Source organism: Uloborus diversus, chromosome 7 (genome assembly GCF_026930045.1).
Source record: "Uloborus diversus isolate 005 chromosome 7, Udiv.v.3.1, whole genome shotgun sequence".
Lineage (NCBI taxonomy): Eukaryota > Metazoa > Arthropoda > Arachnida > Araneae > Uloboridae > Uloborus > Uloborus diversus.
Genome location: NC_072737.1, coordinates 79034498 through 79164261, shown reverse-complemented (window position 1 = coordinate 79164261; position 129764 = coordinate 79034498). Strand labels below are relative to the sequence as shown.

The 129764-nt window shown below is 34.0% G+C and overlaps 3 protein-coding genes across 3 annotated transcripts; all 3 read right to left on the bottom strand.

Moving 5' to 3' along the window:
- Window positions 1-12163: 12163 nt before the first annotated feature.
- LOC129226301 (estradiol 17-beta-dehydrogenase 2-like) lies at window positions 12164-32831 on the bottom strand. The gene is made up of 5 exons (XM_054860904.1): window positions 32517-32831; window positions 26980-27192; window positions 23662-23844; window positions 18612-18744; window positions 12164-12761 (listed from the first exon to the last, which is right to left on the bottom strand). The coding sequence occupies exons 1-5, from the start codon at window positions 32737-32739 to the stop codon at window positions 12407-12409; spliced, it is 1107 nt and encodes a 368-aa protein (XP_054716879.1). The 5' UTR covers window positions 32740-32831; the 3' UTR covers window positions 12164-12406.
- A 7614-nt stretch (window positions 32832-40445) lies between these two features.
- LOC129226755 (D-beta-hydroxybutyrate dehydrogenase, mitochondrial-like) lies at window positions 40446-65219 on the bottom strand. Its single transcript, XM_054861386.1, has 7 exons — window positions 65215-65219; window positions 63304-63581; window positions 61442-61567; window positions 56043-56255; window positions 54474-54656; window positions 53354-53486; window positions 40446-41320 (listed from the first exon to the last, which is right to left on the bottom strand). The coding sequence occupies exons 1-7, from the start codon at window positions 65217-65219 to the stop codon at window positions 40978-40980; spliced, it is 1281 nt and encodes a 426-aa protein (XP_054717361.1). The 3' UTR covers window positions 40446-40977.
- Window positions 65220-81564: 16345 nt separating this feature from the next.
- LOC129226451 (17-beta-hydroxysteroid dehydrogenase type 6-like) lies at window positions 81565-114997 on the bottom strand. The gene is made up of 5 exons (XM_054861058.1): window positions 114700-114997; window positions 92330-92542; window positions 88514-88696; window positions 86500-86632; window positions 81565-81985 (listed from the first exon to the last, which is right to left on the bottom strand). The coding sequence occupies exons 1-5, from the start codon at window positions 114920-114922 to the stop codon at window positions 81577-81579; spliced, it is 1161 nt and encodes a 386-aa protein (XP_054717033.1). The 5' UTR covers window positions 114923-114997; the 3' UTR covers window positions 81565-81576.
- Window positions 114998-129764: the final 14767 nt, after the last annotated feature.

Below are 129764 nucleotides of genomic sequence, written 5' to 3'. Positions count from 1 at the left end.
CAAGTCTTTTAAAATAACTTTCAATTTTCGCTCTTTGCTTTGATTTTGCGATAATTCAAACGTTGGGATGGTCGTCAAGTTTTTGCATGTGTAATTTTTTTTGGGGAATATTGCTTCTTTGTCAAGCATGGGGAAGGATCAGAATTGTAAGAAAGATATAGAAGAAAGTTTCGTGATATCCACAACATACTAGTTTGTTATTATTATTATTACGTGCTTTTCTTTAACTTCACTCGTTGTACATGAGTTTTTAATTTCGCTTTTCCCTTCAGTTTGGAATGCTGGAAACATGTTTACATGCATGTATATACCGAAATTTTTTTTTCTGTATGACCGGATTTTTTCAAATCTTGCAACTTTAAATAAACCAATTTCCAGATGTCCTGGGGTGCTAAATTTTTTAAAAAAACACTCGTCTTAGATGGCAATACAAGGTTCCATCATGATTTTTGGTCCTGGACATCCAGGTGAATGATGACGGACCGGTATATTCAGGTGGTTGCTCAGGTAATGCTTTGCTTTAACTTCAATCGTTGTACGTATTTCTTTAATTTCGCTTTTTCCTTCAGTTTGAAATGCTGGAAACATGTTTACATATATGTATTTACTGAAAAAAAAAGTTTGTCTGTTTTTTGTCTGTATGACCGGATTTTTTTTCAAATCTTGTAACTTTGAATAAACAAATCAAAAATACTAGTATCTATAAAATTCGTGCCCGAGACCAACTAATCGATGCAACGAAAAGACTCAACGAAAATACAAGTATCGATAGCATCATTTCAAAGGACATTAACAAGACCAGAGGTTTACCAAGAGAATTAGAAATTTTCGTCGGAGCTAAGGCCATGTTAAGAGCCAATATTGATGTAACCAAAGGTCTTGTTAATGGAGCTATCGGATTTGTAAAAGAGATTGTTTGGCCATATTTTCGCTGAGCTCAAGTGTATGCTGAGGACATACCATCTGTTCTCATCGATTTCGGTAAAGACGGCATACACAAAATCGAGCCAAAATCCGTTCAATTTCCAGTTTTATACAGTTATGGAACTGCTGAAAAGCGAATGTTGCCGTTGATTTTGTCATGGGCTTCAACTGTACATAGAATGCAGGGAAGTACTGTGGACTATGCAGTTGTCTATCTTAGAAGTAAACTATTTGCTGAAGGACAAGCGTACGTAAGCTTGAGCAGAGTAAGATCTCTTGCTAGAGTCCGGATAGAAGAGCTCGACTGCACAAAATTAACTGGCAAGAAGCCTTGCAATAATGATGCTCTTGCGGAAATGGAGAGTTTTCTTTTATCACAAAAAATTTATCCTATAGAACACATAAGTTAACATCAGACCTATTGTATTACGATACATTGAAATTATCATTTAAATTTCTGACTAAAAAGAAAAGCGTGGGCGCCGTATAACCCATTTTATACTAATGAAAATTAAACATTTAACATCACACACGGAATAGCAATTATTACGAGATGAAATAAATTTAAAGAAAAAAATTGGTTAACCACTAATTTATTATATTAGACTTTAAAAAATTAGAATAGAATTATAAAAAAAATCACATTAAAAATTAAATATAAACATTGAAATGAAGATTAAATTATTAAGATAGATCAAGATTCATATAAAACTATAATAAAAAATAGTAAGTTAAGAGTGTTATAAATATACATACCAGCATTATAATAAATTACTAAAATTAATTTATATTACATTATGTCTCTAAAGTATCATAATTTTAAAATCTATTCTAATAATGAATGTCTGATTATAAAAAATGTTTCAATTTGTAAAGAGAACATTATTGTAAGGTACAGTGGTTATTGACACGTAAGTTTAGAAATATGAACAATAAATAGTAGTCGATTGAAAATTGAATTTTAATGTTCGCATGTATTTAATAATTAGGGTCTGGTGGGGGAAAGTGGTCAATGGGGTAAAGTGGTCATTCGTCAAATAAATGGCTATAGTTCGGAAATAAATGTTCGAATGAATGTGAAAATTTTATTATGGAGTAGGGCAGTTAGAAACTACATTTTGAGTACAAAATTTTACAACTGGCAAAATTTTATTTGGTAAAAAAAAATATTTTGTGTAAATATGAAAAGTTTTAAATTCTAAACACCTCTTTTAACTTCCTTAGAAAATTTTGTTTGTTAGAGTTATGAACAGATTGACTGCATGGGAAGCTTCCTACATGTCTCAAGAACTCTTACTCATTAGCAGTTAGCTGAATCTATTTTAGATAATTTTTTAGAACACTTTAAGTAAGATGGGGTAAAGTGGTCATAATATTAGGCTTAACAAGTATTGTTCTTCTAATGTCACTTAATCGTTAAGTATAAGGCAGATATAAATTAAATATTAATTTCACTTAATATATATTGTTTTTACAGTAAATGGGGTGAAATATACGAGTATATGCGTATGCATAAGCATATACTCGTGTAGGCACGTATATAGACGTATTCACATTAATTCACCAATAAATACGTATATGGTTATCTGCAAGTATTTTTAATCCATACAGATATACATTCGACTATACACGTAAATACTCGCTTATACGCGTATAAACACTGATATACTCAGGTAGACACATATATACTCGTACGTACTCGAGTAGACATTTACATACAAGCATATGATATACAAGTTTCGCACTCTTGGCTTCCTTAAGAGGTTTTCCATCTCCAGCTCAGTCACTTTCCTATGCTGGGCTGATGAGTGCTAATTAGCACGAAATTGCAGTCCTCGGCTGGAAATGACTGAGCTGGCGGTGTGTTTCACGTATACAGAGTGAGTTTAAACTTTTGGGCAAATTTTTAAAAAGTGTTAGAGTGGAGGATAAGAAGGAAGAATCACACATAAGGTCACAAACACAATATTGACGCGCTACATGCACGCAAATCCAGAAACTGATGGATGCAAAACTGGTTAAAAATTTATTACACAAAGACAATTTTACACAACATTTTAGGTCTCAAGAAAATTTTAAGGAAGAATGATGAAATTTGTGGGCTGCAGCTGGGATACTTGTGCGTCGCAATCACAAAGCACGCTCTGTTGCAATAACAAGACTTTTGAAAAACTTTCATCAGCCGCTGCGTCTTTGTTCCGATGCTTGTATTAGAGCTACTACAGGCTGTAACTTTTAACAACTGCTCTAAATATTTCTTAAAAATTAAAATGTTGGGTAAAATCATCTTTGTGTAACATATTTGTGATTTGTTTTGCATCCATCAGTTTCTGGCTTTGTGTGCATGTAGCGCGTCAGCGAACGTAAGTTCCTTATAATTCTTTGCTTCTTATCCTTCCCTCTCACACCCCTTAGATTTTTGCCCAAGTGCTTGGATTCACTCTGTAGGCACACATGTATATAAGCTTTTATTCTCGTGTATACCTACATGTAGTGGTGTATACACGTAAGTGTACGTATATACGTCTATACAGGTATATAATCGTGTTTGTACGTATACATACGTATACTCGTGCTTCACAATGTGAGTAGACACATACAAACACGCACTGAATGTATCCACGAGTTAAGTCGGGTATACCCGTATATGTGTGTATGTACATTTACACATCCGTGTTTACGTCTACTGTACACGTATATACCCATGTATGCATGTATATACTCGAGATACAAGTGCATACACTCATATGTTCATTTACACGCGTATATACCCGTACATACACGTGACACGTATATACTCGTGTAGACACGTATACACTCCTGTAGGTAATCACGTATACATGCTTATATACTCGTGTATACACGTATATACTTGAGTAGACACGTGCATGAATGTATCTGATGCATACATGTATCTACTCATATATGAACGTATTTACTAATGTTTACACGACACGTATAATATACTCGTGTATACACACATATGCTTGTGCATATACTTGTAACTATAAAAATAACCGAAAAATACAAATATTAGGGTTGTTTATAATGATTTTGCATCTACTTTTAACTATGACCACTTTAACCCATGCTATGACCACTTTCCCCCACCCCATGGGGTAAAGTGGTCATAAATACAAAGGGAAAAGAAAGTGCTATAACACTACTTAAATCAATATTTATTTTCATAAACTCAATGTACCGTGTTCTTTAATAATGCAATGTAAAATAAAAACAAAAAAAAAGTTTAAGTGTTTAAAGAATTTATTGTATTTATTATTCACCTAATTTGAAAACCTACGATTTTATGACCACTTTACCCCACCAGACCCTATCCTTATAAGATAATCAAAAATATTTTCGATAACTTTATGTTACGTCGCCCACGCTTTTCTTTTTAGTCAGAAATTTAAATGATAATTTCAATGTATCGTAATACAATAGGTCTGATGTTAACTTATGTGTTCTATAGGATAAATTTTTTGTGATAAAAGAAAATTATTTTCAACCTTTTTAGTTCAATTTTTTTGGATGAAAAAAAGAAAAGCATGTTTTTAAAATTTTTTTGATTTTTTTTTTTAGCCTACTTTCCCAGTAAAAGTCAGAAAAAGAAGAAAAAAGCATGAAAGAAGGCTTAATGCATCTTAAAAATATCCCGAAAAACAGAAAAAAGTGAAAAATAAATAAAATAATTAAATAAATATCGAAAAATTAAAAATTGGAAAGTAGGGTATTGAGATGGGGAAAAATGTCTGTCGGTCTGTCTGTCTGTCGGTCTGTCTGTCTGTCCGTCTGTCTCCCCCTAATAACTTTTGAATGAATAGTCCGATTCGAACAAACTTTTTTTTGTTCGAAAGATCTCGGCAAGGACAACTCATTCCCATATTTCGCTTTTTGGTTTGAACTATTTTTTGTTCAATTTTGAACAGTTCAAAGAAACTTAACATTAGCTCCTACGGGGAAATTCAAGGCAATTCCGAACTGTGAGGCGAATTTGCTTCAAACAAACTTTGTAGGAAAAAGCTTTTGATGAAAAACTTGTATATAAAATATCTTTTTGATTTGAACAATTTTCTGTTCAATTTTGTACAGTTCAAATCCCTTAACATTAGCGCCTACGGGGAAACTGAAATTCAATGTAGATTCCGTACTTGAAGGCGGATTTACTTCAAACAAATTTTGTTGGAAATAGCTCTTGATGCCGAACTCCAGACTCCGACTCCGAGAATTTAGGGGCACCTGAATCCGACTCCTGTGCCCGACAATTAATCGGACTCCGACTCCCCGACTTCGACTATGACTTCCTAGCTTTGGCAAAAATTTATACAGATAAATGACTGACTCCGATTCTTGGATATTCGACTCCGACTCCTTCATCCCAAAATTAGATTGACTCCGACGCTATGGTTTTAACTGTGAAATAATTATTGTTGATGTGATTTGTTTTTATTTTAACGCTAAAGTTTTTATTTAGGTACACTGTTAAAAAAAACCTGAAAGTTCAGGTAGTTTTCTGACTGATTTTAACAGAATATTTCCGTAATGCTTCAAAACGTATTTTTTCCTTCCAAAAACAGAAATATCACGAAAGGAAGTAACGAAAACAGAATTTTTCCATTTCTAGGGTTGCCGCTGTGCTGTACTTTGTTAGTATCCTGATTAGCCTTCAAGTTATGATAAACATCGCTTTTTGATACTGCTTATTAAATCGCACTGTTATATTTTTTAATTAAAAGCTTATTTAGAACTAGTGGCACCCGCACGGCTTCGCCCGTAATAGAAAAATTAAAGGTCTTTTGGTTCGCTTGTATATTTACAAATGATGTATGGTGAATTTTCTCGCCAATTGGCTTGTACCGACGTTACAGTTCCACGTTATGATAATTTCGTATCTCGCCAATTGGCTTGTGCCCATGTTACGATTCCACGTTATGATAATTTCGTAATTTATGATAGTTTTTTTTTCTTAAAATTTGAAAAAAAAAAGAACCACATCGAATTTTCGAAAAATCGCTTCGAGGTGCACACCCCCATGCTACATACTAACTTTGTGCCAAATTTCATGAAAATCGGCCGAACGGTTTAAGCGCTATGCGCGTCACAGACATCCTACGGACATCCTACAGACATCCTACGGACATCCTACAGACATCCTACAGACATCCTCCGGACAGAGAGACTTACTGCTTTATTATTAGTAAAGATGAGAAACGAAAAAATAGCGCAACGAAAAATCAAGAACTGAAAGTTCTGTAAAGATACAGAAAATTTAAAAACGGAAAAATAGATGAACGGAAAATTTAAAAACGGAAAAATAGATCAACGGAAAGAAGAGAAATGGAATTTTCGTTAAATCACGGAAAATTTATAAATGGAAGAATAGAACTAAACGGAGAAATGAGAAATGGAACTTCTGTTAAGTCACGGAAAATAATTTAACGGAAACGTAATATTTACGGCAACTTTGCTGCCGGTACTTTATCCGTTATTTTCAGGAAATTTTTTTAACAGTGTATTCAGTTTTCGGTGAATAAACTCGAAGTCATTTATGTTTCTACATAAAGATACGCGCAGACGATTTTTTTTTTTTTTTGACAATGAAAAGTATTTCTTTACGTTGACATTTTATTGTTTTTATTTATCTTGATAAGTGCATTAATTCATTTAAAAAATTATTTTTGGCAACAGGGGAAAAAGAAACGATTTTTTTTTTGATAGGATGTATTTATTTTAATGAGCTTATTAATTTTTATTATTTTTTTTTTCGTTTTGAAAGCTGTTGAAGATTTTTTTTTTTAATGGAAAAAAGTGTATTCGGAACTCCAGCGCTCGAATACGCTACCTTGCGGTGATTTACAAAACTGCCGATGGAACTAAAACATTGCCACGTTTTAGTTCCATGTGTGTCCGTTGACGTAAACACAGGCAGTTTGTTCTGAGTATTTATTAACGCAATCGATGTGTCTTAGTTTGCTTTCAGCTACAGAAATTAATTCGTCCCCTAAGAGTATTCTCGAGCTTCTCAAAATAATGTTAGTTTTCCTTATTTCTTTCAAAAAAGTATTAAATGGTGGACGCGTAAACAAGAAAACTCTGGATTAACAAAATTGGATAACGTTATACCAGGTAAAATTTTTTATTGTTTTGTATGAATTTGTAAGAATATGAGTTTTTTTTAATCTTAAATTAATTTAACTAATCATATTTTACAGCAGCATTTAGTTGGAATGGACAGTATGCAAAATATTTTCTTGGATTTATTATCGTAGAACAAAATGAAAAATGTTTAACCTAGAAAGAATTTACTTTATTCCTTTTATTCTCAGCTGAAAGGTTTCGCCAAATTTGTTTAGGGTTATAATTTTGGTATTGTGCGAGCAAAGTAGCCTTGGCGAGATTTCGCGTTTTTAGTTAAACCATTTTTAATTTTTATCATGAGTGGAATAAAATGATAGTAAGATTACAGAATTCGATAAGTGAAAAGAAATAATGGTCAATCAACTGAAAAGAAAACTACCACCATATATCCGTGAGAATTTTGTTGATGATTTGCATAACATGACACAATTAAATCGCAACTCAGAAATTAGAAAAATCGAAACAGAAATTTTTTAAATGAACCGATTCGGGAATTCGAGAGAAATAACTCAGCTACAAATGGAAAAAAAATAAGCGCTAGCCAAGCAAGGCAAAGAAGTATCATCTTCTTTCGATAATAATTTGTAATGTCATATTGAATTTTCTAGCATTAATTGTTGTTCTTGTCAGGCCACAATTATTATTTAGTTTTATCAAGAATTGATAAATATCGAATTCAACATCATGGAAATAGTTGCTTAGAACTACGAACTACGTAGTTTGCATTAATCTTTGACGTTTAGTAATGCTTCTTGAATTCTCATTTCTTTCTACGTGGGCCAGAATATTCACAAGACTTTGAAAATTAATTTAAAAAGAATAAAGCGAAAAAATCATACGTACGAACAAAAATCACAACACTTTCAGCATTTTCTTCGTTACCATGTGCGTTTGTTTTAGTTTTCAATTCCGCCATTAGACAGTGACTTCAGTGCCCCCTACAGTTCGTTGGAGTTGCGAATTAGCTGCTTTGCTTAAAAGTTGCTGCTATTTTTTTTGTTCGTTTTGTTTTTTTTTTCTTTTTTTTACGCATCTAATTTTTTTAGATGAGTGAGGAATATTTTATTCCTAGAAAGTAGCTTAAAATATTGGAAAAATATGTTTGAAACAATTTGCGATTTTAGCTATTTTGAGAACATTGATCAGGTACTAGAAAGTAGTATGGGTATACGGGAAAGTAGGCTCGTCTAGTTCTAGACAGAACTTCTTGTTTATTATCCATAAGCTCATTTCTTTTGCATCGAAAAACACGTTCCTTGTAACGTCGAAACACGTGTCAGCAGTATTCTGCAATTTGCGCTTTTTGACGTTGTTATTTCTTATTTTACATTCCAGATGTTTCAGTAAAAATGGAAAGTAAGTAAGTCCTGTATAGTCCGAGTTTTTCTATGCTTAAGCTAAATACCTTCGTGATAAAAGTAATCCATTATGCGTCATAAAAAATTTCGTTATGTAATTTTCATTTCAAATTTGTGACGTAACAGGTCGAATTTATTTCGTGGTACTTAAACGCTGTTCAGTTATCTTTTTTCTTTATGGGTTTAAACACGTGATTAAGCACTGGTACATCCATGATAAGAGCCAATTCAGGATTTTTACAGAAGTAATCGCGATCTATATACTAAAGTCTTATATAATCCAATCAACTAAAGGCAATTTTATTGTTCTCAAATCTAATTAGTGGGGATGTATCGGATTGATATTATCAAATTGACATCCATTTCCAATAATGTCATGAAATACTATTTCTCAAGCTTCAATCCGTTTAATGACATGAGTAAGCATTTCTTGTGACAATAAAACATATATTGTACATAGACATTATATCTATTGACATACGAATGATGTAATGCATTGTAACATATGGGATGCAATTTCAGTTTTGAAAATAAATGTTTCCGAGGGAGTAAAACCCACGTGGCGACAATGGGGTTGTTTCCTTCAGTCAAAAGCAGGGCTGCGGAGTTGGAAGGAAAATGGCCGACTCCGACCCCGACTCCGACTCCTGGATTTTGAAACGCCCGACTCCGACTCCGGATTTTTTTTTTAATTGTATTTTTTCAACTCCCTTTCTCCCTTCAGGAGAAGGGGGAAAACCTCTAAACAGAGATTGAAGTATTAATTCCTTTTTATGAAAACTTCGCATTTTGTTTTTTATTGTAAACCCAAGACGCATACAACGTCAGAAATTCAATTTAAAATCAAATTTTCCAATAGTTACGAGTTAAAAAGTGAGATGACCTTAAAATCCCTTTTAAAAAATTTGAAAAGGATTATCTGTAATTTACCCCCTTTTAATGTTTAACAAATTGACATTGATCAAATCGTGTGCTTTCAATTTTTGAAAACTGTAACTTGATTGAACAAAAGCTTTTTTTTCTAAATCCAAGTTCTTGAGAGGGTGTGGTGAGCCCCGGGTGACAACCATCTGGACGATGGCACCCAAAGTTAATTTCAGAGTTTATAAAAAATATAAATATTTTAATTCTGAAAATTTTCGCGAATATATTTTAAATTATCTTTCATCAATAAAATTGCAACGAAAATAGGGCACATATACTTCAGGAGCTTATTTTACACAAAATGCGGCGGTATAGAAATTTGTACGAATAGCTTTTACTATACCTATATTTCTCCTTCGCTAAATTTTTAATTTAAATTTTATTCACTGCTTTAGAATTAACCTTAATATGAAGATTTCAAGATTAACTGCAATTATTGAGTGTTGTAATCAAGAAATCATTTACACTTATTTTGTTCCATACTTTTTAGTGAGAACCAAGCTTAGAGAAATAGTCTTAATAAGGAAAAAAAAAAACCATTAGATCGAATATTTTGGATTCGTGCTTTCGCGTCTTAACTTTTTTGAATTTGCCGATCACCCTTAAACGTTTCAACCTTAGCTACGGGCCTCCACTTACTAATTTGTTACGTTTCTTTTACTATTTTGTATAACTGAGATCGAACAAAACACTACATTTCTATTTTTATTTGAAAGTGATTACTTGAAAATGTTAGGCAACAAAACCGTTTGCTGACAGTTAATTATTACAGTTAGCTATTAGTTAAGTAAAAAAGCAAGCAAACTAGGAGACGGCTACAGAAAGTTCGGTAAGCACTCAAGCTAGCTGATTGCCATAATGGCAGTTATTTTCTCATTAGTTTCTTTTTATACATGTAATCGAACCAATTGGTAGTCAGTTTTTAAAAAATGCAAGGAGAGTAAGGGAAAGAAAAAAAGAAGCCCGGAGTCGGAGTCGGCATGTTTTCTAACAACTCCGACTCCGACTCCTTTACCCCAAAATCAGTCCGACTCCTCGACTCCGACTCCACAGCCCTGGTCAAAAGTAGTACTTTTAGTCACTGAAATTGATAGAATAAGCAAAAAAAAAAAAAAAAAACATGGTCCCAGAAATTTTTTTTTATTTTCCCAACAGTTATTTTTTAATTAATTTTTTAAACTGTCCGATTTTTCAAACAAGGCGTGATGACGTCACAAATGATGCTCTTTGGCGCATCTTTGTACCGCATTTCCACGTTATGATAATCAAGAAGCGAATTAAAATTGCGCTCTATGCTTGCTATCAACCACATCGTTGCCAATACACATGAGTAAAGATGCGAATTAAATATTTTGCTCTGTGAATGACAACACAGAATGGCATTTTATCAGTTGTGAATAAAAAAGAAATGTGAACAATGAAAGTGCACCGATTTAAGTAATTTTTTGAAAATATTAAACAAATTATTTAAAAAATAGTTAGATCCTATGCTTTTAAGCATGTTCTTTCAGAAAAAAATACTTTTAAAATTTTGGAAACGACCCCATTGATTTCGATCGTAAATTGTTTCACATTCATAAAGGCCATATTAATCGAAATATCACTACGTAAACTATTTTCCCTGTTATATTTCGTATTCCTTCAAAATAAATATCAATAATTGAGTCTCTTTTCTAAATCCAATGTATATTACAAATTTAGAATGTTATTCTGAGGGTCAGGGATTTAGGTTTCTACTCCATAAGGCACTTATAATCGATTCAGCACGTTTTGTATTAAAGTGGGTGCACAAAGTAAGACCTGGAAGACCAATAAGGTAAATCTCCCATTTCTTGACTAAAAGACAGCAAAAATTCTCGATATCGTGATTTTATCGTCATTAGAAAGCCTAACTGATGACAAGCGTTATCAAGCAGTTTGTTATTGACATGAGAAGTGCAGCAATAGTTATTACAGTAGCTTTGTCAAAATTGCCCGATATTATTTTACAGTAAATTTTGTTTCTTCGTGGTGCACTGTACTTCACTAATATAAAAAATGTTATTGTTCTTGAAACTTATTTTATTTAATTGACGAATTCAAAACGAAACATGTTATTGCATACCATCATTTTTTCCTGCGATTTGTTAACCAAGGAAAATCGATTGCAGTTCAATAAGGCCATTGTTTGTCGTTTTAGGACAGCTTAGTATAGGGTGGAAGAAATAATCTTGTACTGTATATGCCGCATATATGCGTGAACTGTGTGCAGGAGTCCCCCCCCCTCAAAAAAAAATGAAAAGCGGAAAATGACGACTAAACAGTACCCCGAATATGACGATTGATCTTTCTCCTTTCTATTGAAGCAACTATGGAATTTTCAATAATATTTTTGAATTTATTAAAAATAAGTTGTTTAATATGTTTTTGTACTGGCAATTATTTTTTTTTTTCAATTCGTTTAGTTTGACAGCAGTTTTCGGTGTTTTTTCAGAGGTGACCTTATTCGGGACCCTTGTTCCAAACAAGAACTAATCACTTTTCTTTGTCAAAACTGCTGAAAAACGTAATTGAGACTTAAAATTGCACATGGAATTCTTCTTTCTCTTATTTTTTGTGAATCACGTGTTGAATGTGCAAAATTTGTAGCCATGAACTTTGGGATGGCCTTACTTGGCGCACTTACCTTATATAATTTCGGTTTCTTCTAGCATGTAAAAAAAAAGTATCGAATGACATTTTCTTTCTTTGAAAATTAATGCCCTGTCGTGCAGTAAATGATACGGAATTGCTTTAAAAATAATATCACAAACGCTTTTAAGTTCAATTTTTTTTAACTAAGAACCATACATTTAAATACAATATTAAGAAAATTAAAAATGTCATCTTTGTGTGGTAAATTCATTTTATTTGTGAAAATTATGTAAAATATGTAAAAAAAATAAAAAGAATCAACATAAATAAGTAGTTCACCATTTTCATATTCGCATTACAGTTTAAGCACCTACTTTTGCAAACTGAAGGACATAAGCCAAAACTACTATATGCTTCGCAAGAAATGAAAGACCTAGGTCAAGCCATTTTCATAAGTAATATCCAGCTTCTTGTGGTTTTGGAAATCCAGTAACAAATTTATAAAATTTGATTAAAAGATCAACAATAGGTCTTGGAACACGTTCAAATGTGTAAAATATCATTTTTGCAATGAAACCTCGGCAAGGTTTGTACACAGATTTAGGATGCTCCAAGCCTACTGCAGCTTCAAGTGCATCGACGACAATGTAAATGTTAGGTGAGGCTAAATTGGTTTGAAATTCCGTGAAGGTTTTCAAGCTCTGTAAATACTTTTCACCGTAATCGGATCTTACATCAGCTTCTAAAGAGCTGAGGGATTCTTCAATCCTCTTGATCACAGCGTCGCAGTCAGTGAGTTGAGTTCTAATTTGAAAAATGAAATGAAACAAGTGTTAAAAAGTTCATAATAAACTAATTAGTCAGAATCAAAAAAGGATCAATCAAATGCTAACAACATAGAATTACAGTGTAACCCCTGATTTAACAATTGTCAAGGGATTGGAAAAAGTTATCGTTAAATCGAGGATATCGTTAAATCGAGGAGCATATCGCTGTTCCGGTGAATCACTGACGCAATTGCAAAAAGTGTAATTTTACAGGATAATTAAATATACGTGAAACAACCTCACACAATGACACAAACACCCTTGTGTAAATTAATTGAAACAAAATTTTTTTTTTTTTTAATTTTAAAATCATTCCAAGTATTTTTCACCAATCGAACTAAAATTAGTAAAAATATTTATGGGGTGATTAAATCATTTACCTGACATCAAATTACATTATCGGTTACGATGGGGTTGGTTCCCTGCAGCCTGTTTAGGGTATGATGTGTTATGAGCAGTACATTGTCATTCTGGAAAAAAAGGTTTTACCAGAGTTGAAAAAACGATACCTAAATGAAACGGGGATTTTCCAGCAGGATTTAGATCGTTTGCATTCTTCCAAAATGGTAAAAAAAATTCATGTCTGAGAACCAAATTGAGACATTGGAATGGTTTGGGAACTTTTCTGATATCAAGCCAATTGAAAATCTTTGGGATATAGGCAAGAATCGTCTATTGCATACGAACTGTTCAACTATGGAGAAGCCAAAAACTGCTTTAATTCATGTTTGGGACAATGACCAAAACATTATAAATGATTGTAAAAAAATAGTGGATTCCCCACCAAATCGTGTACAAACGTTAGTAAAAAGTCCAAGACATGATATTATGCACTAAAAACTTCTGATTTTATAAAAATTTAAATAAAATACCATTTTTTCTTAGTTTTCTCGATTTTTCGAGTTTTTTTCAATTACTTTGCATAAGGGTGTAGTTGAGTTTCTGCTCTGATGGCTTAAAGTTGAAAAACAAATCTGTCAGTGTTCTTCCGCATGGGGTGGCCACGTTTGAACCCAGTGACGACAATACCTCATTTTCAATTAATTTTGCGGTTTCGTGAATGCTCCACCGGAACATCGATATACATTTAATGCAGCTAAATCCGGACCAGTGAAATGTATCATTCAATTGTGGGAATCGTTAAATCTGGTATCATTATATCGAAGTTATACTGTACTTAACTTTTTAAGTACCGTCGAATGTGGTGACTTTGTCCCAGTATAAAGTGTGGTTGTTCCATATCGCATGTCCCAATATCAATAAAAATAATTTAAATTAATTTATGCGAAAGATAGAGCAGATTGCAGTGCACTTTAATCTTCCATCTGTCATAAAAGCTGCCTTCTGCATCTTATAATTATGCCATAATCTATGTGACACAACCTAACCCCTGCTGTCATCTCATCCAATTTGACGGTAAGAGAAAACATAACTAAAAAGTGGCAGTTATTTAAAGCTGTTTTATTTGTACAGTCGCAAAATGTACGCGATGTTGTTTTAATCAAATAAGCAAGAAATTCAATTTAAAGTTTTTGACAATTAATCTTGTTGTAGCATCACGACGATTTTGTTGTTTGGTTTTAAATGCAGGAAAGTAAATAAGATATTTTTATAACTGAAGACAGCAATGCTATTAAGTAACAATGGTAACAATGCAATTGCGATTTGATTTCAAACCAGAAGTGTATGACAGTTAGGTGGAATATAGAAAAAAAATATAGTGGATTTTCAATCGGATAGCGTAGCGTGTGTAAACCTCTTATTAGAAAATGCCAAACTTCAAGGCCTTCTAAACCGAAAATGATACCCAGTACCTGGAACCAACAACGAGGTACGGGAGACATATCGTATCTCATGGTGAGCAAGGTTCACACATTAAGGGGTAAACTCCCAGCTGGGCTGACGCCCGGCACGGTTACCTTCCCCGGCGCAATAAGTACCAAGTCCGTCCGTAGCACTTAACGACTATCGACCGTCGCACCCAGTCGTGCGGGGGGCCCGCTACGCGGACCCCCCGGACGGTGGAACCTAAGGCTTACAGCTAAGTGGTGGTTTGTGTGCGGAGAAAAGTACCTGAAACCAACACGAAACCCCTGCTCAAACAATTGCAATACATGAAAACTGCACACATTAAACATCATTAGTATATTTGAACAAAACACAAGCAAATGATAAAAAATCAGTAATTGGAAGGAAGAAATAATAATAGTAAACTATTAAGTTAGTAGTTAGTAGAGATGTGTCGTTCATGAACAAATGAGTTTAAAAGACCTACTTCTTAAAAAGAACAGTGCCTTACAATCTCCTAAAAATGAACGGCCGTTCTTTCGAACGGTTTGGAGTTCTTGCTTCATCGAAACTTTCGGAAGTGTCAACCAGTCAAAAGTAGTGTTACAGAAAAAGAAAATGCTGTGGTATAATTCGGCATTATGTTATCTAAAGCTTTTCTTTCAATTCCCAGAAAGTTGGTGACATCTATTTTGGATGAATAAGCATAGATGAACAACTGAGAGTTGTTTAGCTTTTTTGTTGTTTAGGAAGAATAATAAATACACAAGAAGCAGTGCCAGGTGTCATCTTGAGAAAGATGCATGACAATTGTATTTCTTCTGAAATAAGACCTTATCACAAAACCCTAGCATGATTTTTCTGGGTACATCAAAAACAAGTCTTACACCTTTAATTCGCCCTATCTAAGGTCGTCATTTAAAAAAATGACATACTCGTATTACGCAACTTATAGACGGGCGTTTTACTAAAATTTACTACACTTCTGAATAATAATCAAACGTAGGCGGGACAAAATTGCCTATTTGAAATGAACAATTAGAAAATAGTGGGTCCAGCTTTGTGTGTTGTGGAGGATAACAATTTTAAATATGACCACAAAAAATCGGAAGTGTTAGCCGTAAGTGTATTCTGGTACAAATCGGAGTCCACCGGTAACTTCTCAAAATAAAATCACCCAAAACGCAGTTTAGGCTATCTTTAGTCGCTTTAAGGGACAGTCATGACGACCCTGGATCCACACTTGAAGATACGGTTGAATTAATGATTTTGTACATTTTTGAAAGCTTGTTGAACGGGAATAAACTTACGGAACTTCAATAAATTCCTTATATTGCAATTAATTTCTCTACCCGAATGAGTTTTTTGGTCATAAACTAATTATACATCAATGGTTGAGTTTTTAAATTTAAAAAGACATCCGCTGAAAATAAGCCCTGGCGTATTTTTTGCAAGAGAAACAAAAACGAATCCTGGTCTTATTTTTGGGGAAACATGGTAATACTATCTGTAGTTATAACACTCCATAGTGTCGAAAAACGAACAAGGTCACTGTTGAATGGGGTCGTTTTCGAAAATTTAAAAGTTTTTTTTTCTGAAAGAGCATTATGCTTAAAAACATAAGAATTGACCATTTAAAAATATTTTGACAAAGTTTATTATTTTTTGACAGTTATTCTAATCGGTGGGCAGATTCAGTTTAATTTTTTACGCTTCTGCACATGACATCACAATTGATATCTGCCATTCACTGATGCTACTAGCGCAGAGCCCAATATTTAATTCGCTTCTTTATTCACATGTACTGCAACTATATGGTTGATAACAAGAGTAGAGCGCAATATTTAATTCGCTTCTGAATTATCATAACCTGAAAATGCGACACAGCCAGCGTAAGCATTCAGTGCATCAGTGGAATAGCGCGCCGAAGTTCACCACTTGTGACGTCATAAAAACCACGCCTTTGAAAAATCGGACAGTTTAAAAAATTAATTAAAAATTAATTGTTTTGAAAATAAAAGTTTTTACTCGCTCCATATTATTTTGTTTTGCTCATTCTATCAACTTCAGTGACTAAGCGTAACACGTCTATTTTTCACTAAACTCTCCTAAAACAGGTAAACATAGTCAAGATCACACCTCAACTAACCAAAGTGCACAATACTTTTGACTGATGGAAACAGACCCATTGTTTTTGTTCAGAAAAGACGCCTGGCAGTATCATCATATACTCGTAGTTCAAAAATATTAAAGATAAAATCTTATGCAAAACAGTGTAGGAAAGAGAGAAATTTGGGATAAAATCTTACGGGTTCTTTTGCAATTCATAAGATATTATCCAAACAGAACAGTCTGGAAATCACCAAGGTCATAGAAATTACATTAAAAGCTTACTCATGATTGAAACTTCGTCTTTTTCGCTTTTCCCTTTGAAGGGAAAGGAACTTTAAAAGGAAAATAGGCTTTTTCCTTCAAAACTGTAACGAGAATGTTCTGTCTATCTCTCATTAATTTTTTTAGTGTTTATTACCTTTCTTCTTCCAATTATGCATACACTCCATATTTTTATTTTAGTGGATTTAAAAGAGGACGGTGTAATCCAATCGTTCACATTGTTTTCGATCATTTTTTCTGTTTCAGAAACAAAATTAGAATAAGGAAAAAATAAGATTTTTTCCTTTAAAACCATAACGAGGATTTTCTGTCTGGAATATTCTGTGTGCTAGCGTTAACCTTTCTTTTTCTAATTTCAGATACACTCGATCTTTCCATCAATAATGTTTGTGTCCGCCAATAATATCATTTTAATTTTAAAGCTCATATTTTAATTTTTCGCCGAGGTTATTTTAATAATGTTGACTTCTAATACCTGATGCTCACACAACAAGTCTCCGAAAACAATTTCCAACCGGTGTACGGATTTAAGATATGTAGCTAAACTGATAGCTTTTAAATTACGTGTAAAAACTCAAGATTCCAGATAAAATGTAACCATACTCATAGACCTACAAAGTAAATAAACAAGTAAAGCGTTTCAATGATTAAGTACGCATTACTGTTCCACACGATCTTGAGAACAGTTATTCTCAAAAAAAGTGATGTTATAATTTCATATAATTCCATTAAAGAATAAATTTACAAATCACGATATTACGTTTCATTGAATTCGAAATCAGTGAGCTAAATGCATTCTGCCGCTCTGGCCTTCGACTCCAGTAATACTTCTTTTGCAAACGCAAATTCTCTTATTCAGATGTGCTTTGTGTGTTTTATGCTGTTTTTAAATAACTTTTCAAAAAATTATGTTATTAAGAAGTCAATGAAAAGAAAATTTAAAAAATTAACTTATCTTTGGGCTGGGGGGGGGGGGGGACTGCTACACCCCCTAAAATCCGCTGCTGGATGAGAAAGCCTCTCATCTGATTTGGGGCAAGGAATAGTTCTAGTAGCCCTAGTAGGGTGCTGCTGTACAGCATGATTTAAATTTTTTTTAATGAAAGTCTAACTTGGATCTCAACTTGAAACGCAATTTATCGAAACTTTGAATAGTCCATTTACATCCCTTTGCTTCTCACTGCCTCATATGTATTTGTGAGAAAGATAACTCGTCAATAAAGGACAGAAAAAGGTTAAGGGAAATAACTTGAAATTATGTATAATAAGGAGCTATCTATGAATTATCTTAAAGTTTCTAAGGAAGTGAAATAAAAAAATACAATTAATAATATACAATTGCAGATATTTTTTTTAAGTCTATCTCATCATATGGAGCATAAGCAACGATAAAATTAAACATTTTAAAAATCCCCGACTGAGTCGCAACTGTAGAATCAAGATGGAAAATTGAAAATCCTTTTAAAAGCCTTATACTATTAAAAATCAATGTCAAAATCGGTCCATCCATTTAAGCACTAGAGTGCCACAGACAGATACACAGACACGTCAAACTTATATCCCCCTTCTTTGTGTGTCGGGGGTTAAAAACTATGCCCTTATGAAAACATTTGGAAGAAGGGGGTTAGAGATTTTATTCACTCACCGAAATAATTCAGGCTCTACGGAAATCACTTTAACATCCCACACCTCCATTTCTTGCTTGAGGCACTCATTGAAAGCTACAGCAGCAAACTTGCTCATAATGTACGGAGTCAAGTGAGGGCATGATAAACGTCCTGTAATAAAAAAAAAAATGATTTGAGTTTGACATCTTGAATTCAAATTATGTTTTTCGCAATCACGAGTGTGTGTATGTAGGCGTGTGTGTTTGTGTGGGGGGGAGGTATGTGTGTTTGTGTGTGGGGGGTATGTGTGTTTGTGTGTGGGGGGTATGTGTGTTTGTGTGTAGGGGGTATGTGTGCGTGTGAGTAGGCATGTGTGTTTGTGTCTGTATGCTGGCATAAGTGTGTGGGTAGTTGTGTGTATGAATGTATGTGTGTGGGGGGGGGAGGGTATGTGTATGTGGTGTGTAGGCATATGTGTCTGTGTGCAGGCATGAATGTGTGGGTAGTTGTGTATGTAGACATGGATGCAACCTAGAGACGGCTTTCGCTATAGGAGCAACATCGTGAGGAGCCGGTCGACGGTGATGGTGCGGAGGATGGCGGTGGGAAAATAAAATGATAGGACGTCAAAAACAGTCAAGTGAGAACAATAAGCAATAGTGATTGCTTAAAAAAAAAGACTTATTTCTACTCTGCTGTAAATACAAGTTATTAATGTTAAAAAAGCGTAAGCTATTGCTTGATCCATTTGGTTGGACGTGACATTTTTGCACATATATTTTCAATTTATTCCAGAACATTCAAACTTTGTCTCTTAATCTTTTATTATACACTAGTGGTATCCGCACGGCTTTGCGCGTAATAGAAAAATTAAAAGGCTTTTGGTTCGCCTGTATATTTACAAATAATGTATGGTGAATTTTTTCGCCAGTTGGCTTGTACCCATGTTACGGTTCCACGTTATGATAATTTCGTATCTCGCCAATTGGCTTGTGCCCATGTTACGGTTCCACGATATGATAATTTTGTAATTTACTCGTCCATCTTATGATAAGTTTGTTCTTAAAATTGGAATAGAAAACGAACCACATCGAATTTTCGAAAAATCGCTTCGAGGTGCACACTTCCATACTACAAACTAACTTTGAGCCAAATTCCATGAAAATCGGCCGAACGGTCTAGGCGCTATGCGCGTCACAGAGATCCTGACAGTCAGACAGAGAGAGATCCGGACAGACAGAGATCCTGACAGTCAGACAGAGAGAGATCCGGACAGACAGAGATCCTGACAGACAGAGAGAGATCGGGACAGACAGAGTTCCTGACAGTTACAGAGAGATCCGGACAGACAGAGTTCCTGACAGACAGAAAGAGATCCGGACAGAGAGAGCTTTATTATTAGTAAAGAAAATCTAAGGAAACATTTTTTCTCATTATATTAAAGTATCAACTTTCTAAAATCATTTTTTGTATGTAAAAAACAATGATTTGTACATGTTACGGGCGTGATTGTACAGTCACATCCGCAACACGTGCAAATCATTACTTTTGTCCTATAATGCACAAGGGGAAAATTAGTAGAATCAACTTTTGAAGAAATTGTCTGTCATCTAGTTGACGGGCGTTTTTCGTTGTCTTCACACGAGGAAACTTAGTTGAATCAACTTTTCTTTTAATAAGCCGAGTTTATTCAAGCAGAAACTCCGCTATAACGCTGTTAAAACTAAACCGAGTTGACTCTCATGGGTAGAGTGAACATTTGGCAATGTTCTGATGAGTTGAATGAACTAAATGTTTGATTCAATTCAACTCATCAGTATGAGAATGGTAACGTCACATGTGCCTAGTGTAATGAGTTGACTGTCGTGTGATGCTTTACTGTAACTTTCTCTCAAAGAAGTTGAACAGGGTTGTCAGGCTTTCAAACGAACTGTTGATCCTAAACGTGGCTTCTGTCTAACATTTTAGGTGCTAGTTAGCACACTGTACACTAAGAGATGTTTTTTTTTTGATTTAATATGCTTTTTTTTAAAATTTATTTCAAAGCTCAAAACAAATTCAGATTTGAAAATAGCAACTTTTTGAATGTATGAATAAGTGATTAAAAGATATTTTGATTTTGCTAGCCCATGCAGCAATAACAGCCTTTTTACCTAATAACTACGAGTAAAAGAAGGCTTGGTTCTGCAAATTTTGCCCCCTCCCCACCCTCTGATAAGAATTGTGAAAAAAAATGCTTCCATGTTTTTATACATTTTTTAAAAACATTATTTATTTATTTATTTATTTTTTAAATATTTTTATTTTAATCCGCTTTTTCGATCATCGCTCGAAAGTTGATTCAATTACGTTGCCTCATAATGTAAAAGATCTATTTCTCTTTTTACGTTTATTACTGTCATACATCTATTACACAGTCATTCAAAATATCTTCTGAGCATATTTTTCCGCCACAGTAAAACATGCTTATAACGAGCGTCCAGAGTTCGGAAAATTTTAGTTTCATGGACAATGAAAGATTAACAATTGATTAATTAATAAACGTAACCATAACAACTAACAATTGATCAATTGTTATCATGGAGAATTACAATTAACAATTAATTAATTGCTAATTGCAGTTTACTACGGTTAACAATTAGTTGTTAGTTGTAGCTTACCACGGTTAACAATTAATTGTTAATTGTAGTTTACAACAATTAACAATTGTCAATTGTTTTGTGAATTTTAATTAAAACTAACTCTTAAAAAAATACTGGTTTTTTATAATATACTCTACAGGCGACAGGTCTACCTGGGACATGGATGCTGGACCGGTACCATATTACTATCTAACAATTTAACTACACATGTTAGCAACAAATAAAAGATCAATGCACAACAGTAACTTTTTACGAGCAATAAATTATTTACTGCAGCATATGACTTTTCTCAAAAAATCTTATGGCTCCAGCAAAATTTCCTCAAAATAGGCATATTTCAATTAAAAATACAAAAAATTTTTTTTTCCGTACTAGTAAAAGTCCAAAGAACATCTGAGAGAAATTACAGAAATGTATCTTAATTACACGATCAAAGAAAAAAAAAATAAATAAATAAAAATAAAGCAGAGTAGTCTCTGAGATCTCACTCCGTCCCCTGTTATGTCCTTCTTTTTCACCTCCCCTGTTACGGGTTAAACTAAAACAATGATTTGCACAAACTTAAAACACTTAATTAAAACACAAACATTTACGTATGGAAAAAACTTGCGAAGTGGAGACTAGTTCACGCGGCGAGCGAGCAATCAGTACTGAACGAAAATACGAAATTGAATAATACTTTGGACGCTGTGCCCTGCGCTGTACCTATTGATACATAAAGTTAACTGTTAGTTTTAATTGTTTCATAAAACAATTAAAAAATTAATTGCAAATATTTTAATTGTGAGAAACAATTAACGTACATTAATCCAATTCAATTAATTGCAAAGTACAATTAATAGTTTAATTGCAATTACTTTACTTGCAATTACTTTTTTAATCAATTAACAGGGCAATTGAAAAAATAATTGATTAATGCCCAACAATGGAAGGGACTGCGATATTATGTACAGTTTTATCCAAGTTATAATAAAAAACGGGTTCGGGAAAAAATTCGAAAAAAATCTTTCATAGTCACTTTTGTTGCTCTTTATTTCCGTTCAGTTGAGAAGAAGTTAGTCAATTTACTTTGAACTCTATCTGCTCCTTTCTTGTGTAATAATTTTCGGCGACTCTTCATGGCTCAAAAAGCAACATTATATCGTTTGCATTTCTGCATGCATCACATGACTTACTTTTCCACCAATTTAATGTTATTTCCCCATTATTGTAATTTTAATGTGATTCAAGAGTTAACTCTCTAAATATCACCAACAGTGGGAGAATTAAAAGCAGATTAAAAAAAAAAAAAGTAAAATCTGTGACCCACTTCCCCCAATTAATTCTAATTTGAATTCCGAAACTTTGAATTCAAATTATGTTTTTCGCAATCACGAGTTGCGACAAGACCCTACTGATTAGAGTTATTGTTTCTAGAAACGGCTCCCCCCCCAAGCATGTCCTTCCTCCTGGGTGGTTACGTGTGTATAGTTGTGTGTGTGTGTAGGCTTACGTGTGTGCACGTAGGCGTGTGTATGTGTGTAAAGGCGCGCGCGCGTAGGGGAGTGTGTATGAGCATGCGTCCTTAGGACATGGACGCCACCGCCCAGCAAAAGTGGATTCCGGTGGACAGTGCTCAGGACCAGCCGCGCCGCCGCCGGTGGTGCTGCAGCCCTGGTCCAAGCTGAAAAAGGAACCGTAACGTCAAGGACAGTCAAATGAGAACAATAAGCAATCGCGATTGCTCAAAAAAAAAAAAAAAAAAACGCCAAATTTGTCGCCAAGTTGGCGACAAAACTTGACGAACAAAAGGCTGGCGATATATCGCCAAGTGTCCGCCAAATTATAACACCACTGGAGTTTGCATCGAAATTAACAATGATTTCCCCCCAAAAAGGCGTGAAACACCCCCTTTGGAACAAACGAATGCAACCAAAAAAGAAGGTGCAAAACTAGACCCCATTAGAAGACTACGTACCAAATTTCAACTTTCTAGGACATAGTTCTTGAGTTATGCGACATACATACGCACATACATACATACATACGGACGTCATGAGAAAAGTCATTGTAATTAACTCGGGTAATGTCAAGATGGATATTTCGGGTGTCTATACGTTTTAGGCACTCATCTGCGTCTGGTCGGGTTGGGGAAAACAAGAAAAAAAAAAAAAAAAAAAACTCAACATTATTTCGGGGATGAGCAAAATGGAAATTAAGGCCGAATTTTGAGTGATTTTTTTCGCGAATACAATATACTTCCTTTTTGTAAAAGGAAGTAAAAAAGGACCTGTGTACTCAAAAGCAATTGGTTATGCTGAAGGTGGTTCACCTGTATATTCTTCACATTATTCGCTAATGTAATCACTTTCAATTTTATTTTTCATCTAATATATCTTTAGCTATCTATTTTTTATTACCTCGGATGTTCGAGACTCCACTGTAATTTTCAATTTTATTCACTTACCTCCAATACTAGTCAAATTAACTACTCTTCCTCTTGATTGTCTCAACAAAGGTAAGAAGGCTTTCGTAACTCTCACCGGGCCAAAAGTGTTCACTTCAAATGTTTCCTTAAAGTCAGCCATGCTTGTGAGCTCAACATCGATGCCTTTCTGGATGCCAGCATTATTTACGAGAGCCCAAAATTCTAAAAAATGGAATAAAGTTGTAGCAGTTAAGATTAATTTAATGCACAGAAAAATGATGATGGAAATAGATCAATGAGACAACTTTTTTGAAATTCTTTATTATAAAGTTACAAATACCCCTACAAGGTTCACGAAGTTTGAAAAGGGGATTGATTCTCTTATTTACGTGAAATGCTAAATGTGGTTCGTTTATTTTGACTCACTTATTATATTCTTAAATTAGTAATTATGAAGAAAATATACATACATCGTTTTAAATAATGTGTTTCATGTGACAGACAAATTGAAAATAATTTGTAACCAATGCCAATTGGTGTTAGAAATCCGATGTTCGTATAATGTGTACAGTAGGCTCATTTAGGTTTCTTGCTTGCTATTGATTGGATATAGATTAATGGTAATTAAAGTTGTGTTTGTTGCCGCCTGAAGCAAAATTTTTATTGCCTCGTTCTCCATGTGTAAAAATGTTTGCTTTTTTTTTAAATTTGTTTTTTTAAGTCAGAGGACGAAAAGGTAACATTTTTAATTCTTCTCCCTTGTGTTCTTAGAGTGAGCTTTTAACATAAATTTGAGTAAAAATCAGCTTTTACCGGAAGTTATCATTGTGACTATCGGACATTACATTTTGCGATTTTTTTTTGTGCGCTTTTTTTTTTTGTACGAATTTTTTATGTGCGGTACGTTAAAATTGCTATCAGATTGGGATTCAATTGACGAACTTATTTTTAAAACGAGTGCGAGGTAGTATCTTCAAGTGACGACATACGCACCCCGATGGGAAGTCACTGTGACCTCCCAAAAAATTTCCTATTCGGGAAATTTTGTTCGACTCTGTAAGGCAAAAATTATCATCACTTGGTTTATTTTGATTTCGTTTAAAGATTATTTTGTAAGGTTTTTTTGTCATTTTCTATGTAAGACTTCTTTTATGCGGTCCCTATCTACCGCATTAAAAAATAACTGTGTTGCGAAAACAACTTTTTAAAGCTACTCGTGAAGTTTCGAACAATTTTTTTTATGGGGTCCCTATCCACCGCATAAAAACATGTTTGGGTGTACTTATTGATTTTTACCATCTATCTGTATAAACTCGGGCGTTAAAGTGTCGATTCGCTCGAATTTATTCGTTGAAAACTACTTAAAGACAATTACGTTAAATATATTGGCGAAACACTACTTAAATGTCACTACTGTTGTGAGACAGGTATTGTATACAAGTTATTCACAACTCATTCATTACATGCGTACATAAAACAGAAACCAAAGGTAAAAGTTATAAAATTATGCGAAGAATGTATTAATACATAAACTATTCTAATGCACTACTATAAGTTCAAGGAAAGTGAAAATGGCCGCACCATTTTTTGCATCAACGCTGTGTATGAAGGTTTAAAGAACATCGTATTATAATTTTCACAATCACTTTTGTCTTTTCAGATTGTAAAATATCATTTAAAAACCTTATATTTTAAAACATTTATGAGGTGAAAAAAACACGAAATAGTGCAGTTTATAACGTCACCAAGAACACTACCGGACGTTTCACTAAATTTTGGAGCATTGGAAAGAAAGTTGTTTATTTTATTTTATTTATTTATTCAGAGACAGCGATTGGGACTAAAACTTGGGGTGGGGGGGGGGGGGGAAACTGACAACTAAAAGCCATAAGATTTTTAGCGGCAGCAAACAATGAAAAAAGACAGAGAGTGCATAAATTTTTTTTTCTAGGACTGGCTTTGAGTGCAGATGAGTGGTAATTGATGTAAATCTAACAATTTAACTCACGTATTTCTTAAGATATTGATGAATTTTGTACACAATAACTTTTCCGAAGAAACACTTGAACTTTCAATATTTACACCGAAGTATTTTGAGATGTCACAAATGTTTGGTAATAATTTCATTAAACAAGTATGGCTTGTCTAAGTAAAACAATTGATTTACTAATATCTGAAAAATGAATACATAAACTAAAAATTACTGCTTGTGCGAAATAATGTTTCGTAAACAGATATACAAAGTAAAACAAATAATTATGTTCTGAAAATTTTGACCTTTCTTCCTTTTTTATAAATAATTTCTAGTTTTGGTCCATAAATTAGAAAATAAAGAAATAAACCATAAAAAGGGGGGGGGGGGGGTGCCTGTCTCGTTAGACTTTAAAGCTCAGAGATAAAAAAGCGAAACTTAATTAGTTGTTTTAGCAAATACCAGTGGTGCAGCGAAGGGGGGGGGGGGGTGTAACCATCCCCCAGAGGCTGGGGTTATGTTAAAACCCTAGAGGTTTTAACATAAATGCAAATTCCAATACATTAGTTTATGGAAATGTAAGGGTTGTTTTGATCAAAATACCCGTTTCAGAAGGTATTTTTGATCAAAAAATTCCTTTCAGAATGTATTTTTGATTAAAGAAAAACGCTCCAGAAGGTATTTTTGATCACCCCCCCCCCCAGATGGTATTTTTGATTAAAAAAAACCCTCTAGAAGGTATTTCTGGCTGCGCTAGAGGCAAACACAATTCAAATTCACAACAGAAGCATTATATTACGGTAACATAACCATCAAGCTTTTACTGCATGCAGATTTCAAACGAGAATCAACATAGAGAACCGTTATTGTAATCGAAAATGATAAACAAGATTTCAGAGAATTTATTTCGAAAAGGGGCATAACTCTTTCATTCACTGCCGTGGCCAGCAGACCCTGAGTACCGCATAGGTCCACTAGGTCTGGTCTGGGCCCCCTCTTAGGGGCCCCAAATTACTTAAGAATTATGGAGAAGAATTACTACTCTTAGAAAAATACACGCATTTTTTAAATGATAGTTAAAAAATAATAACTTGTAAATTGAAAAAAAAAAAAAAAAAACTAGGAGCATTTTTATTTAAAAAAATTCAAATCATTGCCTCCAAATTATTGTAGGCCTAGGGCCTCACTTTTAGTTAATCGGGCTCTGGTGACCAGTATAATGAACCTATGGACGTCACTTTGAAAATATCATTTGAGCTCTTTGCTGATGTTATTAATATTAACCTAAAAAGCTGATTTAAACCGTAGATTTAAATACTGACATGGGGGAATATGTCTTAAATATAGGATTTTTGAGCTATCCCGTATACAAAACAAAATGTTACCTGATGTTCCTAAATTCTCTTTGACGTAGTTTAACGCATTTCTCACGCTGTCGTCTTCTTTGACATTTAGCTCAAGAATCTGCAAACGTTTAGAACATTCCTTTTTTAAATCGCAAGCACCTTTCCCTTCTGGAAAAAGGCATGCTGCGAATACGTGAAAACCAACGGAATCTAGACGCTTTGCTAAAGCATGGCCGAAACCACTGTCACATCCTGAAATGAAATTACATTTGAAAAGCTTTTCAAAGTTATCAAAATGTTACCAAATTCAGCACTTACTTTCTTCATAAATTAACACAATTTAATAACAGAACAAAAATGATAAATTGTGCAAAAGGAATAAAAAAATACTTTGAGGCGGAACTAATTGGAAAATAAATTATACTTGTTTGAAACTGTATAGGTAAGACACTCCTAATCCACATGCTGAAGTTGAACATTCGTGACGCGAAAAATAAATTTCTTTAAAGATTGGTACCTTGGAAAATCATGATTTAAAGAAAAAAAAAAAAAAAAAAACAAGAACATCACTTGTTTTATTAAATAACAGGAAAATTGACACTGAAAAAGAAATTGACATTGCCTTATTGTTTATTCTAATAAATGGAAGAAATGAAAAAAGAGATGAAAAAGTGAAAACTTTTGCAGTTTTGAAAAACATCTTTCCTTTAATCTGAGCGGCTTCAAAACCATAGATAACTTTCTCTTCAATTACCTTTTGTAAAAAAATGGTTAAATAAAAATACAAAACAAAATCTAAAATTGAAAAGTCTTAAAATAAATAAAAAGAGTTTTTACAAAATATAATCAGATGTAAATCATCAAAATAAAATTTTATCTTCATCGAAATCAAAACTGTCTTCCATATTTTTGGAATCCTTTTCAGCACATTTTTTAAAACCTACTACGCATAAAAGCCCACATCTACGACATGTACATTAGAGTAGACCTAGAAATGGATATTTTCGGTAACCGATTTCCAACAGCAAAAATTGTTACGTCCTGGCATCTTAAATATGGAAAAAATAATAGAGAAGTTGCAACCTATTAAATGTTCATATTTTGGCTATTGCATATTGTTAATTGACCCTCAAAACTAAAAAATTCACCATCGCCGAATTTTAAAACACCGTGGTTGATTTTTAATGAATTTTTAAAAATCCACGCGCAAAAGTGCGCTTTTCTGAAACGTCACGAGCCTACGTCACAGGGCGCGAATGGGCAGCCTTCCGCCGAAGATCCCTTGTTTTCGCTAGGGACATTTTGAGCGCGCTGATATTATTTTTTAGAAATTCAATAATCCTTTTGAACACACTATGGAGGCCGGATTCGTTAAAGCACAATCTAAATAATCTTCCTCAAATAATATCAATGGTGATATTCGAATATTTCCGAGAGGATGAGAGGTTTAATGTTCCAGAAACGCGAGGAGATAAGCCTTTTACGTTTCATCTTCGAAGTCGAATGCACGTTCTTCGATTTCTCCCATGACATGGGAACCGGTTCGCTAGCGTTTCTCTCCTATCGGACGTCACTTCCTATGCCATCTGACGTCACAGGCGCTTGAACTTTAAAAATTAATTTAAAAAAAACTACTTATCGTATCGCAAAAATTTTTTCACCTATGATGTTCATACATGTTACTCTATCATATAAAAATAAAATTGAAAAATCGAAAACTTCCCTATTAAAAAAATATACATTTGTGTTTTTAGGTCACGCATGAGCTTTTAAGTTGTTTTCACTCTAGTTTATCTCTTGTGCCTTCCCCAAATATCTTTCCTACAGATTCACTGACCAAATTCACAATTCTTTTGACAGCCTGATGTTGAAATTTTAAGAGTACACACTTGGATATCTGCTTAGTTTCTGGAAATGGCAAAACATCCTTAGTGTTCACATCATTAAAAGGAAAAATGTGAAAAACTTGACCAGTCAATCAACTCTTATAGTTTACAGCTTCAAAACGTTCTTAAATCCCACCAATAACTCTATAACAACTGCAATAAAATGTTTAAACATTTTGATGTTTTCAAATTCTAACATGTAACATTTTTCTAGAAATTTATTTCAAACTCTGACTACGCATACTATAGCTTACTCTCATTCATATATATTGCATATGTTCTATTTCAAAAACGAAGATGTAAAAAGGTTAAAATAAAAACAAAATCATAAATATCTTTCCCATAAATAAATAACTGCGCTTGAATTACATAATATATTTAAAAAATATACATTATTGTAGCTTTATATTGAATTTTTTGTTTTAAATGCTGAAAACACTGCGCGGCAAAAAACTACTTTAATGTTTTTGACATTACTCTTGCTGAATCTTATGTAAAATGATCCCCTCCATCCAAATAAGAACGCCATTCCACCCCTCTCACTCACCACATTTTTGAGATAGCTGCTCCTTATCTATTTCAGATTTTAGCAGTTTCATAGCCCTTATTTTGTTTTGGAGGGAAAGAAAGTTTTATACTAGCTGCGAACATTCTTCTGAAAAGAGAGAGAAGTAAAAAGTTCAAAAAGATGAAAATTGAAGCAAGACGGGAGATTTGGGGTGGGGGGGGGGGGGAATTTCTATTCCAAAAATTAAAAAAAAAATACTAAAACCGATCTTATTTTCTGCTCTTTTTTTCACAATTTTTTCTCCTATTTTTTGGCATTAATCTATCTAGTTCACTTCCAAAAGCCCCGTGTTGCAAAAAAATTTACATTCTGGGGAAAAAAATTGCTGGAAAGCAAAGTATACAAAAAAGTGACATTTAGCTTCACGTATTTTTATTATCTTGTATTAGTCTATAAAATTCGAATCATACTACAGTGAAATCCCGTTACCACGAATAACCAATACAACGAAATATCTGTTTCAACGAAATAAATTTTCAGCCCCATTTTAATTTCCATTACATTGCTGGAATTTATTTACAATGAAATTCTCATTACAACGAACAACATTTTCTGTCCAATAGCTAAGGCATTTGGCAATTTTTTCAACTGTCGCTGTTTTTGAAGCTAAAGGCTACGCAATACTGTTTCTCAGTTTTCACCATTTAACCAAAATATCGCCATTAAAAGAATCTTTAAATCTTTTGTTAACAAGTAAAATATTCTGTCAACTAAATTAAGCAAACCCATAAACAGCACAAAAACTTCCATTTTTTTTTTTTTTTTTTTTTTTTGCACTGTTTCAAACAATTGCCAAATTTTACTACTTTTTTTTGGAAAATTTTCGGCTGAAAATATGTAGCATTGTTTTAGTCACTAGAAGTATCCCAGTATTTGGTGACAATATTCGCCGACATTTGATTCCCTCCCCCCCCCCGTTTTTCAGTTTTAATCATCCTTTTTGACATATTAAAAAGGGGAGGAAGTTTGAAATTTCGGTGAAACTGGAGAAACTGGGGACAAACTATTTTTTGGTAACGATTTGACGTATGGCTATGTTGACCATTAACATGAATTGATTAAAATAATCTATATTAACGTAAGCGAAGCCGCGGGTGAAAGCTAGTAAATAATAAAGTTTCATGTGTTCACGCCTCACGTTACATTTCTCATATGTGTTAGTGGAATTAATTTGTGTACATTCAGTAGTGCGAAATCTATGTTTTTGTGAAATAGCAACGTTTTTACCATCGATGTTTTGCTTTCGATGTTTTTTCGATGTCGATGATCTTTAATTGAAGCAAAAAAATACTGAGAAAATGTAATTATGTTCACAGTCACGTCGAAAGCTTCATTAGTAATTAGTTATAGGGACATCTATCGCATTGTTTTTTATTGTTAGATTGTCTTCAGAAGTAGACTTATATATCGCACGCAGAAAAGTTAACTATCCTTTCTTCCAGCAGAGTGTTAACTTGGATATTGTTTGTTGCTAAAGTTTCCCCAAATGCAATCATCAGCTTTTTTATTTTTCATAGTTTTTCTCTAAGTTCCATATAAAACTATATTATAGTTTCCAGCCCTCAACTAGTAGTTGAATAAAAAGAATGAGTTCGTTTCCAAAAATTTAAAAGTATTTTTTTCTGAAAGAGCATGCTTAAAAACATAGGATCTATCCATTTTTTAAATACCTTGTTTAAGTTTAATATTTAAAAAAAATACTTAAATCGTTGCGCTTTTATTGTTTACATTTCTTGCCGATGACATCACAAATGATGAAATGCCAATCTATGTTGCCATTCACAGAGCAAAATATTTAATTCGCATATTTACTCACGTGTATTGACAACGATATGGTTGTTAGCAAGCGTAGAGCTTTTAATTCGCTTCTTGATTATCATAACCTGGAAACGCGGTACAAAATGCGCCAAAGTGCATCATTTGTGACGTCATCTAGACCACGCCTTGTTTGCAAAATCGGACGTCTTAAAAAATTAATTAAAAAATAGCTGTTGGGAAAATGAAAGAATTTTCTGGGTCCATGTTATTTTTTTTTTGTTTATTCTATCAATTTCAGTGACTAGAAGTACTACTTTTGACTAAAGGAAACAACCCCATTGTTCAAAGCATTTTGAGGGACCGCAGCACCCACGGAGTCGGTGCCCCTGACAGGAATAATGACAAAATTTTGAAAAAGTAACAAAAGTAGCATGCAAAGAAGCATGCATTGGAGCCGGAACGTGCCGCTGACGTTACGGAATAGTTTGTCAAATAATACTTTCTTTTAATGTTTTTTTTTTTATGTTAATTTTCTCTAAAATAGACTCACTCTCATCTGACTCTTTAAGTGTAAGCCCTTCCGAAAATGAAAATATTTTCAAACCATAAATTTAGTAACTTTATTACGAAATGAAAAAAACAAAATTAGTGGAAAGCAGGAAAAAAAAAAATCCATATTACAATACGTATCAAATTCATTTGATATTTTAAATTTTTTTTTTTTTTCCATTTGAATATCGTTTTTTTTTTTTTTTTCATTTTATTTGTATCAATGCTTGTAAGTAAAACTACTGATGAGTAGTAATTTTGCGCTATTACTTTGTATACGATTTAATCCTTTTTAAGAAGAATTCTTTACCCCCCTTCATAACGATGGATGAACAAAACCATGATGGCAAGTACCGAAAATTCAGTCCTCCCTCCCTCCAACTCCTCCGTTCCGGTAAGTAACAATTTGCTATTTATTGTGGCATTTATGACTTTTTAAAGAAGTCGAGTCCGCATATTGGAATATCGGTTTAAAAGATTTACTCTCTTAATCAATACATTTTCAAAGTACCAAAACCGCTGTAATTTGTCAGTTTGATCCGGGAAAATAGAATATTTCCGTTATTAGAAATATTGTTCCTTAAAAATCGGCTATTCTACTTAGCGGTCTCGACTGCATTTATATTTGCACTTCATTCCAAGAATTTTAAAGTTATGATTTTAACTTTCACATTTCTGAATTAAAGAAACCATTATGCACCAAAAAAAAAAAAAAAAAAATCAACTTGAAACAAAAAAGTACTTAAAAATAATGATTTGTAAGTGCTGCGGTTGTGACATAAAAGTGGTACCTCTGCGAGTAAGGAAAATAATACCTGTTATCAGGACCGCCCTGTTTTCCGGTTGAATCTTCTTATCCAGAAAGTAGTTGATGACGTAATCCAGCTCGAACCTCGAAATGACAAGATACAGCAAAATGTGGGCGATCCATGTGTAATAACATGTTATGCATCCGGGCAGTATGAAGCCCAGTATTTTGAGTTCAAAAATCTTCAGGACGTAGAAGGCTACGCCCACTAAAATTAGCCTATCAATCATGAATATATATTTTTCAAGTCGCGAATCACTGATTGATTTATATTCTCACTTCAGAGTAAATTAGAAGAGTGAAAAGTATTCGCAGTATCTGTGACGGCTAGCTTCTCAAATCACTCGTGAACCATGGCCTGCGCTGATAGATATGATAGTGCGTTAGAAGATAAGAGAACGGAAGAATTGAAAATTGATAACATATTTGTGTGCTAGATTTAAAGGAGTTTAATTCAACTTTTATCTAACATATCTTTGGAAAAGAAAGAAAAATTAAATGTGTCAAAATAAAATTGCGAAACGCATATTAAAAAGGTGGTCATTAAATTCACAAAAAATAAATAAAGAAAGGCCTCTACTTCTTATGTTCGAATAATCTGTCATGTTTTGATTCCTTTTTTTTATTTCTCACGATTGAAATTCAAAGATCGTTTTTCAATCGATTTCGGATACCTAATATTGGATCTCTTTTTCAACATTTTTTAGGAGTTCACGAAAATATTAACGCAATGTAAGACTTTGACTTGAGTATTTATGACAGCAACATTAATTGAAGCAGTATCCCTAAAAAATGGAAAATGCATTACTGAAATTTTTACATGATTTTGAAGCATAAATTGTTTTGTTAAACTACCGAAAAACTTGATTTAGTTTTTTAAAAAAAAACTAACTCATTTATGCCTTCATTGAAGTTCCTAAATTTTTGGAGCTAATTATTTTTGTAAGGGTGCCTAATGAACTGGAAAATTAGAAAGAAAAAATCCGCATGGAAATTTTAATTTTTGTTCAGTATTATGTAACTTATCCTATACAAAAGGATGCTAGGTGCGAAAAGGAACAGGTTTTATGCAAACAGTGGAAATCTCAGTTTCTAAAATTATTCAATCACATGATAAATAAAATGCGTGTGGCGATGCATTATAATAAAAATATTTGATTTAGAAATAATTTTAATCATTTAAAATAATATGTTCTTGTTGTTGTCGTGTCTAATGACGTGGAGAGTGCGAAAGGTTTAGATGCTTCTAAAAGTCTTGATAACAAGATCTGCTAATTCTGGAGCCCGATGGCTGTACAGGATTTCAATTGGTGGTGCTCCAAGTTGGAGGAGGGGGCGAATAATGGCCTGACAATTAAAAACATGATCAGGGGTGAGTTGTAAATGGGGACAGTGCTTGCAGATGGGATAGGATTTATTATTAGTCGGTAATATCTTCATGTCCTTGAAATGTCCAGTGCGTAGCCTTGCTATTGTAGAAGAGAGGTTTCTTGGGCAGTGAAGGTCGGGGGTTGCTGTCTTGCTGAAAAGCTGATCGTAGATCCTTTGCCTGGCAATACAACAGCATTCACGTCTGTGAAGGAATATGTTCTTTAAAAATTTATAATGGTAAAAGGCAGAGTCGAAGGCGGAGTTCCATCAAAGAGAACTCAAAAATGAACTCAATCTGACCTACGTTATTACCTAAGACGTATTCTGGCATGCTAATAAGGGAGGTTTCGGAGCCAGAGCCAAGGAGTGAGCTACAAAGACAAAGATAGGCTCTGTTCTTCGGTTCTTGTAGATTGCGGAGTGGGCAAAGTAGATGAGTAAAAATGCCGATTCTGAGGAGATGTTTGCACAGACAGTCATGGTCTGTTAGTAAAGTCTGATCACGGAGAGATGCAGGCTCGGTTCTATAAAATTTGGGTCCCCTCCCCTGCAAAAAATCAACAAGGCACCTGACTGTCTACTGGATTGCTATGTCACTACAGGCAGCGAGCCCCTTAGTGGTGTGGGCCCCCCAGCATGGCAGGGTCTTCGGCTACGTAGTTCCGTGCCTGGAGAGAAGGTGGATGACTTCGAAGTGGAAACTTCATTTGTATCATTTGTTATAGGTTATTTGCTATTATTTTGTAGTAGATAGGATCAGCAAGAACGCGCCTCTTACCACTCGGTGCTTTCTGGCTGATTTTACTTACTACAATTGATACAAACGATGTATCCGGTTCAAGGTCATCCACCACCTCTCCGTGGTCAAACTTTAGTCGAAAAAAAAAAAAAAAACACTGCGTTCCGACGTAGACAATCTGATAAACAGGCAAGGTCTTCAACACTTTTTTGTTTCATCGTTTTCTAGCAATTTCATCTGGTGGTTTTTTTTTCTAATAAACTATTTTATGTGAAGTTTTATTGAGTGGGTATGGCAAAACGGTGCTTGCTGGTTTTAGTAGTATCAGACCATTTCGTGCGAGAAAATCTGACTGTTCGTTTCCAAGTATGCCGCTGTGTTCAGGAATCCACTGCAATCTAATGTTCTTATTTTTTTTGTAGTAGGGTTTGAATCAGTTCTCTGCACTAGAGTATTTCTGCTATTATCGCAGGAAAACCATTATGTTCGACTTTACCAGAAAAAATAGAAATGCAGTGTTACTATCTAATTCTTTTTATAATTTGCTATTCTTTGTGACATAAAATATTTTTTTAGAAATTTACAGATAAGTTTTCGAGCGTACTTTTAAAAAGGAGCTAAGTACAGATGAGTAAAGTTTGGTTTCTCTGAATGGATTTTTGCGATATATTTACATGACCTACAAAAATCACGTACGTTCTGTGTTAATGAATGTTAATGTTTCAGACAAAATAAAAAGAAAACGACTTCAGTGACATTGTTTAAGCGAACCAGTTGATTGTGCAAGTCTTTTTGTGTAAATTTTTACTTTTGGTAACATTTTTGTAGAAATAACTTTGTGAGTATTTTAATTAAATAAATAATTAAAAATCTAGTTCTTCATCACGACTGGCAGCTTTAAGGAATGTAAACTTTTTTTTTGCGAAAAATAAATTCTTTAATTGTTCAAAATGCAAAAAGTAATTATGTGAAATAAAATTGCTTTTGCAATATTTTCGAGTCATCTTGAAAGAAATTAAATATTTATTTAGGTTACTAACTAAAATACTTACCACATTTTTTAATAATTGAAAATGTCCTGTTTCGTTAATTATCTCCTTGATTTATATTCAATAAAACTATTATTTAACATTATGCACAACTACGTTTAATGCCCTTTTAGATCAATAAACATGATTTTTGTCACAGTTTTATCTTAAGTAGCATTTGACGTTATTGCAATTTAAAGCCATTGAAAATCAAGAGGCTTTATCTTGAAGTGCTTTATGTTCCGACATAATCTCTCATTTGAAATAAAGTGGTGTTCCCTGCTTTTCTCCACCTCTTAGGTATCACCTACGATTTAGACGGGTACTGTGGATTACTTAATCCCTGTTCGGTGGAACAATGTCCAGCAAAATTATTGGTTAGTTTTTCTGTTTTGAAAATGAATGTCATGGGGAATTAATTTTTTTCCCATCACGACACGTGTCGCTGGCTACGTGCCATAACCTTGTGTCTAAAAGATTCTTGATACAAAATGCTAACGTAACTACAAGACAAACCATTTGGAAAGAAAAAAACTAAATCTAATCATATTTTCTTAGTTCAGGAAGTATTTATCACCCAGAATGAAACAATGTACCTACAAATTTTGTGGCTCTCATACCAGAGTTGGCAAAAACTCGGGTTTTTTTAAAAAAGCCCATGGACCCAGGGTTTTGGGTTTTTTAAATAAAACCCCCCAAAAAAAACCCAACTAAAGCTGGGTTTTTTAAAAGAAATGTGGGTTTCTTTTGTCTTTTTTTAGGGAAAATGTGGGGCACTTGTAGCATAGTGTAGCGTAAGTATATGGACAAAGCACTAAAATTGTCTTGGGGTAAAATAAAGCTGGAAAATATAGCGTTTTCTGAAGACAAGTAAAAAAGATGAAGAAACTCAAGAATGGTGAAGTTCAGATTTTTTAGTTTCCCTGATTATCAATAGTTAAGGCAAAGTTACTTCTCGAGTGATAAAATCTATTGTTCGTTTGTAATTACTACATTTTTTTTGCATTTTACTTTATTGTATTTCATTTTGTTATGCAAAACTACTGTAGAACCTCAAGTAGTTTAAATCCCTTTTTACTGAATTCCAGCTTAATCAAGACATTTCTTTGAATTTTATGTTGCCTGTTTTTCTATTTCTGTGTAAAGAATAAGAAATATTAAACTTTTTCCGAAGATAATGAAAATACTGCACATCCTCTTCTGTTTTCTGTCCGACCGTTTGTGAAACCTGTTAATTTCTAAAAAATATGCCTTGTTTATTCGAGATTTGTGACTTTTTGGTTTGCAGAAAATAATTCACATGAAAGCCTTTTAGCTAGAGTAGTTTCCTCTGTACAATCTACAAATATTGAGAAAATCAGACGTGACTGCACTTAGTAGTTACTTAGTTATTTATTGATCAGTTAAAGAAAAAAGTTAAATATATTTATTTAAAATCTTTGAAGTATTTTTTTTAAAATTCCTTTTTTATGTCTATTGTCTGTGGTGAAGAACAAATAAAAAAAGTATAAATTGTGAAAGTATTTAAATTAATAATTATTTTAAAAAACTTCTCAGAAAATTAAAAAAACCCCAAAAGTGGGCTAAATGATGGGTTTTTTTAAATGGGTTTTTCAAAGAAAAAAAAAAAAACATTGGGTCCAACCAAATTGGTTCCAATCCGGCCAACCCTGTTTCATACCCAGAATGAAACAATGCACCTACAAATTTTGTGGCTTGTACGTGATAGTTATTCAACCCTATTTGATTTCTCTCTTTCTTTTTTTATCTTTTTTCTTAATTTTTTTCTTTTGGGGAAAATAATCAGCAAATGGTTATTTACCCCAACACAAGAGGCTGTAAACACTTAAGTGGGATCCGGTATTAACACTCAAGAGCAATTTCATTAAAAAATCGTCAAAAAAAAAAAAAAAAAAAAAAAAAAAAAAAAAAAATCGAAATTTAGGTCTGATAAAATTGAGGAACAATTCCTAGACTTATAATAATAGTAACTTGTTATTCTACCAAAACATTGTGAAAAGTTCTCAATTCTAACGGTTAGTGTTAGTGCGTAAAACGTTTTTTTTGTTTTGCCAAAAAAATATAAAACTGGATATAATCCTTTTGAAAGTAAACTCCTCATATGCTTTTGATTGCATATTCATTATCCTTCAGTGGCGTCGCTACGAAGGGAGGGGGGGGGGGGGTTCGCCCTGGGTGTCACCCCTCTGGGGGGACACACCCAAAGTGAAATTGCAAGTTTTTGAAAAATATGAAGCTAAAATGCATTTTTAAGACTACAAATTTGAAGATTTTGAGGGAGAGGGGGTGTTACCACAAATTACCACCCCGATTGTCACCCATTCTTGGTATACGCCACTGTATAACTAGATAATAGCTTAAAAATAAAACGGAAACTCTTCATATTTTTAAAACATGAAGTGCATTAAAAGTGAATCATGCAGTTTACCGAATCAGTTTTTACTGACAAATGAGGATCGACAATTTCATAGCAAAATATGAGAAAACCAATCTGATGAAAAGGAAGAAAAAATACTTTATTTATTCATTTCTTGAATGGTATAGTAGTACACTTTGCTTTACATATATATATACATTCGAAAAGTACGTTTCATTCTGTTCTTTCTCATCAAAACAAAATTTTCTTTTTTGTAGGAGCTAACAAAAGATCTGTAAGATCTTTCGAACATAAAGTTTTGAGTATATTCAAAAATAAATATTTTGCCTAACTCCTTGATCAGTTTTGTGGCAGATGTTACTTTGAAAATTGGAGTAATCATTTGTTTCATGTATCCGTTTAATGATACGTCAGCCATTCAATTATTTGAAAAGGAAACATTAATGAATTAATAATTCATATTTTTGTTGCGAACATTGTGCTTTGAAGCCCAGATTTTAGTGTTTTCATTAAAAGTTTAAGTCCAGAAGGAATAATTAATAGAAATATATGAAGGGTTTTTAAACATTAGCACTTCAACCAGAATCCCATTTCTCACAAGAATAAGAAACATATATATTGAAATAATAGTTTTTGTTTTATTTTTCGCATTTACTGATTTTGTTCGTTTTTACTTCCTTTTACAAAAAAGGAAGTATTGTATTCGCGAAAAAATTTTCACTGAAAATTCGGCCTTAATTTCCATTTTGCTCACCCCCGAATTAATTTTGAGTTTTTTTTTACCCCGACCACACGCGGAAAAGTGCCTAAGAACGTATAGACACCCGAAATATCCATCTTGACATTCCCCGAATTAATTACAACGACTTTTCTCGTGACGTCTGTATGTATGTACGTATGTATGCGCGTATGTGCGTATGTATGTTGCATAACTCAAGAACGGTATGTCCTAGAAAGTTGAGATTTGGTACGTAAACTCCTAGTGGGGTCTAGTTGTGCACCTCCCTTTTTGGTTGCATTCGTTTGCTCCAAAGGGAGTGTTTCATGCCTTTTTCGGGGGAAATCATTGTTAATTTCGATGCAAACTCAAGTGGTGTTATAATTTGGCGGACACTTGGCGATATATCGCCAGTCTTTTGGTCGCCCAGTTTTGTCGTCAACTTGGTGACAAATTTGGCGGGTTTTGAGCAATCACGATTGCTTATTGTTCTCATTTGACTGTTTTTGGCGTTACGCTGATTTTTCCCACCGCCACCCTCCGCACCATCACCGTGGACCGGCTGGCTCCTCACGATGCTGCTCCTATAGCGAAAGCAGTCTCCAGGTTGCATCCATGTCATACACACACGCGCATACATACACAACTACACACACACACGCACATACACACACACAAACACATACACACACAAACACATACACACATACACACATACAAACACTTACACACACGCATACATACAGACACCCACACATACACAACTACCCACACATTCATGCATGCACACAGACACAAACACATATGCCTACACACACATACCCCCACACACATTCATACACACACATTCACATAACTCGTACACACAAACACACACGCCTACATACACACACTCGTGATTGCGAAAAACATAATTTGAATTCAAGATGTCAAAATTCAAATTAATTTTTCTTGTATTTTTTTTAACTGGTTTCAAATTGGTTACTGTTGGTGATATTTAAAGAGTTAACTATTGAATCACATTAAATTTTCCTATAATGGAGAAATAACATTAAATTGGTGTAAAAGGAAGCCATGAAGTCATTTGATGCACACATCAGCTCGTTTGTTTTTATTCTTTTGTATGGTTAAGAGACATTAGTAGCCTATCCGAACAAAGATGAGAAAAAATCCCAGCAGAAACTCCTTTCATAGGAAGCATACCAGTTAAACAAAGATGTAAATCTTTAACGATGAGATCGGTTTGAAAATACAAAATCAAACTTACTGGTTTCTTGATAGAACAACGAGATTGTTTATTGGAAGAGTTTTTTTTTTCATGCAAATCGAATTAGGTAAAATTTTTGTCAGTACTAGAAAAGGGAAACATTTTGGCAGCAATACGTCTTCTTGCTTCTTGCCCTCGTACAGCATATTAAAAATACCTGTTTTTCATTGTACATATATTTTATGCTTACGTTTATACTTACTAAAAACCCTGTAAGATTCTCAGAAATTTCTGCAATTATTACTATTTCCTAAGTTTTCAAATTTTATTTTGATGAGTTGTAAATAGAAATAATAACAAACAACCATAAATTCAGATGCAAGTAAAAATAATTTTTTCTTTGTACACTTAATAAAATGTTTTCTCTTTTAGTTTTAAATCTAACTTTTGAAAATGTGGATCAGTAAACACAGATAGAAAGACAACCAGAATTTTAATATTTTTGATAGCCAGAAAAGTTTTCTTATCTGTTCTGTGAAAATTATATATTGTTGCTATACAACTGCGAAAGAGTACGAACATGTGTAACTTAAACTTATCGAATTATTTTGAAAAGATACAGTTAGTGAAAATAGATACCTTCTTAACCATTGTAGAAAATCAAAGAATTCACATTAAAATAAAACCTTTTCTCTTATATATAATGCTATAAAAAGTTATACAAATCAATAGTAAATTAGATGTTGCCAACAAGATATTGAACCGCTGCTTAATTCTAGTTTCACCCTTCTTGAAGTTTGGGGATTCTGATGTTAAAAAAAAATTTTCTTTTATGTTCATTTGAAATACTTTCTATTTTTTACTTAGATTTCAGCAACTTTTCCTTAAAAAATATAGTCTGAAAGTGCTGCATAATTTAGAGTAACTACTAGCATGAAAACTTTAAACAAATCAATAGTAAATTAGATATCGACCATAAGATAGTGAAATGTTACTTATTTCTAGTCTCATGCTTCCCGAGGCTTGGGAAATCCTATTACAGTACAAAATGCTTTTATTAATACATCAATTAGTGGTCTAGGGACCCTTTCTAGTATATAGAGTGGAATTTTCATGAATATATTTCTACAAGGCTTGTAGACTGAGCGTGGATATTCCAAACTGACTGCTGCTTCTAATGCATTGATGACAGGAGAAACATCTGGCGATGCAATTTTAACAATCAGCTCCCCAGCACGCTGTGATGATTTGAAATATTTTTCACCATAGTCCGACTTTACACCTTCATCCAAAGAACTTAGTGTGTCCTCTATCCTCTTCACTAAACCTTCACCTTCTGTCATTTGAGTGCTGAAATGTAGAAGACATTTTTTAAAATATGTTACGGCTTCTTCCTTTTACGTGCAATGTTCGGCTTAATAGTTTTTCTGTTTATCGTCTGCGGTTTATATTTCTTTTTATGTATGGCAACAGCGAAGAATTGTAACGGAACAGGTGGGAGTTTGTGAATAACAACGTAGTAGTTGAATAGTTTTTTTCTCGCCCTACGTCGGCGGGGAACTGTATTACGTTATATTCAATAAAATATCTTCCTTTGTTTAAATACGTTTTGGAATTAGTTAATGAAGTTTAGAATTATTGATTTATGAGATTTTCTGAGTGAATTGGAAGAACATAAATTATTGGAGGCACCCGGCGAGATAAGTGCTTTATACTAAGATAAGTGCTTTATATTAAGATAAGTGCTTTATTCTAAAATTCTTTATTCTATTTATAAAATCTGTTAAGAAGATAATTGGACGTCTTGAGAAGATTTAAAGCTGATATTTTATTTACTTGTATTTATTGCATAAGATCATTTTCAGATGTTTCATGAAAATATTATTATTTGAAGTATTAATTTGATTTGTAGAATATTACGGTTAATATTTTGATGAGTTCTTATTGAGGATTACACTTAATTTTTTGGAACTGATGCTGATTTGATATTGGTTTATGCGAGATGTATAAATTTATTTGAATTAAGAATTTGGACTTTAATTCGATTACTTTCGATTCAGTATTATGGATGGGGCAGATAGAACTCAAATAATAGCGTCTAGAGGAAGAATTAAAGCTTCTGTAACAAGACTTGAGAATACATTTAATGATATAAATACGAAAAATGAAGTTTTGATACGTATTCAAAGGTTAGATACTTTATTTACGGAATTTGAAAAACTTGATGTATTATTAGATGATAAAGATTCTGAAATAGCAGAATTTGAGGAAAAATATTTTAGATTAAAAGCTCAGTATCAAAATAAAATCGAAAGCTTTCATGTTCCGTCTCAGATAAGAGAAGTACAAATTAATGGTGGTGGTTCTACTGTAATGCAAAATGCGGAGACAAATTTAAGTAATTTCCGATTGCCAAAGCTAAATATTACGCCTTTCTCTGGCAATTTTAATGATTGGATAAATTTTAAAGATCTTTATCTTGTAACAGTTCATAATCAAGATTCATTATCTAATATACAAAAGTTTCAATATTTGAAAGGGTTGCTCACCGATGAGCCAGCGTCTTTAATTAAGCATATTCCCTTATCTAACGCTTCGTATTTGGAAGCATGGGAAAAGCTATTGTATAGGTATGATAAAAAGAAGAAAATTGTACAGTCTTTGATAGGAACATTTTTAGAACAGAAAGGTATCTCACAGGCGAATGATACAAATTTAAAGAACTTTATGGATACAAGTGATGAAATTATTAGAGGATTGAAAGCTCTTGGTGAGGAAGCATCAAGTAGAGATCCTTGGTTAATTTATTTAATGCTTCAAAAACTTGATTCAGAAAGTAGAAGGCTTTGGTCTTCTGAGACTGCTAACGTAGACTTTCCTTCTTTGAAATCATTTTTTGATTTCTTGAAAACAAGGTGTTCGTCTCTTGAGTTAATAATGAACAACGAGTTAAAAAAAGTAGAACCAATGAAAAATAATGTTGGTATAAAAAATCACTCAGATGTCAGAATTACTAAAAATTGCATTAAGTGTCATGGAGTGCATCCCTTGTTTAAATGCGTGAAATTTAAAAGCATGGATTTTAGTGGGAGAAAGAATTTTGTAAAACGAAACCAATTGTGTTATTTGTGCTTAAATTTGCACAGGGTAAAAGACTGTCCGAATTCACATTTAAAGTGTATGCTGTGTCAAGCAAAGCACAATACATTATTGCATGAAAATATTAAGGGGAATAGTGCTAGTGTTTCTGAATATTTAGTTGAGAAAAAAAGATTTCAAACTACCGTAGAAGAAAATGACAATCCACGAGAGAGTTTTTCACCTGATTGTGAACTTGACTCTAACAACGTAAATCGGGGTGTTATTTCCAGTACTTCTGTAAACAATACTAGAAGTGTTTCTTTTCTTCCTACTGCTCAAGTTGTAATTCAAGATAGTTCTGGTAAATCTTACACTTTCAGGGCTTTGCTGGATTCAGATTCTGAGTGCTCATTCATCAGTGAGAATTTAATGAATGTGTTACAATTAAGAAGAAAAAATGATAGAATTTCTTTGACTGGGATCGCTGAAGTGTCCGCTGGTCAAACTCGAGGCTCCGTAATGCTTGACATTGGGTCGAAATTAGCATATATTTTGAATAAATTAACTGCTCAGTTACCATCTGAATTTTTGGATTTAAAGGACTTAAGTTATATTAAAGCTATCAGTAATCTTGTGGACAAAGAATTCATGCGTCCGTGACCAATTGACATTATTTTGGGTTCCGACTGTTTTTTCACGATAATGCGAAATGGTAAAATTGTTGGTTCGAAGAATGAACCCATTGCCCAAAATACGATGTTTGGATGGGTTATTGCTGGAAGAATTCTTCGTAGTGACATTTCGTCTCCCATTGCTCATTCGCATTTTATTAATGTCGAAGAAAACACAAATATAGATGCAATTCTTCAGAAATTTTGGCAAACTGAAGAATTACCCGTGAAAAAGAGACTGCTATCCGAAGAAGAGGAATTTTGTGAAACTCATTTTCAGACTACCTTTAAAATTAATGATCAGGGTCGATTTGTTGTCAAGTTGCCAATTTACAAAAATAAATCATTGTTAAGAAACTCTAAGAAACTAGCTGTATCGAGATTATTTGCAATGGAAAGAAAATTCAAAACTGATAAAGAGTTTGAAGATGAATATAAAAGTTTTATGATTGATTATGAAAAATTGGGACACATGACACGTGCTGAAACAAGCCCTGACTTTATAAACTCTGATACATACTTTCTTCCTCATCATGCTGTTATCAAGAATGATAGTGTTTCTACAAAATTCAGAGTTGTTTTCGATGGTTCATGTAAGCCACCTGATTCACATTCCTTGAATTATATCTTGGCTGTTGGTCAAACAGTGCAACCAGATTTATTTGCTATTCTCATGAGGTTTCGTATGAATAGAATAGCATTTTCAGCAGATATTCAACAGATGTATCGGCAAATTCTTGTTGATTTTGCGGATCAAGATCTACAGAGAATTGTTTGGAGGGAGTCGGAGAGTTCTCCAATTAGTGAATTCCGATTATGTACTCTTACCTATGGTACTTCGGCAGCACCATTTTTAGCGACGCGAGTGTTGCATCAAATTGGTTTAGACATTGAAAACCAAGATCCTACTGTATCATCTATAATTAAGAATTCTTTCTTCATTGATGACTTAATGTCAGGTTCAAATTCGAACGAAGAAGCTATTGCAACAATCAAAACACTTTCTGAAGTTTTGGAAGCTCGAGGATTTTATTTGAGAAAATGGCGTTCTAATTCTCCACAAGTACTGTCTGATTCTTTGCCTACTTCACCCAAAGAAGTTCAAAATTTAGAGATTCATCCAGATGAGTGCTCTAAAGCTTTAGGTCTCATGTGGGACTCCTTAAACGACTGCTTTGTTTTTAAAGTTAATTTCAAATTTGAAGGTAATATTACAAAACGAACATTTTTATCGCAATCAGCTAAGTTATTTGATCCTCTTGGGTTTTTATCACCATGCACTATTTCTATCAAAATATTTTATCAGCAGTTATGGCTTTTGAAATTGGACTGGGATAGTCCTCTGCCTCAAGAACTTGCTACCAAATGGGAAGCTTTTCAAAGGAACTTTGAGCAAGTGTGCTACATTCGCATTCCGAGATGGATTCAAACAACTAATAAGAACATTATTCTTCATGGTTTTTGTGACGCCTCAGAATTGTGAGCATTATGTGTAGTGAAATTTAGACTTACTACACCGCTAGTAGAAGTGAACTTGCAAAGAAAATGTCCACAGCCTGAAGTTGGAGAAAAAGAAAAACACGTGAAGCATTTTTCCTCATCAAAACTGACATTACATGTTTCTATGATTCTTTGTTCGTCTTCCAGCCAGACACGATAACCTCTAGTATTTTGAGCGTAACCTAACAAAATTCCTGGTTTAGATTTATCGTCCAATTTCTTTCTTTTCTGGCTTGGAACATTTACAAAAGTTAAACAGCCAAAAGTTCTGAGATGTTTCACGTTAGGCTTTTTATTGAAAAACAGTTCAAACGGGGTATGATTGCTCCCATGACAAGACCTATTCCAAACATAAGAAAAACAAAATGCAGCTTCCCCCCAGAATTTCGAAGGTAAGTTACTCTCTTTTAAAAGTGCTCTAACTCCCCCCATTAATGTCTGGTTAAACCGTTCAATTATGCCATTCATCATTGGTGTGTAGGGATTAGTTTTCTCATGTCTAATGCCACGGTTATTCAAGAAAATTTCAAAATTTTGATTGCAAAATTCTTTCCCCCCATCTGTACGAATTGATTTAATTTTCCTCCCTAAAAGCCTTTCATTACGATTTAAAAATCTTACAAAAATATTGAAAACATCCGACTTCAATTTCATAGGGTATACAGCAACGCGTTTTGAAAAATCGTCCATAATGGATAAATAATATTTCTCTCCCCTCAAAGTTAAATTTGGGACTTCACCTACATCCATGTGTATAAGCTCTAAAGGTTTAGAAGATCTCACGGCCCCAATCGATTTAAAAGAAATACTCCTAGCTTTAGTATATTTACAAATTTCACAATAGTTAACATTTTTATTCAATTCAGGAAGACCTCTAACACTATTGTTTTTGCTAGTTCTAGAAATATATTCATAATTAATGTGACAATATCTCTTGTGCCATAAATCTTCAGGTGAAATTTTACCAATTTTTTCAGAAATGTTACAAACAGGTTCAGAATTATCACAATGTTCACTATTTTTCAAATACAAATATCTATTAGGCTTAAAGAAATATAAATTTATGTCATTTCTACGCTTTGCATAAAATAATTGATTCCAATTTTTGTCATAAACTTTAAGAATGGTATTATGACCAACAAATTTGTTACCTTCCTGTTCCAATTTAGATAATGACAATAAATTACGACGGATTTCAGGATTGTACAGAACATCTTTCAAGATAATTTTCCTATGTCTACCATTAATTTTGACCAACAATTGAATTGTACCAATCCCTAAAATGTTGCTTTGTTTACCGTCAACAGCCATAGACATTTTTAAGTTATTAACTGGCCTAAAATCAGAGAAAAGATTTTTATTTTTAGTGACATGTGACGTAGCTCCAGAATCGGCAATCCACGTTATATCTGAATCAGATGAAGTAATATTCAAAGCTTCCGACTCATTAATTTCACTCACATTATGTTGAGAATTAGAAGACCCTTGAGATAAATTTTTAGAATTTGACTTTGCCTTAAATTTAAAACAATCAACCTTTTTATGCCCAAAAATCCCACAAAAATTACATTTCCCTTTAAATCTATTTTTACTAAAATTTGACACAGGTTTACAACTACTTTTACAAGGATGGATCTTACCGGCAGGTAGCGAATTCGGAACGGTCACATACACAGCAGGTGTCTGTAGTGGAACGTTCATTTCAGAAATTCTATTTGCTTCGAGCAACAGTTCTTGTTCTATTTTCAATGGGGTAAAGTCCACGTCAGACCATCTGTAGATTTGCTGTACAATGGATGCAAACTCAGGGGGTAAACTCCGGATATACTGGAAACCTATGTAAAGGTCGGACATCGCATGGCCAACTTCTTTTAATTGTGACGCAGCTGCTTTCACTCGGCAGATGAAAAGACCAACAGTTTCGCCTTCTTGAAACTTGACTTGAAAAAATTTATCCAACAGGGATATTAATCTGGCACGGGTGTCAGGTTCAAAATACTTGCACAAGATTTCCCAAGCTATCTTTCCTTCAGTAGTGCATTCGATGAGAGGCTTGAATTCTTCTGACAGGAACTGATAAATGGTAGTATAAGCTCGAGTTCTTCTAAGATTTATTTCCGCTTTATCTCGGAACGTCAATTTTTCTTCCTCAAGTTTCTTTTCTTTTTCGTCAGCTTCGATGAATTCCCAGCTGCCCGAATGACGCAGGACAACTTGTATGTTTCTCTTCCAAGTATTCCAATTATTGGCATTTAGTAAAGGTATTGTAGGGACTTCCATACTTTCAAAAATTTCACGATGTTTTAAAAATTCTTCAGAGTATAAAAATTCAAATTTTCCAAGTTCTTCAGGTTATGGCCAGGAATTGCAAAGTCCAGGTGACCTGGGCCCATAACCACTTGTGAGCATTATGTGTAGTGAAATTTAGACTTACTACACCGCTAGTAGAAGTGAACTTGCAAAAAAAATGTCCACAGCCTGAAGTTGGAAAGAAAAACACGTGAAGCATTTTTCCTCATGGAAAATCTGTATTTATTATCCTCAAAGGATTCCTAAAGTTGACGAACAACATCTTCATTGATATTTAAAAAACATTTAGAAGAATAGACAAAGATTAGCCGCTAAAATACAACGAAACATTCAGTTTTACGAACATGCTGATTCCAAGGAATATAAGGCATTAACGTAACATACAAAAATAGGCCTAAAGGCGTTTTATGACTTTAAAATTGACATCACGTTGTATTACGCCCTGCCAGGAGTAAAGAGCACTGGCAGACATCACGAAATCACGTACAACACATTTTGCGGCTATGTGAGGTGAGAGAGAGAGAGAGCGAAAAAGATCGCTCGAAGTATTTAAAGGTCTTCACATGGCTTTCAAATTAAGAATATGCAAAACACAAGATGTGTTGCCAATGCAAGAAAGTTAAAGATATGTTGCCAATCAAAAAGTAACTCAATCTACAAAAAAATTCTCGCGGTTATAAGATACAATGAACTGGTGACTCGGTTCACCCAAAAGTTCATTCACTTTACTGAGTCATTGCAACCGATCGCACACATGACGTCACAACGTGATGCAATGTTTACATCGAAAAGGGATTGATTCTGCATGATGCAAAAACGTATTTTTAATGTTTTTTTTTTTTTTTCAAATTAAGTGATTCTTTCACTTTTTGTGAAAGTTTAAATTAAAAATCTAACAAGAATGTGCTTATGCTGCTGTCATCTATGTAGTGCAGCCTCTTTCTGATGAGGAGTCAGAAGTAATTATTTTGACATCTAAAAGCAAGGTTGCTCCACTGAAGTCTGTTTCAATTCCCAGACTTGAATTAAATGGTGCTCTGTTACTAGCAAGATTGTATTCTTCGACAAAGAGCATATTTTCAGACTGTGATATCTCATTCCATGCATGGACAGATTCTCAAGTCGTTTTAACCTGGCTGTCGTCTCCTCCTCGTAATTGGAAACCTTATGTTTCTAACAGAACTTCTGAAATTTTAGACTTAGTACCAGTTAAAAGTTGGTCGTTCGTCCCAACGAAGGAAAATCCGGCAGACATTGCGTCCAGAGGATTAGCTCCTAAATATCTTCCGGACTGCACAATTTGGTGGAAAGGACCTTCGTGGCTAACATTAACTGAAGAAAGCTGGCCTAAACAACTACATCGAGTTGAAAATTCAGAAACTATCTTGAAGGAGAAAAAGAACTTTAAATTTAGTTTCAATACTTCTGTTAATTGTAGTATCATTGATAACTTATTTCAGAAATTTTCTTCAAAATATGATATGCATTTTTTAACACTAGAACTACTGGAGGGGTCATTTTGACCCCAAGCAAACTTTTTCTGCGAACTGCTTCTATGTATTTTCATAAGACTTCATCCTTCCTTGACTTTTCCTATATAACCGTGCTGTTTAATAATATAAAGTTTTAAGAACATTGATTTTTTTTTAAATCTAAACTAAAGGGTTGTTACTTAAATGTGGGTAGGTGTCATTTTGACCCTTTTGAGAAAAAAAGAAATGCAAATACATTTAATTGATGCTGAAACATAGAAGAACCTAAAAATGCCTCCTAGAATATAGCATTGCAAAAACTTGAAACATTTTTAATGTTTTTGTACATACAAAAGAGCATTAGTCGCTAGTTTCTGAAATGCAAACGAAACAGCGCTGGTTATTTTAAGGGTTTCTAAACTTTTTTAAAATGCTTCATTATACATCCTTAAAATCCCTGCATCCTTTAAATGAGCTACATTCGTTCTTAAATATGTTTATTTTTAACCAATTTTTACAAATGTAATACATTATGTAGGGAACTATGCAGATTTCTTCTAGGGGTCAAAATGACCCTCGCCGTACTTCTAGGTATACGAAGACCGCCCTAACTCTAGTGCTTACACGTTGACTGCCATGGCAATTTTCAGAAACCTGGTTTTAAATGACAATTTGATTAAATCACCTTGTACAAGAATGAGATAACACGTAGTTGGCGTCCTGGAAAAGAATGCAATCTACGAGTTAGCTCGTAGTTAGCAGTCAACGTGTTAATAGATGCACATACATTGCTTGACAAAACTTAGGGGACCACTTGAGTCTAACCGGAAAACAACATGAACAATACAGGAATTGAAAGAGAATATTATAACTTTTTTTTGACGCTTAAACAATTAGCTCTTGTATCCATCATGTTATCGATACGCAAGGTCCTAAAGTCGGGAAACATTTTTGAAAAGTCGCCAAATTCAGCGAAAAGTGGAAAGTTCTGGAAACATTAGAATGTCAATACAATGGACTCTGCACCATCCGAACACTCTCTAATGCGAACACCCCGATTGTCTGAACGCATTTTGATGGTCCCGGAGAGCACATATGAGGTAATGAGAAGCAATGGGATGCAAGTGAACATTTTGAAGTTTTGAGTAAAATGCGTTTAAAGATCAGATTCTAGGTAGGCTTTCATTGAAATTTTTTTAAAATCAAGCTGTAAACCGGAACCTACCAGTGCTACTAGTACTATATCTTGTCCCAAGAAAGAGGAGGGGTTCACCTTCCATTTGTACTGGTTATCTCCAAATTTTTAATTTTGCCACTTGCATCCCATTGCTTCTCATTTCCTCATATGTATTAATTCCGTCTCTCTCTATAATGAACATCCCCCCCTAATCTGATCACTTTGTTTGGTCCGATGAGCGTTCAGCATAGAGATAGGGGTGTGCACATAAATTTTTAGGCCCGTCACTAATGACTTTTCCGACCCCCTTCCATATTGGTTACCCCTATATTTCATTCTAGTTTCAAAAATTTTGGGCCCCCTTCAGGCTCGGGCCCGGGCCAACAGGTGTCTCTTCTCCCCCCCCCTTTGCACGCCCCTGCATAGAGAGAGATAGTCTACTGTATGTTGAATATTAACCGAGCGACCGCTACTGTTATGCATAAAAATGTAAAAATTGAAAACTGAATAAAATGAAACATTTTAATCTTATACTGCTTACAAACATTGTTTTTATAACATGAATGTTTTTTTATTTCCCGTTTTGAATATTTTGTTTCGGTGCACAGTGTATTTCCGTTTGTTTCAAGTGAGCAAAATTAGTGACGTGCACTCGTCTTGATTTCCCCGAAAGCAATGACATTAAAGAAAATCCAATATAGATATTGGAAACTACCCAGCCATGATGAAGGAAAAATTGTTCCTAAAAACTGGTACATTGAAGAAACATCTTTTCCCGATAGCCAGAAAACTGCAAAAAACAATTGATACAATATGTTTAGTTCCACCTTAAATGAAACCCAAAATATTAGGTTCCCTTTATGTGTGTGTACCAGATCACCCTCAGGTACCTTAGAGGCTGTTTTGTGGTAAAAACTGCATGAAAAAATTGATACGTTGCTTTGTGGCATCCTCAGTTTTCATGTTTCGTTTTCATGCTTTTACTTTTTGTTCAGCAATAAGTTCATTTACCTATGTTATGCGTAATAATCCTTCAGTGAACGTCCAAACCTGGGAAACACCAACAGTCATCGGTGAACGTCAGCATTCACATGGCAAAGATATCGGCGAGAGACTGGGTATTTCTGGTGAATAACCGGTAAAAGTTGGTTTGTTCTGTTAGTTTTAATGGCACAAGAGCTTAAATAGGCTATACTGCGCCAAACGATAATTTTGAAGAAACAAGAGAGTGGGGTGGGGGGTGGGGGGAAACCAAAGGTGAAAAATTACTTGATCTATAAAGGGCCCAAAACTTTTAGAATTTAAAAGAAGATTTTTGAAAGAAACAGGAACGTAGTTTTGAATTTGGAAAAAGAGGCCGAAATAACAAACTGTTAAAGAATATTGAAAAACACAAATACAGCAAAACAGAAAGCAGACAAAAACAATAACACAAGGACTAAAACTAAACTAAAGACAAAAAGCCTATATCTTGAAGGAAGGGGATCAATGGGGGTGAGGAGTGTCCCCCAGAAGTCCTTTCAAAGATGGATGAAACTGATTAAAAAATTTGAAACGAATATGATTGAAAATTGAACAATTGCAAAGAGTATGCAACACTGATTGACATTACATGTGTTGCATATTGGACCTGGTTCTCGAGAAAAAAGATGTTTATGTGTGAATCTGTACGATAGAATACGAAGCCCAGAAATTATAACTTAGTCTCTTCTGCTGATCTTAGATGATTTGAAACCTTTCGTTGACGACTGGATGGAGTGCAATTTATTTAGCGTTTCTGCACTCCAGGCTTGCTGCCAATAGGTGTCAAGATAGTTGAGAACAGATTTTTCGATAAAAGTTGACATGCCTATAAAATTTTATTATACTCATGAAAACCTCCTGCAGTCTGACCACCGATAGTACGGAAAGACAAACATCCGGTTTATTGGCGGAAATGGTCGCATCTATTAGTTGGGAGAGGTAGATTGTTCGTTACAGATGTGTGCTTTTGCCTCTTAATTAGCCGAAGTTTTGTGAAAATGACTATTTGTTCACGGCAACATTTTTGTAAAATCTAAACTATATTCGATCTATATTCTCACTACAGAAATTGATTTATAATTTTACAATATAAGGTAAACGCACTAGTCGCCACTTTAAGGTTTATATTTGAAAACTAAGGATTCCAGGTCTCCCAATGGATTCAAATTTGCAGGAGCTAATTTTCAGGCTATATTGTAGTAAACAGTTTAAGGAGGAGTAGGTAGAGCATCATGGACAATTATTATAAATTATTTAGTATGGTCGTCTGGATTGTCCATGTTTTTTCAGCTGTCTTCTATTGCTTCCCCGTAAAGAGGTATAAAAACATTGTGTTGTATTATGAATAGAACAATGCTCAAAAATAATATTTTTAGAGCTGTAACCATGTTATGAAAAGTGAAAGATCATATTTGGAACGTTTTCAACTCCAAATAGTTGTAGTGGCCACATAAACCTTCAGCCAAGAAAACTAGTACCAAAAATGTTAGGAAATTCAAAAGTGGCCACCGAGTGGCCACTCTGAATCAGGAAGGTTTTTCGTAAATCAAATCAATTTTCCTTTTAATAGATTGTAATACTTTTAGCATAATAACCTGCCCCATTTCTAATGTAAAATTATTGTGTGATCTAGTAGTGGCAAATTCTAAATAACAATATGGCCACTACTGACTCATGTACTTAGTTTTGATCTTACTATTTTGTTTTTATGTTTCCAGACGAAATGAAAGCATTTAATATTCTTTTTTTGTTTCCATGGAAACTTTTTGTTTCCCTTCATTTTATTTTAGAGAATGCAATAAATTAATAAGGCGCTAGTGACATTATAAAACGAGTGCGTTTTTTTAACACCGGCAAAAAATTGAAAAGGATTTTTTAAAAAATAATTACATTCACATGGCTCGATGTGGAATAGGCTACATCTAATGCTCTAATGAACGGAAAATCGCAATTTTTGGACTTAAGTCACTTTGGCTCTGAGGTACAAAATTTATTTCAAAAGATATTTTTAAAAATTAAACTTATCAAAATTCCATTTGAAATAATTTGCTAATAGATCAATGTTAAAATAAATAAATAAATAAGGTATAGTAAGAAAAATTACAAATATAAATAAACAAATAAATAAAATAAAATAAAAATTTCTTACAGAAACATCTCGGGTTCGATTGATATCACTTTGACATCCCAAACCTCCATTTCTTGTTTGAGGCATTCACTGAAAGCAACGGCAGCAAACTTGCTCATAGTGTACGAAGTCACATGAGGAATGGAAAGTCGTCCTGTAATGGACAATATTTTTGAACTAGAAAATCATAACGGATGCGGTTCCCAAGTGGCACAAACGGTTGGGAGATGATTGGTCAACGGTGGCTCGGCTCTTATGGTTGGCTAACGGTAAGCAATGTCCGCTTTGGTAACTGCTGCCGAACCAACTATTTTCAAACTATCTGCTACAGTACCTAACCATTTCCCAACTATCTGCTACAGTGCCTAACAATTTCCCGACTATCTGCTACAGTGCCTAACAATTTCCCAACTATCTGCTACAGTGCCTAACAATTTCCCAACTATCTACTACAGTGACTAACAATTTCCCAACGATGGCTCATCGAAAATATCCACGGTTGCCCCAACAATGCCCGGAAACGGTAGGGCTTATCGTTGCGTTTCCAACCCACCATTCCCCACCAGTTTCTACCGATAGCCACCGTTGGCCAACCAATTCCCCAAAGTGCGAGCGCCTTGGGTTGCCTTGGAGAGATATTGCATCAAATCTGACTCACGTAAACACATTTAAATGTCAGCAAAATGCTTATCATCTTTTAAAAACAAATGAAGTAAGCATATTCATTATGACAGGAAATATTTATTGATTTACAAAATATTTACGTACTTATGAATTAAAAAAAAAAGGAAACCTTTTGAAGAAAAACATTTCGTTTCAAGCGTAATTAGTCATTCCTTATATGTTCAAAGAGTCTATAATCGTTCTACATACGTACAATTCATTTACCATGAAATTGTCAGTTCAACAAATGTAAGAAAAAAGCTTAAATTTCAAAGGAACTTTTTTTCGACTTGCTATCACAATCAAGGCTGAACTTGATCAAAATCGTTTGAGAACATGCATTACTCAAAAGATCAAATGCCTCAAAAGCGCACTTAACTACTCAGATCTTTTAACATTTCGCAGATAGGGAGTGATATTGAATTACTAAGAGAAGCTATGTTTTCTTTGTCAAGCTTGTCAACTCATTTGTATTTACCTGCAAGACTAGTTAAATTAACTACTCTTCCTCTTGACTGTCTCAACATGGGTAAGAAGGCTTTCGTAACTCTCACCATACCAAAAGTGTTCACTTCAATTGTCTCCTTAAAATCAGCCATGCTTGTGAGCTCAACATCAATGCCTTTCTGGATACCAGCATTATTTACGAGTGCCCAAAATTCTAAGCAAATAAACACATAAATTAAAACACAGATTAAGCAAACAAATTATAAATAAAATGAAATAAAGAAAATACAGTCGAGGTAACCCCCCCCCCACACACTAGAAGAAACATTAAAAAAAAGACTGTGTTAATAAAAAATAAAAGATAATATCTCCTACATTTCTCAATGTAGGTTCAGATGCTGTGAAAATACATCAGTACAAAAAAATACGAAAAAAAATATTCGTCATCAAATACAAAACTGCAACTTTGGCCCTGACGAGTCGGGAAATTCCCACCTTTCCATCAGGTTAAATGTCCTACATGGAATAACATCATAAAAGATATTATAATCAATGAAAGTGTTATTAATTAACTAAATTAATGCAAATCCTTATATGCGTGATACAAGAATTTTTTAATTAACTTTTTGAAAATCAGCTTAATTACTAAAGTATTTTGTATAATTTTGTGATATTCTTATGGGTTTCGATACGTTTGCTTTTTAATCTTTCCAAAACTATTACATTTTTGATATACATCGTAAGTGTTTCATGCAGTCAAAGCAGTCTATAAACTTCGTCCACCAGATTTGGTAGAATAGGTAGAATAGTATTATGCACTCCAACCATAATTTTATTCATTGTTTGATAAAGGCTTCAGGCTCTGGAGAAAACTCGTATTAATTAACTCTGGGGTGGTCAAAGTGGATATTTCAAGCTTCCAAACGTTCTGAGGTACATATGCAAGTATGGTTGGGCCGAAAAAACAACTCAACATTCCTTCGAGGGTGCGCAAATTAGAAATTTAGGCCGATATATGAGTGAATTTTTTTTAACGAATACAATACTTCCTTTACTATGTAGATGAAAGTAAAAAATGCCCATCAGCGCAATGTGAGTATGGAGTTCTGAAAAACAGTAACTGAGACGTTTAACTCGGCGGGACGTGTAAGCCTGAGTTACGCAATATATGTGAGGACTAGATTTCAAGATATTTTTTTTTGAAAAATGTAGAGAATAAAGCTTTGTGTGTGTGTGTGTGGTGTGTGTGCGTGCGTGTGCGTGCGTGTTTGTGTGCGTGTTTGTGTGTGTGCGTGTGTGTGTTTATCAAGCAGTGCTCATTTCATATGATGGAACATACATATTCTTGTTCTAAATGTTATTGAAATACATATTATGTGTACCTGGAGCAGTCAACCTGCTACGCGCACTCATAGCGTACTGAAAAACTTTATTAATATATCTTTAAACATCATAGTTATTTAAAGATGAAATATTTATATAAATGTCTTGGTTTTATGACTGGTAATCATTTTTTAAAGCTCAGTAAAAGGTATTCCTCAACTTTAACTGAAAATTTATTATTTTTAGACACGCAAAGAACAATATCTGAAGATATTACCAGATGTTCCTAAATTCTGTTTCACAAATTCAAAAGCTTTTCGAACGCTTTCATCTTCTTTTACATTGAGTTCCAGGACTTGCAAGCGTTTCGAACATAGTTTCTTCAAATCGCAAGCCCCTTTGCCTTCTGGGAAAAGACATGAAGCGAACACGTGAAAACCAATGGAGTCCAGACGCTTTGCCAAAGCGTGGCCAAATCCACTGTCGCATCCTAAAAAAAGGAGAAATTGAAAGATTTTTTTTTTCATAACTCAAATTAAACAGATTTTTTTTTCATTACGGAGTTGGAGAAAAACAAAGTTTTATTTCACAAATGTCGGGTAAATGGCCATTACGTCATTAAACCACGGGATCTTCAATATTTCTCAACAACACAATTAAAATTAGTTAGTGCGGAGCAATCGTCCAGATGAGCAGCGTCCATGACTTGTCCAGAGTTACGTAAAGTACTGGTCGGAGAATACGTCAGAGGAAAACGGTACAAATAGGCATTAAGACAATCGTGTCCTGTTAAAAGTCTGAAAACAGCCACAGCAGCAGCTACAGTATGAAGTTTAAAGTTGTCTAAACTGGGCACCTTAATCAAAAAAAGTGTTTTACATTCAGGAGTATGAGCATTTTTTTTCCTTTTATGATCGATTTTACAGCTATTTTTCATTGTCAAATCTTTGAGTAGTTTGTAATTCAACATGTCAGGACAATTATCCTAATAAGTGCTTAAAAATCACAAGTATGAGAAAACACACTTCATTTGTTAAAAGAAAAATATTATTAAATGTTCGTTAGTTAAAGAAAACTTTTGTTACTTTAAAAAATATGTATTTAATATCGATGATATATCTCACTTGAAAACTTAGAAGTTGTATAGTCAATATTTTTTTTCTATTTCTAAGTATAGATGTTTGTTACGAATGTTATGTAAATGAGGCAAGTTAAAATTTTCTACATAAAGAATGAGCATAACGGAGTAGTTGGAAATATTACTTTTTACTCTTTTAATTTTGACATTGTAACTAATCTTAATTAAATGTCTGGAGTAACGCTTAAAAAACGGAAATTTATCAAACTGGAGAAAAAAATCAATTTGAACTTTAAAAATTGTGTTAAAAAGTAACTTATGAAGATAACTAAATTGACATCAACTTATTGAAATTGAAAGTTAGGCAAATAGGTAAATTAATGTAATTTAATTTGGAGTAACCACATACGAAAAATAGTTTTTTTCTCCTCGAAAAAAAAAAAAAAGACTATTTAACAACACTTTTGTAAATGTTTTTAAATAATTATTCCAGCATATATTAACATATTAGTAACAATACCTGGTCATTTTGTTGTTGTTGTTGTATTGTGACAGCTAGGCAAGAAATCAGGGGTACGCTGTTTCTCTTTTCCAACTGTACTGTAATTTGGGGGAAGTCCGACGTCGACAGTACACATTTGCCACAAATGCCCTTTTATAGGGAAGCAAGCATTCACACAAAGAAAGGACCAGGACAGAAGAGAGAAAGTGCATCCATACTCGAGCCAGGATTCGAACCCGCAACCTCCCTATCCACAGTCAGACTACTCTGACACAGGCAAAACAAATTAAGACGTGTGCAGCAGGGTTCGTTGATTTAAATCAGCTTGATTTAAATACCGATTTAAATCAAGTGATTTCTTTAAAAATATCATTGATTTAAATCGACTGATTTAAATCGAATGATTTTTTTTAACAAAATCAGTGATTGAAATCAGTCGATTATATTTTTATAAATAAAATAAGTTTTACTCTTTTATAAAGTGTTGTTTTACATTTAACTAAACCGCATTGTCCAATCTTATCTTAATTTCAACTGGCTACATACAAATACAGTAAGCGCCGCTTAATGTGATCACTTTGGGACAAATATAATTTGATAACAATAACCGACTGATAACAATAACCGAAAAGAATCCAGGAGACAAAATAATGATTTTTTTCAATTAAGGTGCATTTATTTTGGTAACCTCAAATTAAAATCACAATGACTCAACTGAACGCAGTTTTAAATTATAAATTATTAAATTAACAGAATGGAAAATTCTGAATTATAAAAAGTTAAAGCTAAATCATGCCATTTTTAATCACATAGTAATAGGTGAAGTAAAATATGACCCCGTTTTCCCTGACATTCGTAAACCAGTTTCAAAGCACATTCAGCTTTTTCTATCTTTTCAGCTTGTTGTTTAAATTTTAATTTAACTTCTCTTTGTTTTCAATCTCGACACAATTCTTTAATAGTTTACAAAGTAATGGCAACAATGGAGGTCCTACATCAATGCCTGCAACACGTCCAGTGACTGAATTTTTTTAGGTGCAAAAGAAAGTTTTCTTAGGGGGAGTCTGTGGTCACTGGGGACGAACTTTTTGTAGCTTCATTCCTAGAAACATTTTGAACTGCTATTGAAAACCACAAAATGCTACACAGAAAGTTAGTCTCGTCAGGGTTTGCCTATGTATTTCTGTTAATTGAGGAACAAAAACGGGGAAAAAATTGAAAGTTTATGAAAAAGTGATAACAATAAACGAAGACGCTGATTACAATACCCGACTTTTTTAACATGTGTTAACATACAAGTGTTCCAGGACTTCGTGATTCTGATAACATTAAGCGAATGATAACATTAACCGTGATCACATTAAGCGGAGCCTACTGTACATTCCTTTTTTCTGTGGGTGTAACAGATTTTCAGACTCTTGACAGGGAAAGACTCTTAACAGGAAAAAGGGGAGAGAGAACTGTGGGTACAAAATTATAACTTGCTTTTACTCCAAAATAACAGTTCAAAAAAAAAAAAAAAAGTAAAAATTTGGTGTTTCTCATACACCATGACTAATATAGATAAAAAAAGTTATTGTTCCTAACATATTATTTTACACTTAAATGACGATGGAAACCTTATCTTTAAGCAAGGTATAAAACAAAATCACATCTTATCTAAGCATTATAACGTAGTTATAAATCTAAATTTTTTTGAATGTTTTGAGAACTTATCATAATCTTATGTTAGCTGAATGGATTTATTAGTTCAAGTTGCTTTATTATCAAGTTTTAACAATTGCCTTCTTCACTCCAGTTGATTCCATTTCAGAACTTTTGTCAACTCTAAGCTGATAAGCATAGAAAACTGCCAAATTTTTAGAATTTTTTTCTAAAAAGTATCAAAGTTATAATTCTAGGAAATAGTGGTACCATTGTTTCCTAGAAGTATAGTCGAAAAAATGGTGACTGTAGCTGCAGGTGGTGGGCGGCAGCTAAAACTGAAACGTAGGGGTTGAAAATCAAAATCTGTACTCAAACATTTTTAATTGTGATTGTAAAACTTCTATCATCACGTGTGACAGTTTTCTTTTTATAAAAAGAGGAAATTCTGATTGAAAACACAGGAAAAAGGGGAGAGGGAGACTGTGAGTGCAAAATTGTAAATAAATAAATTACTATGTACTATAAGATAAATTAATACCTTTGTGCTGAACAGTAAAGTAAGAAAAAAAAAAGTCAAAAAACAAATTGCTAATGACAGCAGACACGTATTTCGGCGTTACAAATAACGTCTTTTTCAATGCAAAAAGTAATGAGCTTATAGATGAAAAGATCATTCATAAGCTCAATACTTTTTGCATTGAAAAAGGCGTTCCCTGTAACGCCGAAACACGTGTGTGCTGTTATTGGCAATTTGTGCTTTTTTGACGTTGTTTTTTTTTTCTTACTTTACTATGTGCTATATACAAACATTTTACGATGAAAATAAACTTTGAACGATGCATCTGGAATTTCACAAAAAGGTCAAAATAAAACTTCTATATACCTTTTTTAAAAGTCTTAAACTTTAAACTAAATTTGAATCACGCATTTGCATTAAAACTGTTCTACTTATACCTATTATTGAAAAATAGCTCCTGTGCCATGAAATGACAATAGCTAAAAAGTTGCTTTTTCATTTATTGTTTGAAATATATTATGTTCATAAATATAAATTAATTAATCTCTACAACTTTTTGAAGGTTAAAAAAAATCTCATTTAAATTTAAAAAATCCAGTTTAAGTATATTTTTTTTTAAACCCAACTTTTTTGATTAAAAAAAAGGAAGTGTCACAAACCCTGATGTGCAGTGAAAAGTGATTGTCCATCATAATATTGTATCTATAAATGTTTTATTTCATTGGAGAAACGAAAGCTGAACTATAGCTGAACTTACAGTATCCTTTTTTTAAGTTGGTCCACTTTTAATAATCTCCTTAGAATTAAAACAAAACTTGCTGGCTTTAAATGAATACTGTTATTTTTCATATATGTGTCATCGTTATAATTTCTGCGAAAATTTAAAAATAGAAATGAAAGCACAACCAGCTTAGTTAAATATCTTTATACATAAATGGCTATTTCTGTATGTATGTCCGGGGTAAGCTTCAAAACTACTGGCCCGATATTAACAATTTTTGCATTATAGATAGCTACATTAGCATGAAGCAACACAGGCTATAATTTATTTCTAAAAAACTTAGTCTAAAAAAACTATGATGGAAAACAGTAAATTTAATGTAATTTCCCCATTAAATGAATAAATATAAAACCCATTGTTATACAAAAATTCGTTGCCTTACAGCAGCAATATTAATAGTTATCGTAATAAAAATTTTGAATCAAGACTTCTCTGGAGCGAGTATGAAATTTATTGCTTTCTTAGGATTTTTATCCTCATCTATGTCAATAATCGATGACGGAACGAAGTAAAACGACAGTTGATTTTGGCAACAGTTGGAAAATAAAAAGTGTTTATTGTCAAAAATTACACAGGCCTGCAAAATTTGGGTCATGAAAAAGTGATTGTACGGTATTGAGTAACTTTTATTCTACTGGATGCGCTGATTTCAAGTATGACATCCATTTTTCTCAATCATAAATATATTTTCACCAATTAGGCTTTAACATATAGACAGAAAAACCTATTTTCCCCCTATTCTGAGAAAAAAAAAAAAAAAAAAAAAAAAAAAAAAAAAAACGTTATAAACAGGGGGGATGAAATTTCATGTTTTGGAAATTCTTCAAATTTTTTTGCATAGATGTAGTGTTTTCGTTTCTAACTGAATACTATTTCGGTCTTTATACTTATTGCTATTTTACTTTTATGGGTGAATAACATCAAAGCGTGGTGTTTTGAGTTCTTTCAGTTAAAACAGAAAACGAATGAAAATAGCGATTTGTTTCTCACAATTATTAGTAACCCAGGCAACTCCGGGTATTTTTTCTGGTATTTATATATTCCACTATTTGTTTCTTGCAGTTAATGTTTTCCCTGATGAAATTTTCTAGAGTGAACTTTCGAGAAACTTTAGAAATGGATCAATTTTAGGAGGAAATCAATCAAAATACCTGTTATGAGCACCGCTCTATTTTCTGGCTGTATATTCTTATCCAAAACGTAGCTGATCACATAATCCAGTTCAAACCTCGTAATAACAAGGTAGATCAAAATGTGCGCAAGACATGTGTAATAAGCTGTAATACATGTAGGCAATATGAATCCTAGGAATTTCAGCTCAAACGCGTTGCAAATATAGAGGGCAACGCCTACTAAGAAGACTTTTCCAATCATGAGTTAAGATTTTTCTAGGTTGAAAATGCAGATAAATTTTAGTTCTTGCTCCAAAGGAGCAAATTAAAGAGTAAAGATTGTTCTGTATCTGACATTCATTTTTTTTCATATCATTTGACCCATGTTCGGTATTGATAGAACAGTGACACATAGATGATAGTCGACGAGATAAAGAAAGCAGAAGCACTGAAAATGCAATTTTTCTCTTTATCAGGACAATTCTTTTTTTTTTTGCGAAGAATTTGCATTTCCTCTTTCTTTTAGATGTACCCAATCAAACACATTGATTTAAAAAAAAAGCAAAAAAAAAAAAATCTTTTGTTCAAAAATAATCTTAAACCGGTAAACTTCATCGAAAGCATCCTATTTTCATTGTCGTCATGAAAATAGGAGCTAAAGTAACATTTTTTAAAATTTCATTCTCAAACGAAACCAGCTGAATATAAAGCAAGACAAAACAACGTTAGAAGAAGCACAAATTTGCAAATTGCAGCAGACACGTGTTTCGGCGTTACAGGGAACGCCTTTTTCAATGCATTATGCATTGTCTTACTTTACTGTTCAGCACAAAGGTATTTATTTATCTCAGCTGAATATAGTTTTCCTAAATCTGGTCCTTTTTGCGGTGTAAAACATTATTTTTCTCTGCTACTTTGAATTTTGCAGCGGTTTCTTTATTAACTTGGTTTCGACTAAATTTTACAACTCAATTTTCCCCCACTTCCTGTGATCAGATGCTTTTGGAATTTCGAATGCGACCCCAGACCTGATAAGAATGCAATATTCTAAAATAAAATTAATTAATTAACCATCAATTGTTAGTTTAGTCCAATGTTAATCAATGGTTTTGTAGCAATCCTCTAATACGAGGACAAAAAAAAAAAAAAAAAAAATGCTTGCCAAACATTGAAGATTTCTTAAGCTATGAAAAAACCTTCATAAATCCCCTGTAGAACTTCTTGGTAGGTAAATGGAAATTCATAACTGTAAGGTTGGAGGGGAAAAAGCCAATATCAGGAAAAAAAAAATGTGAATGGGGGCGGGAAAAACGTTGTGTGTTGAAAACAACTTTTCACTACAGCCAAAAACCGAATCTGTTTAGTGCAACATACTAAACAGGCCACAGAGAGCAACATACAACGTTTTTTCGTTCAATTACCAACTCATTTCCTATTGCGAGAAAGCCCCGAAGCAGGTTTGCAACATACAACGTTCTTCCATAAATTTTGAACATTTTATTTACAATGCCAACTAGCGCATTCTCTGACCGTGTAAACGAACAAAAGACTCAAGTGGTTCAATCTCTGGACTATATTCACCATTTTTATACTGAAAAAAAAAATGTTGAAAACCGACATACAACGTTTTCCCCGCCACCCATTCAAGTACTCGCAAGATAAAAAGAGAAATTTATACAAGGATCGACCTGGTTTGACCGGATCTGAAAAACAAGAGTTGAGGAAAGAGTTCGTAAGGGAACTTATGAATTTTCGCATAGAAGGCTTAGTGTAGGAGATAAGGTCGCAGTTACAAATTATCGTCAAGGTGATAAGAAATGGCAAATTGGAATAGTTAAAAGCAAAGATGTCCAAGTAACAATGTAGATGTAAATGGTCAACTCTGGCGACGTCACACCGACCAGATGCCTGACGGAAGAGACATTGGAGACGTCGACTGGATATGCCGACCTTAACTTCGAGAAAGGTCCAGTTACACACTGGCGGAAAGCGGTCCAGCCGACAACGACAGTACCAATCTCCAGGAAGACCAGTCCATGCCTTCAGAAACGATTGATGACGGCCAGAACCTCGAGCTACCAGACCTATGCCAGTTTCCAAGATGCCAGGAGAGCCATCAGCTGCACCTGCTCCACTTTGATGTTTATACGAGGTAGGCACCAGATAGACTGGGCTTTGACTAAAGATGAAAAGGGGAGGAATGTGGTGTATAGAACAAATCAAATTGATACAGCCGTAAACTCCCGATTTTCCGCAGAATAGGATGGTACTGTTACCACGGATAATCGAAAACCGCGGATAATCTTGAATACTGCGGATAATCCGAAGAATAGGTAAAAAACGATACTGCTGTACAGCCCTGGATTTACGTACAAGATAAGCAAGCTATAGCTTAGGGCCCCGCTTTATTAGGGGCCCCCAACTCCCGGAAATTAGCATGATTCGTGCCAAAAAAAGAAAAAAAAAAGAAGTGCTTGGAAAAATAAATTTCATTTTCTTAGTGCTTGAAAACCTTGAACATTTGGAAAAGTGAGGCCGCAAACCTTAAAAGGGAAGGGGTATAGGGAGGAGGAATGCCAATACATGTCAAATTCAGCTCCTTGCTACATCCTGCCGCAAAAATGTAAAACCCATGGTTTTCATTTTTCTGAAACATAATACAAATTTTTGTGACTCACATGTTTCATTTCTTGCTATTTATATAGTTCCGAATGCAGTATTTTGGAAATTATTTTGTTATTGCTTGCTTTTATCTTACGTCTTCTGCATTTAGCACGGAAAAAAACACTACCTCTATTTCTTTTTGTTTTCTACCCCACTTGCAACTAAAGAAAAGTTGTTGTCATGAGAAATCTATAGTTTCGTTTTTTAAATTGAAAATAGCTGTTTCTTACACAGTTAGGAAAAAAAAACAGAATTTAACCATGTAACTTAATTTGCGCTCTATGTAAGCAAGGAATTTATGAAATTTGAAGAAAATGGTTTTTGTCGTAAGTGAGCAAAAAAATATGTATCTTGTTAAAAATTACCTTTGTGTAAAAATTAAAGTAAACGCGTATTTTGATAATAGATGCTTCTGTTATTTTTCAATATACGCATTTTACTCCTCACTTATAGCATAATGACAAGAAAATTCTTCAGCAATCGTACGAGTAATGCACGCAATATATCTATCAAACAGATAGGCTCGTAGTCCTTTTCGAGAAGACTTAAACCTACAGATCTTTCTCATTTTACTGTAAGAAAAAACTTCATTTTCTTAATCTGAGACAGTTCCCTGAAAGGTATTTTGAAGATCATTCTTTATTTGATTTCTGATTAAGTGATAATAGAGATAAATGTATCCTTGTGTGAGAAAAGTTTCAGCCAAACTTTGGCCTCTTTGGTTCACAAATTTCTCATTTTCAAATTGTTTTAAAAGTTGATTGAAGCTCAAAGCAGAGCAATCACTGTTTTTATTTTATGTGAATTTGTGTTGCATTCATTCTTTAGCTATCATTTTAATGCGTAGCAATATTTGTAATTCTATATTTTGCTACTAACTCCATTAGTTATTTATTTTGCTCCATAGTTTTTGCTCTTGTTATAAAATATGGAGCAGCATCATACTTGAAAAAAAAATCTCCCAAATTTTGTTGTCTACGCGCGTGTGTGTGTGTGTGTGTGTGTGTGTGTGCGCGCGCGTTTTTTCCCCCTTGTTGCTTATTACCTAGTACCCAACTTCTTTCGGAGTTTGGAAGGGGTTCGCACAGGAGAAAAGGTTGGGAACTGCTGGTACAAAGATTGCACATGGTGGTGACAACTTTACCCACCTCATATTTTCCCTTGATATGCACCGCTAAACCGCTCTGGTCTAGTGTTACAATGCATAGATCGTTCTGTTACAATCTCGTACACTGCAAAAATTAACAAAAAAAAAAAAAAAAATTGTACTTACTTTTTCCGATTTATAAATTTTTTATATACTTTTTGAATCAATTTCAATTTCTCTTAAATAAAATCAATTGTGAAAATACAATATTTTATTCAAATATATAAATATGAACGTTAGATAGCATGAAAGCAATTAGTAGGTACCTACTCCTGGATTTTATTTACAGGGTGTTTCAAAATGAATAGCGGGGTTTTAACATGTTATAATATTTATTACACCAAACTTACAGCCACAAGTGATATATCAAATGAAAGAGAAACTCAAACAGTTTTGTTTGTTGGCATCAGTGTGCATGCACGTGGAATGTTTCTGCTGCAATCCGCTAGAAAGCGCTTGTAGCAAAGATGGCGACTAAAGAACAGAAAGCGTTTTGTGTTTTATCTTTCAGTAAGATGGTGTGCCGCCTCACTGGCATAATGAGATACGCGATTGGCTTAACCTAAGTACCCGAACGCTGGACTGGCCGTAAGGGGCCTAATGACAGGGCTTGTTTCCCATGTCCTCCACGGTCACCCGACCTAACGCTGTGTGATTTCTATCTTTGGGGGTTTATTAAGGACCGTGTGTATGTGCCTCCACTGCCAGCCGACCTTCCTGAATTAAGGAACAGGATTGAAGCAGCTGTTGCAGCAATTATTAATGAGACACTCATCAAAGTTTGGGAAGAACTCGCAAATCGTCTTGACATGTGCCGAGTGACGAATGGTGCTCACATTGAGCACTTGTAGGCTATTATGTAAAACTGTTTGAGTTTCTCATTTGATACATCACTTGTGGCTGTAAGTTTGGTGTAATAAATATTATAACATGTTAAAACCCCATTATTCATTTTGAAACACCCTGTATTTTTTACAGGGACATTTTTGTTTATAATTTTTTTTTACAGGGGATTGATACAAATTTTTTCCCAGTTGGGTAGGTTTCGCAATAGTTTGTTTCTTTTTGTACCAAATGATATCAGGGGAATAAGGCCAACACCAAAATTTACACATTTTTGCCTTCCTTGTTGAAATTTAGTTGCTCCTGATTTCATGGATCACCTTTTCCATCAGTTCAGGCGAATAGTTGAGGTAAGGACGGCAGCCTACTTCTCTCTTTTCCCCGGATCTATGTCTAAAATCAAAGAAAACCCAAAAACCAAGAAACTGCTCAAGACAATACAAAATGTTCACAAAATATTGACAAACGACAGTAAAAATGGGTGGTCTAAAGTTGCAACTAGAATTCCCGTATTTTGTTTACTTCGGAACGACAAGTAAACAAAGCAACATTTAGATTCGCCGATGAGGCTAAATCATCTTAAATACCTAAGTAATAAACACCCCCCCCCCCCTTCGGAGAATTCAATTGGCAAATATAGGTTTCGAAAGAGATTTTGAGAGCAGAAGCAAAAATTTCAAAAAACCTCCCAACACAAATGAATTTTTACACGAGAATGATAACACTGGAGCTAGGGGACAACATGAGCTTTGCTGGACAACACTCGCTAACCTACTGAATGATTATAAAGATTTTAGCTTTGCTCCAACGACATCTAAGGTAAATGCACCAGTAGTGGCCACTGCTCCAGTAATGGCCACTTTAAAGTTTAAATTTGAAAAATAAGGATTCCAGGTCTCCCAATGGATTCAAATTTGCAGGAGATAGAGCTCAGACTATATTGTAGTGAGCAGTTCTAGAAGGAGTAGGTAGAGCCTCATGGAAAACTGTTATAAATTATTTAGTTCGGTCGTCTGGATTGTCCATGTTTTTTCAGCTGTCTTCTACCGCTTCTCCATAACGAGGTATAAAAACATTGAGTTGTGTTATGAATAGAACAACGCTCAAAAATAATATTTTTAGAGCTGTAACCATGTTGTGAAATGTGAAAGATCATGTTTGGAACGTTTTCAACTCCAAATAGTTGTTTTCTCGGCTGACAATTTATGTGGCCACTACTGGTACCCAAAATGTTAGGAAATTCAAAAGTGGCCACCGCGTGGCCACAACTGAATCAGGAACGTTTTTCATAAATCATCTCGATTTACCTTTTAATAGGTTGTAATCTCTTTACATAATAACCTGCCTCATTTCTAATGCAAAATTATTGTGTGATCTAGTAGTGGCCACCCGGTGGCCACTTCTAAACAACAATATGGCCACTACTGATTCATGAACATTAGCCACTGATGGATCAAATTTCAGGTTTGGGAAAAAATTGAAAAATTGATAATCTGGCATTTGAAAAAATAGGAAAATTGAGGAAGAATAGGGCTATAATATGCTCAATGAGTTTCAAATATGGTAATTAATACTGTAGCCCCACAGTTTAAAGAAGCCACAAAATATGCTTCACTGTGTCAACTGCTAGGTGCGTTTACCTCTTGTATGGACAGGCCAGGATTACTCATTACGTCATCCCCTAGGCCCCAGCCTAGGGGCGCATATCACAGAGGAAAAAAATTATTAAATAGCTTGTTGGTTAAAAAAAAGAATGAAACAGGAGTTTGGCACGCTAGTATATATAGAGAAGAAAAATTCAACTAGAATCGATTGCAACTTGCCTGCTGAGCAGGTAAAAAATGAAGGGGAAAGGGCCTAATATTTGATCGAGGTAATCCCTTTTCTAATCAAAGCAGATAATTTTTAATTTCTTAGGTTTAAGAAATTCTTGAAAATTAATTTTAATATCTTGAAAATACAGAATTTCTTATTAGAAGTAAGTCACACACCGTAAAATTAGTAAAAACCATGATATATAAAATATTCAGTTATGAAGCTTGTTTAAGGAACCATTTTTCTCTTGGAAGTCTTTAAATCATGTCAATAAGTGTGTGTTTTGCAATTTATAATCTACTGATTCATATTTATTAATGACTGCAAGTAGTCAGGAGCACCCGAAATTCAAAATTTTTGGGAAGGGGGACGAACCGAATACCGAATAACAAAATGCGAATATTGTACTACTAATAGTTTTCTAAAATATCTATGACTATCAATAAATTAGTGCTTACTAAAATTACATTTGCAATAAATAACATAAATAATCAGAAAAAAAATAAAATATTAAATCAATGTACTTAAATATTAATTTACCAGACAATACCAGATATTTATTGCCAAAGTATTAGGATAGGTTACAAATATTGTAAAACTTCCGAATATGTGAAATATGTAACATTTACGGATGTTTAAAAAAAAAAAAATTACCTTTGAAAATTCCCTGATTTCTGTATTTTATCGATGTTCGAAACGTCCTTAACTAATTCTTCAGATCGATTTCTTTTTTCTAAAATCTTCATTAACTCAAGACACAGCTGAGAATTAATGATAATTTTTATGAGTCTCTTGAATCAAAACGGATGAACTAAACACTTTCTCACTGAATGCGAAAACTAAAAGTCTAAAAGTCCTCAACTACTCAATGAGACATATAAGGAGGGTTAAAAATAATGCTAAATACATAATTATAACTGTCCAAATGGTAAAATCTCATGAAAAGAAAAACGAGCGAGTATTAGAAAAGTGGATGCAATCGGATTTCGAAATGTGCGAAAAATTGGTATTGACGAGTAACAGCGTAAAAAATAGCTAAGATGTGTATGTTTAATCTAATGTGTAGAATTCGTTAAATATTCAACATGTTCTTGAACTCAAAATTCATGACCAATAGACAATTTCCCTGATTTTTGAGCATTTTTTGCCGAAAATCATGGCTTTTCATGAACATTTTCGATCATAGCCGAATTCCATGACTTTCCAGGTGCGCTGAAGTCCCTGCCTTTAATAGCATTGAAAACTTATTCTACCAATATCCGATATCCATTGATGTGCCTTCGTAAGTTGTAGGAAACAAATTGTCCTCGAATTATATTGAATAGTGTGCTTACCTTATTATTAATTATGAATGATTTTGAAGTGATGGTAATTATTCAGTTCATACTTAGCAAAGTTTATATGTATAATACTTATATAAGTACATACATTTTCTTTTAATTTATTTTTTAAATTAGCGTACAAAAATTACAAATACAAATTTTCTATTCAAAACTTTTTCTTTTATCCTAAGTACTTATGTACTTTGAAGAAAGAAATGTACTATAAAAATGTGATTAGTACAGTGAAATCCCGTTATAACGAGCTTCGAGAAACCGCAAAATTTGTTCGTTGGTACGGGAATTTCGTTGTAATGGAATTCCTGTAGCGCAACAGAAATGAAGTCGGGACTGAAAAGTTCTTTCGCTGAAACGAACATTTCGTTGTATTGGTATTCGTTGTAATGGGATTTCACTGTACCTTGGTACTTAATGTAACTATCATACTGAATCAATTTTATTCATCAGTTATTTGAATTTAACGCAAGTAATGTAAATTCTAAGGAAAGGATGTCAGATGACCACTCATGCATGTGGCCACTACTGAAAATCTCAGATTTTGGAGTGACCACTACTGGATCAAATTCAAGATTTAGGAAAAAATTAATAAAAAATTGAACAAATTGAAATTCTGGCATTTTTGTAAAACGGGACGATTAAGGGAGAGTTGGGCTATAATACGCTCATTAAGTTTTGAAATTAGTATTGATACTGTGATCCACGGTTTAAAAAACACACAAAATATCCTTAACTGTGGCCACTTCTGGTACGTTACCTTACATGGCACATACTACCAGATTCCTTCACTGGTCTAAAGTTGCAACACTGGTCTAAAGTTGTACTGTTTTACGGTACCATAGATATAGAAGAAAGTTTCGTGATGACCACAACATACTAGTTGCATTTAGTAGTCAGGTTATTTGAATTAAACTTTTATAAGCTATTTAATGGCATGTTCGTTACTTGGCAGCTTATTTTACATTTTAACTTGTTTCTTTAATTATTTGGGGCTCTTTTTTCTCTCCTTTTAATAGGATTTTTAGTCTTGTGTAAAGGGTTCTTTTGTTTTAAAGTCCATGAAAATGGCAAAATGTCATATGATATTTCCAATCAATAATTTCTATGTTACTTTGACTAAGCATAGTGGCAAATAACAAATGACCGCTAAAGTTTAAAATGAGCCAAGTGACATGCTTCAAACGGAAAAATGCGCAATACTTAATGCTTGCGATACTTTTATATGCTTTGGAATATGTCTTAAAAGCTATTCATTCAAGAAGCATTCTGCCCGCTTTGTTAACCAGCAATGAGAAAACAATGAAATTTGACGTTTTTTTTTCGTGCTTGTTTTGAAACAATCTAAAATAGCGAGCTTGTACAATAGATGGCAAAAATGCGAAAAAAAAAGAGAGAGAGAGAGATAAATTTTCAGACACTGCCTTTTACCTTCCCACGGCAGTATTGCGTCTTACGCGTGTACATGAGCGCACGCATCCGTTTTTTCTTTTTTTGAGCAATCACGATTGCTTATTGCTTTCATTTGACTGTTTTTGGCGTGCTATCATTTTTCCCACCGGCGCGGCGCCACCCTCTGCCAGCACCACCCGTCGCGGCGGCCGGCCTCACGATGCTGCTCCTCTAGCGAAAACCGTCTCCAGGTTACGTCCATATCCTACACACACACACGCATACATACACGCACCAACACACACGCACACACAAACACATACACACACAAACACCACCATACACACACATACCCCTACACACATACACAAACACATACACACACGCATGCATACAGACACCTACACATACACACAAATACACACAACTGCCCACACATTCATGCCTGCACACAGACACAAACACATATGCTTACACACATACACATACCCCCCCCCCACACACACATACAAACACACACTCGTGGTTGCGAAAAACATAATTTGAATTCAAGGTGACAAAATTCAAATTAATTTTTTCTTTTTTATTTTTCTTTTTGAGTTATTCAAAGATATGGATAATTAAATAGATATAAAAGGAAGTACAGTCGAACTCTGTTATAACGAAGGCGAAAGGACCGCAATATTTGCTCGCTATAACGGAGTGCTCGCGAAAAACGGGTTCGCCCAAAAGCTTCTAAGAATTAGGACATACTAGCTTTGTTTTTCTAATTTCAGTACACTACCAAAAAATTCGGTTATTTTGGCTTTGAACTATCTTATTGTGTCTTTCTTGGGTTATTGTGTTCGAGGAGTGTTCATTCCCCGAAAACCATTGTCATTTGCACCTCTGGTTTTGAAAATGACTTCTACAGATCAAAAGCTATAGTGCATGTTGAGGATTCCTCCTCTTGACGTTCTTCCCATTTGTCGTTCTCTTCGTCGCTTTCTCTTTTTTTTTCGTCGGAATTAGCTTGTTCAGCAGAACTACAATATCCTCGCAAGCTTTTTTAAATCCTTTATTGTATTTATTTACCATGGAACAATTTTTCTTCTTCTTCTTCTTCAAAAAAGGAGGTTGTTCATTGATATATATTAGTAGTTGAAAATATTAGAAAATAACAATCCGTTTTCATTTTAATCCATGTAGATATGTTTTCTGTATCATATGCTATGCTCGTCCATAGAAACAACAGTCAGAAATAAAACTGTACGAAAAAATCATCAATTGACACAGCACACAAATCAGAAATCACTATCCTTGAGTTATAATGTCCTTGTTCTTGTGGTTTAAGACTTATCACTAACTTTCAGTTGACTTCAGAGAATGCTAAAGGATTTTTTTTTCAAAAAAGGATAAGCTTAGTTGAAAGTCAACAGAAATTTTACGAATCGAAAAATATTGCCCGCTTTAAGCGGGGTTTGCTCGTTAAAAGCGAGTTATTCTCCTATAGACTTAACATTGTACCAATCAAATCATTTGATTCATTCAATTCGGGTTCTCGATAAATCAGGGCTCGTTATAAACGAGTTCAACTGTAGTTTGTTGTCCACAACAGATTTTTTCGTTTAATAAAACATTTTTTATTTAATAAAAAGTAAAAAATATTAACTTTGGCGAAACGTATATGTTTTAATTATGCGCATAAAAAGTTTTTTTTTGTATTATTAGATATCAGGATTCATTTCTAGGTCATTGGTTGAGAAGGTGAATTATTATCCTGAAAATAATCAGTGTATTAATTTTTTATCAATAATGTAGTCATGGTATAATCCCGGTTTAACGATTGTCAAGGGTCTGGAAAAAGTCATCGTTAAATCGAGGAGCATCAATATTCATGTAGTCTAATCCGGAACAGTGAAATGTATCATTAAATTGAGGACATCATTAAATCGGGTATCGTTAAATCGAAGTTATCAAATTTTTTCATACAATAAAACGTTTTTTATTTAAGGGGGTCCGGGACACATTTTGAAAATTTTTTTATTATGTACTTTAGAGTTTTGAAATTTTTTGAACTGATTCATCATTTATTTAATAAGCAAAATCATACATAAATATGAAAAAAAAAAATTTTTTTATTTAAATTTAAGTAGTTTTTTTCAAAAAAATGGGGTTGCTTTAAATTGCTATAACTCAAAATATTGTTGGTCAATTTTCAATTTTTTTTCAAAAAAGTATGCACAAATATCTAAGCTTTAATTTTTATTCGGCGATTTTAAAAATATTGATTCAATAAGAAATAAAAAATATTTGAAGAAAAATTTCGAAAAATTCGAAGATACTTTTTTTTAAAAAAATCATAACTTTTGCAGTAAACGTTTTTTTCAAATTCGCCGAATAAAAATTAAAGTAAATTGCTTGAAAAAGATATGCTCCAAGTTTCATTACTTTATCTCTATCGGTTCCTGACTTATAAGAGTTTGAATGCAAGAAATCGGGAAAAATTGCATCATGGAGAAAAACGCGTTTAAAGTTTTAAAGTTATGTACACATTCGTTAGATGCATGCAACAAAAATAACTATAACTTTCGTTCTATTTAAGGTGGAAACAAGATTCAAACGTCCTCTTAAGCAGAAAAAAACGGAGCAATTTTTCAAATTATAAAAATTTTTTTCAAAATTTGAGGATTTTTGTGTCCCGGACCCCCTTAATGAAAAAAAATCTCCTGCTTGAGGTATAAATATTTTAAACACACGCATAAAAAGCTCTTAATTTGTATAAGATATCAAAATGGGGTCGTTTCCAAAATTTTAAAAGTATTTTTTTCTGTAAGAACATGCTTAAAAACATTCGGAACTCCAGCGCTCGAATACGCTACCTTGCGGTGATTTATAAAAATGCGAATGCAACTAAAACATTGCCACGTTGCGCTCCACGTGTATCTGTTGACGCGGTCAGTTTGTTCTGAGTAACGCATTCAACATGTCTAAGAACGCCTTCAACAACAGAAATTAATTCGTCCCTTAGTAGTATTCTCGAGCTTCTCAAAATAATGTTAGTTTTCCTTATTTCTTTCAAAAAAGTATTAAATGATGGAAGCGTAAACAAGAAAACTCTGGATTAACAAAATTGGATAACGTTATACCAGGTAAAATTTTTTATTGTTTTGTATAAATTTGTAAGAATATGAGTTTTTTTTAATCTTAAATTAATTTAATTAATCATATTTTACAGCAGCATTTAGTTGGAATGGACAGTATGCAAAATATTTTCTTGAATTTATTATCGTAGAACAAAATGAAAAATGTTTAACCGAGAAAGAATTTACTTTATTCCTTTTATTCTCAGCTGAAAGGTTTCGCCAAATTTGTTTAGGGTCATAGTTTTGGAATTGTGCGAGCAAAGTAGCCTTGGGGAGATTTCGCGTTTTTAGTTAAACCATTTTTAATTTTTATCATGAGTGGAATAAAATGATAGTAAGATTACAGAATTCGATAAGTAAAAAGAAATAATGGTCAATCAACTAAAAAGAAAACTACCACCATATATAAACTGTGAGTACACATTTTATTTATTTTGTTCTGAGTGAATTTGAATAAATATCAGTTTTTCAATTCGATGAAAAAAAAAAAAAAAACGAACTTAACAACATTGACTGGACACTTTTCCTTAACCTAATTCCACATAAATGATTTAAATAACCTTTGTTACTACAGTATCCTATTGAAATAGACAGTATGCAAATAAATTTTCTTGAAAATATTTATCGCAGAACAAATTGAAAAATCCAGAAAGAACGTTAAGAATTTGAACAATAAAAAATAAAAGCTCGCCAAAAATCTGTTTATAGGGTTATGGTTTTCAAATTGTGTGAAAGAATAATGTATCTTGACAAGATTTCGCATATCCGGTAAATCATTTCCATGACGAATGAATTAAATGCATGATTTCTTTGGATATCCAATCATATAGTCATAGAAATAAATTATCTAGTGTTAAACGTTACTCTTGACAGTCTGCCACGTATGTGCACTATGTGACAAAAATGTCAACAAATGCCGGAAATGTCACGAAACTGAACTTAATATGTACTAATGTATAGAAAAAACGGTACAAAATGAAAATGCCGTTCGAAGCGAACCAAAAATTTATGAATTCCGAATTCAACATCGTGAAAATGGCTGCTTCAGAACAACTTACTGTGTGTTCTGCATTAATTGTTTACTTTCGTAATACTTTTTGGTTTCTAATCTCTTTCTATATGGGTCAGAATAACCAAAAGACTTTGAAAAATCTTTTCAAATGAATAAAGCGAAAAAATCATACATAACAACAAAAATCACAACACTTTTAGCATTTTCTTCGTTACCACATGCGTTTGTTTTAGTTTTAAATTCCGCCATTAGACAGTGACTGCAGTGCCCCCTATAGTTCGTTGGAGTTGCGAATAGGATCTGACCATTTTTGAAACAATTTAAGTTTACTATTTTGAAAAAATTACTTAAATCGGCCCGCTTTCAATGTTTATGCTTCTGTCCGATGACATCACAAATGATGAAATGCCATTCTGTGTTGCCATTCACAGAGCAAAATATTTAATTCGCATATTTACTCACGTGTATTGGCAACGATATGTGTTGGAATTTTAATTTTATTCTGTCGTAATGTATTAACTGTTTCATTTGCTTAACCGTATGCAAATTTCTGTAGCTTAAGAAGGTATTTAAGCAGTCGACTGTATCCATGTGGGGGTGATTCTATGTGTTGATTTTGTCTGTTTAACCTGTTCTGTAAATACTTTTATTTTACGTTAATTCTTGAGTATAAGAAATAATATATTTTAAATTAATATGCTAGTTATCTCTCGGTTTCTAACTACACCAGGCAATGGCACTGCGTGCACAAACTCTGCTACTTATCGGAATATTGGTCATGGGCCTTCTTCATGCGTTAAAAGGTCCAATAGTTGCAAACTGGTGTAGTATTTGAAAACTATTGAACTGTTTGAAAAACTGAAATGGCTCAAGTGCAAGAACTTTCGTATACATTTCCAAAGCTGTCCGACTATAATTATGCGTCCTGGAAACTCGACATAAAGTGTGTTTTGATTGATAGAAATTGTTACGAGTTTGTTACAAACGCTGAAGAAGTCAAATGTGATGACGCTGCGTCTGAACGAGATAAAAGAGACTTTGAATGGCGTAAACGAAGGGCTTATACCACCATTTATCAATCTGTAGAAAGGAAATTTCAAATTCTCATCGCACAAACAGAAAGTGGAAAGGAAGCCTGGGAAATTCTCAAGTTAAATTTCGAACCGACATCCCGAGCACGTTTAGCTGGATTACTGGATGAATTCTTTGAACTGAAATTTAACCCGAGAGAAGAAACTGTTGGTTTATTTTGCAAGAAAGTGGAAGAAAAAACGCTACAAATAAGAGATGCTGGTTTTGACATGCCAGAGTTGTTACTGTGTTTCCAACTTATACGCCGTTTACCCGAAGAATATGATAACTTAGTTCAAATACTATACAGATTAGAAGATAAAGATTTTACGCTGGAGAATGTATCGAAGCAACTTATCACAGAGTATGGAAGAATTTGTTTGAAACGCAAAGATGAAGGGAAAATTATAGCTGATGCATACACGACAAAATGTAAGTCTCCTGACGAGAAACCTCCAACGCAAAAGAATTTCGGAAATAGAAAGCCATCGTCTTCAAGCAGTGGAAGCGACCTGGATCCTCGAAAAAATTGGAATTCTTCACGACTTAATCGTATGGGGCCGAAATTTAGCTGCAATTACTGCGGGAAACTAAATCATTCGGAAGAAAAATGCTTCAAAAAAGCCAGAGATCTTGAGAGAAAACAAGCTTTATATTGCGAGTCTACAAAACAGACTGAATTAGCTTTCAACACTTCATCCATTGATAAAAAGATAGTAGAATTTTTGATAGACTCTGCGTCGACTTCACATTTTGTAAATGACAAAGAACTCTTTAGTACTTACCGAGATATTCCTCATCAAAAAGTACTGATTGGTGACAAAGACAGTTCTTCCGAAGTCCACGGAATTGGTGATATAGACTTTACTATCCAAGACACGAAAGGTAATATAGACATTATTTTGAAAAATGTACTTTATGCACCGAACATGAGGAGAAATTTAATTGGTGGGGCTAATGTAGACATTGCAGGATGTAAGATTCTATGGGGAAATAATAGAATGGTTGTGTACGATAAATTTGACAAATATCTGTTTACTGTACCCCGCGTAAATAAATTGTATGTAGTTAAAGGTTACGCTACAAATTGTAAAAATTTTGCTTTTTCTACTAGCTTAAGTTCTGAAATTGTTCACCGTAGATTCTGTCATACTAATTTACCTTTATTAGTAAATATGAGTAAAAATAATTGTGTAAAAGGAATTGAAAATATTAATAGTAAAAACGTAAATAAGGTATGTGAAACTTGTGTTGTAGCAAAATCTGAAAGAATATCGTTCAAGAGAGGTTACCAGTATAAACGTAAATCTAATCAAGTTCTCGAAAGAGTGTACATGGATTTATGGGGTGCTTCTCCAGTTGACTCTTTAGCAGGGGGGAGATATTTTTTGTCAATCGTCGATGATTATTCTAGGAAAACTGAAGTTTATATAATAAAAGACAAAACTGAAGTTTTTGAATGTTTTAAAAAGTATTTAGTAAAAGCTGAAAGGCAGACAGGTAAAAAACTAAAGTGCGTGCGAACAGATAACGGTCTTGAATTTACGCATAAACAATTCGAGAAATTTTTGACCGAGTTAGGAATAAAAATTGAAAGATCTTCAATTTATACCCCGGAACAAGTAGGAGTTGCGGAAAATTTCAATAAAGTAGCTATGAATGCAGTTCGAGCAATGCTACAGGACAGTGAATTGAAACCTGAATTTTGGGGGGAAGCTCTTTTGATGTATGTTCACACGAAAAATAGAACCGAACACAGTTTAACGGAAGGTCTAACGCCACAGGAAATATGGACGGGATTCAAACCTTCGGTAAGACATTTAAGAATTTTTGGATCTTTAGCATATGTTCACGTTCCTAAAGTTAAACGACATAAACTTCAACCTAAAGCTTTGATAGGAATTTTAGTTGGGTATGCGAACAAAACTAAAGGGTATAGGATTTATGTTCCAAAAGAAAGGAGAGTTGTAGAAACTATACATGTGCGTATAGATGAAAGTAGAAATGGTGTAAATGCATTATTTGGGAAAAATAATTGTTATAAATACACGAATTCAAATTTTAATCAATGCCCAATTGAAACTAACAATTTTAAAAACGCGACACTTGATCTCAATCATGAAATTGCTGGTAAAAACTTTAGTGACGATGAAGACGAAAAACCTAATGAACGTAAAACTTTAAGTTCTATAAATATTTCAGAATGGAATAGAGTTGAAAAACCTAGAACAAAAAGTACAAGAATTGATGTTTATTATTATACCCCAGTTACAAACGTAAGATTAAGGTCTTTAAATGACGTAAGAAAGTATTGTAGGAAAAATAAAATAGCTTATGAACCTGAGAAATTTGATTTTGTTCCAAAAACTAAACACCCTAAAGCGGAAAATTTGAAAGAATCTTCTAGTGATTCTGACCTTGATTTAAATGAAATTTTTCAAAATGAAATTTTTAACGTTGAAATTCCTAAATCGTTTGAGGATGTACAAATTAATGCAGACAGGGAGAAATGGAATGCCGCGATGCAGCAAGAATATGACATGATGCAAAAGAGGAAAGTTTGGTGGTTGGTTGATCCTCCAAAAGATGCTACAATATTAGGTTGTAGGTGGGTTTATAATATAAAAAATACTGAGAAAAATGGCAAGAAATATAAGGCAAGACTACGTGCAAAAGGGTATGAAATGAAATATGGAATTCATTTTCATGATTATTTTTCGCCAGTTATCAATTTCTCTATCATAAAACTAATGTTCATTTTATTAGTATCAATGTTAAAATGGTATCATGTGCAATTAGATGTGAAATCAGCCTATTTATATGGTACGTTAAAAGAAACTATTTTCATGAAGCAGCCACCTGGGCTTGTTGTAAGTGGTGCTGAAAATAAGGTTTGTTTATTAGAAAAATCTATTTATGGTTTGAAACAAAGTGGAAGAGAATGGAATTCTGAACTGGACAGTATATTGCAAAATATTGGTTTTCACAAGTTAAAATGGTGTAACTGTTTGTATAAAATGAATGATAATGCTGTTTTAGTTGTCTATGTAGATGATTTTGTTCTATTCGCTAAAGATGAAAAAGTACTAAAATTAGTAACTGGAATGTTGAAAAATAATTTAGAAATAACTGAAATAGGATTAACTAAATATTTGCTTGGTGTTAATTTTGAAAGCATTAATGGTATGTTATTCATTCATCAAAAAACCTATATTGAAAAACTAGAGTTAAAATTTAAAGATTTGCCTAAAAGTTACGTTAAACTACCATTCAAAACTGGTTATGTTTTACCAGGTAAAGTCAACGAAAGTGAGATAGTAGAAACTGAAATTATGAGGAAATTTCCGTACCGAACTTTAATCGGTTGTTTGTCATTTTTGGCTTCCAGATCAAGGCCAGACATAAGTTTTTCTGTAAATGTAATGTCACAATTTTGTAATGGATATACATATCAACATTGGTTACTAGTGGTAGATATTTTAAATTATGTGTTTGCTACCAAAAGTTACAAGATAAATTTTTCGAATGTAGAATCATTAAACTTATGTGCATATTCAGATGCCAATTGGGGGTGTCATCTGACTAAAAGACATTCAAGTAGTGGCTTTATAATTTATTTCTGTAACGTTCCGTTTGCATGGAAATCATCAAAGCAAAAATGCGTAGCACTCAGTTCAATGGAGTCTGAATTCATTTCCTTGACTGAAAGTGTAAAAGAGTTAACTTGGTATTCCAGAGTTTTAAATGAACTAAATTTATGTGAAGTAATTAAACCTATTCAATATTGTGACAATGAATCTGCAATTTATTTTTCGAAAAATAGCCAGGAAAATTTTAAAACTAAACATATTGATATAAGGTGTCAATTTATTAGACAAATGATAAATGAAAATGTTTTTGATTTGAAATTTGTGAACTCTAAAAGTAATAGAGCGGACTTTTTGACAAAACCTCTTTTGTTTGCAAAGTTTCAACTTGCTATTAGTAAGATTTTTGAATGATTGTTTTTCTATTGAAAAAAAAAGTCTACATTTACGACAGATGGGGCCGTTTGTTGGAATTTTAATTTTATTCTGTCGTAATGTATTAACTGTTTCATTTGCTTAACCGTATGCAAATTTCTGTAGCTTAAGAAGGTATTTAAGCAGTCGACTGTATCCATGTGGGGGTGATTCTATGTGTTGATTTTGTCTGTTTAACCTGTTCTGTAAATACTTTTATTTTACGTTAATTCTTGAGTATAAGAAATAATATATTTTAAATTAATATGCTAGTTATCTCTCGGTTTCTAACTACACCAGGCAATGGCACTGCGTGCACAAACTCTGCTACTTATCGGAATAATATGGTTGATAGCAAGCGCAGAGCGCAATTTTAATCCTCTTCTTGATTATCATAACGTGGAATCGCAGTAGAAAGATTCGGCAAAGTGCGTCATTTGTGATGTCATCAAGACCACTCCTTGTTTCAAAAATCGGACATTTAAAAAAATAATTAAAAAGTAACTGTTGGGGAAAATGAAAGTATTTTCTTTGTCCATGTAATTTTTTTTTTGCATATTCTATCAATTTCAGTGACAAAAAGTACTACTTTTGACTGAAGGAAACAACCCCATTCATTTCTAGGTCATTGATTAAGAAGATGCTTTATTATCCTAAAAATAACCAGTGCAGTTATTTTTTTATCAATAATGCAGATACCCTAATTTAAATAAAATTAGGGTTAATTTAGGGGCTTAAATTAATTTTATTCCTGAAGTAGATTTTCAGGAAGTATTTTTATTTTCTGTGAACTTCGTTTAATTAATTAAAAAAAAGCATTTAAATAATTCAGTTTGGAATTATATACATTGCTATAGAAGCTTAAACAATGTCATTTTAAGAATCCAGCATCACGATATTAGGATTTGTGCCGGCAATTCTCTTATCACCAATTATGAGCGTTAAGTAAAAAAAACAGTTTTAGAAGTTGTTTTACTGCATTATAAAGGCAGAAAATCTATGTGCCGGCAATTTTCTCACCAACGAGTTTTAGATGTTGTTTGACTGCAGTATAAAACGTTATCGAGCAGTAATGTAACAATGTTTCACGTTTGCTAAGTTTAAAAACCATTTCTTTAGAGCTAAAATTATGATTAGGATGCAGTATCTTTCATTCACCCTCCAATTATCCAGCAGCCCAAATTATCGGACATCCAAACTAAAACAAGGCATCAATGGAGAGCAACAATTGTGCAGCAAGTTGTGAATAGAGATTCTTAAAACTTTTAGAGGGAATTTAATATTTGACTTCATGCATTTCTGTAACTTTCATTTAATTGTTTGTTATTTTTATTGCAAATCATGGTTATTTATTTCATAATGCGTAAGATTAAAGTAGTGTAACGGTTAGAACGCTTTATCGTGTATCTTCTTTCTTCTTCTTCTTAACTAAAGCCCACCCTTGGCTGTTGAGTCATTTGGTGACGCGCTGACCAGTGTATGTGGGCCTACCTGAAAAGGTTGTCCAGGGAATTTTTATTTTGGTCCGAAGCAGAGCAAGCCTTCAGGTATTATTCCGCGTTCATGGTTACGTATATTCAGGACACCAATACGGTGGAGGTGTCCGGCAAGATAATCATGCCCTGTCCTCATCCTGAAAGCTGCCACAAAATTAAAAAGCTTCCTCATTATTAGACATTTATGCTTATCTGATAAAAGCCCAATAAGCAACATTAAGCAAAATACAACAGCACAGTCTTCAATGAAATGATTTTATTTTGTTCATTTTTCTTAAGATGACTTCGATTTACAGTTATGTTTCTCACAAGTCTCACTGAATGGTAGCTGTGAATTGATTTCTACTGCTTTTGGCTTTGGGAACTTCAACACAACGAGAGCGATTTTTATGAACAGATCAACAACTGGTCTCGGTATTCGCTCGAGTACATAGTACAACATTTCAACAAAAATGTTTCGACACGGTTTATACACTGAGCATGGATGCGTCAAACTAACTGCGTCTTCCAATGCATCAACAACTGCAGAAGTATTTGACGAACCCAAACGGAGCGTAAACTCTATTAACTGCTCAAATTCTTTAATATATTTTTCTCCATAATCCTCCTTTACTTCGTCATCCGAAGAACTGAATGACTCGTCTATCGTTTTCATCACATTGTCTCTGGCAATCAACCCGGTTCTAAAAAGATGAAAAATAAATATATAAGTACAGTTTTGAATTTGTTTCTTATGCTGATACTAACATAAGCGACGAAGACAACAAAATTCTTGTAGCCACAAATATTCAGTCTACATCATGTTGGTGTTGTGAATATTTTGGACGCCTCCACCAAGTAAATATAAGCACTACACTGTCAAAACAATTCAGAAACTTTCCAGGAAAATAATCGGTAGCTAATGAGCATAATTCATGCCAGTAACATATCTTGTAAAAAAACAGGAACGTTTTCCGCTGAAATTCAGTAACCTTCCTGGAATCTTTCTGTAGAATTCAAGCCAGTCATGTCTGGAACCTTCAGAAAAAACTTAAGTGAATTTAAAATTATAGCTTGGCATCTTCCTGATTAACAAAGGAAGCTCCAAAAGCATTCTTGCAACCGTGGCCAAAGCTAAGACAGAATTGCAAGTAAATACCCAGAATCCTACTTGCTTACAATTTTCAGCAAAATTACGGAGTCCAAAGACTAACATTTCGTGAGAAACTTTTTAAAATAATGAAACTCACTTACTTTCCAGAAAAAAATAAAAACATTCGAAAAGTAATCCATAACGAATGTGACTCGGAATCTACATTCTGAAAAACTCAGCTAAGCATTAAAAAGAACATTCCACCACTGCTACTATATCTAATTCGAAAATGACAGATCTAAGAACACAAACAAACTGCACCAAAGAGAAACGTTTAGAAGAAAACATTGAATTGCCCGAAGGAGAAAAGGAAGAAAAATGTTTGAAGTACAACAAAGACAAGAATTTTGATTTTGTGTCAATTTTCACCAAATTCAAGGTTCACCGTCCCCTTAAATCGTCTCAACTTAAGAATATTTACAACTCTATCATAAAATGTTGCGAAACATTAAACTGCGACAACGCACATGTGCAACAAGTATATTGCAACTGGTTTTGAATGCAGTATACTTAATGCGCATGAACGTTGCATGGTAATTGTAAGCGAAGTGGCTGTCAAGCATCTAAGATCCCACTAGACTTGACCTAGCCTCATCAAGTTTCCTAAAATGCTACCATATATGAAGAGTAAAAGTTGTGAATAAAACGTGAAAGTAAGAATTTCAACTTCTTGTACGTGAACTAATTAGAATTACCAGGGTTTGAAAGGCGTCTAAAAATGAGTAATTTACCCTCATCGAGTTTCCGAAAATCGTTATCATTAAATGAAGGGTAAAAGATGGAAATAAAACGCTAAACTAAGGTTGCCTGCCGTTTTCGGCTGCCCAATCAGGTTTGTCAGGGGATAAAAGGTTTTCAATAAGGGAGATAATTTACGCCTCATCGAATTTCCGGAAATTGTTGTCATAAATGAAGAATAAAAACTGTAAATAAAACGCTAAAGTAAGGTTGCCCATCTTTTTCCGGTCCTTAACCAGGATTGCCAGGTATTAAAAGGTGCCCAAAAATGAGTAATTTACCCTCATCGAGCTTCCACATAAGTTATATAAAAAAAAAGTAGATAAAAATATTAGAAAACCGATGGTATAGCAAAAGAGCTCCAATCATAGGTTTGCCGCTATTCAAAGTTTCAATATTGAAACTTCGATTTTCGGAAACTCGATGAGTGTAAATTACTTATTTTTAGGCAGCTTTCATCCCTTAGCAACTAGTGATATGCCGGATCGTTAAAAAAGTAGATCCACGGATCCGGATCCGGATCATTTGTGTCAAGATCCGCAGACACGGATACCGATCTCAATTTTTTTTTTACCCAATTCAACTATCCAAGTGTAAAATTTGTTATGGAAGGTATTCCCGTTAGAATAATAACACTGTTTCTTCAAAAAATGTCACCTACGGCGAAAATATAATCAAGACTATAATTTACTCTTTAAAGAAGTCTCGTTAAAATTGAGGGAGAGTTGGAAGGAACTGGTCAGCGCTGCAGTAATACTTGGATAGAATGTCAAAAATTATTTCTAGCTTGCTCGGTAGATGTAGGATACAGGAGCAAGAGCGTAAAGCTGTTACAGGACAGGCTAGAAATAATTTTTAGCATTCTATTTCAGCATAAATGCAGCGCTGACCCATTCCACCCAACTATCTTCGCCTGACGGAATAACAGAGCCGGGAACACCTTTACAAACAGTAAATAGAGAATTTAGTCTCACTTTTTTTGAAGGGTTCGGAGAAAAACCAAAATAAAGAATAACAAAAACCCCAAATCAATAGCAAAAACTAATATTAGACTAAAAAAAAAGAACATAAAAACATGTCCCGAAGGGCCGACCTCATATTAAGATAGATTTCACGGGTCAGAAAACTCTTTGTGTAACAAATATGAATTGACAGCGGATAGAAATTTTAAATCATTGAGCTTTTTCTCCTTATCTTCCGACTATAAAATCGCTACCAATCACGCGGAAAAAGTCTTTGAATTGTATTTAAAATTTACTGAACAAGATTATAGCTCCAACTGTATACAACTTGTAAGTTCCAAATAAATATCAAACGCAGAAAACTTCGTTCTTTCAATTTTTAAGTTTTTACTACCATAATTCTGAAAAACGCTAAGTCGGTTTTTATTAATATCTCCGGTAGTTAAAGTTCCACAAAAACGAGGCCAAGCTAAGAACACTTTCGGTCAAGTCACCTTTTGAACGAAAAAAGAACTATCAAAAACAGTTCGTCTGTTTAGGAATTACGATGTCAGAAATAGACCACCAGATACACTTTAAAAATATATTACCCTTTCCTTTTTGTGACAGCGGGTACAAATTGGCTTTTGAAATGATACCTTTTATTTTAAAAAGGTAATAAAACCTAATTTATACAGAATTTTACAGTCTTTTATTCAAATATTTGAGAATTTTTAGAATAGAAAAGATCCGTTTAAGATCCGTCAGAAAAGTAACGGATACGGAAACGGATCTTTATTTTCCCTCGGATATCCGCTGATATGGATACGGATATCCGGGACATCACTATTAGCAACACTGATTAATTCACGTAAAAGAGGTAGAAATTCTCACTTTCATGTTTTTTTACAACTTTTACTCTCCATCTATAGTAACAATTTTAGGAAACTCGATGAGGGAAGGTCAAGTCTAGTGGGATCTCGTACTGTATCTCCTCAATTTCTACACTATAGATAGATTTTTTGGAAATTGTTACAGCCAGAAGCGTAGCACAACCTAGTGGAACCAAGATTCATTACATTAGATGTATTACTAACTTTTCGGAAGCGTCTAGTTGCGCAATTCGCTTCTTTTGGCCATTCACTTTTTTACGCTAAGATGGCCCCCTACAGCAGCTGCTTAAATCAATTTTGCTGTGGTATTTATAAATCTATATCTGTATAAATATCTATTTGAATAAAACATTTTCTTTGCTTCTTTCTGTCCGTTTAGGTATATTTATCTACACATTTGCGATCTATGCATAGCTATCTCTCTATGTATATATTTATACATATCTCTTTCTATTTCTTTTAAAATAACTGCCAATTTTATTCCCTAACAAAACCAAAAATCACATAAAAACGGCGCGTTTTATGTAATTAAAATAGTACAAAAAATACGTAAAACATGGCGTATTTGTGTTTCCCGTATAATTCAAGAAAAACTTCATCACCGATGAAATACACAGCCTGACCAGGACATTGAAACATCTCCAATGAAAACATACGACTCTAAACATGCAGCTTTGCATAGTATGAAGAAAAGATGTTCTTTTTATTTATCTTATCTGTGAATTAAAAAAAAAAAAAACTTCAAGCCTAAAATTTCTAGGAGAAAGGGCTATGCTGTACTGTATGCAGAAAAATGAGAACTGAAAAACTTCTTTGAAATGTGAGGGAAAAAAAAATCTATATTTTTTAAGCAAAAAATATAGATAGTAATGGTAAGCAATATTAATGAAGACAGACAAGCAATGTAGCGGTAAAGATGCAATTGCTTCAATATTGAATCGAAATCCAGGCTGTGACGTCAGTGACATAAAAGATAGATTTTTTTTTCACCGATGCGTGAAGGATATGATGATGTTGATTTGCTTTAAAAAATTATTAAAAAAGAAAAAGAAGAAAAAAAAAACGTATTTTTGATTATTATTTTTTTTTCTAAAGAGGATTAATGGTTTTCATTCCTGATATTATAAGTTTAGCAAAGTGACTTTCATTCGTTGCGGGAGGAATTTAGAAAAAAAATTAAATTCAGAAAAAGATACAAAATAAAGGTTTTGTTCAAAAGTTCATAAAAAATGCAAAAATCACTCAATTTTTAAAGTTTTCCCCATCATTATTGAAATTAAATTTTCTACAATGGGGATACAAAAATATTTCTCTGACGCATTGAGCCCGGGGACTGTGGGGGTAAAAAGTTCTAAAATTAGAAAAAAAAAAGTAATCACATAAAATAATAATTAACTTTTTTAAAAGTTAATGTGTGAAAAATCGAGCTCGAAGGTGCATAGCAAATGCTGCACGTTTGCACCAAATTTCATCTTTCTTGGTTTTTTACTTACGAAAACATATCCGGTTCCACAGCAATAACTTTTACACCCCACACATCCATTTCTTGCTTCAGACATTCCGTAAAGCCAACTGCAGCAAATTTACTCATGAGATATGGAGTCATAAACGGGAATGACAATCGTCCTGGAAAAGAAGGGAATTAATACTTTTTTCTTGTTTAATAAAAAATAGCTAGAACACATTTAGCAGTCAGAACTGTTATGTTTTGGGACAGAATAAATTTTTCTACATGTAGTGCTCGTATATACAGATGTATTATACACATACTTATTTTAGAATATTGTTGACCATTGAGATAGCCACATTGACCAGAATTTTGAGAGGGATTCCTTAAAAGTGAAATAAAATAGAGAAAGTAGGGAACCGAAGAACTGGCTCAATCAAACCCAAGCAGATGGAATGATAAAACCTACCTATGTTATTATTCTATGTTACCTCTGTCATGTATTTCTACTTTGGCAAAAGAAAAGGAAACTACTGAACATTTGGGGGGAGCACAGACCAAGAACACATAATTGATAGGTATGCAATTTTTTCAGCTGGACTGTGCTCTCCGGAGTTTCAAGACAGCCAACCAGGGCCTATAACGTAGTCTAGGTGGCTCACAGCTGCCAACAGAACTCTTTTGTTTGTGCTTTCACTAAGTACCTTGAAGCCCAAAGATTCCTCACGATGTTTCGCACTGTTCGAAATATGAATTTATTTGCCCATATGATTTGCCTAAAGAAACGACCAGGGTACGCAAAAGGGATTTAAAAAAGTAAATAACATGGCCATCCGAAGAATTCACAACAATGCTACCTCAGAAATGAAAACTGACGAAAACCAAGGTATCAAAACATTGTGATGAATATAAATTGAATAAATAGATATCAATTAAAAGATTCAAGGATCAAGAAATTCGAGTGTTTAAGTTTTAGAGCTCTAAAATTAAAATTCAGGTTAACTGAATACTACGATATGTTCCGGTTTGGTTCTCAACCAATATCAGCCAATCTCGAATCACGAAATGTTTTTTGTCACAAGAAACTGAAATAAACATAGTATCGGAAACGATTTTAGAAACTGCATTCCTACTCCAGCTGTAAGTAGTAAGTAGAAATAAAATAGCATGGAATTAGCAGATGACTACGAAGGAAAAGATGCCTTCAATGTAGCGAAACTGTAAAAGCACTAAAGTGCAGAAGTTTAACTGGAAAAAACTTTTATTACCTAAAACAGTATAAGATAAAAACCTCTGTTGAAAGTACAAGTAGAAATTTTCTGCAAATCCACACTAAATTTAGCTCTTTGTTGAGTTATGTGCTGTTTAACCTGAATTTTGAACGAAGCAGCGCAAAGTTTTCGAAAAGCACATTTCAAATTTTATGCGCAATAAGTACAATTTATGACACACCACGCATCTAAAAATGAATCAGATGTGATAAAGTTATATAATTACGGCAGAGAAATATGGCGAAAAGAAATTTTTTTCTACTTGAAAAAAATATTGAAAACGTTAAAAAAACTGAAAATTGACAAACTTCCTACTTATTTGTGACAAAGGAAAGAACTATACCACACACCTAAAAAAATTTATAGGAGTTTAGTGCCACCAATGGCATCTTCTTCGCACAACTCATCGTCGAAAATAGAAACATACTATTTTTACTAATTTTGGCCAAAATCATTTAAAAGCAGCATTTTTTTTCGAAACTTCAACCCAATTGCGGCAGATCAAGAAATTGTGCAAAAAAAAAAATCAAATTTTTTATGTGGACTTTGCTCCATCAATGGCACCTTTTCCACACTACCAATCATCGAAATAAAAAAAAAAAATGTTTTTTGGCCCACCCTAATACACAAGACCCAACGAGTAAGGTCCTACAGCAAGTCGTGATTGTGAAAAGCATAATGTGAACTCAAGATGCCGAGAATTCAAATTTAATTTTCTTTTTCTCAACTTTCCAAATACACTTCATAACATTTGAGAACTTTTGATAGAGTATGAACGAAAGATTTTACCTCCTCGACTGGTAACATTGATGACTCTTCCTCTAGATTGCCTCAATAAAGGTAAAAAGGCTTTCGTTGTTCTTACTGGTCCAAAGACATTGACTTCAAAATTCTCCCTAAAATCTTTCATTTTTGTAAGTTCAACGTCTATTCCTTTTAAGATACCAGCATTGTTTACAAGAGCCCAAAACTCTGTGAAAGAAAAAAAGGTTGAATGAAAACAGTGATTTGAAGCTGTGTCATTTTGGCATTTAGAATATCAAGTTCTTCTTGAGAATGACTATGACTGCGTTTGTATAGAGCAACTCGTCGGCCGCGGTTAACCGGTGACTAACCAGGAGCGTTCTAATAGAGCTACCGGTTAACTGGTTATTTCTGGAGTTATTCTAATAGCTTCACCGGTTGATACACTGGTCAACCGCAATTAAAGTTGGTTGACAGAATCACGTGACTTTTTGACCAATTAAAAAACTGGTTGATAAAACCAGGTGACATTTTTTACCAATTAAAATAAATTTTTCTCAATTAACTGCGTTATTAACCGAAAGAGTCCGAAGGAGCATAGGCTGGAAAACAATTGGTTAATAACCACTGACGTCATTAGCTGTCATGTGATCAACCAACCACGGTCAACTGGTAGCTCTATACGAACACGAGCATAATGTCAAAAAAGGAATGATCAGAAGTATCTTTAGTGAAGTTTGAATAAAGCAATATTTACCAATCTTTAAAATATTTAACTGAATGCAAATGGAAAATTTCAGAAAATGAAAGTCCTGTGAAACAAACTAAAGCGTACGGAGATGGAAGACATAGTGAGCAATGTGTCCGTGGCGGGGCTTGATCCACGAACCGTTGAGATACTAACCCAGTACTTTACTGCTAAACCAATAGGACCTCAAGGCTCAGGGCAGAGTTGGGTTATGTGCTCTCTAAATGTACGCTACATACTATCAAATTCTGTGAAACATTTTTTTATGGAACATTTGTAAAATATTCTTAAAATTTAATTTCTTCAAAATCTTTTTAAATGTTTGCTGTCTTTAAAAGCTGCTACTATTAAAACTGCTGTTAAAATAATTAAAAATTCCACAAGTGTGTTTACTAGAAGGACAAAAAAGTATGACATTGTTGGTTGTAATAGTTTAAAATGAGCTTTTGAATTTGTTTAATATTTCCCTCTTAGAAAAATCACTAGAGTTTCAGACGAGTGCAGTTCTATCTTTAATCACACAGATTTTTAATAAATATTAAGAAAAAATGTAAATAAAACACAAATTAGGAGTTTTAATATCTTGATCCCCATGGAAAGAACTTTTACCACTGAAATATTCTGATTTACATGACAGTTATTGAAAGAAAACACCCTATAAATTTTAACCATTTAAGAAGCTATTTTTATCTACTAATGCTGCATTAGTATTTAATCTAAAATATGTATTATAATTAATCCATAAAAATAATCCTTAAGACATTTTTTTTGTGTACCTAATAAAATTGGTTAAAAGAAAGATAGGTTTTTCGGATGAAACTTTACCTTATACTTTTTTGAGAAAAGAGAGAGAACCTTCTTTCGGTGTATAAACTAGAGGTGGGCAATGTCGTTCTTTTTATTGATCCGTTCATTTAACTCGTTCATTTGAACGACTTCGTTCATTTAAAAAAGTTGCAGGTTATAAAGAAAGCTTCAGGCTCTGCACGGCATACTCATGTAAGTTCCGAATGTTTCATTAGATCAGTAGTATTCTTTGAAGGAAAGATGATTAAAATCATCTAAAAGTATGGAACTATGCTTATGAAAAATGATTTTAAAACCTTAATTCAGGTTTAGATGTGCAAAGCAATTATAGTTCATTTTGAAAGATATTTCTCTGTTGCTGGATGGTAAGATATATTTTCCATTCCAAAAATCGCATGTTCTATTTCAGCAAGTTACAAAGTTAAGGTATTAAATTTTACTGTATAAAAATAAATAAACTGCTAAATGAAATTTGCAAAATTTAACTTGCGTGAAATATTGCACTGACTTTAAATTGAAATATCATATCGCCAAGTGCAGTATGGTCACGGGTGAAAATAAAACAAAATATAATTTTGAACGTGTACTTGAGGTTACACTTTAAAAAAGGAAAATCACAAAATAAATAAAAGAAATACCGAAAAAAATTAAACAGGCTATAACACATCAAACACGAGGATAAGGAAATGTTTATTAAAACTATGTACGTTAAATATACATAAACTTAACAAAAATATTCTAATCATAAAACGTTTGCTTTTTAAATAAAAACTGGCGTAAATTGTCGAAACTGACCTTTTTTAACAACAAAACAAGCATCTGTCAACCATGACATCTACTCAAACAAAAAAGAGGTGCGTTCCTTCAAATATTTTTTCCAGCTACAGCTCTGTATACATATATATACTATTACCAATAGAACGAAAAAAGTAACAACAAATATATTGGTAGCTCAGTCGGCTACTGGATAATTTAATTTTTAAAAGAAAAACAAAGATCCACCTAAATGGCAGTTTCAAAATTATTTTGAAGTATCAATAAGAACAGAAAAAAAGCGCAACACTTTTTGAATGGAGGAAAATTGGACAGTGATCCTCATTAAAAATATCTGGATATTGAATGTTAAATAAGCGACTTGGAATTCGTCAAGTAAAAATAAAGTCAAATCAATTTAGATGGTGGTAGTTGATAGGAGGGATGTTATAGAAGACAAAATGATCACTCGAAAAGTTAATTGCAACCGTTAAGGAAAAAAGTGATGAATATAGTAGCAGAAAGTAAAAAGTTTCGAAAAGAGTATATTGTACTGCACCAAGAAAGAGGGAAATTGAGATTCTTTGTGAGTTAAAAATTTGAAGAGGAGTGTAATTAAGAAAGAAAAAAAAAATAATAAAAGCGATTTTATCTCAAGTGCATTCAGACAATGTTCCGAACTGCTCACCGTTCAAAAGAACGGTCGTTCATTTTTTAGGTGAACGAACGGATCTGTTTATTTTAAAGATTCGTTCTTTTTGGTCCGTTCGTTCATGAACGACGCATCCATTCCTCATCCTTAGAAATGTAATACAAAGTAATTCAGTACTTTTAACTATTTAATTTTCGACAAAATTACTTTTTAAACTTTTTGGTCTAATATTTCCTACTGCCTAATAAAAGTTTGAGAAAGGTGCGTATAACACCAAGCCTTTCTGTTTTTTTTTTTTTTTTTTGACAGTCACCGATTGCTTTTCTTAAAAAGTAACTCGTACGGGATATCAGGGGCAACTACAGACTACCATTTTAGGGGAGAGGCGGGTCATGCTAAAGAATGAACCTCCCTCCCCCGATGATGATCCCACCAATTTTGCTGAGGGTGTACTCCCAGTAATCCATTATGCACAATATGTGTATGCGATCATATACATAATGTGTCTAAAAAATGATTGAGAATATACGACGTATATGGGGTATACACTATGGGAACACCCCTGCCCCCTCATCCGCATAAGCGATCCTACGGTTTTGAGCCCTTTTTTTTTTTTTGAAATTGCTTGGGTGTCAAGAGGAAGCATCAAACCGGCGGGATTAAGGCACATAGAAGGGCATAGGCATTCCTCATTCATTTCGTAAGCAATGAAAAGAAGTTTATTTCAAGTATTTTCAAAAATAATGAATTTAAAATGCTACTGAAATCGTTTGCGTTATTTTTTCATAAATTGCTTGAACACGATGTGGACCGGACACTATTGTCGATGGTTTAGGAGGGGAAGGGGTCATGAACTCCGAAACCCTTCACTTTTATCCACTCCTGCGTCATATGGTATTACCTGATGTTCCAAGATTTTCTTTCACGAACTTAAAGGCACTTTTAACACTGTCATCTTCTTTTACGTTGAGTCCCAATACTTGTAGGCGTTTAGAACATTGTTTCTTCAAGTCACAAGCACCTTTTCCCTCTGGGAAAAGACAACTGGCAAATACATGAAAACCTATCGAATCTAAGCGTTTAGCCAGCAGATGACCAAATCCACTGTCACACCCTAAAATAAAAACATTTTAAGTAATACAATAAATTTACATACTATCATGCTTAGTTTAAAAAAATACATTCTTGGATTTATAACACGAAAGCAAACAAAGTAAAAAAGATGATACATAACATGGATTTTAATTTTCCTACGATACTGTTTCAGCGTTTTAAATGTACTCTCTTTACCCGTTTTATGTAAAGAGTGCTCAAAAAATAACGACCCATTTTCATGATATACACATTTAGTAAAGGAAACACATTACATGTATAGAGCAAGGAACTTACGAGAGCTGTTAGGAAATTATTCGACCATAATTTTTTGTTATAAAACCAGGATGTCAAACAAGCGAGCTTGCATGATTCCCACTTCACCCCGACATGGGGGAAAGCGGGACTATAAAACTGGATGATACTTTAAATTTGTGACTGAGAAAAAAAAACAATCACACAAAATTAAATAGTTTTTCATGATCAATCCGTATGAATCCAATCTATATCAAAGGCATCAAAACTTTCAATAAAATAAATTTAAAAGTCTGATTTTAGGCAGAGGCGTGCGCAGAGCTTCAGTAATGGGGGTACCTCTATACCCTAAGGAGCTTGGGGGCTTAGATAATCACCAAAGAATGGGTACAGGGGGCGAGGAGACAAAATTAGGTGAGTGTAGGACACTGGTGGCATCTTAATTTTTTCAAAGGGGGATTTTTGAAATGGAGTCAGTGAGTACTAAAAAAAAAGAAAAAACTATAACTGAGAATCAGAAATATGAATCGTAAGCATAATATTCACTCAGGAATGGGGAGGCTCGGTGAATTCTCCCGAGGATTTTTTGAAATTTTAGTCTTTAAAAATGCATTTTAGATTACCTTTGGTAATGTTAGGGGGGAAATGTTCAGGGACGCTTCCGTGTTTATTTTTCGAAATTGAAACTTTTAAAAACGCAACGCACTCCAGGAAAATTTTCGAAGTTAGCTTTTAAAGCGCATTTTTTGGAAGATCTTTGGTAATGTTAGTTGGCGGAAAAGTTCGTGGACCGACTCGGTATTTTCTGAAATTGAAATTCAGGAAATGCAATTGTAAATGATCTTCAATGATATTATCAGGGAGTTCGGTCTGGAAATTTTTTTAAAATTAAAGTTCTAAATAGCAGGGGTGCCCCCCCCCCCCAAGCTCAATGATGCGAATTCCCCCCCAAAAATTTTCTCGCTTTCAAATAGGGTTAAAGATAATACTTTTTAGAGTTCCTTATTCCCAGGCAAATTGACAGGGGGAGGGGAGAGGGGGGGTGTAACACTAACTACTGCCATCTGAACCAAAATACTTTTGGATTGTTAACACGTCTCACCTCCCAAAACTTAAAATATGGTCCTTGAGTAAAAAAGTTGAGTTTTTTTTTTTTTCAAACTTATGAAAAAATACCGAGAGAGTGGATTCACCTTCCTGGTTTGGGATGGGGTCGTTACTGGATGTAAGCAATTTGAACCTCGTCGGAGGTACAATATTCAGTCAGATAGGGGGGTCCGGGGGTTTCTCCTCTGGAAAATTTTTGAAATTGTAGTTATAAAAACACAGTTTCAGACGATAATTGGAAAGGTTAGATGGCGATTTGAAAGATTCGGTGGTGCCTCCCCAGTATTTTTTTCGAAGTTCAAATGTCAAAAAAGCAACTGTAGATACTCTTTCGTTATGTAAGGGAGAGTGGGCGGGATTCGAGGGCTCCCCCCGAAACGTTTTCAAAATTGTAGTTCTAAAAACGCAGTTTTAAACTACCTGTGGTAATGTTAGGTAGAGAAGAGATTCGGGAGGTCTCTCTCGGAAATTTTTCTAGATTGAAATCTTAAAACCGCGATTTCAGGCTATCTATGGTTAGGGATAGATAGTTTTATGAAATTGAAGCTCTGAAATCGCAATTGTAGCCGACTTTCGTGACGTTAGGGAAATGAGTTTTCGGAAGCACTCCCCAGAAAATTTTTCGAGGTTGAAGCCCTAAAAACCAAATTTAAGACGATCTTTAATAATTCTGACGAGAGTGGGGGAAGGGAGAGGGGCGTTGCACTTAAATTTTCGAACCTCTTGCTTTAGAAACGCAATTTTGCTAGATCTTTGGTAACGTTAGTGGAAAGAGAAGTTCGGTGGCATTTTCCGGGCAATTTTTCAAAATTGAAACCCCAACAAGGCAATTGCAGATTGTCTTTGATTGCGTTAAGAATAGGGAAGGATTCAGTGGCTCTCCCCATAAACTTTCGAAATTGCAGTCCTGGAAAAGCAGTTTTAGATGAATCTTAATGATAAAGAGGGAGTTTTTCGGGCGTTACAGTGGAGGCGCTCTCCTGGAAGTTTACCGAAATTGAAGTCGCCTATCCAAAAAAAGATGAGTCACAAACAGGTACACTATGACATATTTTTCGGAAATCTTCAAAATTGATTCAGCTATTCAGTACACATTCAGAACTCGAGAATTTTCACGAATCTAATACTTCCTTCTGTATACATCTTAGATATAGAAGAAAATAAAAATTATTTATGAAAAATAATTAAAATACATCAAGAACAAACTATTCTACTTCCAACAGTGAAACATAACATCATTGAAAGTTTTATAAAAATCATCTAATAAAAGTCAATTTGAAAATGGTAGAAAAAATGAGAGTAAAGTGAAAAGAAAAATTCTACATAAACTGAAGCTAATTTATGAAGAAAATATATTAATTCTCAAGTGATGAGCTAAAAAATATGTTATTTGAAAACTTCAAAACTAATTTTTAACGATTGTTTTGGTGCAAATGAATCTATGAAGGGCTAGAGCAGCGTTTCTTACTTTTTTTTTTTTTTTGACAATTGGAACCCTTTTAGAGTCCACTTTTTTCGTGGAACCCTTGGTTTTTTTTTTTCGGTAGCAACATTCTAAAACTGATGCTCGCAATTATGAAAATTGCAGTAGACCCTCTTTTTACGCGTGGGTTACGTTCCAAGTATTGTCGCGTAAATCGAAACCTCGTACATTGAGAGCTAATACTAGTGTTAAAATAGGAGTTTGGTTCCGTAGATAACAAAGTACTTCATTCTAGTGATCACTAAATGTATAATAAGTTTATTGTGTACTTATATCGACTTTCATGCACAACATGCATAAAGAAAACATAAATTAATTTCGTGTTCTGTTTATGAAGAAGAATTGGCTATGATAGTCTTCTGGCAGCCATTAAGAATTATTCTCTAATTCTTTGCAGAACATTAACGCATCCATGATCACTTGCGTCATTTCCATGATAGAATCTTCCTTCAGTAACAAATCAGAAAGATCATTTCTATTGTCTAGCAATGGCTCAAAATTTCCAATGTGAACGTTTTTGTTTGTGCGTCACCGACGTCGGTATCCTCGTTGGTTTTGGTCTCCTTTGTCACTCCTAAAAGTTCTTCTTCCAGTGAATTCTGAACTGCGTGAGTTTAATAACTTTACTTCTGGAAAGAGCTCTAGAACCAATCGCATAAAATGTCTCCAGTGACCCAAACTCGATTATAAACATGCCAAAATGCAGTTGATTATGCGTAATCTGCAATCTTTAGGAGTTTGGATTTTGAAAAAGGGGAACATTTTATCTGTTTGTATTGTCGCAACCGAAACTTATCCGCGTAAAATAAAATAAAGGTGTCAAATCTTGTACCACGTATAATAGAAACCACATAAAATAAACCCGCGTAAAACGAGTGTCTATTGCATTTCAAATGACGTTTATTATCTTTAAAAAATAACTTAAAAATTAATTCTTGGCTTTACGTGCGAAAATTGAATTCTCATTCATATCAGGTTTAGAATTAAGTCTGTTGTGATATTTATTTTTGTTGACACAAAGTTGATTACCAAAGTTCCAACAATAGATGCAAATGGTGAAAGTGCCATTAAATATTGTTTCGGATCCAATGTTGCCAATAAAAGTTTCGTTTATGTACTGACATAATCGGAATACCGTACACTGAAAATAAATAAGTAGTTAGTCCACAATTTTTGATATTTTATCTACTGTTCATTCGAAAAATACTGATTTGAAGCCTCAGACGTCATTCTCATCTATTTTTTAGGTTAGTAATTTCAATTTTACCAAAGACTAACTTTCGTGGAACCCTTGAAGGATCTCCACGGAACCCCAAGGTTCCGCGGAATACAATTTCAGGAACGCTGCGCTAGAGCATAGTGGTCAAAATTCTTACAAACAATAAATAAATAACAGGGGAAAAAACAATTAAAAGAACTTTTTTATTTTAGCCATTTTGACCTCCCTCTCATCACTGTTACACGTATTCCTCATACAGAACTGTGCAACTTCCAGAAAATCTATATAAATAAAATAAAGACTATATGTGCATATATGTATGCATGTTTCCTATACAAATCCAGTTTATGCCGGATCTAGACCAAATTTGACAGGGAGATACTTGGACATCCAAGAAGGAAAGTAGATGAATTTTAAAACGGCGAAAAAATACTGAACCATTCGAATTTTAGTTTTGGCCTGAAATGACATTAAATGGCTCTCTCTCTCTCTTTCTTCCGGAAATAATTATCCGATCGGTTTGATTTTAGTCCAATTTGAAAGCCCGCAAAAAACACCCCTGAGAAGTAGATTTACTTCCCTCGGATTTCAAAACCATCAACAAGGCTGTAAAATCAAACAGGAGAAAAGTTATAACCAAAATTTTTTTAATTTTTAATTTAGGAACATCAGTATCAAATCGGAAATTTATCGTCTATTGCGAACTCATTTTTCATTATCGTCAATAAAATCATTGAGAAGAAAGATCTGTTGCCCTTTTCTTTCTCTACTGCGAAAAAATAAAATTTTTGCTTTTGTTCTGAGGCTTTTCTTGTAATCGGGGAATTTAAAAATTTTCCTTTCTAATTACTTTTTTCGCGATCAGTCCGGAAATTTTACAGATTTTTGAGCAATTACGTTGCTCATTGTTCTTGTTCTCATTTGACGGTTTTGATGTTCCTATGATTTTATTTTCCCCCCGCCTCCCTCTGCCAGCACCACCGCCGACCGGCCCCTCCCGATACTGCTCCTCTAGGGAAAACCGTCTCCAGGTTGCGTTACGTCCTACATACACATGCATACATACACACACCTATACATACACACATACTCATGCCTGCATACAGACGTAAACATATACGCATACATACACATACCTATACACATACCCACACACTCATGCCTGGACACAAACACACACGCCTATATACACACACACACTCAGTGGCGTGCGGATCAATATTTTTAGGGGACCAGTTGGTAACGGTAAATTACGATATACAAAAGTAAAAAGATTTATAGATATACTAGCAGAAATACCCGGCGTTGCCTGGGTCAGAAATAAATGTAAGAAACAATCGCTACTTTCTTTCGTTTTCTGTTTTAACTGAAAGAACTCAAAACATATCACTTTGACGTGATTAAAAATAGAGCTTCTTCCTTACCCATTAAAGTAAAATAGCAATAAGTATAAAGAACGAACGAATATTCATTTAGAAACGAAAGCACAAATTTAAACATATAAAAATTTGAAGAATATCCAAAATATGAAATAACAAAAACAAAGATCACTGAAAAAACCGTGCGCTTTATTTAATTAAATAGTACACACTCAAAAGAAAAAAAATCTCACTACTTTGTTTCTTTAAGGATGCAAAAAGTAGTTTCCAAATGTTTAAACGACTTTAAACTCATGTCTGCTCCGGAGAAGCCTTGATTCAAAAATTTCATTATGATTACTTTTATTATTGCTGTTGTTAGGCAACGAATTTTTGTAACAATGGGTTTTATATTCGCAACTTCAAAGCGCGAATACGCTACTTAGCGGTGATTACTAATTGTAAACTTGATGCATTACAGAGGATGACTAACAACATAAAGTAACATTTAATAGACAAGACTACAAGATACATTCATAATTTTGTAATTAACTATTCTACCAATATATTCAAGTATTGTTGCCGCTGTGGCACAAAAACAATGAAACTAAATTTAGTCAAGGCTTATGTTAAGTGCAATAAACAACACTCCCCCTCACGAACCATGGCCCCACTGAATGCGCTGGCGCTTACCAGGCCTTGACAATTTTTGACTTTCCTGTGTTAAACCGGGGCAACTATTTCTGCACTTGAACATGGCCACACTAGATGGAAAAACTTCAAAATTTCATATTTGCCCATTCTGACCGCAAGGAGGCGCCACAAGCCACGGTTGCACCAACCAATCAACGACAAGTTTCAAAGCTTGTTTATTTTAATTAATAAATGAAACAGAAAACAAACATCAATATTTCGCAAGATGCTCAGAAATATACCGAATCAACCATTTCGAATCAGTAATGTTATTCAGCTGATTATTTAATGCGTAAATGGAGCATCTAAAGTTGGTTTGGCCATTTCTTTTAATTTAAGTTTACATGCTCATTTATAGTTTGTGTTTCATTTGTTGGATTATTTTACGCTTAATGGAGAAACTTAATTATTCAGAGGATTATTTTTTATTTTAATGGACTTTTTGATCTTGTTTCTAGGCTTGCTTCGCTTATAAGTCTTTCAAAAGACAAAATGGCTTATGGTATCGCCAAATAAGTACTTTATATGTAACTTGAAATAGTTCCTGGCAATAAATAAAATTGAAACTAATCGCCAGCTTAAAAAATGCACCGCTACGTACCTATAACGGAAAATTACCCCCCTCGCCACCCTTTTTTTATTTTAAGAAATGCTAGATATTTAGAGCTGCTCCTAATGCTATACTATTAGAACAAGATAACAAAAATTTGTAAGCAGATCTTAGATTCCTGTGGACGGTCTACTGTGTGTGTGTATTTTATTTTTCCAACAGAAAATTCATATCCTAATTTTCGCCAAACTTGGCGATCAAATTTCTTACAAAGTTTCTAGTTCAAAGCTCCTTTCTCATTCATTTTTTAAGTGTAGAAAATAGTCTTTTTATGACTAAAATTCAATGTTTACAGGATTTTACATCGCTAAATATTTTAAATTTTCTTAAAAATACAGTCGATTTGCGATAACTCGAAGTCCGATAACTTAAATATTACTATAACTCGAAGTTTTTATGATGTCCTGACTTTTTTGTTTTTAATTCCATTCTAATTATTCTAAATAACTCGAAGTTAACTTCCTTCAACTTGAAGTTTTTTCCAAGATTACTCGAAATTTATTTCGAAAGAACGAAAAAAAAAAGAAAGAAAGAAAGAAGTGACTATGGGAGAATAATTATTTCACCTTCACTTGCAATCCGAATTTGAAACGAATGAAGATGTGCACCTTTCCTGAAGTAGAATCAGCTCTATTCAAGTGGTTCCAGCATACTTTTGATTTTTGTCTATCAATATATTTGACTAAACTGTGCATATTGTGCTAAAAAACTTAAGTTCTGTAATTTTGTCTGTTATATGTACATATTAATTAAAGTATTCGATGGTTTTTAATATTAAAATATCAAAAACCAAAACTAGCGTTAAGTCAAACTTTCGATAAATTCAAAGTTTTTTTTGATTATGCTATGAATTTCCTTTCGTAAGGAAAAAAAATCTGCACTTTTTCGAAATAGCTCTTGTGCACTAAACTTTTGTGCATTTCTATGCGTATTGTGCACTAATATACTACTAAAATCTACACTTAAGTTATTATGACATGAAATGTGCTAAAAATGGAAGGGGAAAAAGATAAATGACATTATTTTCGTGTCCGTAAAATATTGGTGCGAGAACCACGGACCCGTCGTAGAACCATGTATTAGGCACATTCTGATTTTAAATGTTTTTAAAATTTTGTTAATGGTTCATTTTCTTAAATTGTCATCATATTTTAAACTTTTCTGTTGTTCTTCTTCATTTGAAAAAGAATATTCCTAACCAGGCCTGTCAAGTGGGGATATCAAGGGGGGAGGGGGCAATTATGACACCCCTAAATTTTACAAACACACTAAAATTAGGCATTTTGCTCATATTTTGTTGTTTTTTCCCGAACACAAAACCTTTGCCCCCCCCCCTCGGAAATTTTTAAATGTCGGGCCTGTTCCCAAGTGTACATTTTTATTTAAACTCTATTCGTTGTAAAATATACACTAAATTACGAGCGAAAGGAATGGCAATTGTTAACGTAAATTCCTCTCATACCTCCCCCCCTCTAATCCCCATCAGGGTCAAATGGGGCGATGAATGACCCTCTCAAGTTTTGAGAAATGAATGTATTTACAGATTGCGGAGCGTGTTTTTTTTTCGGCGTAATTTATTGAGCAGAAAAAATTCGCATGTAAATGAGCATGTAAAATTAGAAATGAGGGCTGCCTGCCATATATCATCAATCTTAGAACTGTTGTATCCAAAAAGGAAACCTCAGGGGATTTTCAATAAAAAATTTAAAAATTATTTGCAAAGCTTTCAAAAAAAAAAAAAAAAAAAAAAAAAGCGCTTGAAAAAATACATTAAGAATTACGCATTAATGTTAAAAAAAAATCAAATGTTTTCTGTATTTAGTTTAAATTTTTTATTGCGCGTAATTTTTGATATGATATTAAAATAACAATAAGAAATGCTCTTCACCTTTGTAATACAATGTTTATTAAGCACTTTATCTCTTCATTCCTTCTTTTAAAATTAAAATTTTCGTCAAATGACGTACGCCCGATAATAAGTCGAGAAATCACGTATTCACAGATGCCAAAGCGCCAACGCTCGCAATCACGCCAAGTGGAAACAAAAACAGGGGTAGCCAGTGGCGCCCTCTTTGCTGCCATGAGTTTCAGCGATTGCCACGGCCTTTTAAGTATTCAGTGGGGCCATGCACGAACATAATAAGCTTATAAGTCCAAGTCCTTGGCACAATATTTTAATTCTATGACCATTAAGAGCTTTAGTTAATAGATCTGCCAGCATGTCTTCAGATTTTTTATAAGCTATCTGAATTTCATTTTTGGCAACAATATCTCGGATGAAATGTTCTTTGACAGAAATGTGCTTTGATCTTGAACCTATGATTGGATTTGATGCAAGCTTCTGAGCTGCTTGATTGGCATTGAATATTTGAATGCTAGGATGAGGAATACACATGTCATTTGCAAGTTGCTTTAAAAGTAAAGCTTCTTTTGCAGCTTCAGTCAATGCCATGTATTCAGCTTCTGCGGTTGATAAAGCAACACCGTTTTCTGCTTTCTTGATTCCCAACTAATTGCAGCTCCAGCGTATATAAAACAATATCCTGTGTAGGAACGGCGATCTAATGTACACGAAGCCCAGTCTGCATCAGTAAATCCAGTTATATTCCGTTTAGTTTTCTTAAATATTAGACCATAGTCTTTAGTGCCTTGGAGATACCTTAAAACTCTTTTAGCAGCATTCCAATGTTTCATGTTGCAACATGTATTAAACTGACTTAAATAACTTACGGCATAAGAAATATCTGGCCTTGTGGCAATAGAAAGATACATGAGTGAACCTATCAAATTTTGGTATGGAATGTTATTCTTTTCTTCAGAGTGTGCTTTTTCTAATTTGATACCAGGATCAATTGGATTTGAAACCGCTTTGCAGTCACTCATATGAAATTTTTCTAGAATTTCTTTGATGTATTTTTGTTGTTTGACTACAATTTTATCATGCGATTGTTCAAATTCCATTCCTAAGCAATATTTTAAGTCTCCTAGATCTCTTATTCTAAAACTTTCAATTAAACTTTTCTTTAGATCGTTTACAGCTTCATTGTTATTTGTCGCAATAATTATATCATCAACATACACGGCTAAAAGAATTCTATCTCCCCCTTTCTTCATTGAGTATAAGCATGGATCAGCTGTGGATGATGAAAATCCAAGTTCCATTAACTTCGCATTAATTGTTTTGAACCATTGTCTTCCAGCTTGTTTAAGTCCATATAATGCCTTCTTTAATAAGCAAACCTTTTCTTTGGAGTTTTTCTTTATATCACTTAACATTTTTTGAGTTTTTAAGAAAAGTTCACTGATCTCATTTTCAGTTTCTTCCAAAAGTATTTCTTGAAGAAATTTTTCAAGACATGTAGGTTTCTCCATGTAAACTTTCTCTTCCAACTTTCCATTTAAAAATGCTGTTGATACATCTAGTTGTGAAAGCTTTAAATTTTCTTCAGCAGCAATCCCCAACAGAAATCTAATTGAACTTAGTTTTGAAACAGGCGCAAAGGTAGCAAAAAAATCTTCATTTGGTCGTTGAGCAAATCCTCTTGCCACTAAGCGAGCTTTCTTCCTTTCTAAAGTTCCGTCAGGATTTAGTTTTTCCTTTAAAATAATTTTTGAATCAATTACATTGAAATCATTTTCTTTCTCAACAATTTCCCATGTTCCATTCAAAATATGAGCTTTGATTTCATTTTTAATTGATTCATTCCAATCTGAAGATGATGACTCAAATGTTTCATCGCAAAGAAAAGAAGTGTCAGAAAGATCATAATCTTCTAACCAGGCAGGCAGTTTTCTATGGCGTTTTGGTCTTCCTCCTTCAGTTTGTTCAACAACTTTATTGTCTCTAATGTCAAAATTTTCTTCCTTACTGTCGTTTGTTTCATTTTCATTTAAATTGGTTGTTTCTTCATGTGAAACTTCATTTGTTACATCTGTACATGAAGTTTCTCTTTCTTCAAATGTATTTATGTCTTCAGATATTTCATCAACTCTTTCTGATATAATATTAGCATTATTTGAGCTCGGATCTTCAAGAATCGAAAATTTGTCAGTTTCAAAGTTCGGTTTAAAAATAACATTTCTTGATATTTCTACTTTTCCAGTATCTGGAAAATAAACTGTATATCCCTTTATATTTTCTTCATAGCCAACAAAGATTCCTTTCTTACTTTTTGGATCCCATTTTCTTCTATGTTGTTTAGGAATTAAAACAAATACATCTGTTCCAAACACTTGTAATTTGTTCAAATCATTTTTCCTGTTAAACCATAATTCATTAGGAGTTTTCCCTTTAATAGTACTTGTTCCTGTACGATTAAGAACATACGTTGCAGTATTTATAGCTTCAGCCCAGAATTCTTTCTTCATATCTTTTGCACAAAGCATACTTCTAGATAATTCTACAACTGTTCTATTCTCTCTTTCTATTTTTCCATTTTGTTGTGGAGTGTATGTACAGGATTTCTGGTGTCTAATTCCTTTTTCTTCTAAAAATGAAGCTATATCTGCATTTAATGCTTCCAACCCTTGATCTGTTCTTAAAATTTTTACTCTATTTCCTGTAACATTTTCAGCAAGTAGAACAAATTTTTTAATCTTATTCTTTACTTCAGGTTTATTTTTTAAAAAATAAACTGATCTAAAATGACTAAAATCATCTTTAAGTAGTAAAAAATATCTAGATCCCCCAATTGATGGTTCTTCCATTGAACCGCATACGTCAGCATGGATGACTTCAGCTGGGACTTTACCAATGTTTTTACTTCTTGTAAAAGGCAAGGTGTGTTGTTTTACAAAAATACATGATTCGCAGAAAAAATTTTCTTCATCAAGGAATTTTATTTCATTTTCTTTTAGAATTCTTCTTACTTGATGAATATTTTGATGCGCCATCCTTTCATGCCAAACTTTCAAACTTTCTATTTTTCTACAATATGTTCCCAAAAAGGCAGTTTCTTCCACTTCAAACATTAGTTTATAAAGTTTTCCATCTCTTTTTCCAAAAATCTTGACATCATTTTCTTTCTTTACCTTGCATGTATTTCTATCTAATTCAAAACTATATCCCTTGTCAGTAACTGAGCTTATGGAAAACAAATTGCATTTTAAAGCTGGAACATATAACACATTTTTCAAATCTCGATACTCCCATTTTCTACCATTAAAATATTTAATTTTGATGTCACCTTGACCTGCTGCATCAAATTATATTACCATCAGCTATTTTAATTTTCACCGCATTTGTCAATTCTGTATAATTTTGGAGCCACGTTTTATTGCAAGTCATATGCTCACTAGCACCCGAATCTGCGTACCATTCTCTGTCTTGAAGTTTTTCTTCAGTGAACAAAGCCATAGTTGTATAAGCAGCACGATTGTATTTTCCCTTTCCTTTATGCATTTCATTTCGATGACAATCTTTTGCTTTATGGTTTGGCTTATGACATACAAAGCATAAATTTTTATCAAAATTTTCTTTTAAGGGACATTGGTTTGCAAAATGTTCTTTCTTGCAAATAGTACAAGATATATTTCTGTTCTTGTGATTTTTCCTTGTATGCTTGTTCATTTTCTTGCTTGCTAAAGCTATTTCTGTTTTTCTGAACATATTTTTCATTCTTTCTTCTTCAATCGACAGTCTACTTACCAGTTCATTAATTGATTGGTTTTCAACTGGTACTGACTCCCAAGCACTGATGAAATGCTGATATTCCTGAGGCAAGCCCATAAGGACTTTGGTCATAAACATATGATCGGAGATATTTTCCTTATATTGTTTTAATTTAGTCCTAATTTCTTCAACTTCAGATATGTACAAAGACAAATCCTTTCCATCATGAATATAATTGAAGAACTTCTTTTGTAGCATATAAATGCTCACTTCTGACTTGTACTCATAAACTGAACACAGTTTATTCCACATAGCATTTGCATTTTCGCAAGTGATAATATGAGCCATCGGACCTTCTTCTACTCGACTCACAATTATTTCTTGAGCTTTCAAATCTTTCTTTCTATATTCAGCTAATTTTTCTAAATAATCATTCTCATCCTCTGTGTCAACTTCAACTGGAAAATCTCCATTAATAGCTTCAAACAGCCCTTTACTTTCTAAAATTATTTTCATTTGAAACTTCCATAAGTTAAAGTTATTTCCTGTTAGCAATATCGCACTTGTCTTATCCATATTCAACTCTATTTAAACTCAAAATAATTACTTAAAATAAAAATCTATCTTCCAGTTTTATAGTACTCACTAATTAGAAGCTAATCCTGTTCCCCATAACCTGTAAACTTGATGCATTACAGAGGATGACAAACAACATAAAGTAACATTTAATAGACAAGACTACAAGATATATTCATAATTTTGTAATAAACTATTCTACCAATATATTCAAGTATTGGTTGCCGCTGTGGCACAAAAACAATGAAACTAAATTTAGTCAAGGCTTATGTTAAGTGCAATAAACAACACTAATGCTAAAGAAAAAGGTAAAACATTCCATTCCACGAGTTTTCTTTAGGGTAAATTTCCGGCTTCAAGCAGTTTGTGGTGTAATGTAACTTCAGAAGAATAAAAAAGAAAGCTTCGCACAAATACGATGAAAATGTACTGTCATTAACTAAACGTCAAAGCAAGTTATAAGTTATCGCATTTGTTTGTTTCACTTTTTTTCATCCGCCATTAGACAGTGGTTGCTGCGCCCCCTATAATTTATTGGAGTTGCGAATTTAATTATTTAATGGGGAAATGATATGAAATTTACTGTTTTCCACCATAACTTTTTACAACTAAGTTTTTAAGGAATAAATTACAGCCTAAGTTGCTCCCTCATAATGTATCTATCTATGGTGAAAAAATGGTTAAAATTCGTCCAGTAGTTTAGAAGTTCACCCCGGACATCCGGACAGAGATTAGTCCTTTATGTATAAAGATGAAGATGCAATTCCTAAGAAAGCAATGTCATGCTTGCTCCAGAGAGGCCTTGTTTCAAAACTTACATTATGATTACTTTTAATATTGCTGTTGTTAGGCAACGAATTTTCGAAACAATGGGTTTAATCTTTAATCATTTGATGTGGAAATTACATGACATTTACAGTTTTCGATCACGACGTTCTTAAACTAAGTTTTTTAGCAATACATTATAGCCTAAGTTGTTCCCCGATTATGTAGCTATCTATGGATAAAAAATGGTTAAAATCCGTCTAGTAGTTTTGAAGTTTATCCCGGACATCCGGACAGAGATTAGCCCTTTATGTATAAAGATTATCTTCCCTATTATTATCAACTTCAGTGTTAAGCTTCAAAGTTGATGAGCAACATTGCTCACTTAGATGAAAATCTATTCGAGTTTTACCAAAAGTTTTCAACTGAGTAATGGCTTGGTAGTGTCCTTGGGTTTTTCTCGTGACGAATCGTTGCCTTGTGGAAATTGCTCATATCAGAAAATCCATTGGTATTCCAGATGCCTTTTTCCTTTTCAAAAAGAACGCAGGGCCAGCAAAATAATTTTTTTCTTGCCTGACAAGCAGTCAGTCATTTAACAGTCTCAAAGTAACTTTCTTAAAATGCTGATTGTAATTTTTTTAGCTTCGTAGATATTGCTAGGTCAGGAGTAGGCCTGCTCTGTGAAATTATTTGAGCTTTCTCTTTGAAAGTTAAAGCTCCAAACGAACGGTTTGCGAGAACGTCTAGAAGGCAGCAATTCTCTTCCGAGCTCCGGGGGACGGGGGCAGTGTGTACTGTTGCGCATGCTCTTCAACTACGTCCAGTTGGGGGACTTGTTTTGACGACCGAGTCCCCTTCCATTACAAAAGAAAAACACAATGGACGCAGGAAAATAATTTTGACTAGTGAATTTGTTGTTTCCTGAAGCTCACATAGAAACCTGTACACTAAGTACGGAAACAAAATTTATCCTTTGGTTTAAAAAATGCGTGAATTAATCAAATAAGCTTTCGAGCGAACGCCAAGGATCTAACAAAGCTATATGAGATCTGGGGAACAGATTCTTAAGAGCTAGTCTCTCGGACAAGAAAATTTAAGACATCGCACACAGGGGAGATAGGGAGGGAGGAGCAGTAAAAGAAGTAGCGCTTTCTAATAAACTTGTTTTTCTGCTTACTTTTTTTCTTAATAAATTATTCTGCAAGGTAATTTTTTTGAAGGGGCAAATATTTAAGGGACCAGCCTAGTCCCTCTGGTCCATGGGCGGCACGCCAACGCTCGTGATTGCGAAAAACATATTGAATTCAAGGAATCACAAAATTCAAATGAAATATTATTATTTTTTTCAAGCCTGATTGTTAAACACGCATCACTTGACCTAACTTTTATTTTCGAAGTAGATCTTGCAAAGCCGGGCGACGCAGTTAGTTTATAATAAACTAGCAGTACCTGCACGGCGATGCCAATGCTAAGAATTTAAAGGAAGTCCGTTGAATAAAAAAAATCCACACTCCCCCCCCTCCTCCCTTCTGATGTGAAATGATCATTTTTCTTCTACTAAAATGCGTACACACCTATTCAAAAAAAAAAAAAAAAAAATTATTAAAGCCTCTTTGGAATTTTAAACTATTCGCCAAAACGCATAAAAATATTAACAGTAGCTATAAAACTCAAAATAATCCTTCAACTATATAGTTCATAACTTAATGCGTCAAGCAACCACGCTACCGTTACCATACCCTTTAGCGAGTGAAGCGGTTTTTTTTTCCTGCAATTTAAAATATTTCGCCAAATAAACAATACTATAGCAAAAACGTTATAAAGAACAATCACAGTTGAATACAAATCAAATTATTTACTTAGATAAGTAGCTGTCTTCAACCTTAAGAACAAGGACAAACGTTGAAGAAATGAGGAAACCAAAACCCAATAAAAAAAATCCTTGATGAGTTAACTTACCCCGCCATCTGTTAGGAATTCATAGAACTAAACTTATCCCGCCATCTATTCGGAATTCATAGAACTAAACAATTCATTAAACATTTAATTTGCAATTACAAATATTTCAATCAATCTGATTTTTTAAAAAAAATAGCCTACAGCCTTCCTCAATAAATGGACTATTTAACACAAAAATAATTTTTCAATTTGCACTAGTAGTTCCTGAGATTAGCGCGTTTAAACAAACAAACTTTTTAGCTTTATATTATTAGTAAAGGTATAGATTAAAAAGAAATCAAATCGTCTGATCCAGATTTGCAACGGACACTAACTCCATCCCGTCTTTGATGATCCCTTTATTGAAAAAGATACACGGCTAATAAATTTTGGAATGAGTACGTCAAAAACTTGTTATTTATGCATGTATTTTTTCTTGAACAATTTCAAATATTTGTTTCTTTTCAAAAATCAAAAATTTTATGTTCTAAAAATAAAAATGAAAAACTTCTGGGGGAAAAAATCCCCCCCCCCCAGAAATTTTGATGGCGCAACTTGCGCCATAATCCCCCCTGTGGGCACCCCTGCTAAATATAAATTTTAGACGGTGGTTTGGGGATTCCCGGAAAATTTTATAGATGGAGGTCCTAAAAACGAAATTTTAGACAATCATTAATAACGAATACGGTGCGTTTCTCGGGGATTTGAGTGGGAATCTTAGAAGCGTTTCGAAATTGACGTCCTAAATATGTAAAAGCCATTTCTGATGCCAATAGTGGAAAGGATGAGGCATGGGAACTCTCCCCCACCATTCTTTCAAAATGAAAGTTTAAAAAACGCTATTCTAGGCTACCTTTGGTAACGTAAAGTAAAGGGATAAGCTTCGGGGATCCCTTCCTTCCCTTTCTTTGCTATGTCCTTTTCTTCTTTTTTGTTTTAATTACTGATAAAAATATTGTGGAAACTCCTTCCCGAGTTTTTCGTTTTCAAAACCATTTGAGTGTTTTTTAGTTATAAATAATGAAATTTTCAATTTTCAATCTGATATTTTTATTTGTTTGAAATAAAAGCGTGTGCGGTCTCAGTAAAAATACTTTTAAAATTTTGGACTATGATGATATCTTATAGTGATACAGGAGTGGCTCTCTCGCAGAGTACAACGGGAAGAGGAATTTGTCAAGATTATTTCGAAAAAATATTATGAGGATTACTTTAATGATTTTTTTCGAAGAAAATTGGTTGCAATAGAGCTAGAAGAAAAAAAGACACTCACTAATGTACCCTCTTCCCCCCCCCCCCCAAAAAAAGAAGAATTTTGCATACATGGCGCATCTCCTGGGTCTGCTTAATACTTCTGCATTGTAGTGACGTAACTGGGATTGGTGAGGGACAACTTTCCGCCCCGAATAAGCTCTCGTTTTAGAACAGGGGAGGAAGGGGGGAGGGACATTTTAACTCTCAATGTGAAAAGAAATATTTGGAAACATCATTCAAATACGATACAACACTTATAACAAATTAAAACTAGTATGTTGTGGCCATCACGAAACTTTCTTCTATATTTTTCTTTTTTTTTTTTTTCTGATCCCTCCCCATGCTTGACGAGGAAGCAATATTCCCAACAAAAACAAAATTACACATGCAAAAACTTGACGACCATCCCAATGTCTGAATTATTGCAAAAGCAAAGCAAAGAGCGAAAATTGAAAGTTATTTTAAAAGCCTTGCTTGAATTAGTTACAAATATTTTATTTATTAAAAAACATAAGATGGCAACAGTTAAATATTTCCGATCATTTCCATACAATTAAAATCACGAGAAATAAGCAGACGATAATCTATTACGATTTATCTTTCTTATTGTTGCATTAATAAAGCTATTTTTATTCGCTAAAAAATAATGATAATAAAAATAAATCAGCACCTCTTGGCGCGATTGGCGCCAAAATTGAACCAAAGCCTATTTACATAAGGATTCACATATATTCCAAATTTCAACCAGAACGTAGCATTACTTCTTGTGATAGGGCACTCACAATGGAAAAAAAGAACGGGCGATTGAGCTACCCCCTTTTTAGCTGTTGACACCAAAATAAAATCTGCTTTTATACCTTTTAAGGGCTACTTGCCGATAAATTTTTCTTTCATTCCGTTCATTATTTCTTGAGATACAGCAGTTACAATTGACGACAAAAAACGTTCTATAGCTCAACCCCCGTTTGAGTTATTGACACCAAAATTGAATCAGCACCTGTTCCTGTTACTGGCAACATATGAACCAAATTTTGTTTGATTCTGCCAGTTACTTCCTGAGGAATAGCAATCACGCGTAACTCAAAAAACGTCCCATTGCTCCACCCCCCTTTGAGAAATTCGCGCCAAAAACCAATGGGCACAAGTTCACATAGGGGAACATGTGTGTACCAAATTTCGTTCGATTTCATGCTGTAGTTTTTGCTGTAGAGCGGCCACAAAAAACTGGTCACACATAGACGTGACACACACACACACATACACAGACAGACAGACAGACATTTCCTAAAAATAGTCGAAATGGACTCAGTACACCTCAAAACGTTCGAATCCGTCAAAATTCGAAATTCGAAAATTTGCACGAATCCAATACTTTCTTCTACATATTAGATATAGAAGAAAGTAAAAGGAGCAACCTCTTCTCAGAAATAATACAAAAGATAAGACTAAACCTGCGTTTTTAAAGTTCAAAAAGTTTTCTTGTTCATTCAAGATCGTCTTAAATTTTGACTTCAATTTCGTAAATGTTCCGTGTGAGAGTCTCCAAAATCTCCGCCCCTAATATTATCGAAGGTCGGCTAAAATAGCATTTCTGGAGCTCCAATTTCGAAAAGTTTCGAGAGAGGGCTTTCAATCTCTCCTCTCTCTAACATCACCTAAAATCGTCTAAAACTACGTTTCTCGAACCATAATTTCGAAAATTACTGGGAGAGAATCCTTGAAACCCCCCCCCCCCCCCGCGTTTAAAATAGTCGAAGGTAATCTACAAATACGTTTTTAGAAATTCAATTGCAAAATTTACCGGGGGAGGGAACCCGAATCTCTCCAATCCCGTAACCTAAAACATTATCAAAAATCGTTTGAAACTACGTGTTTACTACTACTACAATTTCAATACTTTTTTAATAGAGAAATCTCCGAATCCCCCAATTTCTGCTTGAATATTTTACTTATGATTAGGTTCTAATAATTTCATAATGAATTGCTAATGTTATTTTAAATTATGAATTTCTAGGAAACGGTATGGAGGGAGGATGCTATCCTATAAGTTCAACAGGGACGCTTTAAACCCCATAGGTACGACACTGCAGTGGTGTAACTATGGGGGGGGGGGGGGGACTCAGCCCAGAACCGCATGTCCGAACAAAAATTGCACAGGAGAAACAAATCGCAAAACTTTTTTTCCTGAAAGAAAAAAAAAAACAATTTTCCTCTGAAAAATATGTTAAAAAATCCCTTTGACCCCCCCCCCCCCCACCAACAGTGTCATTATAGATCGCCTAAATATTGTTTCATCACATAAATGTAAAAAAAATTCAGAAAGTCTCTGAACACCATCTCATTCTCTAATGTTACAAAAAGGGCCGACAGTCACGTTTTAAGGACTTCAATTTAGAAAAATTTCCACTGAAAGCCCCTTGAAACTCCCCTCTAGACCCATTATTTGGGCAATTATGAGGATCCATTGACATCCCCGTCTTTTAATTTAAAAACGTATGGTATTTAAGCATCTTGCATGTATTTTGATCCCTTTTTCTTATAAAATTCATAGAGTACATACTCTTTGACCCCCCCCCCCCCTCCCCTTTCTTCCTGCAAAACTTTGAAATGACAGTCCTACTGCCCTCTCCCATAACATCATCAAACCATCTAGAATATCGTTTTAGAGCTAATATTTATTTTATTTATTTTTAAAATTTTTTTGGCGATATTTTTAAGATGCATTGAGTTTTCTTTCATGCTTTCTCTTTCTTTTTTCGACTTTTACTGGGAAAGTAGACTAAAAAGGTATTTTTGAAAATTCTGGGTCATTTAAATTTATACTTTTAACGAAGTTATGGATATTTCTAGAGTAGTAGCCTTTTTTTTCAAGTAATAATTGAATAAAAGAAGACGGTAAAACATGTTATCACTACCAATTTTTTCCCCTAGTTAGTAAAATCGTTGATTTTGGAGGAAAACAAATTTTAACACTTTGTCGACTGTTCTATATATTTATTTATAAAAACTTTACTTCGTAGAGGATGGTAGAAAGCTAAGATACGTCACTGGAAAGAAAATATTTCTGCAGTTCTGCGAAAAGATAATAGTACCATTTACCCTGAATAAACCCTATGCCACTTGATTCATTTTTTAACCGACTTCAAAAAGGAGGCGGTTATCAGTTCATACCATATGTATGTTTTTTTTTTGTTTGTCCACTCATAGCGTCTCACCTAGTGAACCGATTTTGATGATTCTTTTTTTAATGGATAGGGGAGGGCTCAACTTAGGTCCCATTACTTTGTTTGACCATATTTGTTCCTTAGAAAAAAAAGTTATGGGCAAAAAACAGTACATTTTATGCAATTTCCCTATTAAATGATTAAAATGATATTGTAGCGAAGTCCGCATTTTTCAACCGTGGATATCGGTGGCTCAGTGGTAGAATTCTCGCCTCCACACGAGCGACCCGGGTACAAATCCCGACTAGGACAAAGTGAATTTTACTAAAATTTCAGTTTCTACTGTTTCCCGTATTTTCTCGAATTGTTCTATTAATTTCTGTATCTTTCCAAGTTCTGGAAGTTCCAGCACTTTCTCAAGTTGTATATAAGGAGATGTAACGTTCATTCGTGGTTCTGAATAAAGATCTCGAGTTGAGACTAACGAGTATTCGCTTAATTTGGCTTTCACATTGTCTTCGATATCTTCATCTACGCGACAATATGAAACTCATTGTTATAAAAGTTTGGTGCCATATAACATTAATAGTAATTGTAATGATAATTTTGAATAAAGGCTTTTCTAAAGCATTACAGTGATATAGAGCCGAACTTCTTACTAGGTAACTTCTTACTTTTACTGAAATATCTACATTTACACTAAAAAGAATGAAATAAAAAAATTTTGAAAAAAAAAAAAAAAATAGAACCAACTTCAAAATTGCTGTAAAAAGTGAAAAATAATTTTATTCTTTAAACACCATCGATAATGCTTTTAAACATAATTTTTGAAGTTGGCGCAAAAACGATAGATAAAATCATTCACAGTCATAACTCAACTACAACTATAAATTTAACCAGGCTCAGTTTCTTCACTATCACATAAATTATGCATTGATGACAACATATTTGAATAACGATATAAATGTTTCGTTCGTAACTTTGGATGCTTTTCTGAAAAAAATATGAACGAAGCATGGTTACACTGGATTTTACGTTTTGTTTTTGCGCCAACTTCAAAAATTATGTTTAAAAGCATTATCGATGGTGTTTAAAGAATAAAATTATTTTTCACTTTTTAGAGCAATTTTGAAGTCGGTTCTATTTTTTTTTTTTTTTCAAAAATTTTTTATTCCTATTCTATTAAAAAAGTGTAGATAAATACTTTAAGTTCTGACAGAACCAGGATCAATCTTTGAGCCATACATTTCCTTGATTAATATTTGACTCATTTGGCAAGCACGCTGACTAAGCAGCTTAAAATGTGATGCAGTACTTTACACATTGAATGTGCCGTAGGCAGGTAAATGGCAGGTATCTGCAGAAATGCGTTTTCGAGAAAGTTTAAGAAACGCGTTTTGGATTCAATACTAACATTCGAGAAATGTGGGAATTCGATGTTATTTTCTCACTTTTGTTTCAGCTGAAACCAAATAAGCAAGCTTTTGTACAATAAAGCTAACATTCAATCGATAACAAAAATGCAAACTCATGAAAAATTTGCTCTCATTTCCTTTTACCTGCGCACAGAAGTATAAAAATGTTGTTATAGATTCACAAATTATGTTTATAATGCTGAAAATGTTTTTTTTTTTTTTTTTTTTTTGAGCAATCACGATTGCTTATTGTTCTCACTTGACTGTTTTTGGCGTCCTATCATTTTATTTTCCCACCGCCTTCCTCTGCCAGCACCACCGTCGACCGGCCTCACGATGCTGCTCCTCCAGAGAAAACCGTCTCCAGGTTGCGTCCATATCCTAAACACACACACCTACACACATATACCGACACAAACACACACGCCTACCTATGCACACATACCCACACACTCATGCCTGTACACAAACACACACACCTACTCACACATACGCAAACACACATACTAACAAACACATACACACACACCTACACATATACACAACTACCCAAACATAAACGTACCCCCCACACACAAACACACAACTACCTACACACATACACATACCCCCCACAAACACAAACACGCACGCCTACATACACACACACTCGTGATTGCGAAAAACATAATTTGAAGTCAAGATGCAAAAGATCAAATTATTATTATTATTTTTTTTTAAACTGTTACCTGTAATAAGTACTGATCGGTTCTCAGGCGGGACCTTCTCTTTCACAAAATACTTAATAGCAAAATCCAGCTGAATCCTGGCAACAACTAAATACATAAGAATATACGCTCCCAATGTATAGTAATCCGTCAGAAAAGATGGCAAAATTATCCCGAGTATTTTCAATTCTATAGCCTTGGAAATGTAAAGGGCAAGGCCCACTAAAAATAGCTTGTTGAACATGAATACAGACTTTTTTTCCCAGCTAGTTCTTTGTCAGAGTTATTTCAAAGACTGAGGATATTCCTACACTTATTACGTAAAATTGATATGCAAACACCTGTTGTGGATTAGACGTCCATCACGAGGGAAGTTATCAACTGCATAATAGATAATCGATAAGAAAGAAGCTGGAAAAGTATTTTCATTCCTTGCGCTGTCTGGTTATTGTAACTGTTACTGCATCTTGTATGAATAGTTCCTTGATAAATTCACGTTGCGTATGTTTGTCCCAAACAAACCAATGCTTGCGATATACAATATATTTGGTTAATGGTTTTGGTGAACTCCGCAAAGATCCCAACTTTACACTAAGCAACGCTTCAAAATACGTTGTTTTTCTCTTTTCGTAAGACTGCTCATATTCTACAGTCTGTTATTTTTTAAATACACTTTTTCTCAGTTAGTGGTGTCACTACGGGGGGGGGGGGGGGGGGTGGCGATGGTCACCTGTCTGGGAGGTGGCAGCCAAAGCGGAATTGCAAGTTTTTGAAAAATATGAAGGTAAAAAGCATTTTTAAGTCTACAAATTGGAAAATTTGCCGGGGGGAAATTCCCCTTTCCCACTCCACATCATGGAGTGAATGTTATGCATAAGATTAGGTTCGTATTGTCAATACTTGGATCTAGCAGTGACTTCCTCTTATACTAAAAAAATTGAACCCCATTATCTTTCCCTTTGTTTAAGATACGTTAGAAATAATTAAGGGGTCATCAATTTTATGCACCCTTTTACTTTGTGACCTCTCGACGACCTGCACATTTGCGTACATGGTAAGTTACACCCAGGAACATTGAAAATAGTGCTCCAAGAAAGAAGAAAGGTACAATCGCGAAACTTTGCATGTAAGAAGAGTGACATCTGATATGCAAATGATCCAAGTCAATGCGCATGACCGTTTACCCACAGTATCGGTGCAATCGGGAAAAAGGTGCTATACAGGGTGTCCCAAAAGGTCGTTTACAAACTTAACATGCTGGTCTGCCATATCATGATGAACAAGATTTTCATAGTAACAGACGTTCGCAAGCCCAATGCTGGCGCACTAGTGCCAAGTCAGGCACTAACGGATGCAGAACATGTCGCATATTTATTACACAAACACGATTTTACACAACATTTTAGTTTTCAAGGAAGGCTTATAGCTGTTGTTGAAATTTGCTGCCTTTAACTGTTAGACACCGTCGCAACGAACAAAGTACCGACCGTCGTAATAACGATCCATTCTGACAAGATTTCTCTGATCGCTGCGTTGTCGTTGCAACGTGATTATGAGAGCTGGCAGGACTCAAATTTTAGCAACTGCTTTAAGCTTTCCTAAAAGACTAAAATGTTGTATAAAACCGTCTTTGTATAATAGATATGTGACATGTTGTGCATCCGTTAGTGTCTGACTTTGTGTGCATGGAGTGCGCCAGCATTGCGTTTGCGAACACATGTTCCTATGTAAATCTTGTTCATCATGATATGACAGACCAGCATGTTAAGTTTGTAAACGACCTTTTGAGACACCCTGTATAAACCAGTGCATAATTTAAGATTTATAAATGTTACGATTGCATCCAGATTGTTGTTTTTTGACTAATTTTTATTTTTGCTTCAAACTTTTAATATCTTAACTCTGCATATAATTTTGAACATTTTTATAATTGGAAATATGCATCTAGGACTAACGGTTGCAAAAATATCGGCCTTGCAGGTTGAACCGGAACACCCTGTATAATGAAACGGCCACACCAAAAGTGTGACCAAATGAGAGCCTGTCAAAAGCCCAAACAGAGAAGCTGAGCTTGTATGACTATATCCCCCTCCCCCAATTGTAGGGTTATAAATGACTTGCTTTAGAAGCTGAGCAAATCTTTGTTGAAGTAAAAAAAGAAAAATGTCAAATTAGTGTTCAAATCTTGAGTTATCGTAAGTCATTGCAAAGGCAGTCTTTGTCATTTAGACCTTATGGTTGGGGAAGAAGTTTTGTCTGGAAGTAAATTAGCGAATTTGTTTGTATACTATCCTTCAGTTTCTAACATCAGATAAATTTATCTTTCAAGCGGGTTGAGCTACAAATTACTTCAACTTAGCTTTTTAACATTTAAAAGATATTTCGAAAGCAAAGTAGGGAAATGTGGGACAAAGTGAAATAGCGGGGCAAAGTGAAATGGTGGAATATTTATTTTGCTTTTAGGGCTACCTCTCTGATAATATTTTAATTATTTAGTAACACATGTAGTCTATTCCAGTCAAGAAAAAATTACCTCTGAAAATTATAGAATATGATAATACAAGCAATTTTCAAAAAATGAAACTCATATTGTAATATTTTGTTGTAAGTCGAAAATTATTTTTGACAGTTTTAAATGATAAAGTTCTTGTAATTAACAGTTGAAATATTAATTTATATCTTCTAATATTCGGTGCAGTATTTATTTTGTTAATATTAAACTTATTTGTATTTTAAATATTTTGTACAATTGGACAAGTACATGTGTGGCAAAGTGGACGGGGCAAACTGAAATAGTTAATTTTTTTCGATTGTTCAATCATTTCTTAAATCTCTTACGCATTTTTTATTGATTACTTTATCAACATACCTTAATTTAGCAATTCTCTTATTTATTCAGTCATTCACTTATTTTCTTATGCATTCACTCTTTTTCTCACTCATTTATTCGTCCTGATGCTTTAGTTAGTTAATTTACTTAATTATTCGTTTATTTTTTTTCAGTATAATTTAATATATTCATTCAATCTTTTATTTACTAATTCATTTGATCAAAAATACTTTTTATAATTGAATAGAAAATGTTTCATAAAAAAATGTTTCACAAATGTTTCTGTTGTTCAGGTAAAAAGTACTAAAAAGTGCAAAAAAAAAAAAAAAAAAAAAAAAAAAAAACATTAAATAACCTTTTTCCTAATTAAAATATCAAAAATCGAAACCCGAGGTGCACATCTTCGGCAAAAACTGTACCTGTGTACCAAATTTCATCTTTCTAGACCTTACCGTTTTCCCGAGATGCGCGCCACACACACACACACACATACACAAACATCTTATTTTATTACTAGAGAACCCGGCAGACGTTGTTCTGTTCAAACTCTGTAAATTGAAAAGTTGCACAATTTCAATAAACTATCAAGTGTTTGAACTTCTTTGTTGACAAAAAAGAGTGAAAAGAAAATGTTTTAAGCTGCTTGGTGTCAGAATGCGTATATTTATTACAACTTGATTTATCTAATGCCCACTGAGCAGCTGTTTTATTAACTATTTTTTCTCGTGTACTTGAAAGATCTTTATAAAATTTATGATTTGTTCCTTCCGCCATACTCAAATGATAAAAATCGTCCTCAGATATTAAGTGTAAAAAACTAACTACCCATCTAAAACAAACGGCAAATCCCGCTTCAGCGTCCCCCCATATGAAAAGGAATAAAACACTCGAAAGGATATCATTTGAAAAAATGATAAAGGTAAAAACAGTTCCCTGAATAAGGGAAAACCACTCACCCCCCCCCCCTCCCGATATAAAACTAATATTCTTCACCTTACATGACTAAACTCTTTAGTAACCAAAAACAGTTCTTTGCAATTTAAAATATTTCGCGAAATGAATAAAAAATACAATAAAATACATTAACAGTAGCTTTAAAATGCAAACAAATAATCCCGCTACTCTATTGTTTGTATACAAAGTCGCCAAGCCACGACGTTACTGTAATCCAGCCGATCAGTAAGCGAAGCGAACTCCGACCGATTAGCGGTCCGATCTTTTGAACGAAAACTTTTAAATCCCGCTCTCTCGCTGAGCACTCACTTGCTATCTTTGGGGATATTTCGATAATTGGGAATCTGGCAATCTTTCTTCATTGCCGTCAATATTCGACTCCAGCGCCTGCGCGAGAGATATTTTTCGTTGTAAAGCTAAAAAAGAGAACGGAAACATCTATTTCCATAGGATTACTATAAATCAGCAGGGTTACCAAAATAAAACTATTAAAGCCAAGAATGAGATCACCGCGCCAGATTCCCAGTTATCGAAATATCCCCCTGTCTTTTTCTGCATGCTTGGATAATCTTCATATATCGCCAAATTTGTTCTTTCCGCCAAAGATAAAAATCTTCCACTGCACTGACCTTTTGTGTACAGAACTACCCTGTTGTAATTTATCTGGATGAAAATAAAAAATTCTTTCGTGTTTAAATTCAACCGTCTTTTCCTTTAATAATGTACTGATTAGTTTGATAATCCTTAAAGTATTCTTGCCATTGGTGCCAAAATTTGGATGGATTTGTGAGCTACGTACGGTACTTTTGGTTAGTGAAAGAAACCCGATTTCTCCCAGTACTTAACTTTAAAATAGTATATCACGGGAACTAAAATCGTTGCATTTAAGAAATGAAAGCTTCACTCTCTCTCTACATTTTATCTATTCTTCATTGACATATCACAGTAGGAAATTTCATTACAAAAAGCAGAGCTGACTTTATTGTCCTTTGGCAACAGGTTAAATATTTATTTCAGTTCTCGCTCAACAATAGGTTAAAGTAAATATTAATCATTTGGGAGATAAACCATCCAATATTTAAATTAATTAATTAATTAACAAAAACGTTTCCGATTTGATAAATCGCGCTTCGAAACCATGCTTGCCACAACTTAATTCCGCACAAAAAATTTGATCAAAATCGGTCCAGCCGTTTAGAAGCCTTAAAAGGTGACAAACGTCCGCACAGAAGATTTTTATTTATTAAGATATGTATAGAAGATAGAATAGATAGAAGTGTAGTATAGTAGGGTGGATCGAAAAAAACGAAATTTTGAATCTTAATTTGGAATACCTGCCAAAAGCTGTGCATGTGTAGGTACAACACACGTGTAAAATATTATCAAGTTTGAACAACTCTTTGAGGGTCCTACCAAGGCTTGAATTTCACCAAAAATAGAAAAAAAGGTCAATTTTCGAAAATTTTAATGAAAATACTAGTGTTTAAAATTTTTGTTATAATACGGTTAAAATGCTCCCTTTGAACACTCTTTTCATGTATCTTCCCAATTATTTACAGTCTTTGCACCATTAAGCTCGCACATAAGCCGTTAGGTTTCGTGAAATTAACCAAAAACTAACTGTTTTTAAGCTTTTTTGCATATTCCAATATTTCTTCTTTTAAAGTCCAGTTTTCTTTTTTACAACGCCTGTACAGAATGCAGTTTGAAACGGAAGTGAAGTTAAATTTTATTACATTAACAGCCCAGAATCCACTAAAAAGAAATGGCTTCATTTCGAGTTCCATTCTACCTTTTCCATCTGCCGAGCCACATGTATTAAGTATAAATGTATTATTCATTTTATATTAGAAGTAAACTATCAAAATGATTTAGTTGTATTAACTAAAAAACATAGACAGAAGTGCATTGGTTACAAAGAATGTATATTTACTCACACACAGTCGCTCTGACATATAAACATCAATATTTCACAAAATGAGGGACTTGAAAAGTATCAGTTAGTTAAAGCCACATAAAATAGTCAGTTCATCACATCCATTCATGAAACCTCTTTGAAATAGTTTTTTGATTTAAACTATGACATGATACTTCGAGGTTAGATTTTTGCTCATATGAAGCCATCTCTTGCCGATTGACAAACAAAAAAGCTTCTGTCACCATATTAGCACAGGGTTGCACCCCCTGCATGTGACAGGGGAACTAAATACGAACGCAAAATCGGCGTTGGTGTTTTCAATCTATTGTTGAATATTTTAATTAGATATGCCAGCTAAAATAGGAGAGCGGTGGCAGTTATTGCACATTCTTGCCGGTTGGTAACATCATAGTAGTCTGATGCATTAAAGTTAATCTTTGAATTATAGAATTCTCTTATTTCTTCATGAACAGAAGCCACTTATGTGGCCTTCAAAATCTTCGCAATGCCAGTTCTACGATGTACTTCCGTTCATCAGTGATCACTGTTAAAAGAATTTTTTTCCAGGTTTCAAAAATAGGCATTTCGTTCAATGACAGGATCAATAATTTTTTTCAGATTTTCACTTACGTAACGAAATGCTGTAACAACACTGATCAGGAACAGCAAAGTTTTGTTTCAATTCCAGAAGAAGAAAAATTTGCAACGGCTATGCTCCCGCCAACAGAGCCATCAACATCTTTTGTTGTCACTTCAAAAGTGGAACAAATGAGGCTTTCTCTGCAACGCTATCAAGAGTGTGCTACTAGTACGGCATTTCTGAGAGATGTGCGATGTGCTGCAGCAATTGCTTCAAGAATATTATAGGATTTTGGTCCTGTGTCAAATAATTATCGCTCTAAAGTCGTTAATAGGAATAAAATTTGGAGACAATGACAGGAAGTGTCACAGGTGAAGTAAGTGCTTCTCTTCAAAACCTGCAAAGGTTTGAAAAGTACATTTTTCAATGGCCAAAAAGACAAAACTATGACAAAAAAAAATGGTTGGAGACAGATACCATAGAAGAACCATAAGCGAGGAATCCAGGGTTGAAAAATCCAATTCTTTTTATTTGGGTCATGTGACGTCAACTTCTGGAACGGGAAAATATGTCGCGACAGCAATGTGATTTTTGAACTAAAAATTTGTTTAAGCCTTAAGGATCTTTTAACTTTTGCTGTGATAGCACGGTCACGAATACCAGAAAAAAGAACGCTGCAATTGCGGCCATAGAGAATAAAATTGGACATCCTGTCCCATGGTTAATCTGCGAATTGCATGCAAGCAGCCTTTGCGTCACCTGTTCACATTACTTGATGGTGAAACTGCTGGTCCATGTGAATTTTTGCAGGACCAATAGGTAAATTGCTAGACAGGTGCGACAATTTACCACTGGTCCAGTTTGAAGCAATTACGCTCCTTGTCGTAGGTGCTGGGCTGTTAATGTAATGAAGATGAAGTATAATTTCATTTCCATTTAAAACTGCATTCTGCTCAGTGATTGCAAAAAAAAAAAAAAAAAAAAGGACTTTAAAAGAAAAAATATTGCAATGTGCAAAAAAGCTTGAAAAAAGTCTGTTTTTCGAAATTTCACGAAATTTTACGAACTTGGTGTGCGAACTTAATACTGCTAAGAATGTAAATAATTTTGAAGATACATGAAAAGCGTGTTAAAAGGAAACATTTTAATGATAGTAGAACAAAAATTTTAAACATTATTTTCATAAAAATTTTGGAAAATTGACCTTTTTTCCTATTTTTGGAGAAATTTAAGCCTTGGTAGGACCCTAAAGGAGTTGCTCAACCTTGATAATATTTTACATGTGTATTGTTCTTTCACATGCACAGCTTTTGGTAGGTATTCCAAATTAAGATTTGAAATTCATTTTTTTCGATCCACCCTAATCTTAATATATAAAAATCAATGTCCTGAGATAACATATATATATATATATATATATATATATATATATATATATATCAACGCACAGCCGAAACCGCTGAAGCTTCAGACTTGAAATTTGGCAGGCATGTCCGCATGATTACGAAAGTAACCACTAAGAAAGGATTTTTCGAAATATCAATTAGTTCAGGAGAAATTAATTAAAACCCCTTAATTTCTGTGAAATTAAAGCCTGACATTGAAATTTAAATCCCTTATTTTCGGAGGCTTTCCTCCATTCAAATCATTATTCAGTACTTCATCTCAACTTTTGGTCGATAGCGAATTTTGAATTTGATATTGTTTTTGTTTCTCACGTGATTCTTCGAGGCTTTTCTCAAGTCAAATAATAATGTTTCTGTCTTTTGCATTAACTTTTTCAATTCGGAACTCCAGCGCTCGAATACGCTACCTTGCGGTGATTTACAAAACTGCAAATGAAACTAAAACTTTGCCACGTTGCGTTCCATGTGTGTCTGTTGACGTAAACACAGGCAGTTTGTTCTGAGTATTTATTAACGCAATCGATGTGTCTTAGTTTGCTTTCAGCTACAGAAATTAATTCGTCCCTTAGTAGTATTCTCGAGCTCCTCAAAATAATGTTAGTTTTCATTATTTCCTTAATAATAGGTGAAAGCGAAAATTCTGGATTAACAAACTTGGATAACGTTATACAAGGTAAAATTTTTTATTGTTTTGTATGAATTTGTAAGAATATGGGAGTTTTTTTAATCTTAAATTAATTAAACTTACCATATTTTACAGCAGCATTTAGTTGGAATGGACAGTATGCAAAATATTTTCTTGAATATATTATCGTAGAACAAAATGATTAACCGAGAAAGAATTCACTTTATTCCTTTTATTCTCAGCTGAAAGGTTTCGCCAAATTTGTTTAGGGTTATAGTTTTGGTATTGTGCGAGCAAAGTAGCCTTGGCGAGATTTCGCGTTTTTAGTTAAACCATTTTTAATTTTTATCATGAGTGGAATAAAATGGTAGTAAGATTACAGAATTCGATAAGTGAAAGGAAATAATGGTCAATCAACTGAAAAGAAAACTACCACCATATATCCGTGAGAATTTTGTTGATGATTTGCATAACATGACACAATTAAATCGTAGTTCAGAAATTAGAAAAATCGAAACAGAAAATTTTTAAATGAACCGATTCGGGAATTCGAGAGAAATAACTCGGCTACAAATGGAAAACAATAAGCGCTAGCCAAGCAAGGCAAAAAGGTATCATCTTCTTTCGATAACAATTTGTAATGTCATATTGAATTGTCTAGCATTAATTGTTATTCTTGTCAGGCCACAATTATTATTTAGTTTTATCAAGAATTGATAAATATCGAATTCAACATCGAGGAAATAGCTGTTTAGAACTACGGACTACGTAGTTTGCATTAATCTTTGACGTTTAGTAATGCTTCTTGAATTCTCATTTCTTTCTACGTGGGCCAGAATATCCACAAGACTTTGAAAATTAATTTAAAAAGAATAAAGCGAAAAAATGATACGTACGAACAAAAATCACAACACTTTTAGCATTTTCTTCGTTACCATGTGCGTTTGTTTTAGTTTTCAAGTCCGCCATTAGACAGTGACTTCAGTGCCCCCCTATAGTTCGTTGGAGTTGCGAATACTAGAAACGAAGTTTTTAAGAACATCAGCACAGGCATACTATCCGTTTGAATTTAGAAGAGTGCAGTTTCCTGTAAAAGTTTGCTTTGCAATAACCGTTAATAAGTCACAAGGACAGACATTAAAAGTAGCATGGATCGGTTTAAGAGAAGACTTTTTTTTTCAAGACGGCCAATTTTATGTAGCTTGCTCCAAAGTCAGTTCATCAAGCAGCTCAATAATTTTAGCACCAGAAAAAAAAAAACTAAAAATGTTGCATACAACGAAGTTCTTGCTTAAACATAGGTATAACAATAAAATATGGATAACCTGTAATGGCAAAGATAATCAATACTTTAAAAGGATCGTTAATAACAGTTAAAGATCGGTTAAGGACGAGAGCATATATATAAGGAGTCCAGGGGCCCTAGGTCCTCCCAAAATCGAAACTAGGTGCACCAAGCACTGTTAATCCCTGCTAATTCCATTACCCGAGCAATGCCGGGTACGGGAATGCTAGTGTATAGATAAAGACTCTAATGCGCAAAATATTTAGCCCAGTCAATGAAGGTAAAAAAAATAGGCTTTGTCGCAACTAATTTAGGGAAAGCTGAATTTTTGCAGGATGTTAGCAAATAAAGTATACACTAAAAAAACACAAAGTCCCGACCTCCACCCCTCTTGCTTTCTCCCCCACCCCCCTCCGAAACATTGCAAGAGCAGTACTATGATTATACGTTTTTCGTGTCGCACTTATTAGGGGAAAGCTGAATTTTGGCAGGATATTTGTACATAAGGTACACACTAAAAAGCCACAAAGTCCCGACCCCCACCCCTCTTGCTTTTCCCCCACCCCCTCCGAAACATTGCAATAGCGGTACTATGATTATACGCTTTTTGTGTAGCAACTAATTAGGGGAAAGCTGAATTTTGGCAGGACGTTAGTAAATAAGGAAAACACTAAAGAAACACAAAGTCCCGACCCCTACCCCTCTTGCTTCCCCCCCCACCCTCTCCGAAACACTTAGACCATCAACAGCAGCACTATGATTATTCGCTTTTCTTTTCGCAGCTAATTAAGAGAAAGCTGAATTTTTGCACGATGTTAATACATAAAGTGTATACTAAAACCTAGACAGTCCCGATCCCAACCCCTGTTGCTACTCCCCCATCTCGTTCCGAAACATTGCACAGTGATCAGTTCAGTACTATGATTATACGCGTACAGCTTGAAAATTTATGATGTTAACGGGGTGTTCCTTTTTTTATTTCACTCCTAACAATATTATAAACCAGTGGTGCCCAACCTAAGGCCCAGGTGCCGTATCCGGCCCGCGAAGTTGATCCGTGTTGCCCGTTGTTTTGTGAAATGTTACAACTCCAAGAGCACGATTAATGACAATGTTACAAATTGTTAGCCAAATATTTAGAAATTGATTTCTGAAAACATTGTTGGGGTTATACACACTATTATACACAAATTATGAAACATAAACTTTTTATGTAGATACCTCAGTTTCACCATTTTACCAACTTAATCATATGCAGAAATCTCACAATAAAAAACAAAAAGTAACTTCAATAAATTAATAGCTTTTTATCATTACGTCTTGGAAAGAAATGTTTGAACAAAATTTATAGATAATAATATGATAATAGTCATTTTCTCGAAATGGATCAACAATGTAATGACGTTCACTTAAAGTTTTTACTACCATAATGGAATTATTTGTTACAAAAGTTTATAATTCGTTTGTGTCGGCGATATTCTACAAAATAATGTTAATGCTTGGCTAACTATTTAAGCTTTAAATAAATCAGGAATAGTATATTTGAACTGATTATTTTCTCGCAGCGGATATTATTAACGTTTAATATTACTTTTGCTTTTTATTTTTAAGCCCTATATAAGGGGCCATCTTCTAATATTTCGTTGGTTTGGTCCGAAATATTGTTGTAGAGCATTCCACTACAGTGTCTGCACATAGACGTGCAATCGAACCTAGGTTTACGACAGATACAGTTTGAAACACATAATCTTTTCAATTGCAAGATACTAATTGGAGAAGTTCACTTGAAGCAGAGGTAATCTTCATGAACTTAGGAATCAGTCTGTTACATGAAGTATAATGCCAACCCAACTCTTCTGGGGAAGTTTAAAACCTAACCAAGTTTGAATCTGGTGTTGATTCTAAAAACTCTGGTGGAAACCTTAAAAAGATGTTGACGAGTGACGTCTGAAGATTGACCGTGATTACCGAATATCTGCTTTTGTATCGGGACATCTGGATTTTTCCCAATAAGACAGTTTTAGATTTCTATTTTTGTGTTTGGAGTGTTTCAAATCTCAAAGTGCAGGTCGCTTATGAACTTCAATAATCAAATCTGTGTCGATGTCGGTTCTCGTCTGGGTTGACATGATTCAAATCGATTGATTTAAAACAAAACCATCGATTTAAATCATGTTTAATGATTGTTTAGATCAGCGGTTCTCAACCGGTAATCCGGTGAACCGGCATCGGCACCGGGAGCAGATAAATTTCACCGATCCTCAGAGATTTTTGCTCCTCTACGTTAAAAAAAGTTCCTTACTCAAAAACAGAACCAAAAAAAAAAAAAAAAACATTATAATAAAAATAATACCCTTTACGGTATCTTTCACGTGAACTTTATGATTACTTTTCGCACTTTTCTATGATTTTTCAGCAATGTTTATTACTTCTGTATAGTTATTACATTTTTTTTACCTTATTCTTAACATTAAACTTTTTTTAGCACAAGTAGTAAGTAAAGTTTTATTGATAGTTGTTTGGTTCTATTTTTATTTTAATTACTTCTACTTTAATTTATAGTGGGCGCTGTTTTTGTTTTGTTCCATGGAACGATAAATAAAAATGGCAGTTTTGGCTGGAGAACTCAATGGTGGTGTGTGGCTTGTTTTTACACTTTTAGAATCACAGTTAATTTTTGTATACACGGAAATTTTTCCTCTGGCGCAACGTACATAAAATTGGAGGCACAGACGAGATGTCTGAAAAAAATCGGAAAGATAAGTATAATCTTTTCTTGAATTTTGATGGAATTAGAAAAAGCCGCTGACTTTGGTATGGAAGATACAGAAGCAAAAAAGTTCCGTGAGCGAGCTAAAGCCTCATTAACCAGAATTCGCAATTCATTACAATCTGTGTTATCTAAAAATGATATTCTTATTAGATTGGAAAAAGTAGAAGAAGCGTTTAAAGATTTTGATAAATATGATGGGCTTTTGCCTAAAACAGATTCGGAAATTGCAGAATTTACGGAACTGTATTTCGATATCAGAGTCAAATTGCAAAATTTGTTGGATGAAATTGTTATTAATGAAAATGTTACTTCTACGAATATTGTTGTTGTTGCATGCCCCCATGGTCAGCAGAGCTAGACCAGGTCCATGAGTTTGTTTACCCTCAAAAAATCCAGCACCGTCAGTGGGTCTCCAGACAGATCCCTCCTGGAGAGCCCCAGGCACGACAGTATATGGTCAGGCGAGGCCTGCTCAACGGAACACTTGGAACAAGTCTGGAAGGTCTTCGACCTCTCCGAAAATTTTAAAGTTTTAAGATGTCCACTACGAAAACGGGCAAGAGTTGTTTGTTCCTGTCTGTCAAACCCAGGGGTCAGGGAGCCACCAGGTCGTGAACATCTGTACCAATGGTGTTCTGGCTGGACAATCCAAGTAATATTATCCCTATGTTTAATCTTTGAGTGGATCTCCTGAAAGGTGAGTGATGCCGTTGGTTCTGAGACCTCAGCAGCACCAGCTTTCGCCAAGATATCCGCGATCTCATTACCACATGGGAAGGGATCCACTGCATGTGAATTTGATGAGAGAAGGAAAGTTGTTTTAGTTTGTTGAGTATTGAAACTCCTACACTATCTCTCACATTTTGCCATCTGGTCAGGTGTTGTATTGCACTTCTGCTATTGGATAGAATCCAAATTTCGGTTCCGTGGTGGAAAAGCTCTAGAGAGTCTAGGGCTTCATCAATGGCTATTAGTTCACTACGGAACACAGAGCAGTAATCAGGGTTTCTCCTCTGAATCCTCAAGTCAAGGTTTTGCGATTTGATGTAAATTCCACTACCAGAGTGTTTATTATCGTCACTACTGCCATCCGTGTAGACTCGAATGGCGTCAATTGGAATCTCTCCAATTCTCTCTAGAGCTACTTGTCTTAAATAGGCTGGAAGATCTGTTTGTTTATTCACTTGAACCGGTAAGTCAGGATGGAAAAAGACGCCGTCAAGATCATCCGCTGGGTCTAGACATTGTATCAGATGATGTGATTCCACGGTATTATCGATTATATTAAGAGAGGCTAATTGGCTGAAGGGACTGTTCCTTCTGAGCCTTTGGTTATTACGCCAATTTTCGAAGTAAATAGAGGTACGATTTTGTGTACCAAGAGCTCTGAGCTTGTTGTAATATTTTGTTAGGTATGCTCGTCTCCTAAGACTTAGCGGCTGAAGGTTTGCCTCGTAAAGCACAATGTCACTAGGACAAGTGTTTCTTAGCCCGGTAATAATCCGGGCAGCGCTGAGCTGGACTTTTTCGAGTTTTTGCAGATTTGTAGCAGAGGCAGAGCAATAAATTGGGATGCCATACTCAAAGATTGGTCTGATTAGTGAGATATACGTATTTCTGATTGTTCCAGCATCAGACCCCCAATCACGCCCAGAGATGTACCTCAAGATGTTTAGTCTCTTTCTAGTTTTAAGCACAAGATGATCAATATGACTGTTTTCCAGTATTTCAGGGTCCAACACAAATCCCAAATATTTTGGATGTTTATCCACATTCAGCCGTTGACCATTCAGTAAAATATTGGGATGGTAATTATACATCTTTCTGTTAGTAGTAAAGAAGGCTATCAAAGATTTAGTTGGATTAAAACACAGTTTGTGATCATCAAAGAAATTCCGAATCTCTTCTAAGACTTGGTTAATGACACTCTCCAAGCTCTTCAAGTCAGAATCGAACATCCAGAGGACAATGTCGTCCGCGAAAGCGCCAACTTTACATTTTTCCTTAATAATTCTTTCAATGCCTGATAAATAAAGTGAGAACAGAGTTGGGCTCAGCACTGACCCTTGAGGTACCCCTTGAGAGATCCTTAAACTCCTGGTGAGGGAATTGTTATACTTCACTTTGAAAAATCTATTTCTCAAGAAATCGTATATCCAGGGAAGAGCTTTACCACCAATTCCAAATTTTTTAGATAGTTTTATAATTAGTAAATTATTCCAGACTTTGTCAAAAGCTTTTGACAAGTCCAGGAAGACTGCGATTGAATGATTAGTCGGTTTCCTGTTTTGGGCATCTCTAATCCCCTGACAGAAGTAAAGTAATTGGTCAGTAGTGCAATGTCCCTCTCTGAAGCCGTACTGCTCCTCTGGGAAAAGATTGTGCGAATGTAGGTGAAAAGTGAGTCTTCTCAGAACCATTTTTTCCATGATTTTGCATGCAATACTGGTTAGGGCTATAGGTCGATAGCTCTCCGGGGACTTGTCGGTTTTGCCACGTTTCTTAATAGGTATGACTGTCGCTCTCCTCCAGTCCCTAGGAAGATGTCCCTTATTCCAGGAACAATTAATAATATCCAGGAACCTTTGCCTTCCAAATTCACTAAGATGATCTAACATTTGACCATGAATGCCGTCAGGTCCAGGTGATTTATTCAGGTTAGTTTCTCTAACTGCAGCCTTGAGTTCACTCATGCCAAAATCTTTACTGAAAATG

Excerpts from the sequence above, each read along its gene's own strand:
- LOC129226301 (XM_054860904.1), bottom strand. The coding sequence starts at position 32,739 with ATGATTGATAGGCTAATTTTAGTGGGCGTAGCCTTCTACGTCCTGAAG. Across the intron at positions 23,845-26,979 it reads AGAGAATTTAGGAACATCAG|AATTTTGGGCTCTCGTAAAT; the intron begins GTAACATTTTGT and ends TCCATTTTTTAG. Across the intron at positions 18,745-23,661 it reads TAATTTGACTAGTATTGGAG|GACGTTTATCATGCCCTCAC; the intron begins GTAAGTGAATAA and ends TTTTTATTACAG.
- LOC129226755 (XM_054861386.1), bottom strand. Across the intron at positions 61,568-63,303 it reads TCTCTTCCGTCAGGCATCTG|CTTATTACACATGTCTTGCG; the intron begins GTCGGTGTGACG and ends CATGTATTACAG. Across the intron at positions 54,657-56,042 it reads ACAGAATTTAGGAACATCTG|AATTTTGGGCACTCGTAAAT; the intron begins GTAATATCTTCA and ends TTATTTGCTTAG.
- LOC129226451 (XM_054861058.1), bottom strand. The coding sequence starts at position 114,922 with ATGTTCAACAAGCTATTTTTAGTGGGCCTTGCCCTTTACATTTCCAAG. Across the intron at positions 88,697-92,329 it reads AGAAAATCTTGGAACATCAG|AGTTTTGGGCTCTTGTAAAC; the intron begins GTAATACCATAT and ends TTTCTTTCACAG. Across the intron at positions 81,986-86,499 it reads GTGGAACCGGATATGTTTTC|AACCGGGTTGATTGCCAGAG; the intron begins GTAAGTAAAAAA and ends TCATCTTTTTAG.